This window comes from Anabrus simplex, chromosome 3 (genome assembly GCF_040414725.1).
Source record: "Anabrus simplex isolate iqAnaSimp1 chromosome 3, ASM4041472v1, whole genome shotgun sequence".
NCBI lineage: Eukaryota > Metazoa > Arthropoda > Insecta > Orthoptera > Tettigoniidae > Anabrus > Anabrus simplex.
This window is the reverse complement of record NC_090267.1, coordinates 381,929,574-382,073,752: the sequence shown is the minus strand read 5'-3', so window position 1 is coordinate 382,073,752 and position 144,179 is coordinate 381,929,574. Positions and strand designations below refer to the sequence as shown.

Below are 144,179 nucleotides of genomic sequence, written 5' to 3'. Positions count from 1 at the left end.
TGTTCGATTCCTCCATCAAGAAGTCCAAAAATTTAGAAACGAGATTTCCACGTTTAGACAAGCACATGAACTCACTCAGCCTACTCTCAAAGTAAGAACCAGGTTTATTCTCAAGGGCTAGGTACAGAGCTAACCATTCTATTCCACCTAGTGACGAGGTTACGGATGGCAGAAGCCTTTACATTCTACTCCTCCAAGAGCCTTTATGGCCTGTGCGGAGATGATTTGACTTCTTTTCAAAAAATATATTTTAAAAAGGCCGTTATTTAGTTCCATTAATACTAAACGTAAGTTACTTAATAAGTGTCCATTTGCAATGTCTGCTTGCGTGTGAGGTGAGCGGCGAGTGTAGCTCAGCATAACGGTCTGCTGCTCCTGCATTTTCTTTCATCCAGGTTCATAACACAGTTCACCTGATCTTACCCCGCCGCCCATCAAACGGCTGCTGCTCTTCCGCTTGCAAAATTTTATAATTCCCCTCACTTGTAATGATAAACAGCCTGGTATAGATACATAACAGTACTTTAAAGATTTCCTCAGTCGGAGGTCAAAACATATTTGATAAACTAACCTTCGTACTTGAACAGGGGGTTCAAACCCCAGGCCCTCATGGAAATTTTACAGAAAAGGAAATAAACAAACTGACAATAAACAATAAACTAAATTAACATCCGGAAGCATAATTGTAGAACAAATAGACCTGTTGAAACTATTTTCTAAGAAGCCTCGAAAGTTGGACGTTAGAGTGTAAACTGAACATACCCTTTGCTGTAAAAATGCAAAACTTGATCGTATTGTTCTAGTTCTGTATTTTAATGTAAGATTTTTTAGTGTAGTGCAATTTGAATATCAACATAATTCATGTATATGGGTGTCCTTATAATGACAAGCCATACATACGCATGCGCGCACCACACACGTACCTTCATTTTCTATCATCATTTTGTAACTATGACTCCCCCCCCCCCTTCCAATCGGCCGATCCTGGCTACGCTACTGTACTTGAACACAGTAACTCAAGAAAGAACTGCGAAGTTGTACCAGTCAAAAATCTGAGGTTCGAGTCCTGAAACTGAAGTGGCTCTCCTGTACACGATTATTCGCATTATTTGGTTTTAAAATAGACAACACAGGAAAATGAAAGCATTATATCTTTTCGAGTTGCAGGGCATACTCAGATTCTAGGCTCAAACAAATCCTGTTATACACACAACTACAAACTCCTCAACAACACAGGTTAACGGACTTTGGCCTGATAACGGAAAATGTCCTCAGTTTCTAGAAATAAAGCAACAACAATTCACCTTATAAACCACAAAATATCAAGGATATTAGTAATGTACTTACCGTCGCTACCCAACAGAAAAAGGTTCTTCTGTAACAACAACGTCCACAAGAGGCGACTTTCTCCACCTGGATGTAGCTTGCGGAACAGACTGGAGACTTGTAATAGCTACCCGTTACACTGGAATAATAACACCAGACACGATAGCGTACAGCTTGTTATTTATCCTTATCAGTACATTATCATTTCAATGAGATGACTTAACATGGTCTCTGCTGATTGGCTGAATGTCTATAGGATTTATAAAGTGATATCGGACTGGATGTCTGGGCATACAAACAGGCGATGACACCTTTCTGGTATTTTATAACAAAGTATCAAAGTGATAATAATAACGTATCTATTATCAAGGGCAGACGCGTAACGGGGGCTGAAAAGCTTTGTTCCCTCTGCAGATGTAGATAAGAAACCAGGATGAAACAATGTAAAAGGAAAACAAACAAAAAAAATGTGTATCGTAAAATAAAGGGAGCCGGGCTGAGTGCCTCAGACGGTTGAGGCGCTGGCCTTCTGACCTCAACTTGGCAGATTCGATCCTGGCTCAGTCCGGTGGTATATGAAGGTGCTCAGATACGTCAGCCTCGTGTCGGCAGATTTACTGGCACGTAAAAGAACTCCTGCGGGACTAAATTCCGGCACCTCGGCATCTACGAAAACCGTAAAAGTAGTTAGTGGGACGTAAGGCAAATAACATTATTATTATTAAGATAAAGGGAAGAGCCATGAAGGGCGTGGAAATAAATGAAAGACTCCGACTCCTTATTCAGCAGAAGGTGGCATCGGGAGAGAACGAGAATTGACCATTCAACAGAGGAGTCAAACAGTATTTTCTTGTTCTTCTTCTTCTTCTTCTCCTTCTTATTTGTCGGGAAGTTCCGTACTGTGTTGCAGGGTGTTCCAATAGGTACAGAAATACTACTTATGTGATATTTCATTTTTTTCCTAAGAGGATATCTGGGACAGAAACGTGGCAAAAAATGGTTTCAAGCAGTGAATCGTAAAACGTGTTGTCTTTTTTTTTTTTACTCACTGACAGAAATTTCAGATCTATACAAAAATATATGTTCTTTCTATTAGCCCAGATGGTTCATAATGGGTACTAACACTACACTCAAGAATTTGCAGTGTACATTTCATTGGTAGTATGCGGTCTGGTCAACCTGAAAAATATCCGACTCATTGGCTGAATGGTCAGCGTACTGGCCTTCGGTTCAGAGGGTCCCGGGTTCGATTCCCGGTCGGATCGGGGATTTTAACCTTCATTGGTTAAATCCAATGGCTCGGGGGCTGGGTGTTTGTGCTGTCCCCAACATCCCTGCAACTCACACACCACACATAACACTATCCTCCACCACAATAACACGCAGTTACCTACAAATGGCAGATGCCACCCACCCTCATCGGAGGGTCGGCCTTACAAGGGCTGCACCCGGCTAGAAATAGCCACACGAAATTATTATTATTATTATTATTATTATTATTATTATTATTATTATTATTATTATTATTGTACCAGGAAGTACACCTCTACGCCGCACGTTTAAATCTTGCGCCAATAAAACCTCATCTACTGGAGAAACTCTGAACTTAAAACTGGACTAACATATTTTTTCTCTGAAGATGGCGCCACTAAAAACTTTTGTTCTGGTGAAGTTTCCTGAACTGTGTACATTTCTACTTGTTTTGTTTCCCGTTTAGCAAGAAGTGTGAACATTCTCTCATAGATGTCTCTGCTAAAAAACTATGATCATGTACCCTGGTGCGAAGTGAAGGAACTTTTTTGAAGACATATTTTACTCATAAGTTTTTTACTGAATTTCGTTCATTCGTTTGTGGGTTGGCAATAGTTATCTTTTCTTTCCGCCAGTTTTGAATTTAGCCAATCCCGAATTTCTGTAATTTCCCACCAATCATGTATTTCTTCTTCGACTTTGAGTGTACCTTCAAGACTGACCAATAAAGTAAGAGGGTGTGGATTGATTATTCATGAAAGGTCTTGAACTTTCCCCGAGAGTTTATAAACTGCTGATTTTCACGTCTGGTGGCCACTTGATTAATGGACGTGTAGCAGGAGGCGGGAGGTGCCTCTTTCATCAGGCAGCAGATCTTCAGTAAGGTAATGGCCGCTTAACATCTTTATTTCTTGCTAGCTCAGCAGTTTAACCCGCGGGAAAGGTCCGAATCCTTTACAATGTAACCTATCTTTCCAACATGTAATTTTCTGCCGTTTGATGTAAAAACTTCATAAAATCTGTAACTGTAATTCGGGGATAGAGAGTGATTTACCCTCTCCAGCTCCCCTTTATATTGGTTTGATAACTGATTTTCTCCCTTTCCATTATGTCTTAAATTATTCTTGTACGAGTTACCTCCATAGGTTGGGATTAGCCCCTGTTTCATCGGCCTTTTGCCTGTTAGGTTTTAAGAAGCTACATAGAGGAGTGCAAGTATCCGCCTCCTTCCTTTTGTTTGGACCATTTATTTAACGGTTATTTCTTTTACTCGAAGGCCCTGTAGGTTGGGTACGAGACACCCCTGTTTCAATTTGTAAGCTGGACCATGGAAGGCCAGAAAGTGTAAGGCCGCGTGCACACCGAGCGCGCTTCGCATAGTGTGTCGCGTGTTGCTCAACGCTAAGCGTCACGCTAAGCATAACCAGTGCTTTGTTCCTAAGCTAGGTGTTCACACCGTCCGCGCTCTGCTGCGCTGAACGCCTACCTTACAGCTAAGCGAAGCGCCAGACAACGGGCAGTGTTGGTTAATTGCTTAGCGTTACCTAGCTGGTTCTGAAGCTATGGAAAAAGAAATTATTCATGCAGTGTTTCAAAGAGAAGAAATATGGAACCCAACACACAAAAACTATAAAAATGTAACTGTTTTGCAAAATAAGTGGACTTAAGTATCTACAACAGTTTTATCGCATTCCTACAGTAAACACATACAGTAATATTACTTCTACCGTCAAACTTCACTGGGCTTAACATTGTGACAGGATGAAATTGCGTAGCCTATGGATTTTAGTGTCGGAAGTGTCCGAGGAGAAGTTCGGCTTGCCAGGTGGAGGTCTTTTGAATTGATGCCAGTAGGTGACCTGCGTCGTGATGAGGATGAAATGATTATGAATACACAAATACAACCCAGCCCCCGTGCCAATGGAATTTACTAATTATGATACAATTCCCGACTCTGCCGGGAATCGAACCCGGGACTCCTGTGACCAAATGCCAGTACGGTAACCATTTAGCCATGTAGCCGGACACTTTGTGACAAAGTGCATAGAATCTCTCAAACTCTGTCATATCGGCTTATAATTTTGCCAATGGAGGGTGGTAACGTGAAGAATATCACTCTGCAGGCTAGTAGTGGGCTTGGAAGTAAATATTTCTGTTTATGAATTATATTTGTCACACATTTACTCCACCTTTGTTACGATGAAAAATTATGTATGCTAATTGGAACAATATTGCAAAATACTATTTATAATTATTATATAAAGAGCGTAATTTAGCCGGAAATTTAATTTCCACGTGTTTGCTGCCCGGTGCTCCTAGACAATTTGGAAAATTGAATTTTTCTCAATACTTCTCTGCTACTTGTCGCCACATTTCAGTTGCAGGGTTTAGAAGGTCAAAAGTATTTTTTGTCACTCTTAAGTAATCATAAAATTTATCGCGATAAAATTTTGCATCTCCGTACAAACGATGGAATTCTCCGAAAGTAATTCATTCTTCATTAATTTCATGAACCCACTTTCGATTCTTCTTTCTAATTTTCAACTGTTTCTAGTGTACTTGGACAACGGCATTAGTTTATGAGCACCCTAAAACGCCTTGCGCTAAACTAAGCTGAGAACACGGCGTAGAGTTTTCGGTGTGAACAGCAAGCACGCCTTGCGCTATGCATAGCATATCACGCTACACGCGACACACTATGCGAAGCGCGCTCGGTGTGCACGCGGCCTAAGACATGTTGCCTTGACTAGGCTTGGAAAACTGAGAGAGAGTCTGCTCTTTTCTAGTATTGTAAAAGTGCCTCTAGGAGGCTTGACTTTGTTATTCACGGAGCTAGTGCTTCATATATTGAGGGGTATTCTGCCCTTGCATAATATGGTGATCTTTGTAGAAATAAGGTCGAAGCTCAGGAATTGTTAAGTGAGGACTTAAAGCACAAGTTCTGTTTATACCAACTATCTTGTCTTAACTAGATTTGACTTTTGCTACTAGTACCTGTGATTTTGTTACTTGTTGAAATTTTTACAAAGAAAAGAAAAATAACCTTTGTTAAAATTTTAAATTAACTTTGACTCTGTAGTTAGACCCATTCATCCCGGCACCTTCTTTCACCTCTGCTGATCCTCCAAATCACGGTAACAATTATTATCCTGAAAAATTCTGCATATGTCCGAACGATCTTTCCAAAAGGAATATTTCAAATGATTTGGCTGCTGAGCGTTGCAAAAGGGCGTTAAATAGAACAGAAAGAAAAATAAGAGAAGAGAATGAGATCCTAGAAGTAGATGGTAACAGGAGTAAATTCGTGGATGCATTTACGGAACCTGACATAACAATGCGACACAAGAGTTTGTTCTTACCTGCACGACTGATGGTAATGCTATTGCTACTGAAAAAAAAGAAAAGAAAAAAAAAGAAATGAAATGAAATGGCGTCAGGCTTTTAGCGCTGGGAATGTCCGAGGATAAGTTCGGCTCGCCAGATGCAGCTTACTCGTCTATTAAAGAAGATTCTCAACGCAGAGACTTGACGGGTGTAAATACAGAGGTTTTCAATTTACTTTTAAAGAACTTTCCAGACCAGAAGCAAGTAAGAGTTACTACAAACTTGGCAATGTCTTCCACAACAAAATATGCTGTTAATACGGTGTATGGTTACCCCTAACGGCCACACATGCTTCGCAGCGACGTGGCAACTCTCTATCAGATGGTCCAAGAGCTCTTGTGGTAGTCAACCGCAAGGGTAATGCGAAGGTCCTGGAGGGTCCTTGGTGGAGGCTGAAGGGATGCAATTCGCCTCCCCAATGCATCCCTGGCATGTTCTGTGGGATTTAGATCCGCAGACCTCGCTGGCCAGTCCATGCGATGAATCTCTTCCCCAGCCAGAAATATGCATCTACCAGAGCAGCGCGGTGCGGTCGGGCATTATCGTCCATTAAGAGGAAGTCTGGACCAACCGCACCTCTGAAGAATCGAACATGTGGTCTCAGTACCTCATCCCTGTATCTCCGAGTGTTAACAGTGTTCCTCGGACCACCCATGAAGATGTGCAGGTCCGTACGGCCATTCAACATGATGCCGCTCCACAGCATGACGCCACCACCATCATACTGGTCCCGTTGCACGATGTTCCTGTGGTTGTATCGGCTACCCGGTTCTCTCCAGATTAATGTACGACGGGAATCGTTCTACAAACTGAAGCGGTATTCATCTGTGAAGAGCAAAACGAAGTGTGCGATTTGCAAATACTGCTGCTCTAGGAAACTACGCGCCATCATTGCTGCCCACTTTCCATTTTGGCTCCTGGGAGGCCTGTTTTATACATGCTGTAATTATCAGTTGTCGTCTATTCCTTTAAGCTATTAAACGTTAATTCTTTTACAGGTTTTGCCTCTCTCATTTCGCATGGATTTGAGACATGTAAATCAATGGTTTGAGTACTCAAATCGTAAAACCGGTGAGTGTTAATGCATTCGGGAAAGTGTGCTTTATGAACATGCGAGATTTCTAGCACGGGTCCTCTAGTAGGAGAATAGTGGCCTTGACTCTGGTGGGTAAGAGAAGTAGAGGGAGACCAAGACATCGATGGTTAGACTCAGTTTCTAATGTTTTAAAGATAAGGTGTATAGAATTAAACGAGGCCACAGACCTAGTTACAAATAGAGAATTGTGGCGGAGTTCTGTAAAATCACAGAGGCTTGCAGACTGAACGCTGAAAGTTATAAGAGTCTATAATGAAAATATAATATATATGTTATTATGTCCAAAGTCAAAACACCTAAAATTCATCATGAGTTCCAGGACGAGAGGAGTGAACTTACTATCCCATTCAAGTCAACAGAACTAAACAAGGGTATCAAGGAGAGAAAAACTGGAAAAGCAGCTGATTTAGACGACATCCGAATGGAGCAAATCAAGAATTTTGGTCCGTCAAGAAGAGAACGGATCTTGCAGCTTTTCAATTCCTGCAAGAGAAAGTGCCAAATATCCAAGATTTGGCGAAAGAGCAGAATGATTGCTCTTCTGAATCGTGGCAAGGAAGCAACTGTCCCAAGAACTACAGGCCCATTAGTCTTCTTAGCCACCTCTATGAACTGTTTGAGTGTATGATTCTGAATATTATAATGCCTGTAATTGATCCACCACTCATAACAGAGCAAGCAGGATTTCTGCGAACATTTTTAGCATCTAAAAATCCGAGGTCTAATAATAAATTGTGAGCATAAAAGTTAAAACTTTCACAGACTGTACAAAAAAGGTGACATCATAGAGCGGGTGTGGGGCAACTCAGACCCCGTGTGCCAAAAACCTGGTAGAAACCAATGAAGGGGAAGAAAAATTAGTCCTAGTAACGCTTATGGTAAATTAAAACTATTGTTTCGGTCATAAATTTCAGTACCATGCAATGGGTATATTTTTTTATCCACATTTTAGATTAGAAAGCAAGATGTGAAAACCTGTGGTTCACGAGTTTGGAATTATGCGGAGTTGCAATTGTCGGGAAAGGAGGAATTTCCCAGTTTATTTATTTCTATGGCATATAGAGGGTACAGATAAACTATATACTGTATACAATTAAAACAGGATAGAACAACAATCGGACAAAGGATCAATGGACGGAAATATAACTTATAGTTTAATGTCCAGAGAATTTAGGCAGTACACTGCCTCTTCACTTGCTGCATGAAGTTCGTGGTATTCTCCCTGGAAGCTCCGAAGTGGACACATCATCACAACATGGTTGATTGGCTGTGCGCAATGAGGGTTGGAAATTTTCCCCCACTTTTGGAGCTAGAAGTTGCATCTTCCAAGACCGGTCCGCACTCTGTTCAACGAAGCCCAGATTCTTCTTGCAAGTTGAACAGTGTAGCGTTTCGCCAAGTCCCAATCGGGACTCTAAATATTTTGTCGACGTTCAACAAAGTGGAAATCGGGCCTTTTACATTTTTGGTCTATAAATGAGACGGAACTTAAGTCTATCCTTACGGAAGAAGAAAGCGAATTTAGAGAATATTCATAGTTTTCAGTACTTGTATATCAAGTGTTTCTTCACTAACATTTCGACATTGTTCTAGATAACAATATCGTGCATTTGATTTGACTGAGTTCAGTCGTGTATACACTGTGTATAACCGTATTTCTCTTGGGAAGGTTATTTTTATAAAGATAGCAGCTGAGGAGCGGGTAAAAACAAATGTCTGCATTAATCTGGCGTGGGAACAGTTAGATCAGGTGGGAGCAGCTGTGTGTATATTTTGTATCTGCAGTGAGTGGGTGATTGGATTTCTTTGCCTATAAAGGGAGGGAAACGAACGTGCTGGCTGAACCAAATAATGTTAAAAAGAGTACATTTTTATTGTATCAGCTTCCTGAAAATATTCAAGGATATCCCCGGGACAAAGCATAACAAAGACATAAAATATGGTTATACAATAATTGCTAATAAAAGATTGGAAAACAGTAAAAGAGATTAAGGACAATAACACATTATTATGTTGCATACAAATGATTTCTTAAAATCGCGACAGATTCCTTAACTGCCGATATTGCAATGTATTACCTGGTATTATTAGGGATGCCTAACATTTTGCAGCTCTTTAAAAAAAGGCTCGGTATCGTTCTACGAGCACCTACCATCAATCCAATCACCTTATTTGTGTATGAAGTTGCTACTTATTTGTACATGTGCGGTTAAGCGTATTTCAAAGTGCTAAAAGTATTGTCAACATTTAAAAGAAGAATGGAACAATCGGTAATAATTATCTCAGCGTGATCTCAGCTACTGGTGGGCTGAGAGGAAAGCTGTGTTTGCCTGTAGTAAGGTTTGTCGAAAAAAACATTCTTCTTCTACAGCTTTTCCCGCACCTGCGAGGTCGCGGGTCCGAACTGTGGATTTTCTCATGTTTTACGACCGGGTGCCCTTCTCGACTTCAACCCTATATAGAGGGATGTAATCAGAGACTAATCACTATGGCGTGTTTCTGTGATGGTTGGTAGCATGGAGTGTTGTCTGAATGTGAAGAGGAGAGTGTTGGGACAAACACAAACCACCCAGTCCCCGAGTCAGAAGAATTAATCAGACGCGATTAAAAACCCCGTCCCGGCCGGGAATCGAACCCGGGACCCTATGAACCGAAAGCTTCAACGCTGACCGTTCAGCCAAAGCGTCGGAAGTCGAAATATTTATTAATATAAAGGGTAGCTGTCCTAGTAGTTAGCGATAGGTGGTAAAGTTAAGATACCACAAGATTGTTCTCAGTATGGTTACGTAAAAGACGACCGAGTGTGGTGTTATTCTTGTGCGTTTGAGTCAAACGGTGACAGAGTTGAGTTATTTATCATCTTATGTTGAAATTGATAGTAATAAATTTCCCATTGTTTCGTCTAGATTTATTCTCGCAAGTTTTGGAAAATTTCCACTAGATAAGGTCCACATTTCTGTATGTCATTATGAGTAATGTGGTCTTTTAAATGTAAACTCCTAATGTAAGCTACGCGTGTTCCACTTCCAATTTGAGGATGGGATGAATGTTTGTATAAGACGGGAAGTCGTCTATGCTAAATGAAAGTATGTTATATCTAACCGCATAGAGTTGTGTAGGTTCTTTATGTCTGGGTTTTGTGATTTGCGTTTCTGGTAAAGTTTTGTGTCCCAGTCTAGTGGATTTTTATGAATGGTGTTGTTGTGAGCCGCCTTATCTTGTCAGATTATCAAGTGGATTAGTACTGATTATGTTGTATTCCCACTATGGATGAGGCCCAATGATCATTATATGGAACCAATTCGGAATGTTTATAGTAGAAGGAATATCATATTTCAACGTAAAGGCTGTCAACGAATTACCAGGAGTTATCTAAGATATTTAAAATGGAACTCAACTGATATTTTAAGTTTCTCGTTGCGAAAAGCGTGTTTTATCTTCACCGGTTTTTATTGTCAAGGCAAATCAAGTGTGATCATTTTCTCATATTACTTAATAGGTTTATTTGTGAACGTCAAACTGTAATCAGAGCTTTATTTCGAATTGTCCTGATGATCCACTTATTGACAATCCATTTTGTCAAATGCTAGGTCATTATTCTGACGCCACTAATCGTCATATGGTTGGTTGTTCTTGTGAAATTACGGTAATAACTATGCAGGGTTTATTTCATGTTCATGTGTAACGATGGAAGTCTAGTTAAACCACTTCTCATGCATAACGGAAGTAAGGTGTTGTACATTAGCAGGTTAAGAGTTATTTGAAAATTTCTGGGGTTAATGAAACTCCATTTGGATAAGGTTGACTGTGATAAGGTTGGCCGTCTCAATTTAAACAGCGTTGTATTAAAATCAGGGTGTGAAATAACGGGGGGGGGGGGGGGTAGGTTATCCCCCCACCGATGATTTTATCTCAAAGGTTCTCTCCCCCACCAAAATTGCCCAGGGGGGATTCTTTCATTATAAAATAAGGAAAATGTAACACATAGCCTATATTACTGAAATCAGTGTCTTTTACTGTGCTTGTTTTCACAAAAACAACAACAATAATACACATAAGATAGAAATAATAGGATGACTGCCAGACCTTGAGCAATAAAACAACGCAGCGGTGGCAATTCCGCTCATGCAGCCTATTGTTCATGCTTCTCTCTGGCAAGTCCATCTGAAACCCGGGAATATTTCCCATCGAATATTTTTCTTATTATAACAACAGAATTCAAACAAAAACATTTTAAATGTATATTTTTCAGGCGGAGGGGTAATTTAATTACAAGGGAATTATATACCCCCTCCCCAGCTGGGTACTGCTTGAAATAAACACTAGTAGTTAAGCCCTATGACCCTTCTCCCCCCACCATATTTTTCCGATTTCGCACCCTGACTGAAATGAAATGGCGTATGGCTTCTTTTTTTAGTGCCGGGACAGCGGTGTATTCTACCACTAGGATGGAAGGATGATGTTGTTCTTTGCAGAATTAGCTAGGATTCTACAGTCGGGAGTTCTCTTGTGAAGCCTGAACGTGATGGTCACAAGCAACTGGAACCTCTACCTGACCATTTATTAGTACGATATCGCGTATTATTAAAAGTATCCATTGCAACAAGATGTGATGTGTTAATTTTCAAGCACTGTTGTAAATAATCTTAATTTGATTTTTACACCAGGGTGAGGAAAATTACACTACTACATGTATCCTATTTATCGATGTTTCGGCATCAAATGAACCTCAACGCAAATGTCTTGGAAAATATTTCAAATGCAATGTAAACTAGGGAGTGCCTAATTTCCTTTTAAATATTCCACCTTGGAAATTATTGCTTTCTAGAACTGACTAGGAAGGTTGTGTTAAAAATCTTTTTTTTTTAATAATGAGGTGAAATTCTGTCTCTTGCGCATGTATGTAAGCAGGTGGAGTGGAGCTGGAGGAAAGGTTGATAATCTGTGACTAACAATAATACAGTGATATTAATTCTACTGTACAAGGGATTGTGTTATATATTTAATCCATACTACTGGATATTAGTTAATTTCTACTTTTCCGTTCTTATTTTAATTTAACAAATTGTTAATTTAGTTCAAACGTAAACTTCTTTTATTTCGATTAAACAGTAATTATTCCCTATCCGAGGATATGCTATATGAAGCCGTAAAACACCTGAGATTTGCAAGAGTCATAAAGTATCCAGTTTGCCAACTGGATTGCTGAGGAAGTGGACCTATACAAAGGGTACAAGGGGAAGCAATATTAAGATATTTGCACATCTTTGTCCCTCCATAACTTCGCGTCTGCGAGTCATAGGGCAATCATCATGATATCATCATCTCTGGCTCAGAGAGAGCTTTCTAATGCGAGGATGGGAATTGATATTTAGACTGTCAAACAGCCAATTTTACAAAATTGCAAATTTTTCAATTAATTACAGTCACTGACTCACAAACTATACTACCGAGCTCGATAGCTGCCGTCGCTTAAGTGCGGCCAGTATCCATTGTATGTATGTTGGGTAGTCAGCCCGAAGGCTGGTTTGATCCTCTGCAGTTCTATCAACAGCTGTCATAAATAGCCTAGGTGTCACTGAAGAGGCGTACTAGGGAAATGAGGAGTGAGGTAGTTTCCCGTTGCTTTCCTCACCGAGCCAGCCGTTGCTATTACATATCAGTCTGCCAAGCCCACTGAAATGTATGCACCAACTGACCCTATGAGCGATATTTTCACACCATTCATAACAGGGACTGGCTGCATAAGGAATGGTATTACTAGCATCACTCATACCTCAGTCACTTTCATATTGTCAAAGCCAAGGATGAGACTGAGACATGTCAATGAAAGTAACAAATTTGATATAGCCCATACCAGAAGACATAGTGCACTGTAAACACTACATCTCGTCAGCAAAGGCATCAGTATCCATTATTCGGGAGATAGTGGGTTCGAGCCCCACCGTCGGCAGTCCTGAAGATGGTTTTCCGTGATTTCCCATTTTCACACCAGGAAAATGCTGGGACTGTACCTCAATTAAGGCCACGGCCGCTTCCTTCCCACTCCTAGCCCTTTCCAATTCCATCGTCGCCATAAGACCTATCTGTGTCGGTGCGACGTAAAGCCAATTGTAAAAAAAATCGCTATCATGTCACCGTCTATGAAAATGAAAACCTACGACCTGTTTTCCAGTCATTGACCGGGTCAGGGATGTAATGAATGAAGCAGATATAGGCTGTTAGTACGATGGGGTCGTCACCGTCTATATGCGAACAAAATAAGACAAGAATAATTTAACTTCCTGTGGGTCGGAGCTGCACCTGCCTGTCGTAAGAGGGGACCCAGGAGCTTTCATATTGGGAGCGTGGGTTGGCCATCACAGGTCCGCTAGCTGACTGACATGCTTCCACTTACTTGAGTGAGGCTCCTCTCCTCCATCTTTCCTATACGACCTCCCTTGGTCAATTGTGGTTCTTTTCCAATCCTGAGCGTATTAGGTTTGCATAATTACCACCACCAGAACAATTTAAATCGGTCATCGTGTTCACTTGTTACGAAACACCGAAGAGTACAAGGTGCGTGTATCAAGCGCTCAAAGTGTATACGCTCCTCCACCCCTGAGTAATTGCGGAGTGAGGGCCCTCGCTGCGAGCCGGAGCTCAGTCGGTTTTTGTCCGCGCATCAAACGGTTTCGCTCATCGAATTTCTCTCAGTGTAAACGTGGTCCCCATAGTTGCGCGAGGGATGAATCAAGCACAGTGCTTGCAGTTCATCGAGCTATACAAAAATCGAGATATCATGTGGAATCCGAAAAACAAAAACCATTTCAGTCGCAATAAAAGAGAAGATGCGTCGAAGGAAATTAGTTCTCAACTAAACTTTCCTATTTCTACAGTGAAAGGGAAGATGAAAGCGCTACTGGGATCATATCGAAGCGAAAGATCGAAAGAAAATAAGAGCAGAGTCACTGGATCAGATAATCAATTACTATTGGTTTATAATGCAAAATTGTGTCATTTTATTACTTTTTGAACCTACCAGTACCTATTTTGAAGCATTCTTGGGTCATTGTGAAGAACTTACACTGACCGGCACGAAAAACGCAACACACTGAAATTTATTTTAACTTTATGACACTTTTATGATACTAATCTATTATATGATGATGAAATATTGTAGTACGGTCCCATGTAGGTGTCTAACAATGAAAAAATACGATTATAAACAAATTCACTCAAAAAGGTAACGCACAGCTGCAGCGGCTAGAGGGACAAAACAAGTTTCTTGTTGGCTGCAAAACCAGAACTGAAGCTTTCAGAGCTTGTCGAAGGCGGCTCGCCCCACTCGCGCTATTTTTCGCTCTGAATTGCGCTCTGTTTTGCGTAGTGCGAAATTTCACTCGAAGCGAGTAAGTTTCGCCCGAGCGACTTTCACGAGGGAGTTTCGCTAGTGAAAACGCAGCTAGGCCCCCCAGGGAGAGGTTGCATCATCACGCTATATCAACTATTACGATATTTAGATTGTGAATTACCTAGTGATATAGGAATATCGAATGTATCACTTATAATTCGTCTGTGATAAATTAGATAATTTTCATAACGCTAACTTCCCATACATGCAGCGGATTGAAATGTCAGGTCAAAAATAAATATGGATACAAGCAACTCTGAATAAATGCAATAGATTGTAGGCCCTACTAAAGAAATAGCACAGATAATATTTAAACTACATTTCTAAAAAGAATGGTTCGTGGTGTGGGTTAATGCAGTCACGTCCTAGTTCGTGAAACGGTAACGGCCGAGTGGCCTAGTAAGTGGTCCTGGGAGTCGGGACACCAGTTGCAATGGAATAGGAGTAGGCATCTCGGACATATTCTGAGTCATGTCCCACCTTGTGCTCAGGTGGTTAGGACTACATACTCCATCTGTGGTCCCTAACCCGTTAAGGGAGAGATCCTCAATGGGACTACAGTCATAGTAAAAAATATTCGTACACTTAATAGTGAAACAAAAATACTTTACTTAGTACACTTATTGTCATGTACGTTGAATAACACCAAAAGGTTAGCTTTCTGTACACTATGTAAAGATATATACATTATAAAACACACAATTGATAGACGTTTCTGTCATTAATACATAAATAAATGAAAATATCATGATTTCATACTCATAAAAAGTATTCGTACAGTCCCGTTTTACTTTCATTCCCCACTGATTTTAGTACAAATTTAGTATTTTGTTGGCAATCCTTTTGATTTTACAATGGCCTCAAGCCGCCTAGGCATTGAATGAACTAGCTTGGAGGTGAAAGTGGGCTCAATCTTATCATATTCTTCTAAAAGAGCCATTTTCAAAACTGGCTTTGATGAAATATTTCTTGTACTCAGTCCCTTTTCAAGATAAGCCCACACATGTTCAGTCGGATTCAGATGCGGGGATTGGGGGGTGTTACCATGTATTTGGGTGTGTTGTATAAAATCCACAATTGCGTATCAAGGGCCGTATGCTTTGAATCATTATCCTGCATGAATACATAACTACCCAGAAGTCCCATTTTTTCGGCACTAGATGCCAGATGTTTCTTCAAAACATCAATATAGTATTTACGGTCCATTTTTCCATCTATGAATTCTAAGGAACCTACTTCAGCTGAGCTCATGCACCCCGAAACCATTAAACAACCTCCACCATGCTTCACTGAAGGGAGCAGATTTTTTTCTTCGAGTTCTGTGCTCGTTTCCCTCCACACCTTTTTGCCATATTCTTGAAAAACAGTCAATTTACTTTCATCCATAAATATAACTCGATCCCAGAATTCTAGAGAAGTATGTTTATCGTCTGTAGCATATTGTAGTCTTTTCTTCCTATTTGCTGGGATAATTCAAGGTTTTCGTCTGACATTTCTACAATGATACCCATTCGTATATAAAAATTTTTGAATTGTGGAAGCACAGACATTAAGTTTTAAATCACTTCCTACTTCCGACCTCAGTTTTTCAGCACTGATTCTAGGATTTTTCTTTACTTTCCTGAGGATTAGTCTTTCAGTTCGATCGTCTAGATTTCATGGACGTCCACATTTACGTGCATTTTTGATAGATTTTCTCTCACCATACCTGTCAATAACTTCCTGAATTGTAGATCTTGGTCTCTTCACAAGTTTCGATATTTCCGAGAGCGATTTACAGGAATTATGAGCCCGGATTACAATTATTATCTCTTATTCTGTTGTTTCTTTCATTTTGCGGCCCATCTTACTGATTGACTGTATCATTTGTTGTTTAAAACGACAGAAGCACAACTGACTTGGTACAAGACGTGACCTTTCCTGCTTACCTGCGTTGCAAGGGATGTTATTAAGGACTTTAATGTGAAATAAACCATCTGTACGAATACTTTTTATGCATCTATATTTCGAACTTATTGGATGACACGTTTGTTAAAACAAACATTACTAAAGTACTATTGTTATTTCCGGTACGTAGTCATATTCATGTTTCGCGAAATACCGAAATATAGGAAAGTAGACTAGTGAAATTTCTAGCAGCCTATGGGCAATGCGTCAACTACAAACGACAACATTGCTTAACGTTTAAGGTGTACGTATACTTTTTCCTATGACTGTATGTGTAAGTTGGGTAGCATCCTGCTTCACAGAACTTACCGAGCTCAGAACATTTTAAGCAAGCCTCGGACACATGGGAGTAACGGAGTCCCACTTCCATTTGACCGGCGAGAGACTCCTTGGAAACAACTTGGCGAACGAAATGGAATTCGATGGGGATCTATCAATATTAACGAGCTTTGTGGAAAAAAGGGAGTAGGACTGGCTGAATCAGCAAAGAGGATGCGTCTAGATGTGTTAGGAATTAATAATATTAAGTTAAGGGGAGATACGAGGAAGAGATAGGAGATTGTAAAATTTTCTTATCAGGTGTTAAAAAAGGGAAGGGCTGAGTGTGGGGTACGACTGTTTATGACGAATACTTTTGCACGCAGCATGATTTCTGTTGGGTCAGGCAAATGAGCGAATGATATAGGTAAATATAGTTGTTGGAGTCATTAGGAGGAGAACTGTCTCAGTCTGCTCACCATGTGAGGGTGCAGATGAGGATGAAGGTGACAAGTTTATGAACCACTGAGAGACATCGTAGTCAAGGGCGACAGCAAGGATAGAATAGTGTTAATCGGTGATTTCAAAGCGAGAGTTGGAAATGGAACTGAAGGATACGAAAAGGTGATGGGTAAATGTGAGGAGTGCCTTTGCTGGCGGGACCTAGTGTTTACAATGCACTATGTCTTCTGGTATGGGCTAGAGCAATTTTGTTACTTTCATTGATCTGTCTCAGCTTTATCCTTGGCTTTGACAAAATGAAAGTGACTGAGGTATGAGTGATGCTAGTAATGCCATTCCTTCTGCAGCCAGTCCCTGCTATGGATGGTGTGAAAATATTGCTCATAGGCTCGGTTGGTGCATGCATTTCAGTGGGCTTGACAGACTGATATGCAATAGCAACTTCTGGCTCGGTGAAGAAAGCAACGGGAAACTACCTCACTCCTCATTTCCCTAGTACGCCTCTACAGTGATGCCTAGGCCATCTATGACAGCTGATGGCGGAGCTGTTGAGGATCAAACCAGCCTTCGGGCTGAGGACTAAACAATACAAATGTGAGGAAGATATGGAAGCGTTTACTGGACTTCTGTGCTAGTATGGGATTTTTCTATTGGCTTTACGTCACAACGACTCAGATAGGTCTTATGGCGACGATGGGACAGGAAAGGGCTAGGACTGGGAAGGAAGCGGCCGTCGCCTTAATTAAGGTACATCCCCAGCATTTGCCTGGTGTGAAAATGGGAAACCACGGAAAACCATCTTCAGGGCTGCCGACAGTGGGGTTCGAACCCACTATCTCCCGAATACTGGATACTGGCCGCACTTAAGCGACTGCAGCTATCGAGCTCGGTCTAGTATGGGATTAACAGTTACGAATGCATTCTTCAAGCACAAAGCTGTTCACCGCTACACTTGGGAGAATAAAGACGTCAGATCCATTATAGACTATATCTTTTTTTTTTTTTTTTTTTTTTTGCTAGGGGCTTTACGTCGCACCGATAGACTATATCATAACTGGCTTTAACATTCGGAAATCTGTTAGTAATGTGCGGGTATTATTCCGGGGATTATTTGTTGATACAGACCATTATCTGATCTGTAGTGAACGAAGCATCTTTAGGCCTAATATAGAGAAGTGGAATCTGTCTACAGACGAATAAGGGTAGAAAATCTCCAGGACGAGGAATTAGAAATACATGGATATTGTTAGTGAAAAGTTCCAAACAAAATAAAATTTTCATTCAGTCATTTATATCTGACACCTTTTTACCGCATTGTTGTGCCATTGGCTATTGGGTTTACGTCGCACCGACATAGATAGGGTCTTATGGCGTCGATGGGATAGGAATGGACTAGGAGTGGGAGGGAAGCGGCCGTGGCCTTAATTAAGGTACAGCCCTAGCATTTGCCTGGTGTGAAAATGGGAAACCACGGAAAACCATCTTCAGGGCGGCCGACAGTGGGATTCGAACCCACTATCTCCCGGATGCAAGCTCACAGCCGCGCGCCTCTAACCGCACGGCCAACTCGCCCGGTCAGTAGCAAACTAACTGACTATGATGGTTGTTGTCGTGATTGTCTTTACAATACGCAAAATAATAATAATAATAATAATAATAATAATAATAATAATAATAATAATAATAATAATAATAATAATAATAATAATAATAATGTTATTTGTGTTACGTCTCACTAAAAGATTTACGGTTTTCTGGGACTCGAGGTGCCGTCATTTTGTCCCACGGGAGTTCTTTTACGTGCCGACAATTTATAGCACCACGCGCATTTCCATATGTTGACTGCAGTTTGATCAGTAAAGTGGTTCTACTTTAGATACTGACAACACGAACACTGCTCACGTAGTGAACCACTATAATTATTGTTATGTGCTAATAGCCGGGCTGTGTAGCACCTCAGATGGTAGAGCCTGGCCTTCTTAGCGCAACTTGGCAGGTTCGATCCTGTCTCAGTCCGGTGGTGAAGGTGCTCCAAATACAGTGGCTCAAAAAATTATTGGTCTGCCCATAGCCGTGGTATGAACGGAACTGTATGGTACAAATAATGGTGCATATAATGGAATTATACATATGCAGATATGTAAAACAATCAATAACATCAATAGGTTTAATATAGAGCCAAGAAGATTCACGCTGTTTGCAAACGGACCAGTAATACAACAGCATGCGTCATTACACGCCAAACAAGTAACTTATTGGTCTAGTACACAATATCATCGTAACCTCGTGCTGTCTGTCACATCTGGTTCATTGTCTCTGTGCTGACACGTCGGAAGGTAATATTCAGCACAGTTTCCGTGTTCATCTAGCAATGGGAAGGAAAATGAAAGAAACAACCGTGGAAGAAAGGAGGACTGTAGTGCGGCTATTTCAGGAAGGTAAATCTTTCAAGGGCATAAGTGAAATTATTAGAAGAGCTGTTACAACTGTTAAAAATATTGTGTACAGGTACAAACGAACGAAGACAATAGAAAATAGACAACGACCTGGCCGTCCCTCAAAGTTATCAGTACAAGACAAACGGCAAATTGTGCGTCAACTCGCCCAAAATCCTTAGCTAAGTGCGCTGAAGATAGCAGCTGCGTTACAACAAGATGTAGGAGTGCAAGTGTCATCTGAAACCATCCGAAATGTGCTACGCGAAAGAGGATATGCGGGCAGAACAGCCCGTAGAAAGCCGTACATCAGTAAGTCTAACAGAAATAAGAGACTTGCGTACGCTAAAGAGCACAGCAATGACAGCTATGAGGATTGGAAGACAGTCGTTTTTACTGATGAGAGTAAATTTACCCTCTTCAGGTCAGACAGACGAGTGAATGTGTGGAGGAAGACGAATGCTGAACTTGAAGAGAAGAACCTGACAGCTACTGTGAAATATGGAGGTGGTTCCCTGATGGCTTGGGGTTGCATGAGTGCGAATGGTGTAGGTAAATTTGTCTTTATTGAAGGGACTATGGATCACAAAACATACATTAACATCCTCAAGACACATCTTCCATCAAGTGTACAAAAGATGGGACCCTCAGCAAAGTATACGTTTACGCAAGATAACGACCCCAAACACACAGCCCAGAACACGAAGCTATGGCTGTTATACACTGACTGACAGAGCAAATGCAACACCAAGAAGGAGTGGTTCGAAAGGGATGAAAGTTGGGGAAAAAACAGAGACGGCACACAATGCGCACGGCATCGACTCAGTAGGATGTAGGACCACCGCGAGCGGCGATGCACGCAGAAACACGTCGAGGTACAGAGTCAATAAGAGTGCGGATGGTGTCCTGAGGGATGGTTCTCCATTCTCTGTCAACCATTTGCCACAGTTGGTCATCCGTACGAGGCTGGGGCAGAGTTTGCAAACGGCGTCCAATGAGATCCCACACGTGTTCGATTGGTGAGAGATCCGGAGAGTACGCTGGCCACGGAAGCATCTGTACACCTCGTAGAGCCTGTTGGGAGATGCGAGCAGTGTGTGGGCGGGCATTATCCTGCTGAAACAGAGCATTGGGCAGCCCCTGAAGGTACGGGAGTGCCACCGGCCGCAACACATGCTGCACGTAGCGGTGGGCATTTAACGTGCCTTGAATACGCACTAGAGGTGACGTGGAATCATACGCAATAGCGCCCCAAACCATGATGCCGCGTTGTCTAGCGGTAGGGCGCTCCACAGTTACTGCCGGATTTGACCTTTCTCCACGCCGACGCCACACTCGTCTGCGGTGACTATCACTGACAGAACAGAAGCGTGACTCATCGGAGAACACGACGTTCCGCCATTCCCTCATCCAAGTCGCTCTAGCCCGGCACCATGCCAGGCGTGCACGTCTATGCTGTGGAGTGAATGGTAGTCTTCTGAGCGGACGCCGGGAGTGCAGGCCTCCTTCAACCAATCGACGGGAAATTGTTCTGGTCGATATTGGAACAGCCAGGGTGTCTTGCACATGCTGAAGAATGGCGGTTGACGTGGCGTGCGGGGCTGCCACCGCTTGGCGGCGGATGCGCCGATCCTCGCGTGCTGACGTCACTCGGGCTGCGCCTGGACCCCTCGCACGTGCCACATGTCCCTGCGCCAACCATCTTCGCCACAGGCGCTGCACCGTGGACACATCCCTATGGGTATCGGCTGCGATTTGACGAAGCGACCAACCTGCCCTTCTCAGCCCGATCACCATACCCCTCGTAAAGTCGTCTATCTGCTGGAAATGCCTCCGTTGACGGCGGCCTGGCATTCTTAGCTATACACGTGTCCTATGGCACACGACAACACGTTCTACAATGACTGTCACCGGGCGAGTTGGCCGTGCGCGTAGAGGCGCGCGGCTGTGAGCTTGCATCCGGGAGATAGTAGGTTCGAATCCCACTATCGGCAGCCCTGAAAATGGTTTTCCGTGGTTTCCCATTTTCACACCAGGCAAATGCTGGGGCTGTACCTTAATTAAGGCCACGGCCGCTTCCTTCCAACTCCTAGGCCTTACCTGTCCCATCGTCGCCATAAGACCTATCTGTGTCGGTGCGACGTAAAGCCCATAGCAAAAAAAAAAAAAAAGAAAAAAAAACCAATGACTGTCGGCTGAGAAATCACGGTACGAAGTGGGCCATTCGCCAACGCCGTGTCCCATCTATCATTCGCTACGTGCGCAGCACAGCGGCGCATTTCACATCATGAGCATACCTCAGTGACGTCAGTCTACCCTGCAATTGGCATAAAGTTCTGACCACTCCTTCTTGGTGTTGCATTTGCTCTGTCAGTCAGTGTATAATACACCGCGTTGGATGGAAACTCCACCACAATCTCCCGACATCAACCCCATCGAGAATTTGTGGCACTATTTGAAGCAAAACCTGAGAAAGCATGCAATATCAAACAAAGCTGACATGAAAGAAGCCATACTCACCGAATGGAATAACGTACCAACGAAAACTACGGAAACCTTGGTACGATCGATCCCAAATTGGTTAGCTGAGATTATAAAGAGGAAAGAGGACTTACCAAGTATTGAAACGTTCAATAAGGATCAAGAAATTGCGTTATGTTAATTCAGACCAATACTTTTTTGGTGGCAAGTGAAAATGATCGTTTTAAGTTATGGCTTTTTAGTTATAAGGACATGGAAGAATTATAATTTTCTTACAATGTACTTGTTACACAAGATGATAAATAATCAGGGATTCTAATATATGTCATTTTTTATCATCATACCCTTAGATTCCTCGTCCTCATATGTTTCATATCTCGACAGACCAATACTTTTTTTTGAGCCATTGTACGTAGTTAGTGGGACGTAAAACCAATAACATTAACATTGTTATGTGCTAATAACTTATATTTCTGAATATATTTCGAAGCTCGTGAAAATACAGTATCCCTGATCCGACATACAGTAGGCTAAATACGAAGAAAGAGACAAAATGGTCGGTCGGTCACTTGCTTTCTTGGCTTATGCTGCCTGAACCGTCAACGATAGACCCCAAGTGTAAGTGTACGAATTGTAGAGCATAGAAACCCTACAAAAAAAGTCCGCGATGGTATATACCTATTTCTAACCGGTTACCCTCTAGAAGCGATATTATGTTATAGTCCGCGGTAAAAAAAAAAAAAAACACATCGAGCTCGATAGCTGCAGTCACTTAAGTGCGGCCAGTATCCAGTAATCGGGAGATAGTGGGTTCGAGTCCCACTGTCGGCAGCCCTGAAGATGGTTTTCCGTGGTTTCCCATTTTCACACCAGGCAAATGCTGGGGCTGTACCTTAATTAAGGCCATGGCCACTTCCTTCCACTTCCTAGGCATTTCCTATTCCATCGTCGCCATTATACATATCTGTGTCGGTACGACGTAAAGCAAATAGCAAAAAAAAAAAAAAAAAAAACTCCTTAAAATTAAATAATATTTATTTAAAAAAATATTCTTTTTAAAAATAAATATTTCGAGAAGTTCGAGGAAAAAATGAATAAATATTTCGATATTATCCTCAAACTTCTCATCGAAATAAATTGTTTGATCTCCTCCACCATTTCATAAGGATTACAGTAACCATGGCAGGATATTATTTGCATGAATGGTTCAGTAGTTACGACCATTTTAGACTGTAGTGGTAATACGTTCCCTGTCGTCTGCTAGGAAGTGCCTCTACCTCGCCGCTAGAAGTACTAGTGTCGCTCCAGCTGTCAAATGGAAGAACCTTCTTCTTACTAGAGCCACAGTGGCAGGACTCTGTCCTAGTGAAGTGTGAACTTTGGACATAGAATAATTCCGGTGTTACGGAACTTATACATTTGCAGTGAGTAGAACTTTATTAAGGCACTAGAAAATATTCGAGTTCGACTTCAGGACTTGTAAATCATAGTATAACCAATACTTACGTGTGTCGCATATGTCAGAACAGTTTTAAAGTGAATTCAACTGAAATATTTAACATTACGACTTGAGTGATAGAATATTCAGGCTAATGGACTTTTCGTATTACAAGTGTTCTAGCAGTTCAACTTCAGACATTGTGGAGGATGCAGTAATTATAAGTATCATGTTCAAGTGAATTGAACTTTGCTAAATAATAATAATAATAATAATAATAATAATAATAATAATAATAATAATAATAATAATAATAATAATAATAATAATAATAATAATGTTATATTTTCAGAAGAAACAACAAAATTATAACAAAATTCTCACTAGGTGAGATAACAATGACAATAGCAATTTAAAACAAGACTAGAAAGGTCCAAGATTTCAGAATTTTCACGCTCTTGGGCTACAAGCCCCAAGTTTTACAATTTTTAAGTACCCAGTTCAAAATGACAAAAGAGTACAAATTTATACCAGGCCAGAAATCCCTCAATACCTGGAGCACTGGCTCCCAACTCACAATATCAAGCCTTCAGAAGGCATTCAGTAACTTTACATCGAAAAAGAGCTAGCAGGCTGTCAGTTTTCAAGCCTATTCAAGGCAACACCAAAAATATCTTACACCTTTTGGCCTTCCATGGCCCAGTTTACAACCTTGAAACAGGGGTATCTCGTACCCAACCAATGCGAAACTTCTACTTTCTCATTAGTCTCCAACCTTCGTAATTTGAGTTTAATTTAACACTACAAACATTATTATAAAAATATCGCATTACAAAAATATTATACAGTCATATTCTAATACACTACATTGTCATCATTTATTACTCCTACTAAACTGTAGAATGAACGCACCATTAAACCATGTCCCCAAAAATGTATCCCGGTTTAGAGATTCCTCCCAGCTTGCCGTGTCTAGATCTCCCCGAGTTTCATTGGCAGTGTAAAAGAAATAAATGACCCGAACACAAAATGAAAGGAGGCGAATACTTGCACTCCTAAATATGCATTTTTAAAACCTAAGGGGCACTAGGCCGATGAAACAGGGGCTATTCCCAAACTACTGAGGTTGCTCGGATGGAGATAACTTTAATACATATTAGAAACCAATGCGGTACCTCAAACCAAGATGAAGGGGAGCTCGAGAGGGTGTATCACTCTCTATCCCCAATTTACAGTTAAAGATTTTATGAAGTTTCACATAAACCGGCAGAAAATTTACATTTTAGGGAAGTTGGTTACATATTAAAGTTTCGGACCTATCCCTCGGGTTAAACTGCGGAGCTAGCAAAAGTTGAAGATGTTAAGTGGCCATACCTTGTCGGAGTACTGTTGCCTGATGAAAGAGACACCTCTCGCCTCCTGCTTCACACACACACTTAGTTAGACGTAGATCAAGTGGCCACGAGACGTGAAAATCCGCAGTTTATAAACCCTCGGGGAAGGTTCGAGACCTTTCATGAATAATCAAGACACACCCACAGAATTTTATTGGAGGATACAAAAGTTACACACAAAATCGAAGAAGAAACCTGTGATAGGCTGAAAATTAATTACAGAAATTCTTGATTGGTTAGATTCAAAACAGGCGGAAAGAAAAGATAAATATTGCCAACCTAAAGATGAATGAACAAAATTTAGTAAGAAAAAAACTTATGAAACTTCTTCAAAAAGTTCTTTCACTTCGCACCAGGGTGCATGATCATAGTTTTTTTGTTGTGACCTCTATGAGAGAATGTTCAAATTTCTTGATGAACGGAAAACAAAAACAAGTTGAAATTCACACAGTACTGGCAACTTCATAATCACAAAATTACGGTAGTGACATCTTCTGAGGAAACGTTTAAATAGGTCTAGTTCCAAGTTCAGTGTTTCTCTTGTAGGGGAGTTTTAATTGGCGCAAGATTTAAATGTGCGGCGTAGAGGTGTACCTCCCGGTACAATAATAATAATAATAATAATAATAATAATAATAATAATAATAATAATAATAATAATAATAATAATAATAATAATAATAATTTAGGGATATCTCGACACGCTAAGCAAAAACCTGTAATTTTGATCATGCTTTATTTGTAAAATATTTCAATTATTTCCCAGGTGATTTTGTACACAGTTAGTTTATGTTTTCTATTATTTACGGCAAAAAATAACATTTCATAACATGTTAAATTGTCAAATAAATAAAGGATGCAATAATGTCCACTTCTCCCGCACTTAGGGAGAACCTGACACTAGGTAGGACTTCCGAATAGTTACGCAACTATTGTACACAATGGGTACATATAAACTGCTCATCTTTTCCATTTTCCACACACATCTCTTGGAACCATTTCCTGCATTCCCCACTACATTGGACCCATGCCTAATTACGGTTGTCGTCACATACAGCGCAGTAATTCTCAGAGCAAAGAAGACTGCTTTAGAAACTAGCTTCCCCGTTGCGCACGCCGAGTTCTCGTTATTGTCCTTCGATTTGAAGGATTCTTTTCATTTTCGCGTTTCATATTCTTTCAATTTTCCCGATAATCCTGCGAAGTCACCGTGGCGGTTGGGGAGGGAGGGGGGGGGGGGGAGGGGCAAGCAACACATCCCTATTCATACAGCTTATGCCTTATCAAGCACATCCGGATCTTTGCAGTGCGTTGAGTGTCCGTAGATTATGAACCGAATCCTGCCCTGAGGTTTGTAACGGTTTAGGTGATCAAGGAATAATGATTCGGACATTTTAACAACTGATCCACTGGGCATTCCTTTTGAGTGTATCTTTGTCTAACCCCTTTCATTATAACAAAGGGTAGGATAGCATATTCAATAGCATTACCACACACCATTACTGTTACCGTAGATCCCTTTTCTGCCGTGGTGCTGTGAAACACGTTTTTCTTTCCTTTTTCACTGATAATCTTCCCTGACTTAAATATGAGCTGAACACCAGTTTCATTGACATTCAAAATATTACCAGGCTCTTGAAAAACCCAGTCATATCCAACCATTGCCTTTTGGTTTTTAAATATGCTTCTTAACACTATTCCTCTGAGTGAACCTAAAAGCCAGTTCTCGTAAGTCGATCACTGTTCGCCCAAACCCTTTAGAATCGAGATGAAAAAGATGGTTGACTAACTGGTCGTACATAGCTTTGTCAATCGCTGCTCCTTTTTCCAGTTTTCTATTGGTAGATATACCAGATAGTATTCTGGATCTGAGTGTATTCCTTAGAATACTGAAATACTTCGCAGCTGTTGCTAAAGTAGTTCCATTTTCTTTCACGTCCTTAATAGCAGCAGCCATATCTTCTGCATTCCATCGTCCAAGCAGAGCTTTGTACACATATATCCCTGGCATCCTCCACCTATAACTATTTGGATGCAAAACTATTAATGCGAAACTTCTACTTTATCATTAGTCTCCAACCTTCGTAATTTGAGTTTAATTTAACACTACAAACATTATTATAAAAATATCGCATTACAAAAATATTATACATATTCTAATACACTACATTGTCATCATTTATTACTCCTACTAAACTGTAGAATTAACGCACCATTAAACCATGTCCCCAAAAATGTATCCCGGTTTAGAGATTCCTCCCAGCTTGCCGTGTCTAGATCTCCCCGAGTTTCATTGGCAGGCAAGAGGTCGCAACACTTACCAAGCTGAAGGTTTGGCGATTTGGAAATAACATCACCACTTCTCCGAAACTTGCTTAGTGCGCCTAACCTAAAACATTATCTTAAAAAGTATCGCATATCTACCTATTTCGTTACACAACCTACTCATCATATTATAGCAAGTTACTTTTAAATCATATATCACTTACTTACTCACCTTCAATTGTTCATATGCCTTGTATTTATAGTGATAATCTTCAGCCAACAGGGTGACCATGAGCACAAAACCATACGACTCCAGTAAATGTAGTTGCATCTTTGACCTGTGCAGTACTGTGGTTACCAGAGGCGCTAAGCTTAAAAGTGTCGAGTTCTCCCTTATGTCGGGATCTTCCTAAGTTACCTTAATAATTGCTTCGTGTAGAATGTAGTAATTATCAATACTATTTCCAAGTAAATCGTACTTTGCGAATAGACATTTAATGTCACGGGTGCAGTCATAGATCGCTTTACGTCGCACCGACACAGACAGGTTTTATGGCGACGATGGGGTAGGAAAGGGCTAGGAGTGGGAAGGAAGCGACCATGGTCTTAATTAAGGTACAGCCCCAGCATTTGCCTGTTTTGAAAATGGGAAACCACGGAAAACCATCTTCAGGGCTGCCAACAGTGGGATTCGAATCCACTATCTCCCGGATGCAAGCTCACAGTTGCGCGCCCCTAACGGTACGGCCAACTCGCCCGGTTTTAATTTCATTATAGAACATTTAGGAATCATTCCAAGTTCAAGTTATTTCATCAGACATTATATTTTCTGATGTGATTAGGAATAAACTGTGCAGTTATTAGCGCAAAGGAAGTGTTAATTTCCAGTTTTGGGGCCGATCAGTACCGTCGATTAGGGGGGCGAGGGAGGAGAAGTCGCCTCCCCCCCCCCACTTTTTGGAGAAAATATTACGTTTTTAATTCGCATGTTTGCCGGATGGCACTAGGAATTATAGGAATTATTTAAAAATGCAATTTGTACAAGCCTTGTGTTCTTAAAAGATAATTTCTTAATTATTAAGAAAATGATTAGCGGAGATACGCACAAAATGTTGTTCGTCCCGACTAACCGATTTGTAGAGCGCCGCAACAAGTAGTGGAGACTGCATATGCTGTGAGGAAGGGTAGCAGGGGTGTGTATATATTTTGCCAAGGTCATGGACAGTGAGGTATGATTCACTCGCTTGCTGCGCGCATTCGTCAGTCTGGCAGTCTCTTTAGTGTCCGTTATTAGTGTCTAGTCAAATACAAAATGATTTTAATTGTATAATCACGCCGTACTTTCATTTAATTAGGGGCTGCCTGGCCGAGGCGGTAAAGGCTTGGCTCGCCCGGAAGGACGTGGGTTCTATTCCCCGTCAGTAAGTCGTAAAATTTAAGAAACGAGATTTCCACTTCCGGAGGTGCATATGGCCCTGAGGTTCACTCAGGCTACACCAAAAAGGAGTACCAGGTTAATTCCTGGGGGCAAAGGCGGCCGGGCGTAGAGCTAACCACTCTACCCCATCACGTGCCGAGGTTATGGATAGTGGAAGCCTGTACCTTTCACTCCTCCAAGGGCCTTCATGGCCTGTACGGAGAAGACTTTGCTTTGCTTTTACTTCCATTTAATTGTAATAAGTGCGTAATATTGTTTCTTTGGTGAACGTTTTGTTCTGTAGTATAGAACCAAAATCTTTAAACAATATGATTACCGTACTTAAATTGGTAAACTGGTTCTAAGTCAGAGCCGAGTCAATAATTAAATATTACGTTACGATTACGAAGTGCTGTGGTTTACGTGAAATCATTCCATACTCGGGGAACAGTTAAATGTGGACTCTCGCGTAACATAATCAGTGAGTGATACCCCCGCGGCGAGATCTAGAATCATCGACGACCACTGCTGCTTACAACGGATCGTGGTTCCATGGTTCGGTTGCAGAACACGAGATCCATGGTTGGGTCGCCGTCAGGGGCGGCTTTTCAGGTGAAGTAGGCGAAGTGCCACTTCAACAGTTATTTTTACCATAATGAATTACTTAAATTTATTTTTCTTATGACATTTGTTGGTTTTACGGAAAGAAAATGTTTTGTTGTACGGCGTTTGGAGCACCTCGTCACCTGATGAGAACCAGGGGAACTCACGAAAGCGCCGGCTGTCGGCCACAGTACGGCGCGTGAGACTGAGTGAAGACGAGAGATTCCGCAGCTGCCTCTACCTCCCAAGTGCTCCCTCCTAGCGCTTGGACTTGGCGGTTGCCATGACAACCGTGACGTCACCCGCGTACTTTCCACATAGCGGAATGTGCTAGTGAAGTTGTCGGAAGACCGGAATGTTTCGTCTTCCCTGCGTCATCCTATGTGAAGTACGAACGCATCGTGGTTCATTCGTAGTGTTGTGCTGTTTTATTTAAATATGTATTGTGCCCTACAGGACCCTATGGTTCCGGCCAGGCGAATGCCGGTCTCGAACCCAGAGTACAGTAGTGAAAGAACTCTCACAAACGTGAGCTTGTGCACATAGTCTTACCTGAACACATATCCACGCTCGGCCGCACAATCGCGCACTTCTCAGGGATAACATGGGTGAACAAAGGGCAATATTAAGATAAAACACTAGGATATGTGACTAATCAGGTAAGAATCAGCTAAAATAAAATGAAAAAAATATCTAACAGAAAACATCGCTGCATTCAAAGTTTTACAATCAGGGATTTATTACATAAAAAGTACTATTTACAAATATAAGAGCTTTCAAATATGATTGGGATAAAGATAATGTTGAGCCGATGACAACCAGTTCACTGCCTTCACGAAACAGCTCTGCTGTAACAAGCATGTTACAATTGTGTAAGTAATGAAATCTAGAAAAATGGATATCTGCTGAAATACACATCTAACAGTAATTTCCATAAAATTTACTATGCCTCGTACCATCGAATCCCGGTGCAAACAAATATAAACACATAATGTACAGTGCCCTGACCCGGTCTCGAACCCTGATCCCATGAAAAGTAAGGCGTTGAATATTCATATACAAACTATATAAAAGGAACACAACCAACATGTCCAAGGGGTCAATATCAAACGGGCCAGTGTTAAAATTAAAGTACAACAAACAGAACAAAAATCTCTCCCTGCGTTCAAAACATCAAGGTCGTCTTCTCCCCCTTACACACTCGACAAGCTGCAGACAGCCATATAACCAAGTTTCAAGACTGTGGCGTCAGGCACAATAACCCTCACCAGCCGAGCACTCGGCAGGCGGCAGTCCACACAATTTATGAGCCCAGCTGACTGACTGCGTGCTAAGAAACTTCGCCTTTCAAAGTACCTCACATAATCTGGCTGCTAAAAGCACTCTTTTAAATACACACGGGCTATCTGCCCTCATCTCAATATCACCAGCAATATAACAAATCTTATTTCCGCCTCCCATGGGCTCAACCTTGATAATACAAAGGCACAAATCAGTAAGCTATAGTCACATGGCCATAATAAGGCATCTCAAATGCATCCAATACACTCTCAAACTGTGCTGGGGCTCTCTCATATCAATTCATACAGTCAGCTACATGCATAATGCCCACATCTCTCAAACATTCGGACTCGCTCGCCCTGTCAGTAAAGCTAGGTGAATTACGGGGTAAATCCTGGTCTCAACTATACAGCCTACGTCTGCAGAGACAAATGCCTAAACGCGACACAATAAACAGTGCCTGCCTGTTTGACTAACCTACCATGACCAAGGGAGTTCGACCTGACCCATGAAGATAACACGTACGCTAATATAATACTATCGAAATGAAATATAAACACACCAACAAGGAATCTACAAACTATCATCTACCCTAATGTACGGGGTTCGAGCTTGAGGCCTAGCTCTTTATTGCCAAGAATTTTCCTACCATAAACTAACCTGTTGGCTGACGGCCCCCCTATTCCTATCTAAATTTAAATGACATGCTTGAAACAGAATTGGAAAGCTCTGACCTTATATGATTGATGACATGACGGAGCGGCCCTTCCTGTGGACCACTGAATTTACCACATCATGACAAACTGCGACGCTTGCAGCAGATACTGGTGAACAATTGGAGACATTCTATCTTGCGTGAGCCCTTCGTACAGCTCCTTAGATGGTTGGAAGATGTCCCCTTCGATGTCGCGCTGATCAGGTACGCCCAACGTTCCTGGATCGATTCCCGATGTCGTGCCAACTTCAGCTCCCGTTGTGGCTTCCTCGCAATGATGATGTAGAAGCTCGTTCTGGCTTAATCCAGGGGTAACTGAAAACAAATTTCCTTATTACAGACTGTCCAGACTCGATGCCTGTTTCCACCAATATTGTGCCTCACACGTTACATTGACCAAGTCTTGTTCTGAATTTTAAACCTGGTACACTATAGTTTCTTCACCACTCTTAGTAACACTGTTATTCCATCCTTTCACTCGGACAACATGTCGTGCTATAAGAACTACCCTGAGCCTACATTTATTCTAGCATTACGTCAGTTACAACTTGACCTCACAGAAATATGAAGCTACTAGTTCATCAGTCTATTATAGGCAGTACCTCATCTCACCACAGCATATCAACACAGGTAATATCAAGAATTTAGCTGAATATGCAAGTTGATTACTTACTTCCTCGCAGATTCAGTAGTACTAGTTGCATGTGCAGCTCGAAGATAAAACGTTGTTCGCGGTGCCGACTTGTAGCATGACGACTTCGTTCAAGCAGCCTTACGGTCAGAGAATGAGGCTGATGTGCCAGGCGGCCTTGCATTTATAATCAGGTTGGCGTAGCCAAGCCGCTTGATCGCGTGCAGGATACGCGCGCCCGCGACTCGAAGTTTTCCCGCACAAAGCACGTCAAGTACCCTACTTAACGAATGCATTTATGATTGCAGCCCTAATGCATATCAAAATTAAGCATAAATTATGCAGGTTGCAATTCTTGTATCAGATCCAATGCATCTCTTTCGTAACCAAAGATATTAATTTAATTCTTTCTTCCCTCCGAAGGTTAGTTTTGCCGGGATCCGGGAAGCGTCCCCAATCTTCATTAAGAGGCTTGGCTTGGGACATAACTCCCTTTAATGAGGTTCTGGAGATTTTCATAATGACGCTCTAGCTCTCTTCACACGAGAACGCTTCTTCTGGAATCTTTTATGAAATAAACTATAAGACAATGACTCCCTGGGCGGTCTTATGTAATCCCAATATCTAATACTAAAATCTATACTAATGGTCCATGAACAGAATGGTTCAGTATCCTATTTATGACATAGTGTACATTTTTTGTTTATGATGCACCATTTTCACGTTGGAGAAACGAAGATCAGAATGAAGTTCTACGTTTTGATCTCCCTACAGAATCACTGCAAATTTGTGCTACAAAAGAAGTGAAACATTCCGGTAAATCTTACAATCTTACAAGGGGGCATTCCCTACTCGTCATCACCGATTTCGCTCAAATTTATAGAACATGCAGGGCTTGGTTAGAATTGAAAGTTCCCAAAGTGGGAACTCCAGATGACCGAGCGTATAGAAAATAAAAATAAAAATGTTGACGCGGCTCTCGCACCGTATAAGCCACTTACGTTAGTGCGCATGCCGAGCAGTTGTTGGCGTTGCGGTAAGAGCTTGTTCTAGTAACTGGATGGTCGTGGGTTCGACTCCCCGTGTGGAGAACATTTTTCTCAATTTTTATATTATTCCTTCATTTTAATTTATTTATTTATATGCAAAATGCATATAGGACGTTATTTCTTTAATGAGTCCGCCTCTGTGGTGTAGTGGTTAGCGTGATTAGCTGCCACCCCCGGAGGCCCGGGTTCGATTCCCGGCTCTGCCACGAAATTTGAAAAGTGGTACGAGGGCTGGAACTGGGTCCACTCAGCCTCGGGAGGTCAACTGAGTAGAGGTGGGTTCGATTCCCACCTCAGCCATCCTGGAAGTGGTTTTCCGTGGTTTCCCACTTCTCCTCCAGGCGAATGCCGGGATGGTACCTAACTTAAGGCCACGGCCGCTTCCTTCCCTCTTCCTTGCCTATCCCTTCCAATCTTCCCATCCCTCCACAAGGCCCCTGTTCAGCATAGCAGGTGAGGCCGCCTGGGCGAGGTACTGGTCATACTCCCCAGTTGTATCCCCCGACCAAGAGTCTGAAGCTCCAGGACACTGCCCTTGAGGCGGTAGAGGTGGGATCCCTCGCTAAGTCCGAGGGAAAAACCGAACCTGGAGGGTAAACAGATGATGATGATGATGATGATGATGATTTCTTTAATGAGCCCACAATTGTAGAAAATTTGGAGTTGAGAACTTTCCCGGCGTGTTCAAACAGAAATCCTTCTTTTTCTCCTTTTTTGGCTATCTCCCCTCCTTGGGGAATATCCCACAAACGTGAATAGTCGTTTCTCTGTAAGATTCGTTTTCACTGACAAGTGAAGATTGCTCCTGGCGGCTGTAGGCCTACACATACAATAGATTCTTGGCGCAGGTGGAAAAAAGTCTGATGAAATCCCAATTTTTTACCTTTTCTATGCCTTTTGCGTATAAATAAATAAAAAATAAAATGAATTATTCACCTCTTTGCGTAATTGGAAAATGAATAATATAAAAGTTGACAGAGAAAACGAGTCTCCACACGGGGAGTCGAACCCACGACCATCGACATACCAGTCCGAGCTCTTACCGCTACGCCAACAACTGCTCGACGTGCGCGCTAACGTAAGTAGCTTACACGGTGCGAGAGCCCTGTCAACATTTTCATTTTCATTTTTATTTTCTATACGCTTGGCCATCTGGAGTTCCCACTTCGGGTATTTTCAATTCTAGCCAAGCCCTGCATGTTCTATAAATTTGAGCGAAATCGGTGGTGACGGGTAGAGAATGCCCCCTTGTTAGTTTCAAACGATTGTGATTTAAGGAATTTCCATGGTTGTGCTCCTCTCCAGCTCTACAGAAGTTGTTTTGTTGGCCCTGCTTGCCTTTTATCAATAAAAATAACGTTTGGAATAAAGAAGGATTTTCAGTCCTCATCATCATCATCTGTTTACCCTCCAGGTTCGGTGTTTCCCTCGGACTTAGCGAGGGATCCCACCTCTACCGCCGCAAGGGCAGTGTCCTGGAGCTTCAGACGCTTGGTCGGGGAGTATGACCAGTACCTCGCCCAGGCGGCCTCACCTGCTATGCTGAACAGGGGCCTTGTGGAGGGATGGGAAGATTGGAAGGGATAGGCAAGGAAGAGGGAAGGAAGCGGCCGTGGCCTTAAGTTAGGTACCATCCCGGCATTCGCCTGGAGGAGAAGTGGGAAACCACGGAAAACCACTTCCAGGATGGCTGAGGTGGGAATCGAACCCACCTCTACTCAGTTGACCTCCCGAGGCTGAGTGGACCCCGTTCCAGCCCTCGTACCACTTTTCAAATTTCGTGGCAGAGCCGGGAATCGAACCCGGGCCTCCGGGGGTGGCAGCTAATCACGCTAACCACTACACCACAGAGGCGGATTTTCAGTCCTTTTGAACATAACACGTTCTTTACATAAGCACTCAGACTCTGCAGAACATAAAATACGGCAGCTAGATTTCAAGACATTGGAAACAAACCAAAATACGATCTCTGATGTCCTGAAGGAAAATGCCAGACTGTATATTGTAATTGTACAGTTCAGTGAAAATGTACATTTAAATAGGCTTTTCCTTCAGTTGGTAATTGATGCAGTGCTCTATTTAAGTAAGCAAGAACTAGCTTTTCGTGGTCATGCCGAAACATTAAATTCAATAAATCGTGGTCACGTGCTGGACCCTCCGCCAGTCACAGGTACGAGTACAAAACAACACGTAGTTCCTAAATCTTGTCATCCTCTGTGGTGTAGTGGTTAGTGTGATTAGCTGCCACCACGGAGGCCCGGGTTCGAGGGTTGGAACGGGGTCCACTCAGCCTCGGGAGATCAACTGAGTAGAGGTGGGCTCGATTCCCACCTCAGCCATCCTGGAAGTGGTTTTCCGTGGTTTCCCACTTCTCCTCCAGGCAAATGCCGGGAGGGTAACTAACTTAAGGCCACGGCCGCTTCCTTCCCTCTTCCTTGTCTGTCCCTTCCAATCTACCCATCCCCCACCAAGGCCCCTGTTCAGCATAGCAGAGGAGGCCGCCTGGGCGAGGTACTGACCATCCTCCCCAGTTGTATCCCCCGACCCAGAGTCTGAAGCTCCAAGACACTGTCCTTGAGGCGGTAGAGGTGGAATCCCTCGCTGAGTCCGAGGGAAAAACCAACCTTGGAGGGTAAGCAGATAAAGAAAGAAATCTGTCGCTCGAAACCGAACGGGTAATAGCTCTTCAGCATACTTTACAGCCACGAGCCGTCACTGGTCGCCGTATCTATGGAGACAACTTCACTCTAACCAGCACAATACAGTAGTAAGGTGAACCTTATGTGAATAAATTCAGTATTTTAAAACATTGAACTCTCTGTAGTTAGGACCTCTCTCTGCACGTAGCTCCAGGTCTAGAAATCTTCAAAATCTCCGAAACAACTAGTATGGCTTATCATTAAAGAATTTCCCGATACAATATAGGAAGTATTTATTTAGTATCTCTTTTAACAGTGTGGTGCTAAGTACCGTCGGGTGGGGTGACTTTGTGCCGCAAAAGAAATGTAGTACTCGCATCTTCTTTAAGGCCATAAACATTGTTTCATTCATGATAGAGACAGTGTTAGGAGATTTATGAACGACTGAAAATAGTGTAATTAACATGTTATTGTGAATGAAATATCATAACATTAAGTGGAAACATCTGCATTTTAAAATTCGCTATTTACTTAAATTGTTTGACATTACACTGAAGAAGAAAGTAAGATGATTACGGGTGGCTAATACATTAGTAATTACCGGTACCAAAGTCAATATTATCAGCACTTGAAGATTCTGCTGAAACTGTGGAAGGACTGTGCAACACGGCACTGTCTGGAGAGGTGCATTGGCCGAATTGCTGGAAGTACAGTATTGCAGTGTTGATTAGAATTTCTCATTAATGCGGGATGGAGTCTAGTTTGGTTGTGGTGGTTCTGCATGTTGAGCTGCAATCACCGGCTGATGGGATTAGTATGAGGGAGGCTGGTTAGAGGTTGCTATTTGGGAGGGAAATGGAGGGGGTAAACCTGAAAAATTTTGGTTTTGAAGGGAAAAAAAGGAGATGGACGGTTAGAAAATTGGTTAGGTTGAGTCGGAAATTGCTGATGGGAGGGAATGGTAGTTGAGTAGTGGAAAAGTGTAGGAGGGTGAACAACCCTTCCCTTCAATCTTTCATTAATTCTTTTATAACTTTAAGTAGGCACTTCTATTTGAAACTGAAGAAAGTCTTGTTCGTCAAAATGAGGCATCAGACTTCGTAAAAATGACATTTTGCGGCAAGGATTGCCTGCTTCTGAAGCTTTCAAAACTCGCATTTCGACTTCATCTGATTTTCTGTGTTTTCTGTACTCGCTTTGGATTACCGGTAGGCCTACTCTCATATGACGTGGAAGCTTGCGGCTCTAGATCCACTTCCTGTACATACTCCAGTCCTCCATCACTTTCTGATTCCAAGCTATGCACCGTCTCCCGAGCATGATAGAGTTTGTCTAAAAACTGCATTTGGTCAGAAAATACATACGTTCCTAGAATTTTTGCCTTCGCGCCACTTTTCTTGATGTCTTTAAGTTAACTTTTTTCTTCTTCGACTTGGCAAAGGAGTCACGGAGACTGGTCCACCTCCGTATTCTTTTTCTAAAAAGAGGAAGAAACCATTGTAAAAATAATTACTATAACAGTTTATTATTTATCCTCTTACTTTCTTTTCGGCAGAAACTAAGTTAATGATTCACTGTATTTTCAGATATCTGGCATGTGGTTGTACGTTTACCGACTTACACTACAACTACAGAATTGGTGTTTCTGCTGCAAGTAAAATTGTTAAAGATGTATGCGGAGCAATCTGGACACTGATGAGAGTAGACTGCATCCCGACACCCACACCAGAGATATGGGAGTCAATCGCTTCTGGATTTGAAAATACCGCTAACTTCCCCATTGCTTAGGAGCAGTCGATGGCAAACCAGATTGAGACAGTCAGTAGAAAACAACAGTCAACAACTACCCAAAGAAAACTTTACTAGGGACGAAAAGTAACCTAAAAAGGTTCCGTACTTTTTCGTCGGAGATAAAGCATTTGGACTAAACAAATATTTATTACTGCCTTTTGGCGGAAAACATTTAACAGTTGAGAAAATAATATTTAATTAGGCCTATCGATTGTGCAGGGCATGGCGGTATGTTGAATGTGCCTTTGGCATTCTCACCAATAAGTGGCGTATTTTTCACCGACCTATTAGGCCTAATGTAGAGCCAGATTTTGCCGCCAGATAGGTAGATGCAGAGTGGGTCTCGGTTTTTCTAATAATTATTATACTTATACTTGGAAGTATTTTTTCACATTCTCATTCATGTAAGTTATGAAAATCAACGGTCTAAATCCACAGCCTGTTATCAGTGATTCGACCGAGTCAGGAATGGAACGAATGAAGCTCCCATCTAGCAGCGAGGATAGGAAATGTGCCGGCTGCCGTAGCCTGTCGCACTCCTCTGGGGCAATGATTAATGAAATGTTGTTTGAATGAAAGATGACAGGGAAAACCGGAGTACCCGGAGAAAAACCTGTCCCGCCTCCGCTTTGTCCAGCACAAATCCCACATGGAGTGACCGGGATTTGAACCAACGGTGAGAGGCCAGCGCGCTGCCGCCTGAGCCACGGAAGTTTCTCTTGTAAGTTATGTGGGTATTAATTACTGTATGTGTTAAAAGTTTATAGCCTAATATCTTCTTTGATACGGTATAAATTTAATTTTTGTCGTATCATAGATGTCTTGGGGAGGATTTATGTAGGCCTACAATAAATATTATATGTTACTGAGGCCTTTAACGGCAAATTCGTTCCTAACCAGATGAGATGACATAAATAACGCAAAACCGAGAACTGAAGCAACTTACATAATCATTTTAGTTTTCAGCACTTTAAAATGGAGAATTAAGTTAGACTCGCCTTTTTCATATAAATATAGTGAAAATATGTGGACTTGTGTAATTTGAAAGTGTCAAAGAATTAGATTAATGATGTTCGCTTTGGCTCCGCACAGCTTCATCAGGGAAACTTGATCGGCCAAGAGTTTACGAGCAGCTAAAGAAGCGGCCATCTGAGAGGTGGTCCTAAACAAGTAGGCGTCAACAGTGAGCCAATCAAGAACAACTTAGCAGCGCAGAGCTCCCCCACTTTTTTACCTCTTCACTGCTCCATTTCTGTTTTTGTATCCAACGCTTCATTTCGAGCGTTTCTTGAGCTGTTGGTGGTTGCTAGAATACTGCGAAGATATTACCATTTTGTGTTTTCAAACGTGGGAGTGTATTTCTGCAGCTGTGTACTCGTAGTCGTCCACTACCAGAGTTTTGGTAAGTTCGTCTCATATTTCAAACAATTTTGTTGTGTTTGAGCGCCCTGCGCGCCGTACTTGTTCCGTTTATTTCTTATTAGTCTGGAAGTTTTTTGTAAAGAAGGATTTAAAAGGTGACTGAATTGAGTGAATGTCGTTGGGTTTCTTCACTTAGATACAAATCAAAATTCCCTTTGTAGACTACCTCATGCGTTTGCCTAACGCTCCTTAAGAGGACTGGAGTAAATAGGACATCAACATTTCGAATCCGGATCTTACCATATCAGTAGATGTTGAAGTCTGCGACTTCATTCATGGCTGTTAGTATGATCAAAAAATAAGTAATCACCCGGATATTGTCACCTACACTATGCTTGTAGGCCTACAGTGTGTCTTTGCTACATAAATCTCTTGTCAGCTTGAGTTGTTGTGCTTGACTATGCTGTCACACCTTGTATTTCGTCGCTGTGCCTGCGAAAGCCCTTATGTCAGGGTTTCCCAAACCTTTTATCTCTTAGGCCCTCTGAGCATATCGCATGCATGCCCAAGGACCCCTAGCCACAGAGCATAATACTGCATTCGGTAAAAACAAATTGATGATAGCATGTTTGAATTTATTCGTATAAATCAGGACTAATATTAATCTTTCAGAGTTTAATTTAACTTCCTTTACATTAAGGCAATGGTATGATGATAAACGGGGTTAAAAGTAAGGTTGTGGGTTTCACAAATAGGAAAAGTCCTTTCAGTATTAATTACTGCGTTGATGTGGTGAAAGTTCCCTTGGGGATCATTGTATAGTTGGGGACAAAACATGACGGCCTTAGTTCCTAGAAGCGAGCTGGAAGCCAATAGTCAATCACACTCTGCACCCTGCTGAGTTAACGAGTTCTAAGTGATCCTTGTTTGTTTTGGAGAGGCTGCCAAACCACTTTCTTCCTCACTCTCTGTAGTATTTACCCTTTCTTCGTGTAGAGTGCAGTAGCCGATTTGGCAACTCAAACTGAGCAGTGATTTGCTTATAATCCCAGTACCGGTTTCGCTTTAGCGATCCTCACCTGGGCTCTTCGGGAGATAGATTTAGGAATAATAAAAATATATTGTAGGTTGATAATAATAATAATAATAATAACAATAATAATAATAACCTAAAAACCATACTACAGATTCGCAAAACCAAACAAACAGTAATCACCTTTGTTGACTTCAAAAAAGCGTATGATTCCATAGATCGGCAGACCCTGTTCAACATACTAGAGGAATTTCAAGTCGACAGGAAAACGAGGGAATTGATTAAACAAACTCTGACCAACACAACATCAAAAGTTAAGTTCTTGGGAGAAATTTCTGAACCGTTCGAAATCAGAACTGGCGTCCGACAGGGAGATGGACTATCCCCACTACTATTCAATTTAGTTTTGGAAAAAGTGATTCGTGAATGGAGAAAAGAAACTAAAGGTATAAACATTGGCAGACTTCTTAAAGACAAAATTCACCTTGACTGCTTAGCTTTCGCAGATGACCTTGCGATCCTTTCGAACAACAGACAAGAAGCAATCCAATCCATAGAAAAATTGAATGAAATAGCCGCAAAAACCGGACTTCAAATTTCATTTGAAAAGACGCAGTTTATGGAAGGAACTAAATCAAGATTCGACAATCAACCATTAATCACCAATTGTGGAATAATTTCCCAAGTAGACAAATTCAAGTATCTAGGTGAAATTATTCAGCCAGCAGGGTTAAATCAGGAAGCTAACAAAGAAAGAACTGCTAAACTGCAAAGGGCTTACAAAATCACATGGAACAGATACAACAAAAGATGTATATCAAAAAATGCAAAATTACGACACTACAATACAGTCATCAAACCAGAGGCACTTTATGCATCTGAAACACTGATCATTGGCGGCAGGTCACAAATGAAAAGCATTGAGAAACAAGAGAGGAAAATTCTCAGAAAAATCCTAGGACCAAAGTTCGAAAATGGAATTTGGATGAAAAAGAAACCACACGAAATTTTTCAATTCACAGAAAAAATCACAGATACCATCAGAAAGAGACGACTAAAATTCTACGGACACCTACACAGAATGGATAACAACAGGCTGACAAAGAACATTCTAAACCTAGCTCTAACCCTGAAAATCCGCAACAATTGGTTAGCAGAAATACATGAAGATCTACAAGAAATGGGTATCGAGGACGAAACCATTCAAGATAGAATGAAATTTAGAAGCTTAGTAAACAAACATAAATTTGCAGAGAAACCAACAAGAAAAAATACAGGCTGGACAGAAACACGCAGAAAGGAACACAGTGAAAAAATGAAGAGATATTGGGAAGAAAAGAAGAAGAAACATTGTGCAAAATAAGTTCAAACGCGCTCCACAGCTGGGCACAACGAATCAAAAAAAAAAAAATAATAATAATAATAGATGTATTGAGATAGTGAATCGTATGTAGAATGTCAGTATATTAAGTATTAATTTGGCGCATGAACTTGTGGCATCGTGCCATGGCTGTTGTGTTAGTTCCTGTTCATGTTTGTTTCAAGGACAGGCAGCAGACTCGGTGGTCACCCAACCGGGTACTAGCCATGCCCAATGTCGCCTCACTGTGAATTTGTCAGTGTAAGCGCCAGAGGGCCCTGTCGTTGTTATTTACGCAGTTCAATTTACTGCGTGTGCGAGCTGTTAGCAGCACTATAAATTTTGAAACTAAATAGTGGCATCGTAATTGGCAGTTTTGTGTGTGACCCGCCTCGGCGTCCAGTTGTTTCCAGTGCTTCTGTTATTATGGATATTGATTTAATTTTCTTGTGGAATTTGTGGTAGGTGGTTGAGGTTTAGGGCAGGTTGTTGCGGTTTAACTCTGTTTGTGTGGTTGTTGCAAGGCTAGAAAGCTTATTTGGAAGTGAGAATTTTCATGGTTCTTGCTCTATTCTTGGTGGGGGTGGTAGTTGGTGGGGGCGGTTACTTGGGGGTGGAATGGTTTTGCGTGGTTGGTGGTGGTAGTGGCCTGGTTTGGGTTGTCATTAGGTTGAGTAATAATAGCTGGAGGAGTGTTGTTGCGTCTGGAATGGGTGGAGTGGGAAGAGTGGTCATTGATCCCGGGTTCGGTTGCATGGATGGTAGGGTCGGTAGGATAAGTAGTGTGGGTGGTTGTGTGGTTGTCTGTAGGTGTCTGGATCGTCTGTAGTGTGCCTTAATTGCGCTCTTGATGAACGGGCAGCCAGGGAATGAGGCGGCATGACTGCCTTGGCAGTTGGCACACCTCGCCTGGGCCCGTGGCACCTTACAATCTGTGTGGCGGTGAGGACCACCACACCTATTGCATCGAGTGGCTTTAGAGCAGGAACTGGCTACGTGGTTTAGTTCCAGGCAATTAAAGCGTTGTGTAATGAGGGTTGGATGTGAAGGAGTCTGGGTTCGGTGCTGTATGAGCTGGTTTTCTGCGTCTGTTTTTTGTTTGTGTGTGGGTGTCTTTGAGTGGCGGCTGTGGATTGGTTTGGGATTCAGCGGATTGGGTAGGTGATGGCGGTGGTGGTGATGGTTCTGGTTCGGTTGTTAGGACTGGTGGTTCGGGATCAGTTATGGTACTGACGTCTTGTGTTTCTGGGTAGGATGCGGGGGTGAAATTAGGGTTTGATGTACTGTGGAGGGGGTTGATTTCTGGCTGCAGTAGAGGTAGTAAATCCTATAAGTCGCTAATAGACACCGAGCTGCCGCTGGAAAGTAGTGGTGTGAGGCGAGGTCGTTATGATTTGTCCCCAGCTATAAGTACCTAGGTCTTAATAATAAGGAAAGATCTTCATTGGGGTAATCACATAAATGAAATGAAAATCCACAGCCTGCTTCCAGTCATTCGACCGGGTCAGGAATGGAATGAATGAAGCCCCCATCTAGCGGCGAGGATAGGAATTGTGCCGGCAATTACATAAATATGATTGTAAATAAAGGGTACAGATCTCTGCACATGGTTATGAGGGTATTTAGGGGTTGTAGTAAAGATGTAAAGGAGAGGGCATATAAGTCTCTGGTAAGACCCCAACCAGAGTATGGTTCCAGTGTATGGGACCCTCACCAGGATTACTTGATTCAAGAACTGGAAAAATTCCAAAGAAAAGCAGCTCGATTTGTACTGGGTGATTTCCGACAAAAGAGTAGCGGTACAAAAATGTTACAAAGTTTGGGATGGGAAGACTTGGGAGAAAGGAGACGAGCTGCTCGACTAAGTGGTATGTTCCGAGCTGTCGGTGGAGAGATGGCGTGGAATGGCATCAGTAAACGAATAAGTTTGAGTGGTGTCTTTAAAAGTAGGGAAGACCGAGCTCGATAGCTGCAGTCGCTTAAGTGCGGCCAGTATCCAGTATTCGGGAGATAGTAGGTTCGAACCCCACTATCGGCAGCCCTGAGAATGGTTTTCCGTAGTTTCCCATTTTCACACCAGGCTGTACATTAATTAAGGTCACGGCCGCTTCCTTCCCACTCCTAGCCATTTCCTGTCCCATCGTCGCCATAAGACCTATCTGTGTCGACGCGACGTAAAGCCACTAGCAAAAAAAAAAAAAAGTAGAAAAGATCACAATATGAAAATAAAGTTGGAATTCAAGAGGACAAACTGGGGCAAATATTCATTTATAGGAAGGGGAGCTAGGGATTGGAATAACTTGCCAAGGGAGATGTTCAATAAATTGCCAATGTCATTGAAATCATTTAAGAAAGGGCTGGGAAAACAAGAGATAGGGAATCTGTCACCTGGGCGTCTGCCCTAAATGCAGATCAGTAGTGATTGATTGATTGATTGATTGTGATTCTTTGATTGATTGATTGATTGATTGATTGATTGATTGATTGATTCATTCATTCATTCATTCATTGATACTTTATACATGCAAAGAAATTATAAAACAATGTGACACTTGGCTAATAATTATAAGTCTGGATCTGGAAACTTACTTGGAAAAAAATCACTAGTTGCGCTTGTTGGATCAGTAAGACGGATGGTGCTGTTTTCCAAATACCAAGTGTTTTACAATACAAGTGTAGTCACTCGAACCGAAGATCACCCTCTAGGTGGTGGTGGTGATTATTGTTTTAAGAGGAAGTACAACTAGGCAACCATTATCTTCTTCTGCTTCTTCTTTTCCTACCGCTTTTCCCACACCTGTTATCACGTTTCCATTGGGAATTCTATTTGAATACCTCATGGAAACAGGGACTCAGTTCGTATTGAGTCTCAAAGTCGATCCTACTATAAAGTGGGATCGAATCGTACTCAATACGGATATGGTATCATGAAAACGCGGAACATATTGAAATCGATTTGAAAATGCTATGGATGCTCCATTGTAGTTTGTTTATCATGTGCTTCCTGTGATTTCGTTCCTGTTCAGTTGATTTCAGCTTACTGCTCCTTATATATTTTACCATGTGTAGTATTAGCAGAAATCTGTGGACGCCGGAGGAGAGTATGACGTTATTGGAAATAATACGAGAAAAGGAAATGCACAGCTCTTCGACGGAAACTAATTTACAAAAATAGCTTAGACTGAAGAAAAAACATATGCTGTGCCTGCAACTGCTGCAGGAAGAATGCCGTTTCCCTCCGTCGCTCCAATCGTTCATTCACCCATCTCTCAAATGAATGGATTAAATTTACGAAAACCTAATGCACTATTAGGCAGAATACCACCGTTTTGAAACTCCATTGCTTACGGGGATTGTATGGGCTATAGGCTGTACAAAAAACAAGTTTGTATCATGGACTTTAAACTCCTTTGGTAATGATGCACAAGGACTTCTTTATTTACTCTACTTCGGGGTTACGTGTCAGAAGCGACCATGCCGGATGCGACCCGGACATTATCGTGCCAGTAGCGACCGAGTGGATAAGCATCGTGCCTCATGCGACCCATCAATCACAATTGATCAGGCTGTCACCAAGTGGCAGATTGCTTATCAGTTACAAACTTAGTATTTTATAAAATAAAGGTCTGATGCCGTAGTTAGCCGGTTCGAGTGTCGTTGGACGAAAACATTAATTATAATAGCTAGCTTTACGTTCCAGTAGCTATGTTTCTGGTTTAAGGAGACGCCGAGATGCCGGAATTTAGTCCTGCAGGAATTATTTTATGTGATAGTGAATCCACAGACACGAAGGTGACGTATTTGAGCACCTTCAAACATCAACCGGACTGAGCCAGGATCGAACCTGCCAAGTTGGAGTTGGAAGACCCGTAAAGCTTTGAACAGACCCTTTGGTGTTATTGGGGCTGCCTGGCCGAGGCGGTTCGCCCGGAAGGACGTGGGTTCGAATCCCCGTCAGGAAGTCGTTAAATTTAAGAAGCGAGATTTCCACTTCCGGAGGTGCATATGGCCCTGAGGTTCACCAAGCTTACAACAAAAATGAGTGCCAGGTTAATTCCTGGGGGCAAAGGTGGCCGGGCGTAGAGCTAACCACTCTACCCCACCACGTGCCGAGGTTAACAATGGTGGAAGCCTTTACCTTCCACTCCTCCAAGGGCTTTCACGGCCTGTACGGAGGTGACTTTGCTTTGCTTTGCTTTGCTTTGGTGTTGTTCGAGAGGAGTAGGCTACCTGCTGACACCGGGTTTCACCCTCTCCCTACCTCATATTCTCACATCCAGAAGCGCAAGCCTCCCATGGGAGTCATGTAGAAAGACCTGCACAGGGAGAGCCGAATACGTCCTCGGACACTCCCGGCACTAATAGGACACGTGTTCGAATCCCACTATCGGCAGCCTTGAAAAAGGGTTTCCGTGGTTTCCCATTTTCACACCAGGCAAATGCTGGGGCTGTACATTAATTAAGGCCACGGCCGCTTCCTTCCAACTCCTAGGCCTTTCCTATCCCATCGTCGCCATAAGACCTATCTGTGTCGGCGCGACGTAAAGCCCCTAGCAAAAAAAAAAAAAAATAGGACACGTTAAGTAAGTAGGCCTAAGTCGTAAATCATTTTAGAGAATTAGGAAATTTATTGAACATCTCCCTTGGTAAATTATTCCAATCCCTAACTCCTCGTCCTATAAACGAATATTTGCCCCAATTTGTCATTTTGAATCCTAACTTCATATTGTATTCTTTCCTACTTTTAAAAACACCCATCAAACTTATTCGTCTACTAATGCCATTCGACGACATCTCTCCAATGACAGCTCGGAACATTCCGCTTAGTCGAGCAGCATCTTACTTCTAAGTCTTCCCAGCTCAAGATTTGCAACATTTTCGTAACGCTACTCGTGTGTTTTGTTACTAAACATTTTCGATTGTTTTCTGAAAGGGTTTCAACCTTAATTTCGGAGTCCCCGGTACAGCGTAATTAGATTCTGAAACAAATGTAGATATGACTAGCTGATGTGCCCGTGCTTCGCTGCGGAATCCTACATTGTATTCAGAATTCTAGATTAAGTACTCTACACGTTGTGAGTAAGATTATATTAAATTGCATAGTTCTTAAAGTTACCAAGAAAAGCGACGGGAAAGTCACCATACGTCTTTTCTCATGTGAAGACTGGGTTAGGGAATTATAATGGCAGCCGCTCTTGCCTACTATCAGTCACAATGAACTTGGGGAGTTTTCATTACGATGGCAGGCCTACTTCCTACTGCCAGTCAGTCGAGTTGGGCAGTTTAATGATAATGGCAGACAGTCACTCTCCACCTGCCTTTTTACATCCTTAGAAAGGCTGGTTTTGTGGTTTTCCCAACTGAAATCATCATAGGTCATTACAATGAAGTCAGTAGGAATGTCACGATTACAAGCAATATTATCATATGAAATAATGAAATAGAAAATCGCACATTTTTTCATTTTTAACGAACAATGCTATGCTGCCGATCTAACAATCCAAAGTTCCCGACGTGGAATGACCAGGCTGCAGACGGCCGTGAACACTCCTCTGTCATTATTCCTTTCAGAGTGCACACTACTTGTATTCCAATCAGCGCCTCAGAGTAGGGATCAAATGCGTGGAATACTATGATAAGCCAGTGCGTTACATACCAGTAGAATCAGACAGTCGATGAAATAGAGGAATGTCATGCTAAACAACAAAGTTATCTAACTCCACATCCCTCTGTGGGTGGGGGCAGTAGAATAACATCCAGGGTATTCCCTGCCTGTCGTAAGAAGCTCTCAACTTGGGAGCGTGGGTTGGCGATCACGGGGCACTGAGTTGAGTCCTGGCACTGCTCCCACCTACTTGTATCAGGCTCCTCACTTTCATCTATCCTATCCCATCTCCCTTGGTCAACTCTCGTTCTTTTCCGACCCGATGGTATTTAGGGAGTCTTTCACTTTCACACCCTTCGTGGCCCTTGTGTCTTTCTTTCGCTGATATTTTCATTTTTCGCAGTGTCGGATGCCTTCCATTTTTCTTTCTGATAATCACCACCACCAGATTAACGCGTAGCATTTCTCATCTAATGGTTGGTGTCAAGAAAAACATCCACCCGTAAAAGTCTGCCAAATCTGCTACAAACCCTGACCCGCAGTAAAAACCGAATAAAGTGGGGAGTAATAGAAACGAGTCCAGTGGTATCACTGCTCGCTTCTCACCCAGGCAGTCCGGGTTTGATTCCCGGCCAATACGTGTGGGATTTGCGAAATGAAATGCCACGTCCTATGGGTCGGATTCTACATAAAAATGGAGGTCCTGTGGCTTCTGATCACAAACGTAAAAGTCACGTAAAGCTCTAAGCGTATATTTTTTAATAGAAAAACATTAAAACAACGACAAAGTGTTTATGTACCTTTCAATACCACGCTTGACCAGACTAGCTGTGGGAAATTATTTTCACTTTTACAGCAGTGGCGGCAGTACATGTTCGGCACCTTCGGAGAAAATTATCTTGAACACGGCTCAGTACCTCGTTGTTTTGACTGATGTCCTGAGTAGCTTCCTAGACACATTCCCGGAACTCTTGCAGTTTCCACTTCTCTGCGATAAACCTTAGATTTCATGTACCCCCAAAAGAAGTAATCTAAGGGGTTTTCATCGGGACTTCTTGTCGGCCGATCCATCGCTGCGGATAGGCGGCGTCCAGGTGACGGCGCACTGCGTTGGTAAAGTGCGGGGTTGCTCCATAATGTTGCAACCACAGATGCCGCCGTGTATGGAGTGGAACATCCTCTAGTAGTAGTAGTAGTAGTGGTAGAGTGCCTTCTAGAAACTGTAGATAAGATTCGCTAGCCATTCTATGAGGTAATATCACAGATCCTCTGATAATGCTCCCCAAAATCCCTGTCCAAACATTAATGGGAAAACCGAACCTGATGGTGGGAACGTCTCATAGCATGGGGCTTGTTCTCCGACTACACATGCGTGTTGTCAAAACTGAAGCTGCCATTCGTTGTAAACGAGACCCCATTTGTGAACATGAAGTCTTTGGGTTGAGGATGGACCTATTCACAGAAGGCTATCTGCGGTGCATAATTTCTTTCCAGTAGTGCTGAACATCCCGGTCTAGAAAGCCAAGAATAACGGCCGAGAGGATTCGTCGTGCTGACCACACGACACCTCATAATCTGCAGGCCTTCGGGCTGAACAGCGGTCTCTTGATAGTCCAAGGCCTTTCAAGGGCTTTAGTGCCATGGGGTTTGGTTTGGTTTGGTTTGGTTTGGTTTGGTTTGGTTTAGTGCTGAACACACTGCAAATGATACTGATGTTGCCGGTTTTCCCGTTATGTTCGTAGGACGGTCCACTCCTACCACTGCCGCGATTTGGCGAGTATTACTGCTGGGGGTCCTCTGCAGTAAATTCTAATATGCGGTCCTCTGTACGAAGATCAGGCCTAGACCCACCCGCTTCACGCATGGGCATGGCGTTTCCAATGTCAGCTGTTCTCTGTAGGGCCTATACCTGCTACAACACTCCTCACTAGAAGACACAACAAATCATTGATTGATTAATATTTTTTAGCATCTGGTTTTTAGTGCCAGGAGTGTCCGAGGATGTATGCTGTGTGAGGGTGTTGCCTGTGAGTGTAATTGCACGGGATAGAAATTGGAGGAAGGTGCCATCAAGGCATTTTCCTGAAGATAAAAATGGGAAACCACGAGAAACCATTTTCGAGGGTGGCCAACGGGGTATTCGAACCCAACAGCCTACCGAAGTAGCTGTAACAAGTCATGCTGCAATGCACTGACCTAACCTGCTTGGTACCTTCTCCCAGACATGGAAACGCAGCTCCATATATGGACATATTTTAGGAAAAGACGTAAACGCATCACCATATTTCGTGTTGTAAGACAACTAGTTTCCCCCAGAAGTGTTACGTAAAGTAGGGTCAGCAGCTGCTTATAGGACTTGTTGAAATGACATTACACTCCGTACCGTACTGGTACTTCACAGGAAAGTTCTTGAAAAGCAACTGAAGAAGATGCTGCTCTGTCGTATCTGTTTCCCGAAAATCCGGGGACTGGTCTTGATGATCTCCAAGAGCTGTACTTACAGATCAGTTAACTGTAAAACAAATAATCCTTGTTAAAATGTAACCGAACTTGTGTTATTCTAGTATTCAGCAGAAGATTGCCTGGTTGAACATTTCCCCCAAATTTTTATGGTTTTGTCCTTGAAATATCTCTTGCGTTATGCCTTTTTATGACCCATCTATGGTTTCTTTGGGGAAGAAATACCTCGGATTATGGCATTTCAAATTATACATTACACTGACATATTTCAACGAGTTCTTGAATTGTGTATGTGTGTGTGAAGTGATGTATGTTTTATTTAAACTTTCGTAAGAAATGTGCTCATTCATTATTATTTACGAGCCTTTCATGCAATCGTTCGAATTGTTCTCCGCAAAGAGCTGTATGGGTTGTATTTCCTGATGATTAATTCAGTGTACATTAATGTTGTGCACAGTTTGCAGTTTAGTAGTTGAACAGAACAAAGACAATTTCATTCCCTACCCCGTAAGCAGTGTTCTCAATTTTTGGCCATTTTCTTTTTCTGGTTCTGACCTCTGACTTAGCTTACCTTATCTTGGGTGATGACAAAGCTTATCATATGACAATTTGCTTGTCACAGCCGATCGCATCCGGCACGGTTACAGATTATGCGGTCGCTAGTGGCACGGGTCGCATGCGGCACGGTCGCATCTGGAACGCCACCCTACTTTGGTTAGGGTTGGCCGTGGCTGTCTAGCACTACATGTCGGATTATTTTCGTACGGCCTCGCGCGATCTCGTTATTTACGAGTGTCAAGACCATCGTATTCAAATCGATCTGAATACGAATTGAATCTTACATGGAAACAGGTAACGTACCGAGTACGGAAAGCGTATTCAAATCTATTTCTATACCCATGGAAAAGTGGTAAGTGTTGTCGCTGGTGCGAACTGCGTTGCACATGTGGATTTGGCCCTGTTTTACGGCCGGATGCCCTTCCTGACGCCAACCCTATAAGGAGGGATGTAATCACTATAGCGTGTTTCCGTGGTGGTTGGTAGTGTAGTGTGTTGTGTAATATGAAGACACAAACACCCAGCCCCCGAGCCAGAATAATTAATCAGAATCGATTAAAATCGCCGACCCGGCCGGGAATCGAACCCGGGACCCTCTGTACCGAAGGCCAGCACGCTAACCATTTAGGGAGCCGGACATAAAAATAAAATGATTAGCTGTTTTTTAAAGACACAAATTACTACTTAAAATAAAATATGTAATGTGCATCATTGACAATTTGCTTTACGTCGCACGGACGCAGATAGGTCTCATGGCGACGATGGGATAGGAAATGCCTAGGAATGTGAAGGAAGCGGCTGTGGCCTTAATTAAGGTACAGCCCCTGCATTTAGCAGGTGTGAAAATGGGAAACCACGGAAAACCATCCTCAGGGCTGCCGACAGTGGGGTTCGAACCCACTATCTCCCGGATGCAAGGTCACAACTGCACGCCCCTAAGCGCACGGCCAACTCGCCCGGTAATCTAGTTTTTATAGTGCACTAAGTAGACCTATGGGCTAAAACAGCTGTGCTGTTTTCATTGACTTGTCTCAATCTTATCCGTGATTGTGACGATATGAAAGTGACTGAGGTACCGGGCGGGCAAAATAAAAGTGGCCCGGAAAATATTTACAGTAGGACTGACCCTTGCTAATGAACATCACAGAAGATACTGGAAATGGCCTTATCTGAAGAAATAAAAACTGAGGATCCAAAAGGTCTGACTCCACTTCACTCAGAAACCACTGGCAGAACTCAGCACGCGGAGGTTCGTTTGGACGCTTTAACGAATACACATCAGTAAATTTTTAAGGATTTCAGGATAACCTAGCGTCACTGAAGGGACAAGGGAAATGAGGAGCGAGGTCGTTTCCCCTTAATTTCCTCACTTTCCTTCTGGTGTTCGAACTCTTCTTCGGATAGGCCTAGTTACGGTTTTTATTCGCTGCAGAGTCAATAAGTTTTGCATTGCAGTCTTTGATGAAGGTTTTGCCAAAACACTTCCAGTCCTGAAATTCTCGCGCAAATAATTCTGCACAGGTTTTTCACGAATCGTGCTTCGCATAACACCCCGCAATGAACACGCGCTGTTTTATCGTGAGCATCATTTTGTGTTGCATTCAACTAGTCAATAAACACGCCTGCTCCAGTCACTCATTCATGCGCAGACATGTGACAGCTACCTATTGGTGCATAGAAATCACTGATTCCAGCATTTGCAGTGATGAGCAGTTCACCTTTCCATTAAGAAGGGTCACTTCTTCGTTAGATTATAAATATTTTTCTAGCCAGTTATATTTTACCCATCATGTATGAGCGATGCTAGTAATGTCATTTCTTGTGCAGTCAATCCCATCGCTCTTATGAAAGGTGTGAAAATATCGCTCATAGGGTCGATTGGAACATGAATTTCAGACTGATATGTAATGGAAATTTTTTGCTTGGTGAGGAAATTAAGGGGAAACGACCTCGCTCCTCAAATCCCGTGTCCCTTCAGTGACGCTAGGTTATCTATCACAGCTGATGGCGGAGCTGTTGAGGATCAAACCAGCCTTGGGGTTAACTATTCTACATACTCGACACAATAGGCTTAAATTCAGGGATGTGATAAAAAAGAACTCATTCTTACGTCGGAAACTGACGACCACTGTAATGTTGTTTTCTCTTGTAGGTCTAGATTTTCGGCTGTGCTGGGATAGAGAAGAACTGTGCTGTTGTGAAAGAAGTGGCCTCAGCCGTATTTAAGGTACATTTGCTCGGTGTGAAAATGAATTAGTTCATAAAATAAAATAAAATAAGATCAATATTCCATTTCTGCCAAGATTTAGGAAATAAAACAAAACTATCTGGACCCTTGAATTATAAAAGTCTAGAAAAGAGTATAATCAAATACAGACATCTATTACGTTTCAACCTGAAATGAATGAAAATGAAAACCTACAACCTGTTCTCCAGTCAATGACCGGGTCAGGGATGTAATGAATGAAGCAGATATAGGCTATTAGTATGATGGGGTCGCCACTCCCAAAGTGATTTATTAATGACTGATAGATGCTATGAAATGAGAATGGAGAGTGTTGCTGGAATGAAAGATGACAGGGAAAACCGGAGTACCCGGAGAAAACCAGTCCCGCCTCCGCTTTGTGCAGCACAAATCTCACTTGGAGTGACCGGGATTTGAACCACGGTATCCAGCGGTATCCGACGCGCTGCCGTCTGAGCCACGGAGGCTCCTACATTTCAACCTATTTCATGAAATTAATATTAATAGCTGAGTTTTCTGAATTATGAACGTGAGGTTGATACATAGGAGAATGGGTATGTTAATAGAAGTGAAATTAATGTGGGAGAAGAAATTTTCTTTGTGGAAAGTGCTTGCGTTAAACTATTCGCAGCCTATTGCACCTTTCTTCATAAGATGAGGTTAAAGGAGAGTTATTTAATTTTTTATATCTTACCTCTCAGAGTTTCTGCACTACGGGCTTTATTTGTTTACAGTAAAATGTTTGAATAATGTTCTTCACATCAGGTAACATGTTTTCTAGTCCAATAATAATGTAATCATGTTCTTGGCTTTCCGTACCACTAACTACTTTTGATAGTTTTCGAAAACGCCGAGGTACCGGAACTTAGTCCCGCAGGAGTTCTTTTACGTGCCAGTAAATCTACCCACACGAGCCGACGTATTTGAGCATCTTCAAATACCACCAGACTGAGCCAGGATTGAACCTGCCAAGTTGGGGTCAGAAGGCCAGCGCCTCAACCGTCTGAGCCACTCAGCCCCGACGTTTTCTAGGCTGGAGATACAGAACTGAAACGGCAAACAAAAAATCATTTTCCTCTAATAAACAATTCTGACAGGCCTGCCTATCAAGCGAACACTGCTCAGGACGAATGTAAGTTATGCAGGTCACGAAGTGACGAGAGGTCAGCGGCACGAATCCTGTCGGCCGTTATTCTTGGCTTTCTAGACCGGGACGGCCATGCCACCGTCAGTTATCTCATCAATATTGTAATTACGTAGTCTGAGTGAACCTTGAACCAGCCTACAGATCCAGGCAGAAATCCCTGACGTTGCCGTGAATCAAACCCGGGGCCCCCGAGTAAGAGGTAGGTTCGCTACCAGGGCCCGGTTCCATAAAACTTTCTAATAATATTAGATCTCATAAAAATTGTTATTAGTTAACCAAATTCAGTTTCTTTCTTAATCTGCTTACCCTCCAGGGTTGGCTTTTCCCTTGGACTCAGCGAGGGATTCCACCTCTACCGCCTCAAGGGCAGTGTCCTGTAGCTTCAGACTCTGGGTCGGGGAATACAACTCAGGAGGATGACCATTACCTCGCCCAGGTGCCCTCACCTGCTATGCTGAACAGGGGCCTTGCCGGGGGATGGGAAGATTGGAAGGGATAGACAAGGAAGAGGGAAGGAAGCGGCCGTGGCCTTAAGTTAGGTATTTGCCTGGAGGAGAAGTGGGAAACCACGGAAAACCTCTTGCAGGATGGCTGAGTTGGGAATCGAACCCACCTCTACTCAGTTGACATCCCGAGGCTGAGTGGACCCCGTTCCAGCCCTCGTACCACTTTTCAAATTTCGTGGCAGAGCCGGGAATCGAACTCGGGCTTCTGGGGGTGGCAGCTAATCACACTAACCACTACACCACAGAGGCGGACAAGATTTATACATGAGTAATAAAATGTCTTCACTCATAATATTAGTTCATTAGTTAGCTGTTACAATTGGAGGTCAGAATCTGTTTGTTGCATATCTTCTTGGTTTGTGTTTGCTTGACTACAAACGGCTATTAATCCGAATATTCGATAGGCTCACTTGATATTTTCGTTATTCTTAGTTTGATACATAGGAGAATGAGTAAAAGAGTGAAATTAATGTGAGAGAAGAAATTTTCTTTGCGGAAAGTGCTTGCGTTAAACTATTCGCAGCCTATTGCACACTCTACAACACTCCTTGCTTTTTACTCTTTTATGTGTTCTTAAACATTTCTTTTGAGATGGACTAGCAAAATCTTGGTTTATTGGCGTTATAAACCAAGATTTTAAAGGATAGATGGAGACTCCGAGCAAGAACTGCACCAGAGAAAGGTCACCCAAGACCCAACCATTAGCCATCTCTTATTGTTCAAGAGCTCTGACATCGCTGACACTACCAGGCCAATTCGCGCGAATACAGTATTCAAATTTTGTTTCAGAGATGAACATTATATTCAAGGAATGTTTCCCATATCGATCAACAAATGCTAGTTCATACGCACTTGGTGCATCAGTTTTTACCGTTCCATCAAGTAGGGCGTACTCCACAAACTAAAGGAATACCGTCAAATACTGCAAATGTGGTAAATACTTCACCATAGTCAGTCAACCAACATGCAACATCCTGAAGAAGGGCGCCATCTGTCGCAGTCACAACTCCGTCAGAAACACAATGATACTGTGCACCATCTCCTAACCATTGGAGTGAAATCTGAAGCTGCTGTTTTGAGGTTAGTGCTCCATTCCTTGCAGTGGGACATTGTAAGATATTACCAATCCTATCAAGCACAGATTCACATGTTCTGTAATCTAACCTAAATCTCTCATTGTATTAATATGTTTTTCCCATACCAGTGCAGGCCGTTCTAGGCCTACAGTTTCTTGAACTGTGAACATACACTTGCTCCGCATCACTATTTGAATCATAATCAACCATTGCACTGATCTTCGCAATGTTATGCCAAAATATTAAAATACCACTCACTTTGGTTTCACTAATAATATGGATTATGAGTCAAAATACACTCATGATCATCATCATCATCATCATCTGTTTACCCTCCGGGTTCAGCTTTTCCCTCGGACTCAGCGAGGGATCCCACCTCTACCGCCTCAAGGGCAGTGTCCTGGAGCTTCAAACTCTTGGTCGGGGGATACAACTGGGGAGAATGACCAGTACCTCGCCCAGGCGGCCTCACCTGCTATGCTGAACAGGGGCCTTGTGGAGGGATGGGAAGATTGGAAGGGATAGACAAGGAAGAGGGAAGGAAGCAGCCGTGGCCTTAAGTTAGGTACCATCCCGGCATTCGCCTGGAGAAGTGGGAAACCACGGAAAACCACTTCGAGGATGGCTGAGGTGGGAATCGAACCCACCTCTACTCAGTTGACCTCCCGAGGCTGAGTGGATCCCGTTCCAGCCCTCGTACCACTTTTCAAATTTTCGTGGCAGAGCCGGGAATCGAACCCGGACCTCCGGGGGTTGCAGCTAATCACGCTAACCACTACACCACAGAGGCGGACTACACTCATGATACTCATTAATATGATAAAATTTTGTCATATTGTCTATGAAACGGTTTACTAATATTATTAGGAATATCTACTAATAATTTTGACTCATAAACGAATTACTAATATTATTAGCTGCTGTCATTTCTTGATGGATACAGTACTTTTGCATTCATCTCTTGGCACAGGCCAGAGTAAAGTGTAGCTTCCACCGAAGTCCCAGTCAACATCCATGGCTGTGACAATATGGAAGTTGCTGGGGCATGGGTGGTGCTGAGTAATGACATTCGGAGCACGACTAGTGCATCTGAGTGTTATGAAAGGTGCTGCTCATAGGGTCAGTCGTGCTGCACTAGTACTTTCTGACCCAGTGAGGAAAGCAATAGCAAACTACCTCACTCCTCATCTTGCCTAGTACGCCTCATTTTGGTGCTGCCATTGGTTTTTGGGGTTTCCTTATAACTTGGTGGTGCTATTTGAGGATCCAACCAGCCTCTGGGCTGATAACCTAGCAGACAGACAATAACTCTATGAAATGCAATACTCATAATATTAGTTAATATTATTGGTTTTTTTACAGTGTTCTCCCTAGGACCTTTTTAATAGACGCAGCGCCCTGCGTTTTTGCAGACCGCCCGGCTAACATAACCAAGATGTATGGTAGTAACATAATATTTCGAGTAATTGGGTGCTCCACATTAAAGTGTAAAACTGTTTGTTTAAATGATATATCTTCATTATTTTCAGCATAATTGCATCAATTACATCGGCATTTAAAGGTTTACTTGACTATCACGTAGTACTGTGTGCGAGCGGTGTCTGGATTAGTGTCAAATCTCATGCGAACACTCGATTCCACACTGTGTCCCAAACCCGTACGGTATTCCACGGCAAGAGAGTGATGAGCCCCGGTGTTACATGATTATGAAAGAGCAGTAGAACACTAGAAGTTCATAATACAGTATTCTGTCATGTCTTGTTTGTGATAACACTAAAATAGTTCACTTTTGCAGATGTTTACCTGTCTGATATTATTGTTAATGCTCTGAGGGGAATAGTCTACATGTAAATTTTATAATTTTTCACGCAGTATTCCCCGCATGGCTGCTCATTCCAGCACCCGGCTGACGAAAATTCCTGGGGAGACCACTGGGTTTCTTACCAATAATATTAGTGAAAAATGTTTCCTGAAACGAAGTCAGGCCGGTTTTTTCCTCTAATCATCACCTTCATCTTGCCCTCCTGCCACAGTAGGTCAACAGGTAAGGTCCTTGTAGAACTCTTGTTACTCTTCATGTATATACTCCACCAGTTTCAATAATAATAATAATAATAATAATAATAATAATAATAATAATAATAATAATAATAATAATAATAATAATTGCTTTACGTCCCACTAAGTACTGTTACGGTTTTCGGAGATGCCGAGGTGCAGTAATTTAGTCCCGCAGTTCTTTTACGTGGCAATAAATCTACCGACACGAGGCTGACGTATTTAACCCTGGGCAGGTGGCGCTCGTTGATGCAACGTCAGAGGTGACGTAGGGCACTTTCTGACCACTCTGATTGAACTTGTTCTAGTAACAAAATTACTAATTGTTATGTATCATATATTTATGTATTAGGTTTGTCAACTAAATAGTAAGATATTTTATCGGAAATATTACACAAGTAACTCACTGGGTACACTCAACACTGCTGCTGGTGTACTTCAGACGAACGGGACAAGTGGCGCAGGGTTCAACGAGACACCTTATTGCACCGCTTGACCTTGACAATAATCCCTCTTTCTAAGAATGAACACCCTCCACTACAATAACACTGACCGCAGACAAAAGGCAAGGAATGTGGGGAGAGGTATGGGGCAGCAAAGGTCTCGTAAGTTTAAAAATTAGCGCTATCGAACAAAATACATTTTCGCCAGGTCAAAAACGACACCGCGCCACCACTACCGGGTTAAGCCCCTTCAAATACCACCGGATTGAGCCAGGATGGGAACCTACCAAGTTGGAGTGAAGGCCAGCGCCTCAACCGTCTGAGTCACTCGGTCCAATTCCACCAGTTTCGTCAGATCGTGAATATTCCCTTTCTTTCCTTTCTTAATACCTATTTTTCCTGCTGAATAGCCTACGCGGGCTGTGTTGGAATACAATACAATACAGTACAATACTATACTCCCTCCCCTAGTTCCGGATCGCCTGGAATTGGGGAGAGTAATCAGTAATCACTAATCAGTTTTTTCTTTCTTTCTTTCTTTCTTTCTTTGTTTACCCTCCAGGGTTGGTTTTTCCCTCGGACTCAGCGAGGGATCCTACCTCTACCGCCTCAAGGGCAGTGTCCTGGAGCGTGAGACTTTCGGTCAGGGGATACAACTGGGGAGGATGAACAGCACCTCGCCCAGGCGGCCTCACCTGCCATACTCAACAGGGCCCTTTGGTGGGGGGGGGGGAGGGAGACGGGAAGAGTGGAAGGGTTAGACAAGGAAGAGGGAAGGAAGCGGCCGTGGCTTTTAGTTATGTATTATCCCGGCATTTGCCTGGAGGAGAAGTGAGCAACCACGGAAAACTATTTCGAGGATGGCTGAGGTGGGTTACGTAACCATTTTTTAAATGTTACAGTTGCTATGACACATGTGAACACATTTCCTGGGCAGGGGCGTAACGTTAGGGCCTGCAGTACAGGCGGGCCCGGGTTTATAAGGGGCCCAGCAGACTCCAAATACAAATTATATACAGTAAGTACTCTAATGCTATTCTGCGCGGAAATGATATGTGCGGTTTTGTAGAATCAGTCGAAATAGTTTACTTACTTACTTACTGGTCGGCGCTACAGTCCTTGTAGGTCCTTGGCCTCCTTTATCACCTGCCTCCATCCATCTCGGTCCTCAGCTTTTCTTCTCCAACGTTTAACTCCTAACTTTCTAAGGTCATCCTCAACATCATCAATCCATCTTTTCCTGGGTCTTCCTCTCCTCCTCCTTCCATCAAGTTTCCCTATAAACACCTTTTTAACGGTGCAGGTTTCTGCCATTCTCTGAACATGACCGGCCCACCTAATTCTTCCCTGCTTAATTTTAGTAACAATATCTGGCTGGCCAAACAGTCCTTGCAGCTCTACATTTCTCCTCATTCTCCACCCATCCTGCTCTCTTACTGCACCGAATATCTTTCTCAACATCTTCCTTTCCACCGTAACAGCCACTGTTCTTCTCTGGAGGTCATCACCCAGCATTCTGATCCATACATAACTATTGGTCTTAGTACTGTTGTGTATATTTTAATTTTTGTATTCCTGCTGACATTCCTGGATTTAAACATATTTTGCAAGGCGTAAAAGCATCGGTTTCCACTTGTTATCCTCTCCTGTATTTCCACGGAGGTTTTATTATCCTCTGTTATTATAGAGCCTAGATATTTGAAAGATGTGACTCTTTGATATTCCTTCCCATTTAATCTTACTGGGGTCCTTCCTCTTACTCCCTCTGTATCTCCCATCTTCATATATTTTGTTTTGTTTATATTCACTTCTAGTCCTAGGTCCCGTGCTTTCTCTTCTAATACTGAGTAGCTCTCTTCAAGAGCTCTTTCATTTCTTGCAATTATTGCTACATCATCAGCATATGCTATCACTTGTACTAATCTGTTCAAAATGGTTCCCCCTGGGTTGCTGGGCAATTGACGGATTACTTTTTCCAATGCTAGGTTAAAAAGCAGTGTGGAAAGTACATCTCCCTGTCTTAGTCCTCTCTCCACTAAAAACTCCTCTGACAGATCTTGCTCCACTCTCACCTTGCATACTGTTGTTTTCAAAGTCATTTCTGTTAATCTAATCAATTTCCTTGGGATTCCAAATTCTTTCATAATCTTGTAAATTTGACCCCTATCTAGACTGTCATATGCCTGTTTAAAATCCACATACAGCTGATGTAGCTGTTTGTCATATTCATAAACTTTTTCTAGCACTTGTCGTAATATAAATATCTGATCCAGAGTAGAGCGATGTTTTCTAAAACCTGCTTGGTAATCCCCTAATATTCTTTCCATCCATAATTCCAATCTTAAGGCTAGTACCTTACCAAAAACCTTGTACGTTCCATCCAGCAAGGTGATCCCTCGATAATTTCCACATACTGCCTTATCTCCCTTTTTATGTATTGGGTAAATTATACCCAATGTCCAGCCCCATCGCGTAACATCAAATCCTGCTCAAAACAACGAACAACTCATTGAGCATATATTCAATATTATTATGCTCATCGTAGGTCAGCTCCAATCTTCAGCATCCAGCAACATTCATCCAACAACAATCCGCGACATGATTACCAATATTTTCGCCTCTGAAAATGGCCTTTAAAATCTTACAGTGGAACGGCCGGTCGGTGATCTCGAACAGAGGTGTTCTACAGCGTGAGATTCAAAGCCAAACTGCATCCATAATCGCACTATCTGGGACATGGCTACTTACTTTACTGATCCAACTATTTTCGTCTCAACCATCTGACTCTCTACAACCCATGGCGATCAAGTATATTCTGCGACAGATTTTCCAAGCTCATAATGGCATTTAAAATTCTTCAATGGAATGCACGATCGGCCATTTCAAACAAAGTCTAGATAATACACTCACAATATAAACCCTCACGTTGTTGTCCTGTCAGAAACATGGTTCAAACCTCAAAGACATATACATTTTCGCAACTATACCATTTTAAGGGAAGACCGTGATGATGGATATCGTGGCGTTGCTATTCTGGTACACACGACATTATCTTACAGACAGCTAACTATCCAACGTAGTGTACCATCGCCATTTCAACTGATTGCAGCGAGTATACAACTACCTTCTAGAACTCTTACGATAGCATCTGGATATTGCCCACCGAGAACAGCAGTCACCTTGGATATTTGGCAAGAAATCATGTCGCAACTTCCTCCCCCACAGATCATCTGTGGAGACTTCAACGCTCACTCCACAGCATGGGGTTGTCCAACCACCGATCGCTACGGCAATGATATAGTCAATATGGTCGAACATTATAATTTAGTCATCCTGAATGATCATTCCCCTACATTGGTTCCTTCACCGAATCGGCAGAAATCGGCAGTTGACCTCACTATTGCCAACCCCTCTTTATCCTTGTCCACCAACTGGTCCGTCCTTACTGATTCTGGGGGTTCCAACCACTTTCCCATTTTGATCACAATAGACACTTCTCCTCCACCTCATCAGCAGAAAGTGTCAACAGGAAAATGGAACTGCTCTAAAGCAAATTGGCCAGTATTTACAGCCAATATGGATGAAGAGATATTACGCCTTCCACTGCAAAATCCTAGTGGTGTCAGCTACAACCTCTATATCTCCGCTATGGAGAAAGCTGCATCCGAGTCGATTCCCCTGAAGAAAGTTGGATCTATACACACGGGAAAACCAGCTGTCTGGTGGACCCCAGACTGCTCTCGAGCTGTTGCACGACGACGGACAGCGCTTCGGCAATACCGGGAACAACCCACTTTTGAGAGGTACCAGCAATGTCTGCACACTACAGCTCAAGTAAGGAGATTTTTGAAAGAAAGGAAAAGACACAGCTGGAAGGAATTCTGTGCATCATTAGATAGGAATGCCAACATCTCCGACGTCTGGAACAAAATCAAAGCCTTCCGCCACAAAGATCATAGTCCACGATCCCGTACGATCTCACCAGCCTGTATAGAGGGATTCTTTGACAAAATAGCTCCACCGTTTGTTGATTCTCAACCCCTTCAGTTCAACACGAACCCGAGTACTCATTTTTTATGCTCTCCCTTCACATTGGCTGAGCTGCAAAATGCAATAAAACAGTCCTCCAGTACTGCACCAGGTTTTGATAATATTTGTTACCCGATGCTGGCCCATTTATCAATCCATGCTCTACAGTGGCTGCTTCGGATCATAAACGAAATATGGTCTCAAGGAGAATTTCCATTATCCTGGCTAACACAGATTGTGATACCCATCTTCAAATTCGGAAAGGAACCAGAGGATCCGAACGCTTACCGTCCTATCGCCTTGTCTTCATGTATACTGAAAACCCTCGAGCGTATGATTAAACTTCGACTCGAATGGTGGCTAGAATTTCACAATCTTCTACCACGAACTCAGAATGGTTTTCGAAAAGGAAGAAGTACCTATGATAGTCATGCACTGCTCACTACGGACATATATAAGACATTTGCTTCGAACAGTTATATGCTTGCCCTTTTTCTGGATATTTCTGCTGCATACGACAATGTTGATATCTCAAGATTATTATCTAAATTGATGGACCTCGGCCTTCCTCATCCGCTCATCAAGGGCATTTACAATCTTCTACACACCAGATGGATATATGTGCGTTATCATGACAAACTACTTGGCCCACGGAAAGTCTCACAAGGTCTGCCTCAAGGTGCTGTGCTTAGTCCCCTGCTCTACACCATTTACACCAGTGATCTAGAGACCATATTTTCACCCAGGATTAAAATATTACAATATGCTGACGATGTGTGTGTATTTACTAGCGCAAGCTCTCTCCAGACTGTAGAAGCCCACATGGCTTTAGCTGTATATCAATTAGACCATTGGCTCCTTGAAAATAATTTATCCCTATCGCCTTCCAAGTCTCAAGTAGTGATATTTACGCGAAAATACCTGAGAGTCCTACCCTTAACCTTGAACTTGGGTCCATACAACATCAGAGTCAAACCTCAGGCAAGGTTTTTAGGTCTCACATATGACACTCGACTGACATGGTCGCCACATATATCTGAGCTTACACCAAAACTGGAAAGATCTATGAATATTCTTCGTGCTCTCACCCGAACATGGTGGGGGGCTGATCCCTGTGTTCTCCTTCTTCTATATCGCAGTTTGATCCGATCCAAAATGGATTATGGGAGTATGTTTTATCATAACGGAAGCAAAATCGCTTTGCGCAAGCTGGACAGAATACAATATAGCTGTGTCAGAACCTGCATTGGAGCATTGGCTTCGACCCCAACAAATGCGTTGTTACTAGAGTGCGTCGAACCTCCTCTTGCTGTACGTCGACAATATTTAGCAGACAAATTTGTATTATCCAGGATGTACAACAATGAACCGCCAATCTGCAGCAGTCTGGATGATTTAGAAACAGTTATGAGAGAACACGGACACCGAAAATGGATGAAAAATATATGCCTTCTGAACAGTCTTCAGTTTCTACGCCCCATACTTCCATCGTCAACACCCCACAAGTCTTGCCTTGCTTTTGAGATTCCGTACTCCTACTTATTGTTTTCTGTTCCAATACATCTTTTTACAACAGACTTACTTCCTCTAACCACAGTTCAGTCTTACTTTGTGGAATATACTCAAAGACAGTGGCCCAATGCTCTTCAAATCTTCACTGATGGCTCAAAAATATCCTCACCACCTGCAGTGGGATGCGCTTTTTACTGTCCCGCAACTGAAGAATCTCGTTTATTCACTTTACCAAATGACTGGTCTATTTTTACAGCAGAAGCTGTCGCTATTTCCGAAGCTCTAGCATACAGTTTAAGAGTTAAACCTTCTGCAGTTCTTATAATTACTGACTCTCTCAGTGTCTTGAAGACTTTACAGTCACCTGCTACATACAAACTAACGGTTCATCAAATTCAGATCATTCAGAGAATTCGACAACTTACTCGTCTCAATATTGCTGTACACTTTCTTTGGATACCTAGTCATAAAGGTATCAAACACAACGAGTATGTTGACCGGCTCGCTAGAGCAGCAACGCATTTGGGCGAACGGCTAGATTCACCATTGTCTATTCGAGACTACGTGCCACGTATCAAGCAGCGTTCCTGGACGCAAACTGAAGAAGAATGGTATATTACAAAAGGGCAACGGGGAAAACAATACGCTGCAATCCAACCATACCCTCCTCACTCACCTTGGTTCTCCAAATGGAATGCTTGTCGCCGATACATCACTTCTCTTATTCGCATGAGGTTCAACCACGGCAGTTTTGCAAATCATCTCTATCGGATAGGAGTCCTAAACTCGCCCTACTGTTCCTGTGACCGCCAAGCAATCGCTGACCTCAACCATATCTTCTTCTCGTGCCATCTTTATAATGTACAGCAGGAAAAATTTATAACAACTTTACTTTCATTGAACTTCCAACTACCACTCAACATCCAGTGCATTTTATCATCCCAACAACCAGAAGCGTATAATGCAATCGCCATATTCTTAAAAGACACCGATTTAAGATTATAAAGTTTGATGTGATACTACTTCAGAAAAACTACGTAAACATACTACAGTTGCAGTGTCCCAATTTGTTCTTTTGTTTTTTTTTTTCTCTTCGTATGTGTGTGCGCGCATTCTGTACGGGCTCGGAACGTAATACCATTATAATACTATGGAAGATTCATAGGTGTATATGTATTCTAAGTGTATATTTAACGTATATGCTTTGTTATCTAATTTATATCTAGCTGGCTCTTTGGTTTGGCACCTAAAGCCAATAAATTAATTTAAAAAAATCCTTAGGTATTTCCTCCTTTGTCCAAACCTCCTTAATCAATTCATAAACAGCCTTTTCTATTCGCTCTCACCCATATCTCAACAGCTCTGACTCCATTCCATCTTCACCTGGGGCTCTATTATTCTTTAATGCATTAATTGCAGCTTTGACCTCTTCTTAGCCTGGCTGTTTTACTGATTCCTCTTCCAATTATCTTTCTTCCCCATCAACATTTATATTTTCCTCCTCTCTATCATCTTCATTATTTTCATTGAGTAACTCGTAAAAATACTCCTGCCATCTTCCAAGCACTTTGCTTTTATCACCCAGAAGGTTTCCATCTTTATCCTTGAAGAAAACAGCGCTTGGTTGAAATCCTCTCTTAAGGTCTTTTGTTCTTTCATAGAACTTTCGTACCTCGTTTCTATCCTTCATTTCATCCAGTTCTTCGATTCTCTTCTTTCAAAAACTCTTTTCTTATATCTACATATCTTATGGGCTCTTCTTCGTTTCTCTCTATACTCTTCTACTGTTTGTCTTGTTCTCCTTTGAAGCATTCTGTTCCTAGCATCATTCCTCTCTTGGATTAATGTTGAACATTCCTCATCAAACCATTCTGCTCTCTTTACCAATTTCTTCTTTCCCAGGGTACTATCTGCAACTTCACTGATAGTTGTTTTCAGTATCTCCCATTTATCTTCCACTTCTCCTTTCTCCCACAATTCCCTTTATATTTCCAAAGATTCAGCCATTTTATTTTTGTATTTCTCTTGCAATTCCTCATTTTTTAGACCTTCAATATTGTGCTTTGCCTTTCTTGTTACTTTTTCCGTTCTTGCCAAATCTATTTTTTGTCTGTACTTGACTCTAACAAGATAGTGGTGTGTATCTGCATCAGCACCTCTGCAGCTTCTAACATCCATAATACCTAATGCATGTCGACTGTCTATGATAACATGATCTATTTGATTTCTTGTCATGTCTCCTTATGAATGTTTTTCCTAGGATTCCAAGTACTTTTAATTATCATCTGCTTACCACTCACAAAATCAATCAATCTCAATCCGTTATCATTATTTGATTTATTTTCCGGGCTGAACCGTGCTGTACGCATATCACGTACAGTTTGCCGACGTTTCGAATACATTGCAGTATTCTTTGTCAAGGCGACTGAAATACCCCTACTCGATCCGAGGTAATCAGTCTCCCAGGTAGAATCTACCTGGGAGACTGATTACCTCGGATCGAGTAGGGGTATTTCAGTCGCCTTGACAAAGAATACTGCAATGTATTCGAAACGTCGGCAAACTGTACGTGATATGCGTACAAGTACAACACGGTTCAACCCGGAAAATAAATTAAATAATTCTTCACACCGTGGAAGCTTCACTTCTAAGATACGAAACCGTTATCATTACTTACTTCATGCAAGCTTTCTTTCCCTACTAAGTGTTTGTACACCTCTTCTCTTCCAATATTTGGATTTAAATCTCCAAGGATAATTTTCACATCATGCCTTTGAACTTTATTAATTTCTTCCTCCAATTTAGTATAAAATGCATCTTTCTTCTCATCTTCTGCCTCCTCAGTAGGGGCGTACACACAAAACACAGTTACGTTGAAGAATTTTGCCCTAATTCTCACAGAGCACATCCTATCATTGATTGGAGTAAAGTTGATCACGCTTTGCTTTACCGACTTATGTATGAGGAATCCTGTGCCATTACTGCCTGCTTTTTCTCCACTGTACATCAAGATATGTTGTCCAGACATCATCATCCCTTGCCCTTTCCATCTCAGTTCCTGTGGAGCTGCTATTTTCACTCCATACTTATCCATTTCATTCCTTAATTCTTTCAACTTGCCAGGTCTCTTCAATGTCTTAACATTCCACGTTGCTAATGCAATATCCTTTTTCCTTCTCTTTAGCCGTTTTTCTCGCCGGTTCGTCACCAAGTTTTCCAGTCCTGCTTTATTCATTCTTAAGGTATCCGTAACAGTTGTTTTTTTACGAGGTAGGGGAGTTAACCCTGCGTTCAACCCCCAACCTGGAGGACCAGGGTATCACTCTTAGTCTGGATCATCATCTTAGACCTGTCCGGCTTGTGTGGCCCTACCAGGAGCAAATGCTCCCGCCGGCATAGCTCTAAGGATCATTTGACCACGCAAGCCTCCAATAAACACCCGGCAAAATATATTTTGCCTTCGTCAAGGTGGTGATACCTTCGGGAGGAGTCGAAATAGTTTGCTTTTTACAATTTGTATGTTGACGATTTGCCACTTGGTTGCATCTACCAACAGTTATTGTGTTGAGTGTAACACAGCACAGCTGTAAAAAACATACTTGCCGCCGTCTCTCGCAACACGTTCCTCTGATCTGCAGCAAAATATTTTTAAAAAATAGCAATAAAAATGGATACCAAAATATCATATTTTAGTTAGGAAATTATACTTTCTTGATGTGTAATGCGCCTGATATAGTATTATGCACAAATCTTGCAGAGCATTTACCTTTTGTCACACGTTTATTCGACAACATTGTATAAGAAGTGGAATCAGAGATAAGGCTTTTTGCACCCGATGTTATTCTGTTCAGAGTAATAAATAAGTTACAAGATTGTGAGCAACTGCAATATGACCTCGATAAAGTTGTGAGATGGACAGTACGCAATGGCATGATGATAAACGGGGTTAAAAGTCAGGTTGTGAGTTTCACAAATAGGAAAAGTCCTCTCAGTTTTAATTACTGCGTTGATGGGGTGAAGATTCCTTTTGGAGATCATTGTAAGTATTTAGGTGTTAATATAAGGAAAGATCTTCATTGGGGTAATCACATAAATGGAATTGTAAATAAAGGTTACAGATCTCTGCACACGGTTATGAGGGTGTTTAGGGGTTGTAGTAAGAATGTAAAGGAGAGGGCATATAAGTCTCTGGTAAGACCCCAACTAGAGTATAGTTCCAGTGTATGGGACCCTCACCAGGATTTCTTGATTCAAGAACTGGAAAAAATTCAAGGAAAAGGAGCTCGATTTGTTCTGGGTGATTTTCGACAAAAGAGTAGCGTTACAAAAATGTTGCGAAGTTTGAGCTGGGAAGAATTGGGAGAAAGGAGACGAGCTGCTCGACCAAGTGGTATATTCCGAGCTGTCAGCTGGGAGATGGCGTGGAATGATATTAGTAGACGAATAAGTTTGAGTGGCGTCTTTAAAAGTAGGAAAGATCACAAAATGAAGATAAAGTTGGAATTCAAGAGGACAAATTGGGCAAATATTCATTTATAGGAAGGGGAGTTAGGGATTCGAATAACTTACCAAGGGAAGATGTTCAATAAATTTCCAAGGCTAGGAAAACAACAGATAAGGAATCTGCCACCTGGGCGACTGTCCTAAATGCAGATCAGTATTGATTGATTAATTGATTGATAATGCCAGTAAGGAGTTGTAGTAACAATCTGTCAACTCAAGTTTCGACCGAGTTCTCTGTGCGCGAAGTTAATAATAGCCTTATCATTTGTACGGTTTGATATTTTACAAACTCATTTGAACAGTTTTTGATTTAATTCTGTTCGTATATTTTTCTGTGTTTATAACCGAGACTTCGGTATCAGTTGCAGAGTGTAGTTCTGTAGTTACTGAAAAATGAAACCAATTAAAGTTAAGTACGAACATCTTAGTGGTTTATGGTTGGCAGTTCCGTAGCCGAGCCGTAAAACCACGGAGGCAGTCAATTGAAACCTATTAAACAGTATTCTTTGATAATCTTACAATAACGAATAAACCCTTTGTTCGTGTAACTTGACAATATATTGCATTACTTCTACCTGCTGTAATTATATTTATTCCTGGGTTAAATTGTACTTGAGGGGCCCGAATTTTTATTTTGGTAGGGGGGCCCATATCATATTCGTTACGCCCCTAAAGACGATGCGTACCATGTTTTCAATTCCACGTAGGAATGCTAAGTGTGGTACGATTTTTAACACATTTACAGAAACAAAAATATAGTCTGGTAAAAATGAAGACCGTGTATTAGGTAAAATGCTAATTTACACATAGGTCAATGCAGTTGGAAAAATGTCGATAATGCGTCATTGGTGACAATGAATCATACAATCATCCTTGGAAGAGGGAGCTTTAAGAAGGCCATGGACAGCGGTCAAGCTGCTAAGTGTCATGAAGAGAGAAGCACAATTCCAGGTTTACGTTATGTTCGACTGTTAACATGGTCTGGTGCTTTTCATTTCATGTCTCAGTAGAATCCACGATAAATAATATTCTTACAAGCTGATGTACCCGTGCTTCGCCACAGAATGCTACAATGTATACAGATTTCTAGGTTGTGAGTAAGATTGTATTGAAATGTATAGGCCCTCTTGCCTACCATCAGTCACAATCAAATTGGGAACTTTTCATTATTATGGCAGACACTTATTCTCGACCTGCCTTTTTACATTCTCAGAAAGACTGTCTTAGTGGTTTTGCCAACTGATATCAACATAGGTCATTACAATGACGTCAGTAGACATGCAGCAATTAAAAGCAATGCAATCATATGAAATACTCGATCAAATGAAAAGCAACACATTTCGTCACTTATAACGAACAGTACTACGCTGCCGATCTAACAGTCCAAAGTTCCAGAGCTGGAATGACCAGACCACAGACAGCCGTGAATACTTCTCTGCCATTATTCCGTTAAGTGTGCGCGCTGCTCATTCCAATCAGCGCGTCAGAGTAGGGATCGAATAGCTGGAATACTGCGATGAACCAGTGTGTTATGTACCAGCAGTATCAGGAAATATATGAACCTGAGGAATGTCATGCTAAAGAAGAAAGGTATATAAATCCCCAGCTATTTTCCGCTGTTATACTCGGTACGCAACAGTAATCCTATCTATCGGAGATTAGTGGCAACATAAGAGACAAAGAACACAACAAACAATGGTCAATGTAATTATATTGTTGATCAATTTTATGAGCTTTCGATACTGTAGGCTTTCACATCGGTACGGTGATACTGAATAAAACATAAATGACCGGAAATTGTATTCTCTATAACTTTTGTTAGCCATAGTGAATACAATCATGTATAGCTTAGACTGTAGTTTCTTATTCCCCGACGCTACATACCGATTTTCATTAAATTCTGTTTAGCCATTTTCTCGTGGCTCGGCGTTGATATGAACTTAGCAACAAAAATACAAATTCACGAATATCTCTGTTATCATAGTTGGTACGGTAAAAATGTATCAGACATAAACGGTCGGAAATTTAATTATAACTTAACATACTTCAGTCAAGAACTGTTTATCGATAGGACCACTAATAACATAAATATTTGAGAATTACATTTTAGGTATTCTCCTATCTTGCGTACCGATTTTCATCAAATTCTCTTCAGCCATTTTCTCGCGATGCGCGTGCATACATACATACATACATACATACATACAGACACAGAAATTACGGAAAAGTAAAATGTGCATTTCCTTGTTACTGTGGCTACGACCGATGTATAAATACCATTCTTTTTAAATTCTGAGCAATGTACAGACAAGACTTATTTTATACTATACAGATATATTGTGTTTTCTGAGAAAACATTGGAACAACTTTCACCTGTTCAGCAACTCGAGTGCTTTCTGAAGAACACTACGTCAGCTGAGGTGTTGAATGAACAGCACTTGCCACATAGTATTAAGTTGGAGCCGTGTGTTCTAAACTTCAGATATGAGCAGTATTTGTAGTATTTACAAATAAATAACGTAAATAATATGTAATTGCGAAGTCATCTCCGTACAGGCCATTAAGGCCCTTGGAGGGGTAGAAGGTAAAGGCTTCCCCTATCCGTAACCTCGGCACTTGATTGTGTAGAGTGGTTAGCTCTACGCCCAGCTTCCTTTGCCCCCAGGAATTAACCCGGTACTCATTTTTGGTGTAGGCTGAGTGAATCTCACGGTCATGTGCACCTCCGGAAGTGGACATCTTGTTTCTTAAATTTTACGACTTCCAGACGGGGATTCGAACCCACGTCCTTCCGGGCGAACCGAGCACTGCTTTACCGCCTCGGCTGGGCAGTCCCTAAAGAATTGATGCAAAAGTTCAGTGCTGTAATGTTAGGGCCTTCAATGCAGGCGGCTCCGAGGATCCAAGAGGGCCTATACTTCCCCATAAATAAATAAATAAATAAATAAATAAATAAATAAATAAATAAATAAATAAATAAATAAATAAATAAATAAATAAATAGACATGATACTGTATACGCTTTTGGGCTTATGCCGTGTCAAGAAAATAAGGTGAAATTCTTTACGTTTCGCAGAGAACTGTGCTTTGCGTCCTCAGAAGAAATCTCGATTGTCCACGAGAAAGGCTTCTTAAACAAAATAAATGAATAAATAATTTTACCAGAATGGCACTCTGCACGAGAAAGGTGACATCCTGATTTTGTTGTAGAAAGGGTAGAAAAGGATTGCTTTACACTTCGTAAGTAGAGTAATTGCCAGGTAATTGCATCCGGCTGTAGTTATTGTGTTGAGTCTAGCACAGCTGTCTCGTAATGCCTAGAAGGATGAGGTGAGGAAGTATATACGATGATTAACGCATGGTTGATAGCAGTGGCGATCTGATGAACCGAAGCCTAGCATACCTACCTAACCCCCGCCCCGGTCCCGCGCCTGTAGGGAGTAAGCCGCGTCAGGCAAGTCGAGGGGACGAGAGTCTGGGCTGCAATATCAGTCTTCGAAGCCTTGTTCTAAGAAATACGTGCGACGTCTTTTCTCATTGCTTTCAAGGTTTGCAAATGGAACAATGTGTCAGATGCTTACAATATAATGTGCTTTAGATTTCCATCGCTCGCATTTGAGGTTTGGGCTTCACTGATATCCTTGGTAGCCCTCAGTATACACTACTGATAATTTAATGTGGCTATTTCTAGCCGAGTGGAGGCCTTGTAAGGCAGACCCTTCGATGAGGGTGGGCGGCATCTGCCATGTGTAGGTAACTGCGTGTTATTGTGGTGGAGGATAGTGTTATGTGTGGTATGCGAGTTGCAGGGATGTTGGGGACAGCACAAACATCCAGCCCCCGGGCCACTGGAATTAACCAATGAAGGTTAAAATCCCCTACCTGGCCGGAAATCGAACCCGGGACCCTCCGTTCCGAAGGACAGTACGCTGACCATTCAGCCAACGAGTCGGACAGGGTAATCATAAGCATTTATTCAGATATTTTGAAGTTTCGTGCGGTGATGTTACATAATCAAAGCACATTCCAGTACATACAAGATGGAAGGTAACCGATGAACCAAATTAACGCCGTAATTTTCAGGTTTGTAGCCTGCACCGTTATGCTAAGACTTGGGAGAAAGGAGACGAGCTGTTCGTCTAAGCGGTATCTTCCGAGCTGTCAGTGGAGAGATGGCGTAGAATGACGTTAGTAGACGAGCAAATTTGAGTGGCGCTTTTATAAGTAGGAAAGATCACATTATGAAAATGAAGTTGGAATTCAAGAGGACAAATTGGGCAAATATTCTTTTATAGAAAGGGGAGTTTTGGATTGGAATAATCTACCAAGGGAAATGTTCGATAAATGTCCAAATTCTCTGAAACTATTTAAGAAAAGACTAGGTAAACAGCCGATAGGCAGCCTTCCACTTCGGCGACTGCCCGAAATACAGAGGAGTGGTGACTGACTGACTGACTGACTGATATTGGTCGAATACGACATGATGCTTAAACCACTCTGTCGCTAGCGGCACAATTTTGGCGGTCACATCTGGCACGATCGCTTCTGGCACTTAACCCTTCACTTCGTAATCTGCAGCCCTTTCTGGTTGGGCAGCGGTTGCTTGGTAAGCCAAGGCTCGTCAGGGCTGTAGTGCCATGTGGTTTGATTTGTTTATAACATTATTAATTTTACGTCCCACTAACAACTTTTTACTGTTTTCGGAGACGCTGAGGTGCCGGAATTTCGTCGTACAGGAGTTCTTTAACGTGCACTAAATTACCGATAGGCCTACGAGGCTGGCGAATTTGAACACCTTCAAATACCACCGGACTAGCCAGGATGGAACCTATCAAGTTGGGCTCAGAAGGCCACTCTGAGCCCGGCCCGGCGATTTGTTTGCAATCACAATTCTTGTTCCATTGGCATGGAAGAAATCTGCATCCAGTCCCTGAAGCCTGTCGCCGTATCGTCTTGGCTCCTCCACACATCGCCGAACATTCGAAGAGCAATACTGATTGGCGAGGTATGGGCTGTATGCCATGTCTTGCTTGGAGCTTGGTGAATATTCGGCACCCTAACCCACTTACCAGCAAAATTACAGTGACAGAATTAACTTATTAAGACATGACTGGTACTGGTCGACGGGCTAAAATGTTCTTGTAGTGAGCCGTAAGGGTAATGGATGGATGGCACTCGGGTCGAATGTGAGCAGCGCTCAATCTGGAGTCGATTATTCTCGCACTAATCAAAGGAAGTTCGTGGCTCAATACGTGGAATCACGAGAGACCCATCCACAGTGTGGTTTAACATCCTTCCACGTGTCATTCACCTTCGTTTGTTATTTTATATGCAGGGTGTCAGTGATCATATATAATAGGTTCTGTTTGGTACAATTCCTAAAACTCCAGAACCAATGAATTCATTATTCCACTCGGATAATCGGTTCTTGTAAACTGTTGTAGGTAGTATCCCGGCTCATTTGAAGGTGTTCAAATACGTCAGCCTCATGTCGATAGATTTACTGACACGTTTAAGAACTCCTGCGGAACAAAATTCCGGCACCTCGGCCTCTACGAAATCCGCAAAAGTAGTTAGTGGGCCGTAAGACCAATAACATTATTGATTAAGAAAACACTTCGTATTGCTACGCACCACTTATAATCTGCTACTTTACGTAGTGAAAACAAGCAAATTGTTGTGGTTTAGAGGTGCTTGCGGTTAGTATTCGATTATCGACCACCGCTGTTCGATACCAACAGCGAGCAACCATTTTTTTTTTTCCTAGGTTCTCTTAGTACTGGTAAATATTCGCTGTGTTTTAAATATTCTATTAATTACTATCACTTTCGCTATGGCAGTTTTATTATTGAAAATAAAATCGACAGCCTGTTTCCAGTCATTTGACCGGGTCAGAATGGAATGAATGAAGCTCACATCTAGCGGCGAGGATAGTAATTGTGTCGGCTGCCGAAGCTTGTCGCACTCCTCTGGGACAGTGATTAATGACTGACAGATGGAATGAAATGATAAAGGCGAGTGTCGCTGGAATGAAAGATGACATGGAAAACCGCAGTACCCGGAGAAAAACCTGTCCACCCTCCGCTTTGTCCAGCACAAATTTCACAGGGAGTGACCATGATTCGAACCACGGGACCCAATAATGAGAGGCCGGAGCGCTGCCGCCTGAGCCGCGGAGGCTTGTCATTATTATTATTATTATTATTATTATTATTATTATTATAGGTCTATAATTTGAGAAAATCTCGTATTATTGCTACTAGCCATCACTTTTAACCTACTACTTTAAGTGGTGAAAACAGGCAATTGTCGCGGTGTACCATGTGGACTGCGGCCAAGTTCAGAGCAGTTTAGTGGACAGCGACGTTATTTGTAATGGTCAATGCTGAACTTACATTACACTGCTACTTGTAATATCGCAGTTACATCATTGATATGCGATCATCTGCGATCGATCCCTGTAATCGTTACTTAGGCCCTCCCAGCCGTTTAAATAGGGGAGAGAACTGACGAATGGCAAAAGAGCAATGGAGGACGAGATAGTATGACCAATGGCAGTCGCCTTACAAGAACGTCTGCCGGAGTCGAACGTTGGCGCTATTGTTAGGAGTAGAGGAGTTCGAGTGCATGGTAGCAGAGCATGTGCTGAGGAGGTGTAAAATGTAAGCTGTTGTAGTTCCTTTTACGTATTTCTTTTATTAGCGGTGTTAGTGGCGTATTTTCTGAGCTAATATTTTTGTGATGGGATGCAACAGAATGCAGTGGTTATATCATCTACCTTCTTTCCTCACCAGTTGTCGTATTTTAAGTAGGTAATTAACAGTATGTTGCCAATTTCCTAAGATGAATTTTGATGCAAGGACTACTGTTTCAAAAGTATTAAGACTGTGTTATTCAGAACTGACATAACAACAGCGTCCAATCCCTTTCAGCAGTGTTGTAGTATTAAGTAGTAGCTTACTGTCGGATGTTTTATTATGGACACTCGAGTTGAGGCTTTGCCTGCAACGTTTGCTAGACAGATAATATGTGCTAGTTCCCGGTACATTTGGCGTGCAAATATCTTCCGAGTACCGATAACTACCATGTGTCTTCCGCCAACAGCTGGTGGACTTGGGTTGGTAAACGCCATCATTAAATGTCAAGCCCTCTTCTTGAGTCGTGGAAGAAAAATAGAAATGAACCACCGGAGCTTCTCATTTGCTTGGTTGAAACACTGGTCTACTGTGGCGGACTTGCGCAATCCATCTGATCTTCGGATTGTCCCGCCTGCCCTGAAGTATCTCTGCATTTATGTGCAAGAATTGTGCTATTTGACGAAAGCCAAGTTCGTACCAGAAGTACATTTTTTAGTTTTTTTATTTTCTTCTTTCTATTTTTATTTTAGACTTTATCTGATATACTTTTCTACTTCGATCTTTGTTTTTCTTGAATTTTCTGTTTAAGGACGACACACACACCCAGTCCCCGGGCCAGTGGAAATAACCAATTAAGGTTAAAATCCCCGATCCGGCCGGGAATCGAACCCGGGGCCCCTTGAACCGAAGGACAGCACGGTAACCATTTAGCCATGGAGCCCGACCAATTAATACGTCGGATTTATGCTGACTTATTTCGTCTCACCTACACCACTCATGCGTTTATTTCAACTAGTCTCTTCAAACACCGACTTTCAACAACTTTGGAAAACAGTGTACTCCATCTCCCTGCTAAAGTGCGATCTGGTATATGGTAACTTGCGTCTAGCGCTAGACCCTCAGAGGCCGTCATCGGTTATATTCGGTGTCACTCGGCTCGCAGTGCTGACTGATTCGGACTCGTGCTCATATAGTGCTCAAGGTGACTCAATACTTCACAGACTGACTACTTTTCTGAGGGTCAGACCGGTGTATATGCAAGAAAAAAACATTTCTTCAACAAATGAACTGCACAGTCAATGGAGAGGACCAATACATAAGACCATATTACCTCCTTACCCCAAGGACAAAACACAATTATACACTGTGGATAATTGGGTGCACTGTCCATATTATAATGACTACTGATGGACAGCTGGGCAAGGAACTTTAACGGTGCATACCTGAAGAGAACAAGATGGAAGTTTGTTGCTCCCCGAGGCAACGAATTGTGTGGATATTATCTAAGTGCTTTGTGATAAGTAGTATTTTGTTGTTGGTGTTTTTTTGTTTGGTATTGTTACAGACGTTGCGAAAGTGCAACAGGAATTTCGAAATTACAGAGACCAAAACCTCAACAGAGAGAAATTAAAACCATACAGTAACGTCTTTGTCTACTCTGTATCACTTCTAGTTATGTCTAACATTTGAATGACAATCGATATCAAGTAAAATGTCAATAGCATAGAAAAGATAGTCCGTACAGAAATTACAGTATTTATTTGAAGATGTAACATTCAAAAATCTGTAATTGGCTTATTTGATAAATAAATATGTACAAAAAAATTACGAACCTACAGACCTAATGCAAAATGAGTTACACCAATATTTTCCTTCCCGGTCTAGAAAGCCAAGAATAACGACCGAGAGGATCCGTCGTGCTGACCATACGACACCTCGTAATCTGCAGGCCTTCGGGCTGAGCAGCGGTCGCTTGGTAGGCCAAGGCCCTTCAAGGGCTGTAGTGCCATGGTTTTTTTATTAATATTTTCCCTTTTTTAATTCTGCATTAGTCACTTTGGGAGTGGCGACCCGATCGTACTAATAGCCTATATATGATTCATTTCATTACATCCCTGACCCGGTCAGAGACTGGAAAACAGGTTGTAGGTTTTCATTTAATTCTGCATTACAGAGTATAAGCCACATTGTTTTTAAAGTTAATTAATTACTTGTGGTTGTACATATTTGTCCGCGTTTTTGGCTTCTTTAGGAACCACTCACTTAAAAATATATGCACATATATATACTACTTATCTGATGGTAATGAGACTTTTATATGTTATTGCCACGTGTATTGCTCAAGTTAGAATTTTTTTAACCACCCCAAAAGAAGTTCTTATCATTTTTCTACAGCAGCTTTTCTCAACCCAGGATAAACGTAGAACAAGAAACTTGGGCTTGTTTTGAAACACTCAGTCGTTATCAGAAACTACAACCACTGCAACCGTAAAGAGTGATACTGAATTTTTGAAGAGTAATATTGATGAGAAGTTTTGTGTGTGTGATTTTTTTTATTTTTTTTTCTGGACCGTGCGATTAACAGCAGACGTGGTGGTGAAATCGAGTACAGGGTTGCCGCATTCATTAGTAAACACAGGGGTTCTGTATGAGTTGCGCCGAGTAAAAGTTGCGCAGGGTAAAATTTGCGCCGTGGAGATTCCCCGCCGGGAGTAGAAGTGGTTTGACAGCTGTCTTCAACATCTGCTACCTGCGCTGCACCGCAGGGGGTTATTTCCAAGATCAAGGAATGTCTGTGAATATCTGTAGTACTGAGATTTTGAAATTAATATATTAAAAAAATATTATTCACTCTATTTTTTTTTTTTGCTGGTTGTTTTACGTCGCACCGACACAGATAGGTCTTACGGCGACGATGGGACAGGAAAGGGCTAGGAGTGGGAAGGAAGCTGCCGTGGCCTTAATTAAGGTACAGCCCCAACATTTGCCTGGTGTAAAAATGGGAAACCACTGAAAACCATTTTCAGGGCTGCCGACAGTGGGGTTCGAACCTACTATCTTCCGAATACTGGATACTGGCCGCACTTAAGCGACTGCAGCTATCGAGCTCGATATTCACTCTATCAATGTTGGTTTCTTGCACATTTAGAAAACCTGCATCGTATTTATATCAGTGGGTGAAATGTGTATAACTACGTAATTTGACTTAATTTATAAACCAAGTGTGAAAACATGGAATCAGTCTTTCAGTCTTATGAAGAATATCCACAGCCTGTTTGTAGCTAACTGACAGGGTCAGGAATAGAATGAATGAAGAATGAAATACCGCTAAAGAAAGAAAATACTGCCGAATGCGAGATCTGGCGTGCTTTTGCGGACAAAGATTAATGGATGGCAACTGAAATGTAGCGAATTTGTTGAATAAAGAAATGACCAGTGAAAACAGAAAAAAACTGTCTCACCCTACGTTTCCCCGATATGCATGAACCATAGCTAATACCAAAGAAAGGAAATTGTGTGCCCTGGGGAGGCCTATCGCATTCCCCTGGGTATAAAAGATTAATAAATGACAAATGAAATTGTTTCAAACAGTGATGCTGATATAAATATGAAGTAATCAGAAATAATATTTTGAACGTCAGCTTTGTCCAGCATAAACGCTATCTAAAGTGATCGTGGATTTAACCCCCGGAGCAGTGATGGGAAAGCCTGCGTTCCATCAGCGTCATGAAGAAGCTTTTTTAATCTTAACAATAACTGAAATTTACAGTTCTCCGTCGCAAATGTTCATTCTATCAGCGTAGTTTCATTCCCTGTGGAATTCCCAAACAAGACCTCTAGTTCCTAGAATGATTAATGACCACGGCGCAAGTTTTACTGATTTTAACACAGCGCAACTTTACTCGGCGCAACTCATACGACACCAACACAGCGCTCAACAAACACAACTTTTTGGTTACTTTCAACTTTTTATTTGATTTCCTCGTACAAATTCCAATTCCCATCACCTTTTCTCATAAGGTCTTCGGGCGTTCGATTGCAGGTTTAAAAATTATTGGATTCCTAATTTATAAATGTCACACTGTACAGTTTTTACAAGGGTTATTTACATATCTTTACAATATTTAATTCTGTCAATAGTCTTCGTCTGAAAAATCGCTATGTTCCCACGAATCGGAAATGTTGTCATTCATGTTGAGTCTGCCTCGAAATGCGAAATGTTAAGGCCCGCTCCCACCTAGTGGAATGGAATCAAATTGATCCGAACAGAATTTGTTTTTAACATGCGTTTATACGGGATATAGAGATGGCGATCTCCACGAGTCGAATTGAACGAACCGAACGAAATAGGATTTTCTGCCAAGAATATTTTTCGACTAGCTTAGCGGAATCGAACAGAATTATCAAAATTCGTGCAACTTCGTAGACGGTCGGGTCGAGATCTTTCGGGCGACCATTTGGCAGCAAATGTGCGTCAGCTTCAGCTGGAAAGTAAGCTGGTTCTTGGTATGGTCGGAAACGTTCTGTTTTGTGATAGTTTATTCTACTTACTAATACTAGACACAGTAAAACTTATCAGTTCAGTTCAAAAATATAATCTCTACAACAAGACCCACGAGCATTACTCCAATAACAACGTTAAATTAATGCCTGGGAGGAAATAAGCAAGGCTATGAAAAACCAAAATTATAAGAATGTTCAATTTCGTGGTAGTCGATATCTAATTTATTTCATAATTATTGTTGACTTTTTCACAAAATCATGTTATGTTTGAGTCCAAATACAGTATATCAATACGATAATTGACATCACATCTCACATGGGACGTAGGCCTATACGTATTTAAGTGTTTATTATATTTACAGTGAACGATTTCGTAAGTGGCATTCCCCAGGTTTCAAACTACCCATATAAGGAAAAATTCACTCTTTTAATATATAGCCTATATATATATTAAGAGTTTTGTCTGTACATTGCTCAGAATTTAAAGAGAATGGTATTTCTGTATCGGTCATGTCCACAGTAACAAGGAAATGCAATTTTTACTCTTCTGTAATTTCTGTCTGTCTGTATGTATGTACATGCATCACGAGAAAACGGCTGGAGGGATTTTCATGAAAATCGGTATATAAAGTAGGGAATGAGCCACTACAGTCTAAGCTGTAAATAATTTTATTCACGCCGAGTGAAATGGTAGTTTAGGGGACGGCCTAAAATTAAATTCTCAAATATTTATGTTATTATTGGTCCTATCAATAAATACTACATAACTAAAGTTCTACAGAATTAAATTTCCGATCATTTATGTCTTATACATTTTTACCGCACCGGCCTTGATAACAGAGATATTCATGAATTTTTATTGCTAAGTCCACATCAACGCCGAGCCACGAGAAAATTGGTAAAGAGAATTTAATGAAAATCGGTATATAGAGTCGGGGAATAAGATACTACAGTCTAAGCTATAAACAATTTTATTCACCTTGGATGAAACGGTAGTTCAGGGGAAGGTAAATAATAATTTAAATTTAAAGGCCTGTGTTGTTGGTCCTATCGAACAGTACTACATAACAAAAGTTATAGAGAAAACAATTTCCGATCATTTATGTTGTATTCAGTTTTACCGTACCGACTATGAAAAGAGTGGTATTTCAGAGTCGTACGTTTATCCTCTTTTTGCGGTAGTTGAAAAAAATTATAACTTGAGTATTATTTTACGAATACATGTGGCTATAACATATAAAAATGTCATTACCATCCGACAAGTAGTTTTCCATGTATATATTTTTAAGTGAGCGGTTCCTAGAGAAGAAGCCAAAAAAACCGGACAATATTTTCTACAACCACAAATAAGAAATAATTAACGAACTTCAAAACCAATTTGTCTTATACGCTACTTAAACTCGATTGTCCATAATAAAAATCCGACAGTAGGCTACTTTGTACGCATTCTTCAAACTGCGTTTCATGTGCATTTGCTTTTTTGTATTCTGTTGGCTTTAATTTAGCTATTCCTTTCGATAGGAAGCGTCAGTATAGTTTTTCAGTCTTCCAGTATACAGTGGTGAAAATATTTACTGCACCGCCTTTTATAATTAGCACTTTTTGTTATAATAATTGAATAACTGAGTTAAATTGGCCTGATTTCTCTCTATTTCTATCAGAAATGAATATACGCAATAAATTTTGCCAATGTTATTATATTCCTAATTTTTGTTTCTGTTAAAAAGGTATTTTTGAAATAATTGAACACTTTCTTAAAAAATGGTTGTAAGTGAATATGTCAGCTATTCTGTTTGCTCTTCTTAAATATGAATACCGGTACTAATGTTGAAAGAAACACTGCATATTAATGTTGTACTATAACACTGATCGATTTTAGTGTTTTTAAATACACAATTGCCTCATACGAATGCACTGTAGCCATTTGATTGTTTGTTTGCGCCTCAATACCCGCTTAGCATCGTGAAGGTATTGAACGAATTAACTTTTTAATATACTCCTCATTCAGTTCATGAAACTACACACTCACAAGGTCTCCCAACAGTTCCCGTTTATTCCGTGGCTTCTTTTTGGTGATAGCATTTCCCGCAACCTTCCAACAGTTCGCAATAGGATTGAGATCAGGGCTATTTCCAGGGCACTCGAACTCCATTTTATGTAAGGAAGGATTTTATCTGAAGTGTAGAAATACGTGATAAGTAACCATGAACGTCATCTGCTTCGTGCTTGGTACAAATATTAATCATACGACTCACCTTCAAAACCCAGTGAGAAGGAGCGGAATCATCCTGAAAAGTGCAACTGGAAACATCTCCAAACTGGTCTCTTATTGTTGGCATAAGCTTTCTTTCAAAGATGCTTATGTAGGCATCCGCGTTGACAGTGCCAATTGTGACGACCTACTTCGTGACTGGAAATGCACCCCCACAGACCATCTGTCCTTGTGGGTGTTTAGACTGTATGTGTTATACATGATGGCATAAATTCTTCACCTTTCCTTCGATGCTCGAACACTTTTCCATCTGAGCCATTCCGATTAAATTTGGACTCGTCTGAAAAGATTAGTCTATTTCCACAACTCTGCTGTCCATGTCGCATGTGCTTTTGCCCATTTTAGCACCTGTCGTCGCATTGTCTCGGTCAATAAAGGCTTCTTTCTTCGACGGGCTGAAAGTCCAGCTTCCAGTAGTCTATTTCTTACAGTTTTACTGGTTGTTGAGATGTCGCACGTTTCTTCCCAGTCTCGCTTTAGTTCAGTTGATGGCAGACGACGGTCGCTGAGCGAAAGCCTTTTCAATACCCTGTCCTGTTTGGTAGTAGACTTCCCTTTTCGGTTACGTGCCAGCAGCGACCGTGCCGGGTGCGACCACGCTAATATCGTGCCGCTGGTGACCGAGTTGGCCATCCTCAAAGATGTTTTTTCTTGGTTTTCCATTTTCATTTCCAGCCAAATGCCGGGGTGGTACCTTTCTGAAGGCCACGACCACTTCCTTCCCGTTCCTAGTCTGTACAATTACACCCACAGAGGACACCCTCACGCAGTAGTACACGCAGCTTACTCCCATGGGGTTTATCGGGAAATGGAGCTACAGATCTGGTGAGCCGAACATGTCCTCGGACACTCCCAGCACTGGAAGTCATGCGCTAAAAAATACAATTTGAAAGCGCTCAAAGCAATCATGGGAAATGGTAGCAATTACACAGATATTTTGAAGTTTCGTGAGATCAAGTTACATAATCAAACCACATTCCAGTATATACAGCATGGAAAATAAACTGAGAGCAGCACGATGCCCTAATTTTCAGGTCTCTTGCTAACACCGTTACGTTAAGACTTGGGAGAAAGCAGAGCTGCTCGACTAAGCGGTATGTTGCGAGCTGTTGGAGGAGAGATAACGTAGAATGACATTAGTAGACGAACAAGTTTGAGTGGTGCTTTTAAAAGTAGGAAAGATCACCATATGCAGATGGAATTCAAGAGGACGAACTGAGGCAAATATTCGTTTATAAGATAGGGAGTTAGGGAATGGAATAATTCACCAAGGGAAATGTTCGATTAATTTCAAAATTCTCTGAAATTATTTAAGAAAAGACTTGGTAAATAACCGACAGGCAATCTGCCATTTCGGCTGACTGACTGACTGATTGATTGACAGATTAGTCGCATGCGGCACTGTCTATTTCTCTCGTAGCATTCTTCAGTTACCTGGCACATACTGAAAATCAGATACTGACAGCCCCTCTGTGGTCTGAAACCACACTGGTTTTCATCCAACTTCCTCTCAACCACTGATCACACCCTCCCTTCCAAGGCGCCATTGAACAATTTGCCTGGTATACTGAACAATGAGATACCTCGATAGTTGTTGCAGTCCATCCTCTTCCCTTGCTTGTAGATAGGTGCAATTATTGCTTTTGCCCAATCAGAAGGTACCTTACTAACACTCCATGCAAATCTTATAAAGCTATCAAGCCATTTCATCCCTGCCTTCCCACTATACTTCACCATTTCAGGTCTAATTTCACTATTCCTGCTGCATTATGACCATGGAGTTTATTTACCATCCTTTCCACTTCCTCTAGCGTAATTTCACCAACGTCATTGTCCACCTACCCTTGAGCTTGGTCGTTCGCGACGTCACCAGGAAGATTTCTTTACGTCAAAATATTCCTTCCACGTCTTCAGTGATTCCCTGAGTTCACCTGTTTTACCCAAAACACTATTCATTTCCTTTTTCCCCTCCCTTCCTAAGATTTTTTTATTACTGTCCAGAAAGGTTTCCCTGCTGCTTGATCTAGCCTTTCCAAATTATTACCAAACTTTTCCTACGACCTTTTCTTGGATACAACAACTATTTGTTTCGCTCTGTTTCTGTCCTCTATTTACAACTCCCTGTCTTCATCAGTCCTTGTTTGGAGCTGTTCCTGATGCGCCTTCTTTTTACGTTTATATGCTGCACTCACTTCATCATTCCACCAAGACTTTCGTTTTTCCCACTCTTAAAACACAGTTGTTCCGAGGCATTCCCTTGCTGTTTCTACTACAGCATATCTGTATACCACACATTCATTTTCCATATCCTGAACCTGCTTACTGTCCACTATGTGGGGAACTTTTCACTGATCATATCTATGTGCTTCGATCTAATTTTCTCGTCCTGGTGATTTTCTCTTATTTGTCTGCAGACAGATTTCACTCTCTCTATCCTAGGCCTAGAGATAGTTCATTACAGATCAGACAGGTCTGTATTATCAAAAAATTCCCTGTACACCTGCACATTCCGAACATATTTCCTGAATTCAAAGCCAGTTATGATATAGCCTGTTATGGACCTGGTTACCCTACACTGCTATGTATAGCAATGAATAGCCTTATGCTTGAAGAATATATTCGTACTTGCTAATCCCATACTATCACGGAAGTTCAGCAAACGCTTCCCATTCCTATTAGCTTCCGTATCTTCCCCACATTTACCAATCACTCTTTAGTATCCTTCAGTCCGATTTCCAACTCTCGCATTGAAATCGCCCATTAGCATTATCCTATCCTTGCTGTTGACCCTGACTACGATGTCATTCAATGCTTCAAAGAACTTGTCAAATTCGTCGTCATCTGCACCCTTACATACTGAGTTCACTGAGACAGTTCTCATCCTAATTCCTCCAACTGTCAAATCTACCCACATCATTTGCTCATTTACTGGCCTAACATAAACTATTTTGCGTGCAGTAGTATTCCTGATGAAGAGACCTACCCCACACTTTTCCCTTTCCTTTTTAACACCCGCCAAGTATTCTTTATGATCTCATATCTCTTCCTTGTTATCTCCCCTTAACCGAATGCCATTAACTCTTAACACATCCAAATGATCCTCTTTGCTGACTTTGCCGGTTCTACTTTCTTTCTTACTTAAGTCCCATTAATACTAATACCTCCCCATCGAATTCCATTTCGTTCGCAAGTTGTTTCCAAGGAATCCCTCGTATTTCAAATGAGTGGGACTCTGTTATTCCCAGAGGTCCGAGGCTTGCTTAAAACGTTCTGAGCGTGCTCTGTGAAGCAGGTTGCTACCCTTACTTGCACATGAGGATCTTTCCTCTAACGGTTTAGGAACCACCGGTGGGTTTTTATAGTCTTAGCCACTTCAGAACAAGGAGGGACATGACTTAGAATATGTCCGAGATGCCCACTCCCATTCCATAGCAACTGGTATCCCAACTCTCAGGACCACTTTCTAGGCCACTTAGCCGTTGCCAATGCCAGTGGTTCACGAACTAGGACGTGATTACAGTAACTCAGACCACGAATATAGAAAAAAAAAAAACAACTGCAATTGTTTGTAAAATTTGATGAATCGCCGTTCAAACCGGTTTCAATATCACCGAAGCTGTCTTTACGATACTCTTAAAGGAATGTAGGAATAAAGCTGTTCTCAGACAATATCAACGCCACCTTTATTATTATTATTATTATTATTATTATTATTATTATTATTATTATTATTATTATTATTATTATTATTATATAGCCTATAATTCGCTGGGGCCATCAAGGACCTCGTTAAGTCTTGTTGCATTTGACACTGAACTTGGCCTTCTTTAGAGCCCAAATTTCCCTCATTCTTTGTGAATGGGCCTGCTTACGCTCCTCTGTCCAAGGGGCACCGTGTCTTCTCTTCGGTTGCTCGTCTCGGTTTAGCCCGTTCGTCAATATTTTCTTGCGGAAGAGATCTCTGTTAAGGGCGTCTTCAGCTGAGATATGTAGCATTTGCAGGTCTTCTTTGGTATTTCTAAACCAGGGAATTGTGGTTTTGGGGTTTGAATAAAAAAAGTGAAAGATTTCTTTAGTTAACTTTCTTCCGTCCATTCTTTTCAGATGACCGTAAAATCGTGCCCGTCTTTTTCTGATTGTGTCGGTAATTTTTTCTATTTTGCTGTAGACTTCCTTGTTGGATCTCTTTTGATGGATTCCATTTCTGTACTTTGATCCCAAGTTTCCTCTCACAATTTTGCGTTCTCTTTTCTCCAGTTCTTCAAGGAGTCCTTTGTTGGCATATTATTATTATTATTATTATTATTATTATTATTATTATTATTATTATTATTATTATTGAGTACAAGTATAAAGTGGCAATCCAGTATGTGCCGATTTATGGTTTCGATCACTTGAAGGAATTAGAACGGTGACGGTCGAAGAAGTACAGAGAAATGTTTAAGAAACCTTTGGACAAGGAATAACCTTTTCAGTCTGATGAACACGAATATAATACAACACTATAAAATACCTGTAAAAATGACAAATTATTTTATAGTGTTCTAAGACTTCGTGTATGACCGAGTGAAAGGCTTAAAAGTTTCTTTACCGAAGAAAAATATTTTTTTTCATTCTTAACAATTTATATCATAAACAAGTCACATAGTGTCTGCATATCTAACCGAATGAATGTCGTTTGTATAGTCAACAATCACTAAAATCATTCTTTGGTATTATTACAGGTTTAAGTTATAATGCCCCGACGAAGGAGAGTCCCGAATCCCGTCATAGACTCGTTACGTATCAACGGAACCAAACTGGAACTTGCAGTGGAGGAGTTAAGGAAAAGCTTGGCTGTCTTCTGTCGAGAAATGAAGTATTTCCCTCTAGAGTATGCTGTTACTCTTCATGAAAAATTCTTTCGCCAAGTGCGAGAGGCTGATGACCGGCTTCTGGACATGGAGAAGGCATTTGGAGCATATTTCGACCAACTGACGCTAGAGGGAGTCCCTGCAATCCTTGGGGGTTTGTCGCGGCGTAATCAGGCTGCTTTCATTAACGCCATATCAGAAGTGATTGAACTCATGGCAAGGGTTTTGGCCAAAATACTCAATGTCTGTGATCCCTTAGTTGAGAGGAGTCGAGTCATGATCCACCAAATGATGGCTGCAGCTCGGAATTCGTAAGTAGTGTTCCACATTATGGTTAACATGTCACTTTCTTTTATTGGGATTGCCACATTTGTACATTATTCCTTAAGTCAAGTACAGTAGAGACAATACGCGACACTTCCGGATTTAGCCTTGTTAAAATGGGAGACAATTCGCATGTGGCGCTCTTAGTGGCGTGACCTGAAAATTAGCGCTAAATTCAAATATCAATGGAATGCATATGCGGAATGGATAAATAAATTATGTCTAGAAAGAAAGTGTTATTAAGATATTAACTTCAAAGCTGCTAAAGCAATTCTGGATAAATAAATGAAAATTTATTTAACAGGTTATTATTTAAAGACTGAAATTAGACATATAACCAAGATGTGAAATGGACTGCTGTGAAAGGGTTTGATCTTTCATTTATGCATTTTTTGCTATGGGCTTTACGTCGCACCGACACAGATAGGTCTTATGGCGACGATGGGATAGGAAAGGTCTAGGAGTTGGAAGGAAGCGGCCGTGGCCTTAATTAAGGTACAGCCCCAGCATTTGCCTGGTGTGAAATTGGTAAATAAACGTTTCAGGAACAGTTGCACCGCAGTGAAAACCTACCCTGGTGCAGATGTCAACTCAGATCACACACCACTTGTTGGAGTTTTCAAAGTCAAAATGAAGAAAGTGAAGAGGAAGAACAGGCAAAACTACAATTTGAGGAAAATCAAAGACCCAATAATCAAAGAGAACATGCAAGTAGAACTTAACTTGAAGATTATCACAGAGGAAAACATCACCAGCAATAATGTCAAATTAGAATTAACTAAAGTACAAAACGCCGTTCAGCAAATAAAAGAGAAGTACATGAAACCAGAGGAGAAAAAGAGAAAGTCATGGATGACAGATGAAATACTGAACCTAATGGAGAAAAGAAGAGTCAATAAAGGAAAACCTGCAGAATACAGAAAGATAAATGCAGACATCAGAAGAAAGATCAGGGAGGCAAAAGAAAAAGAAAAAGTGGAGCAATGTGAGGAGATTGAGTTATATCAAAGTAGGTATGACAGCTTCAATGTACACAGGAAAGTAAGAGAAGTAACAGAGAAATACAGGAATGGCACTGGTGGAAAGTTAATAGATGAAGCCGGGAACTTGATGGTGGATTTAGAAGACAAGAAAAAGATCTGGAAAAGATATATAGAAGATTTATTTTATGACACTAGATGTGCTTTTACACAAAATACAAATGAAATAAGTGGCACAGATATATTAGAAGAAGAAGTTCAAACAGCCATCAATCAGATGAAGGACGGAAAGGCAGTGGGACCAGATAAAGTAGAAGCAGAGTTCTTAAAAATGATGGATGAACATCATGTAAAATGGTTGACCAAAATTTTCAATCGAATTTATGTATCCGGGAATATTCCATCGGAATGGCTCAAATCAGAGTTCATCACCTTGCCAAAAAAGCAAAACGCAAACCAATGTGGAGATTACCGCACAATAAGCTTGATGAGTCATCTCTTGAAAGTGTTCTTGAGAGTGATACACAGAAGAATATACAGACTGTGTGAAGATCAGATAGCCCCTAATCAATTTGGGTTTATTAAAGCAGTAGGTACGAGAGAAGCCTTGTTCAGTGTGCAGGTCCTCTTTCAGAGATGTAGAGATGTAAATAAGAATGTATTTGCTTGTTTAATAGACTACCAGAAAGCCTTTGACTGTGTAAAACATGAAAAATTGATGGATATTTTGAGAAATATTGGAATGGAGGAAAGAGATCAGCGAATCATCAAGACGCTGTACTGGAATCAAACAGCGGTGTTGCGTGTTGAAGGAGAACACACCGAAGCAGTCAAATTCCTGAGAGGAGTGAGGCAAGGATGTATCTTGTCACCTATACTATTTAATTTGTATTCAGAATACATATTTAGAGAAGCCTTGGAAGATATAGAAGAAGGAATTTTGATAAATGGAGTGAGATTAAACAACATCCGGTATGCTGATGATACAATTGTATTTGCTGATACTATCCAAGTGCTACAATCACTAATGGATAGAATTGTATAAGAGTCAGCAGCCAATACGAGCTTGAAATAAACACCGCAAAGACAAAACTCATGGTTATAAGTAAGGAAAATATTTCCGGAGTAAACTTGGTTATAAATCAAGAGTATAGAAAGGGTAAAACAATATACATACCTTGGAACCATAATAAATGAAGACTGGGATTGCTCACAAGAAGTCAAGGTACGCATTGGAAAAGCAAGAAGTGTGTTCCAGAAAATGAGTAATGTGTTTAAAAGCCACAATCTAACTTTAGGGACTAAAATCAGATTTCTGCACTGTTATGTATTTTCTGTTCTTTTATATGGTGTAGAGACATGGACCTTAAATAAAAACACAGAGAAGAAGCTGAAGGCCTTTGAAACATGGCTTTATAGGCGGATCCTGAGAATATCTTGGACCCAGAGAATTACAAACGTGGAAGTAATGAGAAGGATGAACACACCACCTCAGTTGATCAAGATAGTGAAATGCCGAAAGCTGCAGTATCTGGGACATATAATGCGCAACACAGATAGATACAACCTACTCCAAAAAATACTCCAGGGGAAAATCAACAGCAAAAGAGGTCCTGGAAGAAGAAGAAGAATATCTTGGCTTGACAATCTTAGAGGCTGGTGCAATATGTCATCAGTTGAACTGTTCCGCTCTGCCACAAACAAGACGAAAATAGCCATCATGATCGCCAACATCCGAAACGGATAGGCACCGAAAGAAGAAGAAAATGGGAAACCACGGAAAACCATCTTCAGGGCTGCCGATAGTGGGATTCGAACCTACTATCTCCCGGACGCCAGCTCACAGCCGCGCGCCTCTACGCGCACGGCCAACTCGCCCGGTCATTACTTTTTTAGCTTTAGTATTCCTACCTGAACTTTCACGGCTAGATTTGTCCTTTTTCTCTCCTTACACACATGATTCAATGAATTTATACTTAAGAGCTGGATAATTTTCCTTTTAACTTGAAGCCTACTAATAGAAAGAAAATCTATAAATTTACCCTCAAGAACATTCAAAATTTCCCTATAAGCAATACTTGCCAATACATTAGGGTAAAGCAAACTTGCATCGTCATATTGTTTCAAAAAAATATGTACATTTCTCTTAAATCACCCATATTTCCTTCAGCGCTTGACAACGCATTACGGCATTCCAAATGGGGGTAACTTGGAGCACAACCAGCCACACACATGTACATTTTCTTGAATTAAATCAAAACCCACAGATCACACTTACAACAACACATCGGTATTGAAGGTTAACTGCTGCGGATTATATTTTAAACCAGTTGAAATATGGATCGCGCAGGTCAGAAATGTTGGAAGTACTATACAAATCTCTTTGTAACTGCAAGAATATCTATGCAAACGCATAGATTTTATTGTCACGAGGGAAACGGAAGAAAGACCGCGAATCCTTCTGCACTTCACATTCATTGCAACCAAACAGCATATATCTTTTCACTCATATTGAGAGGAGATATAAAGGAATGGCACACGGTACTATTTACTTATGTCAACTTAATGCAAACGTATAAATAACGCCAAAAACTTCACAAACAAATACACATGCTCTTATGACATAATCAGTAACTCCCAGGTCACTCTGTTAGACATAGCTCTAATCGCTGTCTCTCGATATCTCGCAGTGTCGCGTATTGTCTCTACTGTATTTGCTTAAGTCACACGTATTTCTAACTACGTTACGTTACACATTTTTATTTTCCACGTAAGACTTTCTTCCGTTTTTAACCCATTAACTGAACGTGCAGTTCACAAATATTTTTTAAATATACGTTCAGAATCTGACCACATTATTAGACTCGAACACAACTTTCTTTTAACATTTATTTCATTAACGGCTCACATTCTTGTTCGTAATAGCATAATTTTGCATTGTTGTGCATGCATATTATTAGCAATCATGCTACAGTAAATTTTGAACATAATCCCGCTTTAAAATCCTACATTATAAAATCAGGTATCTTCGAGTAATTTTAGGGGATGGTGATTTTCATTTTTCATTATCTTTAAACTGCCCTTTGATATGTCTTGAAAAAGCAATAAAATTGGAAATTTATACCAACTGCTATATAAATGCGAGACAATTATTTCTTCAAATAAATCTCATTGTACTTCTTCTTCTTCTTCTTCTTCTTCTTCTTCTTCTGAAACCGAACAGTTCGTGCACCCTTCTTGGCTGTTAACCTCAGATACTGAAGACTTTGCCCCAGCAACTCTATAATGTATTTGAGGTTGTGCCAATATTTTGGATGTTGAAAGATATATATTATCAGTAAAATACAGTTTCATTGTAAGTGATAAGGAAACGTGAATGACAGAACAAAATGTAATGTGTTCTTTTATTTCCTTCATTGATCGATTTATTTATTTATTTATTTATTTATTTATTTATTTATTTATTTATTTATTTATTTATTTATTTATTTATTTATTTATTTATTTAACGTTTAATTAACTAATGTATTTATTTATTTATTGCATTTGGTCTCCGGAGAGGCCTGATTTGACTTCCAAACCTGCACGTCTGAGTAGGCCTAGGTGGTGGTGGTGGTGGTGAGGAAGGGAGAGGGTAAAACCCGCTGTCGGCACATAGCCTACTTTTGTCGAAAAACACCAAGGGGTCTTAAATTCTCCAGGGGAGGCACTTAAACAAGGACCTCTCTGCTGATAGGCTCTATCCATAGCAAGCACGCTACGGTGGCTCTCAAGCCCGACCAAGCCACGTGCAGATTAAGCAACACCGCCTCAAAAAGCTCATTTGAATTCTCCCACGAAGCGATCACATTGGCTAACTTCAGCAGCTGATAAAATGACAACGGCGCGAGATATGGACGTAATTGTTTCGAATTACCTGTTAGTATGACCGACGCTCATATACTCGGTTCACGTTGTGTCCGACCACCCTGTATATACAATATATATTATTGTTATTAATGGGGAACAGGGTGGTGTAGCGGCTTACCTGCTTGCCTGTCATCCCGGTGACCGTGGTTTGATTCCCGGTGTCAAGAAGGGCATTCAATCTTAAATCCCCGGTCACAACTCTTTTCTGCCTCAGTGCGTGTAGAGATTCTGAGCAAGCGGGATATGCTGCGTAGATGAGTACCATGATGATGATGATAGTTAATATTATTTGGCATCCAGCAACAGTCGATTTTTATTGCTGGTATAATCGCAATGTACTTGTATTTTGGGGGTACAAAGGTTAAAAAAAAAAAAAAAAACCATATGGACGTTGGCGGTACGCCAACCAGAAAGTTTGAATACCTCTGATGCACGTTCACCGGATGTACAAAGGTATCGTATGGGACTCTATAGAAATCTCCGACAACTAAATGGACTTTGTGCGTAGCAAAGTCAGCAATCCCTTACATAAAAAAATTAAAAAAACCCACTCGTGATCTAGGTGAAGGGAGCGAAGTCTTGTCTGCAATACCTGAAAATAGAGCCATCTAGATTAAGCTATCGATGATCGTGAGGTACTGACTGAGCTCAGGAATAGGGTATAGAAGATAGGGTGAGAACTACCACATAAGGGTAATGGTGCAATCCTTTACAAAGAGTATACACCTGCAAATAAGCGGATCTGGCATCATGATCTATCCAGCTCTGAATGGAAATATGCTCACAAAATGACGTGCAATATGGCTGCAGGGGTTACAGTGTGAGGTGTGGCGAGTAGAGCCAGGACGGTACCCGCCGTCGGCTTTACTATAACGAGATCGAAACCCTACTTCATGTGTCCGGTTTCTGCCTATCTAGTGAAGCCCTACGGAATATCCATCGCACCGTCTGCTTGTCTTGTATTCAGAATGCTGGATACGTCACCTATGAGAAAGTAAAAGGAACCTCTATGTATTATTATTATTATTATTATTATTATTATTATTATTATTATTATTATTATTATCATTATTATTATTATTATTATTATTATTATTATTCTGAGCTCGCATTCGGGAGATAGTGGATTCGAATCCCACCTTCGGCAGCCCTAAAGATGGTTTCCCGTGGTTTCCTATTTTTACACCAGGTAAATGCCACGACCGCTTCCTTCCCATTTCTAGCCCTTTCCCATCCTTGGCGTCGCCGAAATCCTTCAATGTTTTAGTGAGACGTTAAGCTGTTAACAATAATAAAATCAACTAGTGCATTTATTATTTATTCACTGTAGAGTGTACAAAACACACTAAAAACCCTTTTCTATTACTATTAAAATACATAATTCTATTAATATCTTTTCGGTGTGAGACTTGGGCCTCTTTAGCTGCACCTAGACGGCTGATCCGTGGTGTGTTAGTAGTGCAAGTCGCATTTCGTCACTGACGGATCTCAGTTTTAATATTAGCCAATGTGGAGAACCCCAGTTCGCACAAATACGTAGTTGAAAATGGCAATAACATATTAACTGCCATCTCTAAGATAGACGGGTATTCACTCCTTATCACCAACCTAGATGTATCTAAAGCCACTTTGAGGAGATTTGATTTCAATGTTCTGTTTGATTTTAATTCTGTGAGCTAGCCGGAAGGATTCTGAATTTGCTACGAATGGATCAAGATCAAGAACCCGGTCAAAATCTTGAACCTGTCTCAAAAATACTTCTTGAACCTGTGCTGCAAGATTTCTTCCTGTTTTTTTTTTAATTAGGTCCTCACTTTATTGCCGCTAGCATGTGACCATACAGTCGCGAACATTTTTAAATGAACCATTTTCAATTCTCTGAATCCACAAATTCGGTTTATTCACAACTCACAGAATTCTGTCTATACTGGTAAGAATATTTTCGTTCCTACCTTGAATTTTTCTGTTCAGTTCATTCAAGTGTACGAAAATATCGGAATGATACGCCAACTTATCTACCCATTTATCATCTGTGAATAAATCCTCGTATTCATGCCTCTCAACAGTCAATATTGTACGTACTTCGTCCTTTAGTTCTAATATTCGCGTTAACACTTTTCCTACTGATAACCACCGTACGTCTGTATGTAGCAGGAATGACTGGATTCTAGTCCCATTACCTGACACATAACGGAATATAGCCTTGAATTTAAGGATCGCGATTTAATGAGGTTCAGGACCTTTACGTACTTCGTCCAGCACAAAGATCAGCAACAAGGACTTCGTGGTGAATAATACAATGATGTTAGGATTAACTTCGCGTACTTGAGTTTTAATCCTTTCACTCGACCTGTCATAGAATCCGCTCCATCTGTACAAACACTAACACAATCCTTCCATTTTAATTCATTTTGGAGCACATCTTTATTAATCACACGAAATATTTCTTCATCGGTGGCTCGTTCGGGAAGTTCTTTGCAAAAATAAATCAGTTGGAAATACATCTCCATCGATGTACCGCGTGGCTACTAATATAGGTAGATTCGCCGATCTGAAGTGAGAGCTTCTGACTGCTGTTGATTTTCTTCTTCATAATGTCAAGATCACTGGACATGCCAATAACTCGGCAACTGATGGTGTCAGCAGAGAGGAATTTTTGAAATTTCACTAGCAGCTTCTGAATCCAGGACTGTTTTCACCATCCCTTTACAAGCAGGCAAAAAAATTCTAATAATAAAAATAAATTTTTAATAAACTGGTCAACAAATCACAATTTTCACAACTACTTCCGAGCACAGCAATAAAGTAAACTCGTGTCCCCGCCCCGAGGTATGGAGCAGCTCGAAGCAGCCCTCCACCCACCCCCACCCCCCGCCAATAAGGCATTATTTGAATTAGATGATCAACCTGCAACCATCACAGTATAAACCCCCAATCTTGTACACACTAAAACAAAATATAATTAAAAGTAAATAATGTCGTAATGAATGGTTGAATCATTCATGTCAGTAAAACACAAAACAATCTAAAAATAGGAGAAAAATAATAAATTAAATAGTTATTTGGGTTTTTACAGCAACATAGGTAAACTACTGCACATACAAAACGTCAGTATTTATTGAAGTTCAAGGCAAACTGGGACAAAAGAGACAACAGATATTTTTTATAGGTTCGGGGTGGTAGATGCAGTTAACTACATTTAATAAAATTGCTCAGGCAATCCCGGGTGCTACTGTGCCGTCATACCGCCCCACGAAAAGAATGGTAGCAATTAAATGCGCTTGTGAAAAAGCGGTTAAATTGTGGCGAAAATAAAATGCGCTTAAAAGAAACAAAAGCTAAATAACAATACCAAACACAGATAAAAATCATAGCGAATTTCTGTATCAATACAAGTCATGCCGTGATGCACCCAGAAGGAAAATGAAGTAAGGCAATTAGGCAACAAAGCGTTGGCTATACCCGCCATTGTGCTTCCTCCCTGCGGGTGTATTTATGAAATAGGGAATGTTAAGTAGTTATTTTAATAACTTATGGGCAAAAACACGCCTCATCCATTTTCTTTCTTTCATAATACAATATAAAGTACAGACTGAAAGACCACGTAATGTAATAAACCTGATACCAGCCAATAACACCATAAAACTCCTGTTATGGAACGTAGAGGGATTAAGAAGTGTCATGTCATGCATGAGGGGCTGCCTGGCCGAGGCGGTAAAGGCGTGCTCGGTTCGCCCGGAAGGACATGGTTTCGAATCCCCGTCAGGAAGTCCTAAAATTTAAGAAACGAGATTTCCACTTCCGGAGGTGCATATGGCCCTGAGGTTCACTCAGCCTACACCAAAAATGAGTACCAGGTTAATTCCTGGGGGCAACCACTCTATCCCATCACGTGCCGAGGTTAACAATAGTGGAAGCCTTTACCTTCCACTCCTCCAAGGGCCTTCATGACTTGTACGGAGGTGACTTTGCTTTGCTTTGCTTTGCATATCATGCATGAATATGAAATAGTACTACTCACTGAAACATTCCTCACTGAAGAATGGCAACATGTGGAATTCTATGGAATACACTCACTCGCAACGCAAGGACTCAGGCCGAAAGGAGGCATTACTCTAATAAAATCCACCTGTAGCCCATATAAAGTCATTAAGAAATCTCTTAACCTTATTGCAATAGAGGCTTTCAACCAGACTTAAACGCAGCGGATATAATTGATTAATTGAGTGAGGCATTCATAGACGTAGACAAAAGACCACCACTTGTCCTAGCAGGAGACTTCAACTGTAAAGTTGATAAAGAAAACGACAAGACAAAGGCCGTATTAAAGTACATAGGAGAAGAAAGTCTCACCCTTATCAATAACACCAGAAACTGGACATATATCTGACACAATGGAGGCAGCGTTATAGACCTGTTCTTCACCAACATGTCAGTAGCCAGTCACCACGTACGGAAGAATATGCCCATAAGAAAACACCTGCCAGTGGAAACAGTATTTTACACCAACAAACATACTATAGGACCCAATCTTCAACAGCCTAGAGTCTCCAATAGATTGAACATCGAATATTTACAAGGAAAGACAGAAGAAATAAAAGCTATTATCGAACAACCACCAGTGAGTCCAGAAGAAATGCTGACGCAAATAGAGACAATCCTTCATGAAGCTGTAGAATCAACCGAGATCAATACGAGAAAAGCAAAACCGTGGTTTAATAAAACATGCTACGAAGCCAGAAGATGTGTACTAGCTGCCCTACACAGAAATTTACGTGTGAATACTGAAGACTCAAGGAAAGATTACATAATAAAGAATAAAAGATACAAAGACATTCTGAAGGATGAAAAGGAGAAGTATCGCAAGGCACAAGAGACCATCATGGTAGAACAAGCCAGAAAAGAACCATACAGAGCGCTCCACCCGAAGAAACCGACGTTCTCGAGACACATATCGATGGATGGTTGGACCATGCATTTCAAATCCATACTCCAAAACAAGAACACATGCTCTGTCATATCGGAAGGATCAAAACAGACCCCTTCACTGTTACAGAAGTAGTCAATGCAATCAAGGAAATGAAGAATGATAAAGCCTGTGGAATTGACGGCGTCTTCAACGAGCATCTGAAACAGAGCAGGTCATTCCTTGCAAAGGCTTGGACGATATTACTCAACCAATGCCTTGTAAACACATCAGTACCAGAGAAGTGGAGATATGTCATCATAAGTACTATACAAGGGAAGAGGCCAGACAGAAGACCCAAACTCCTACCGAGACATAGCGCTAGAAAATACAGGATTCAAGCTTCTTACGTACCTACTAACGAAGAGGCTAACAGCCATAACAGACTCTGTGATACCGGAAGAACAATTCTCTTCCGGAAAGGACGGTCCACAATGCATTCCATACAATGCCTAATGGAAGACATCAGAGAAGCTCTTCGCCTCCAAAGGGGCAAACTGCTTGTAGCGTTCATAGACTACGCCGAGGCATTCGACTCGATCAATCGAACCACACTGATTGACAAGCTAGGATCAATCATAGGTCAAAAGCACTACTTATTTAAAATGGCAGCCAGCCTACTGTCAAGAAATTACCTGCATATAGACGATAACCTCTCCAGATCAGTAGCAATACAACAGACAGTAGGGGTCCTTCAAGGAGACCCGCTAAGCCCGTTAATGTTCAATATTGCAACGGCGGACGTAGTGCCAGTGACAACAGCAGAGGTCTCTATATACATCTATGCAGACAACATGGCGTTGGTGTCGAAATCGCAACAAAAATTGCAAGAAGCTTTCGATAAGCTCGTAAGCTGGCACACAACAACAACATGACACTGAACCCAAAGAAGACGGTACACATGATATTCAGAAAAGGCGGAAGAATTGCATCGTCAACCATGATCATGTACAAGAACGAAGCACTAACCAGAGTAAACACATTCAAATATCTGAGGTTGACATTACAAACGACTGGCACAAGCTTTGCATCTCACATCAATGACAGGACAACTGCGGCGATCGTAGCGATGAACGAGATTAAAGTCTTACTACAACTTTCCATAACGACAGCAATAGACTTACTTCATATCAAGATTAGACCTATCATTATATACGCACATACCTGCCGAGTATTCCGGGTTTTCCGTAAAATGTACGGATTTTGAGTGTGTTTTACGGTTGTACGTATGAACAACGTTATTGTACGGATTTTGAATGTCCGCGCTTGGTTTCGCTTTCTGCGGTCAAATCGGATTTGTTTGACTTTCGATAGTAGCTGGTAATATGAGATGCAGTGTTTGAAATTCGACCGGTAGATGTATCGATTATCACTGTGCTTTTGTCACCTGTTCGACCGCAACTGCTACTTCATTCAATGAGATGTTTCCAAGCAAGTAGCAGGCTGCGATTTTCAAGAAAAGAAATCCGTGAAACGTAGCAAGCTGTAAATATATATAAAACTACTTTAGTAACTGCGTCATGCATCGTAGCAGCTGAAAGGCTTTGTGTACGTGTGTAACATTGGCGGTAGTTCTGAAACTCGTGAAATTGTATGGCGAATTTCTAAGCGATCTAGTACACTGACTGACAGAGCAAATGCAACACCAAGAAGGAGTGGTCAGAACTTTATGCCAATTGCAGGGTAGACTGACGTCACTGAGGTATGCTCATGATGTGAAATGCGCCGCTGTGCTGCGCACGTAGCGAACGATCAATGGGACACGGCGTTGGCGAATGGCCCACTTCGTACCGTGATTTCTCAGCCGACAGTCATTGTAGAACGTGTTGTCGTGTGCCACAGGACACGTGTATAGCTAAGAATGCCAGGCCGCCGTCAACGGAGGCATTTCCAGCAGACAGACGACTTTACGAGGGGTATGGTGATCGGGCTGAGAAGGGCAGGTTGGTCGCTTCGTCAAATCGCAGCCGATACCCATAGGGATGTGTCCACGGTGCAGCGCCTGTGGCGAAGATGGTTGGCGTAGGGACATGTGGCACGTGCGAGGGGTCCAGGCGCAGCCCGAGTGACGTCAGCACGCGAGGATCGGCGCATCCGCCAAGCGGTGGCAGCCCCGCACGCCACGTCAACCGCCATTCTTCAGCATGTGCAAGACACCCTGGCTGTTCCAATATCGACCAGAACAATTTCCCGTCGATTGGTTGAAGGAGGCCTGCACTCCCGGCGTCCGCTCAGAAGACTACCATTGACTCCACAGCATAGACGTGCACGCCTGGCATGGTGCCGGGCTAGAGCGACTTGGATGAGGGAATGGCGGAACGTCGTGTTCTCCGATGAGTCACGCTTCTGTTCTGTCAGTGATAGTCACCGCAGACGAGTGTGGTGTCGGCGTGGAGAAAGGTCAAATCCGGCAGTAACTGTGGAGCGCCCTACCGCTAGACAACGCGGCATCATGGTTTGGGGCGCTATTGCGTATGATTCCACGTCACCTCTAGTGCGTATTCAAGGCACGTTAAATGCCCACCGCTACGTGCAGCATGTGCTGCGGCCGGTGGCACTCCCGTACCTTCAGGGGCTGCCCAATGCTCTGTTTCAGCAGGATAATGCCCGCCCACACACTGCTGGCATCTCCCAACAAGCTCTACGAGGTGTACAGATGCTTCCGTGGCCAGCGTACTCTCCGGATCTCTCACCAATCGAACACGTGTGGGATCTCATTGGACGCCGTTTGCAAACTCTGCCCCAGCCTCGTACGGACGACCAACTGTGGCAAATGGTTGACAGAGAATGGAGAACCATCCCTCAGGACACCATCCGCACTCTTATTGACTCTGTACCTCGACGTGTTTCCGCTCGCGGTGGTCCTACATCCTACTGAGTCGATGCCGTGCGCATTGTGTAACCTGCATATCGGTTTGAAATAAACATCAATTATTCGTCCATGCCGTCTCTGTTTTTTCCCCAACTTTCATCCCTTTCGAACTACTCCTTCTTGGTGTTGCATTTGCTCTGTCAGTCAGTGTATTTTAAGTTGTGTTCGTAATGAGTTACTAAGAAACTATTGCCAGTCTTTTCGTAAGGCATGTTCCCAGTGTTAAGTGAAAACAGATGAGCACTCATCAAGATGTAACTTCGTGTATTTAATTTCAGGGTTGACCATACCATATGCAGTAAAACCTCAGTGCATCGTTTTTCAGGGGGCAGGGGGCAAATGACGACGGATGCGGGAAAACTATAAATGCGGGTAACATAAAAAATAGGGGGAAAGCAAAATAATAAAATACGGGTACTGTATTGGGACATTTTTCGTCATGTAAATATATTATGATTATTATTAAAACAACAATGGCGCGTGGCCTTTGGAGCCGGGTGCAGGTCTTTCGAGTTGTCGCGTGATACGTAGGCGATCTACGCACATATGAAAGTGCCGCTCTACCTAGGATGAATTCTAATGTTTAATTCGGCAAACAGACAGGCCCCGAACCGTTGGAATTAACCAAGGAAAGTTAAAAACCTCGACCCAATCGAGACCCCTTGAACCAAAGGCCAACACGTGCTAACCATATAGCTCATACGATACATAACGCTATCAAAATATTCAAACATGACATAGGCCTACGAGGTGAAAATAAAAAGATCCTTGTTCAGGACTAGCAACTCAGAATCGCTCGTACATTCTCGCGTAACAGGTTGCCGCTATTAAATGCTAAGAGTATTGAGCAGTCCCGCTAAATTAAAAAAAATGTTGCGTATGTTTTTCTTACGCACGATCGATCGTTGCGGGAAAATTGTGACCGAGGAAAAGTAATTTTTCGACGATCAGTGCGATAAAAACGATAATTCGAGAAACGATAGATGCGGGGAAATTTAACATTAGTTTATATGGAACATTTTTGGACCGAATAAATTCAACGATGGATACGGGAAAACGACAATTCCGGGAACGCTGCATCTAGGTTCTACTGTATTTGACTCGTATTAGTATTGTTTATAATCCCCCCTCCCCCTTGCCGTCCTTTTTCATTATGTCTCAAGACTTTCGTATGCGCGTGTTGTTAAAAAAATTCCGCTGAAGAATCTTCCAGATTTCTCTTTTCGAAATTTGGCAGGTATGTACGCAATACACGTCATATGGGAGCACCTGATGCAAAAAAGCCTTAATGACCATAGAAAAAATCAAAGCCACCTATCTCAAGAAAACCCTGTGCATAGCAAAGACTGCAGTGTCAAGATTAACATATGAGCTCACGAGAGAACCTTTTTACATCAAGGAGATAGAACAAAAATGTGCCCATATCAGAGCGTACTGCGAGAACTAGGAGCGAAAAAGGCTGACATCTGGGGAGTCTTTTATCTAACAGATGCAGTGACGACACCCGAGTGGAAAAAGCCAGGGTACGAACTGAGACACACCATAACACGATTCGCAATCAGTGGATTCCATTATAAACTATGCCATAGGAAATCTTCCTATGATCCGGACGAAAGCTGCATGTGCACACTATGTGGAAACAAATGTGATCGTTACCACGCGAAAGAGTGCAAAAGAAGGAGGATAACCAAAAAACTTGTAACTTTATCCATGCACATTGTGCGAAATATATATCTATTATATAGGAACCCCAGGAATTATGTTGCCTTGCACCTAGCCTCTTCACACTGTATATAATCCACTTTACATTGTCACAAAAAGTTATGCAAAGTAGTTTGAAACTAGTGCACTGCGGAATGATATGTTTACCTAGCTTATAACTAGGGCTCGGATGTTTAGGAAAAGTCATATTTTTTCTTTGTCCCTATTTTCTTGCCTGACTGTATTTTGGTGCAAATCAGGTGATTATCGTCACAATTAAACGATTTTTATTTGTCATATTTTGAGCTATTTTCGTAGAAATAGCATATTTCTGTCATATTTCGGCGGTCTGACGACAGCTGTAGCTGTGCAAAATCAACTTATCCAAATGCGAACTAGTGTTCACAAAACTGCTTCTCGGTATCATATCTGCAGTTAATACAAGTGGAATACCGTTTGTATAGAATGAAGGCCATAGACTTCACTGCACCTTTTGCATGATTTAAATGTGCACCAATAACCTTGTGACGTAGAAACGAGCTTCTCTTCTTAGAAGAATGTGTTAAGTGATAATCGGAGTTCCTTCGCGCCTGATGATTTGAAAACGAATCTTGTCATACACTTTAGTTCCACCCGCGGAAAAGAATAAAAAAGATATGTCAGTTTGCATGTAGACGCTGCCGCCCTACCATAATGTATTGAAAGACATCTACTGTACGCGCACTTTTTAGTGATAGATTTTTGTACTCGGCGAGGAGTAAGAAGGGAGCACTGCCGGTTCCGGTAAATTCTGCCAACTGAATGGAAATGAAATCTGAATTGAATCGATAATATGATCGATCGATATGAATTTTCTAAACCTTTATTATCTTAACGCCAACAACTGTGTCACACACACAATATATAATACTATATAATATTTCCCGATGCGAAACGTGTTCCTGGCATGAATTCTATAGTTTGGCTTTGCTGTGTAAAAAACAACAGTAAGAGTACGTAAAGTGTACGCCAGATGTCGCACAGCGATGATCAGCGATTCTTAGTTTGTGTTTCATAGGTTGCCAATACGAATCTCGAAGATAACCGCAGTCGACCGATTCAGCACTAGAGTGTAGCCTAAATCTATCGCTAAAAGTGCGCAGATAGTACTTAATTCGTTTCGTGGTGCTCAATTTAAACTTTTAACGCATTTAATAATATTAATGAAATCTGGGCTTGAACGTTCCAAAATATTTAAAAAAATAAGTTAGATTGATTTCTAGTTTTCTCGTATTTTAAACCACCATTACAGGGTGCAAACATCTTTTGAATTTCAAAATGTTGTGAGATCTAATAATCTTATCGAACCTAGTACCGGTACTTTATACCTATGTATTCACAAATGTTCGATAAGTGAATAAAGGACAATAGACTGTGAATAACTGCTAAATATGTACTGTATATTCAGAAAATTAATATGAAAGTTAAAGAATTTAGTTAACAAATATGTATCGAAGGAATTGCTCTTTCGATTTATAATTGATTAAAAATGTCCATATTTAGGTTAATCATTTTTGGGTCATATTTTTTAATTTTTAAGTCATATTTCTCCACTTTTGAGGTCATATTTGCTTGCTTATTTGGGCTATTATAAGGTCTTAAACATCCGAGCCCTACTTATAACTATTTGTGACGGGATTTCTGAACCTACTCATTCTCATATATGTACACTTATTTCTGTCACTTCAGTCATTTATTACATGGTTATAGTGTTTTATGTTGGTGCTATAAGACAAAGCAAATGAAGTGCTCCCTGGCAAGTGTTCCTTATTTGCCATTTGGAAATCTGGCAACCCTAGTGGGTATAGGAGGAAGAAAGTTATATAGACCAAGTTGAAGAAGCCCTTTTACAAACAGGGGCAAGTGCCACAACAAGGTAATAAAGTAATAAAAAGGCATGAAATTTTGCTAATCCCGGCGGCTTGGGGAAAAAGCAGGTTCACGGAACATGAGGCAAGGGTAACAAAGGAGCCGCATAGAGCAGAGGGAGGGGCAAGAAGAAAATAAATATAGCGAAAAGTAAAACTACAATATAACAACTGTGAGTAAATAATTTACATTTAATATCTTTGAATACCGTACATAAAGTCCACCTTTGTGGTGTAGTGGTTAGTGTAATTAGCTGCCACCCCCGGAGCCCCTGCTTCGATTTCCGGCTCTGCCACGAAATTTGGTACGAGGACTAGAACGGGGTCCATTCAGCTTCGGGAGGTCAACTGAGTAGAAGGGTTGCGATTCCCACCTCAACCATTCTCGGAGTGGTTTTCGTGCTTATCCACTTCTCTAGGCGAATGCTGGGATGGTAACTAACTTAAGGCCACGGCCGCTTCTTTCCGCGTATACCTTCCAATCTTCCCATCCCCCACAAGGCCCCTGTTCAGCATAGCAGGTGAGGCCGCCTGGTCGAGGTACTGGTCCTTCTTCCCAGCTGTATCCCCGACCAAATGTCTCACACTCCAGAACACTGCCCTTGAAGCGGTGGAAGTAGGATCCCTCCCTGAGTCCGAGGGGAAAAACGAACCCTGGATGGCAAACGGACTAAGAAAGAATACTTAAAACTTCACGGCACGTAATAAAGAATAAAGAATAAACAGACATCATATTATTTCACCAAAGTTGCGTCAGACAATTACATACAAGCATATAAAACACAGCAACCTGTGATTTTTTTTAATTATGTAAATGTTCGTGGCACACCTGTCGCCTTGTGACGGCATACCGTTTGCAGAGCACTTGCACTAAAGCAGTAGTATTCAAACTTCTTGCTTGGCATAGCCCCCAAATCCAACTGTTTTACCTTCGTACCCCCGAAGTAAGATGTTATAGAATGTCTTGATAAAAGTGCATTACCATTCCAGAAATGCTGCTACAGGACCTAAAAGCTCACTCTTGACATACAGTGTCATTCACTCAAAGTGGGGCCGGCCGGCGCAGCGCAGCGGGTAGATAGGCGAGCTGGTCAGACGGGCCACGGCCGACTGGATCCCTCGCTGCGCTCGTTATACCGGCCTTGACAATCGCTTGTGAAGCCCAGCATAAAGCTGTAACTGGAAAGTTTCACCATAATGCCGCTAGAGCGCTGGCCTCCTACTCACTGACAGGAAGCTGTATACCGCAAATTGCCGCATTGCCAGTTTTATTTATGTTGTTTTGCTGTCGTAAATGTTGGCAAGGTGTTCGCAATAAGGTGCTTGTTGGCTTGATAATTTGAGCTGATAGTTATGCGCTGGTGAGTTTAATTTTTTATTGTGTAGTGTGGTGATTATATTTTATTTATTTATTTATTTATTTATTTATTTATTTATTTATTTATTTATTTATTTATTTATTTATTTATTTATTTATTTATTTATTGTGAACATAACAGGTCATGAGTCCCAATTACAATGTTCACGACAATTCTTACTTAGACGTTAAAAATGCAAATTAAAAATAAAAACACTACATAGCCAGAGTAATCACGTAATTCCTCTGACACACAAGTCACATTACTAAAAAAAAAAAAAAAAAAGTTAATATAACTAATATTACATTACAGTACTAACACATTCTAATTAAAATTAGTATAATATATAAAGCAATTATTTTAACAGGATTTCCAGTTGGAATGTAATACATTTAAAAACATGGTTTACAACATTTATACTAGTTCTCCATTTTTTTAAAAATCTTCATAATCTTTTAAATTATGTTCAGAAGTACAGTGTTACATGTCAAAATGAATGTAGTTTCAGTCATACTAAAAATATCAACATAGGGATGAATATTATTGCAGAGTCTCATTGCTCTGTTAATTGGGGAGTTCTTATGCATTTCAGTCTTAGCCTTTGATAGAAAGAATATATTTGTAAATCAGATGGGATATTTTTTCTTGTAGCTTTTCGTTTTCGGAACACATTGATCCAGTACAGCATACATTTTATCATAGAAAAGTTGTGTGAGTAAGTTAACATCTCTGCATTCTTTAATATTAATCCAATCCGTTTCCTTCAACTGACTGTAAAGTTTCTCAAAATCTGCCTTTGTGAAATTATACCTTCTATTACGATTATTTTCCTTTCTCCTATTTCGGTTAACTTTAAGTATTATCTGAAGAGGAGGATGATACCCGTCTTTTGGAATGATTGGATCAATTTCCTCAACAATACATATGCCTAATAAATGTTAAGAGAGTGGAGATTCGAAAAATGTAATACCCCGCTTAATTCTTGACTTATATTACTTCATTTGTTCAAATCAAACGTACTGTCAACTATTTCAGAGATATTAATCACCAACTGTAATAATGTCATTTCCAAGTAAATTAGTATATTGTTCTTAACTTACTAAAAAATTCTAAGTAGGCATCTAAGTGTGAATTTGGGGGAAGTAAACTGTGCAGAATTAGTACTTGCTATTGTTGAAGGTAAATTTAACCCATACGGACTCAGTATTTGAGTCTAATGAATGAACCATTTCTGGATTAAATGTTGCCTTAACACCAATGAGGACTCCACCGCCACTTTTTTTGCAACTTGTTATGGCATTCCTGTCCTTACGAAATATAGTATGCCTATTATCAAATAGTTCAGAATCATTTAAAGTATCATTCAGCCAAGTCTCAGTCAGACATATTACAGGGTCTTTATTTATGCTTGGCAGGGACTTTCTCACTCGGCCTTGGCCGCCAGTGACGGTTCAGTTGCCGGCTACCGCGCGTGCGTATGCACGGCAGAATACGGTGCTCAAAATCATTATCATGCATTTTACTCACCATGTTTATAGTTTATGCTCAAAAATCATTATTATGCATTTATCATGCATTTTACTCACCATTTTTACGTTTATGCTGAAAATGTTCCCCTTGCGCTGCCAAAATAATCATCTCCTAATGAAGTTTTCGGTTACTCTACCAAGTTCTTCAGCACTGATAGGTGCAATTGCAACTCTTATATTGTCTTTAAGTTCATCTCGTGTGTGAGGGTTGTTCCCATAAACTACATTTTTTAATATTCCCCACAAATAAAAATCACATGCCGTTAAATCTGGGCTACGAGGGGGCCACAGATTTTTACTTATGATCCTCGTACCAAACACGCTTCAGTAAGGGGATAACGACATTTACGTCTATTTTTACTGTTTACTGAACCTGTAGGTTTGAATCTCTTGGCCAGTTGTTTTATTGTCCGTTTGAAAGGAATAGGTCTCCTTGGAAATTTCGCTCGAAACTTTTGTCTTGTCCCAACGCACGATTTTCTGCACTTAATGTAAGTATTGTGCAGATATACACGTTCACGTAAGAATATTTCACATGCATTACAGCACTATACACAATCACAATAAAACACTATACAATACGCAGTAGCTTCATTGAACACCCTACTGTCTCGGAGCTCAGCTTTCAGCAACTGCAGAAGTGCCGGAAAGTACGCGCGCCAGCGGCCGGTAGCGACTGTCATTGCCGGCCAAGTTCGAGCGATAAAGTCCCTGCCAAGCATAAATAAAGACCCTGTATATCAAAATTATTAGATAATATACCTGTATATAAAGTATGCGTTTTAGATCTTAATCCACGTACGTTTTGATAATAAATTGTAAATTCATTATCTAACAAAAACATTACACAATTTGAATAGTGTTCTTTGCGATATTGACACTTTGTCTCATGAAGATTCGGCCATTCCTTGTCCAAAGCAAAGATGCTTCACATTAGATTACCTGCGAAGTTGACGACATTGAGCCAGAAGCCGCTTCCTGGTAGGACAAAGGCTCTCATTGATATAAACGGGATTGTTGTAGGTGAATCCCAAGTCCAAAGTCGACAGATTCCTTTTCACGCGGCGTTTCCTCAGCAGTTCATCTTTATGTATTCCCCAACAAAATTTGAAGATGATAGTATTAGACGACGTCTAACTCCGCCATTGTCCGGTCCCAAGTCCGGAATGAGAAAGGAGGAGGGTTTGCTGGTCTGGCACCCAGCTGTAAAATTGCCAACGCCGAGTGTTGGGCGGCGGGAAATAACCTGACTCCCTAAGGGGGCCAACGGCTTCGGGCGAATGAGCCCCTTTGGGTGGGGTGATGGTCCCCACAGTGGAGGAAATGCCACTGGAATCCATTATGCAGCGTCTGTTCTCCAGGTTAGGGGCGGCTGCACAAGGCGTCTGTACTCCAGAGGAGCGGCCTCATTATCACCTCACTGGATCACATCCAGAGTTGTAATTCGGGACCTAGTCCCACACAGGTGACACCTTGACAGTCAACCATGGAAGGTCTTTTAAGGAATACTCCACCGGCTGAACCAAGAGTTCAGAGAAGGCAGCATTCGGATACGGTGGGCTGCCACCTGAAAGATACCGTGAAGTCGGAGGCACGGAAATACCCCAGTACTACATACACGAATGAGACAAAATCAAGAATCAAACCAAAGCAGATAACATACTTCTCTACACACAACATAAACTCACTCATGCAAACCGGTAAACTAAAAGTGATCACCGACATAATGGACCAACACAAAATTCTTATCATGGGATTACAGGAAATTAGAAACACTGACCAGGATGCCTTGGAATCTCAAGGGTACAGACTTTATAAAGGTATACCCGGGAAGAGAGTGATGAAGAATGTCCCACAATTTGGAACAGGATTTTTGGTCAGCCTTAAAATAATAAACTCAGTTCAAGAATTCAGATCACAGTCTCCACGACTCTCAACGCTCACCTTAAAGGCATCTAATAAAATCTATACTATAATAAATGCCCATGCTCCCACTAATGATAAAAACAACTCCTCAAAAGACCAGGAGGAAACAGGAGAATTTTGGGACCTATTGGACCAGACCATAGATAACATCCCCAAACACCATATAAAATTATTAATAGGCGACTTCAACGCTCAACTAGGCAGAGAAAGAAAATACCGTGACATCATCGGAAAATGGCCAGCACACAAGAAAACAAATAAAAATGGAGAGAGACTAGTTGACCTGTGTAGAAACCATAATTTAATCTCAAAATCTACATGTTTTAAGAGGAAACCTCAAAAACTCAAAACATGGAAACACCCTGACTACACTAAAGGAGAATGGCAATTGGACCACGTCTGCATGGACAAATACCACCACAAAGAGATCTATAACGTCAAAGTCCTCCGAGGAGTAGACACAGGTTCAGATCACTACGTAGTTAAAATTAAACTCAAACTCACTCCCCAGAGGAGACAACAAAAGCAAGCCCTTAAAACTAAAAGAAAAATAGATCCTACCCAGCTAATCAACAACAAAAATTACCAGAAAGCAACTGAAAAAATAAAAATCACAGACAAACTTGAAGACTTAGTACACAACCTTAAACAAATTGCAGAAGACCTAGCTCCAATTAAACCACGTAAAAAACACCAATGGTGGAACAGTGAATGTGATGAAACAGTGGAGAAAAGACATCAGGCATGGCTATTACATCAGTCCCAAAAGACAGAAATATCCTATCAAAAACTAGTAAAACAGAGAAAAGAAACTACCCAAGTCTTAAGAAGAATAAAAAGACAACATCATAAGGACACCCTGCAGTTAATTGAAGAACAGTTCAGTAAAACTAAATCAAGGGACTACTACAAAACCTTCAGAAAGCAGCTCCAAAAATATGAACCCCCGACCCTACTGATGAAGGATGAAGATGGTAAGCTGGCCCATAACAATAAAGACAATGCAGAAATTCTGGCTAAACATTTCAACAAGCTTTTAAATTGTGAGGAACCTACAGAACTCCTTCATTTGGACACCAACACCCCGATAAAAACATCACCAGAAAACATCAATCCCCCCACAATAAAGGAAGTCTACCAAGCTCTGAATAAATTAAAAAACTACAAAGCGCCAGGAGAAGATCAGACCTTTGCGGAAATCTGGAAATATGCAGCAACCTCAGCAAAAGTTGCCCTCCATCAACAACTTGTCTCTATCTGGATTAAAGAAGAACTACCAGAACACTGGACAACAGCCCTCATTCATCCTCTGCACAAAAAAGGGGACAAAACCGACCCTAATAACTACAGGGGAATCTCTCTCCTAGACATAACATACAAAATATTTTCAATAATCATCCTTAATAGGATAAGTTTACAACTTGAGAAAGAACTAGGAGAATATCAAGGAGGTTTCAGACCCTGGAGGAGCTGTCCTGATCAGATCATGAGTCTTAAGTTGATAATGGACTATAACAGGAGAAGAAACAGAGATATGGTGATAACATTTGTAGATTTCAAGAAAGCTTATGATTGCATCCATAGAGAATCTCTGTTTAAAATTTTAAGACACCTTGGACTACACCCCAAATTAATAAACATGATAAAATTGACTCTCACCAATACCAAGTCAAAAGTGAAGTTTAGGGGTGAAACATCAGAGACATTTGAAATTAAAACTGGACTACGGCAGGGAGATGGGCTCTCACCACTATTATTTAACTGTGCTCTAGAAATGGTAATGAGGGAATGGTTTAGAAAATGTCCCCCCAAAATAAAGATTGGCCGAAAAATCAAAACAAATTGCCTGGGTTTTGCTGACGATTTAGCATTACTAGCAGTGGACATAAAAGAAGCAAAAACCCAGATATCAGAACTTCAAAACATTGCAAATAAAATTGGCCTCAAAATATCATTTGAAAAAACAGAAATTATGCCCCAAAAACCAACACAGCTAAAAGAAGTCACCATAAATGGTGATAAAATCAAAATAGTAACTCAGTTTAAATATCTTGGAGAAGTAATAACACATAACTTAAATGAAAAAATCTCAATCCAAGTAAGAACAAATAGATTAGCTAAAGCACAAAAATTAACATGGGATATCTACAAAAAGAAATGTCTATCAATAAATACAAAAATAAAACACTACAACACAGTTATAAAACCGGAAGCTACATATGCAGCAGAAACACTCTTTTACCTGAATAAACAATCAAAGACTGACAGACTTCAGAAAATTGAAAGGAGGATTGGAAGAACCTGTATCAACAAAAAATATCAGAAAGATGGACAGTGGCGGTTAATACCTAACAAAGTCGTGTACAAAGAGCTAGAACCCATTACAGATACTATGCGTAAGAGGAGACTGGGATTCTTTGGACATATCATGAGGATGCAGGACTCGAGACTTCTGAAACAACTAGTACAACACAATCTCGTCTCAAAAAATACCACAACAGGATGTAAATGGATCAGAGAAGTAAGAGAGGATCTGAAGGAAATAGGCCTTACAACAGAAGACACCAAAAATAAGATAAAATTGAATACAAAACTCAAGAATACAAACCTCCGCTTTACCCTTACACAAAACAAACCAACAACACGCACATTTTCAACTGAGGAAAGGGCACGAAGATCGGAGCGTCTGAAGAAGTACTGGGAGGACCGCAAAGCCCGAACAATCCCTTCAAAGAGACCTGAACGACGGACTGACTAAAGTGATCCTATGCGGTCATAAAAGAAGAAGAAGAAGAAGAAGAAGAAGAAGACGACGTCTAGTTAGGGTTACTTGAGAGCCTATGACATGCATCAATATCCTCTTCATCAATATTTATGTCCAGAGATCTTCCCACAGCCTTCACTAAATGCACTGTATTTTCATTAGCTTATGTTGGAATGCCTTGAATCTCTATTGTATTTACCCTTGAGTACTGTTCAGAGTCTTTAATGCGCTGTTTTAGCTCCAGATTTTCGTTCTTGAGTATTGCTGTGTGATACTGTGGTCCAACTTTTCATGACACACTTCTGTGGATTTACCTAGATCACGCTCAAGTTCTTTCTGAGAATTTTTTTTTAATTTTTTTTTTTTTGCTAGGGGCTTTACGCCGCACTGACACAGATAGATCTTATGGCGACGATGGGGTAGGAAAGGCCTAGGAGTTGGAAGGAAGCGGCCGTGGCCTTAATTAAGGTACAGTCCCAGCATTTGCCTGGTGTGAAAATGGGAAACCACGGAAAACCATCTTCAGGGCTGCCGATAGTGGGATTCGAACCTACTATCTCGCGGATGCAAGCTCACAGCCGCGCGCCTCTACGCGCACGGCCAACTCGCCCGGTCTGAGAATTCTTGACCGATCCAATTCCCTGTTTCATTTCCACAAGTTCATACTTCATTTCTCCAAGAGCTGCTTCTAAGGATTTCTGGGTCTTCTCCATGGTTATTATATTTGCCTGTAGGCCTATCTCACTTAGTTTACTCATCATCAGTTTTATTGAATAGTTTTATTACTACAACTCTTGGAATTTGTGGCATTATTCTGTGGCTTTTGTACTTCGAGCAGAAATTTTCCGTAAACAAGAACAAATGTAATGAGTGGCTCAAAGTGTTTTCTTACTGTAAATTCGTCCTAAACAAGAATTTTTAATTTATGCGCTAATTCAATTTTTTAATGGTGTAGTGATTTGCTTTTCTTTAACTGTGTTTGGTAATATTCGAATATGTATTGCTGTGTGCCTTTTGTATTTCGAACAGGAAAAAAAAAAAAAAAAAAAAAAAGAGCAAAGGGTCTCTTATCATTTCACAAATTCTCTGTAGACCTTGACAAAACTACGGAGTGGCTCTATTTCGGGTATTTATCTTCTTTCTTTCTTAATCTCTTTACCCCTCCAGGGTTGTCTTTTCCCTCGGACACAGCGAGGGATCCCACCTCTTCCACTTCAAGGGTAGTGTCCTGGAGCGTGAGACTTCGGGTCTGGGGATACAGATGGGAAGGATGACCAGTACCTCGCCCAGGCGATCGCAACAGCTATGCTGAACAGGGGCCTTGTGTTGGGTATGGGAAGATTGGAAGGAATAGACAAAGAAGAGGAAAGGAAGTGGCCGTGGCCTTTAGATAGATACTATCCCCGCATTTGCCTGGAGAAGAAGTGGGAAACTATAAAAAACTACTTCGACGATAGCTGAGGTGGGAATCGATCCCCCCCCCCCCCTTCTACTCAGTTGACATCCCAAGACTGAGTAGACCCGGTTCCAGCCCTCGTACCACTTTTGAAATTTCCTGGCAGGGCCAGGAATCGAACGCGGGCCTCCGGGGGTGGCAGCTAATCACGCCAATCGGGTATTTTTTACCCCTAAATTTTCTTTCATTGAATAATCCTTTAGGCGGAGCCGTATTTCCCATATGACAGCAACACAACACATTTTTATCCAAGATAATCTGAACTTTAATATTTAAATACTGGCAAGTAAGAACCATTACTGTTATGAAGGTAAAGCCAACGTATGAAGTGTTATTACGTATGCAATGCACAGTTTACATGTACTGCATTTGCTCAAAATACTTTTCTCTCCCTGAATTTTATTTAAAATTCTTCTTCTTCTTTTTCTTGCTATTTGTTTTACGTCGCACCGACACAGATAGGCCTTATAGAGACGGTGGGATAGGAAATGGCTAGGAGTGGGAAGGAATCGGCCGTGGTCTTAATTAAGGTACAGCCTGATGTGAAAATGGGAAACCACGGAAAACCACCTTCAGAGCTGCCGACAGTAGGGTTCGAACCCACTATCTCCCGGATGCAAGCTCACAACTGCGCGTCCCTAACCGCACGGCCGACTCGCCCGGTATTTAAAATTCTAATGAAAGATATGAATGAAATGTAATCTGAAACTATATATATTGAAATTAAAATTTAAACATGTTTGAGTCAAAATATTTATGTTATCCATTAAACGAATATAGAAAAAAGTAGTATTTTTATGTTTTGTCTAGCTCTTTTCCTAAGAGCAGACCTTGAAGAATTTTAAAACTCTAATTGAATAATGACTCTTAATCTCAAGGTTAACATCAGAAGACAAAAGTATTGTGGTAAGTTCTGCTATGTATCTAAATGCCATGATAATAAAAGCGATTAGTATTATTCCTCACAGTTAAGGAACGTCAGTTGAGAACTACTCCATCTCTTCCGCAGTTTCATTTCACGACGTTGTTTTGGCACATATCAATGAAAATAGCCTTTAGGATTAATCATTTCAACAGTATTAGTCAATATAACACACTCCTCTATTCCCTGAATTAAGATAAATCGGCAATCAGAGTCAATATCAGAACGTCAGCTGGACTACTCCCATCTGTTCTCAGTTTCATTTCACGACATTATTGGCAAATATAACGAAAGTAACCTTTAAGATCAATCATTTTAACAGTATTAGCCTATGTAACATTCTCCATAACTCTAAAATACGATAAATCGGCAATCAAAAGCAATATTTTTTCCATAAGGAAATATGCATGTCTACCGCAAATTTCATTATCAGTCGTAAGTAAGAAACCAGTTGGAGACCTGCCGTAAATTTCAGGCATGGCTTTCATTTTTCTCGCATCGGCAAATTGTAGACTGATTTAATAGAACGAAACTGACCTACGTCTTCAAGTAGGCCTACGTTTTTTTAAAAAGTATTTATTCCGTTTACCTCCAGGGTTGGCTTTTCCCTCGGACTCAGCGAGGGATCCCGCCTCTACCGCCTCAAGGGCAGTGTCTTGGAGCGTGAGAAATTTGGTCGGGGGATATAACTGGGCAGGAGGACCAGTATCTCGCCCAGGCGGCCTCACCTGCTGTGCTGAACAGGGGCCTTGTGGGGAATGAGGAAGGAAGTGGCCGTGGCCTTTACTTAGGTACCATCCCGTCATTTGCCTGGAGAAGTGGGAAACCACGGAAAACCACTTTGAGGATGGCTGAGGAGGGAATCTAACTCCCCTGCACTGAGTTGACCTCCCGAGGATGAGCTGACTCCGTTGCAGCCCTCGTACCACTTTTCAAATTTCGTGGCAGATCCGGGAATCGAACCCGGGCCTCCGGGAGTGGTAGCTAATCACAGTAACCACTACACCACAAAGTCGGACGTAAATAAAATATAAGCTATGATTTAGCAATATTTAACTTGAGGTTTATATTCTTAATCTCCACATTTAAAATAACGTATTATTGTGTGTTCCAGATGAAAGAAGATTCGGAGAGACTGCAACTACTGCATCATAACCACCCCATTCTCGTTATGTAATTTCTAAGCACTTCATTCATATCTATGTAATTTTTAGCACTTCATTCGCATCTGTGTAATTTTTAAGACACCTTATTAGACAGTCTTGTAATGGTTTTCAAGCAATTTGTGTTTCATGCTTACATTTCACTGAATAAACATGTGCATTCGTAATATTGACTTTGATATCGGTCCTGTCCCACTCTTTCCTCTCTTCCACTGCAGCTGGATAATAGATTACAAAATTTGTAGCAATTTTCAGTGGAGCATCAAGTTGATTTTACTGTCCACATCACCTTGGGTATCTCCCAAATCAATAGCGACTTTTAGTTGGGCAGTAAGTTGATTATGATGCTCAATTACCTCAGGCTGGTTTACGCTATGTAGTTTCAACACATTCTTCACGAGTGCGATAAAGTAATAATTCACTCAAAAGTTCCCATTGTAGTTTTGTTTTCTTTCGAGTACGATACAACTCAAAGTCAAGGACATTCAAGAAGGAAATTCTGCTCTATAAATACCGTCCTGAAATTTTGGCAGATCAAATGCCGCATGAACTCATTTTCAGTGATATCAGTAACTTCTCAGTGATGGCTATACACACTTCACTGGACCATTTCAGTAGTTAGAAGCCAGTGATTTTCGAGGTAACAAAGTCTATGGACATGACATTTGTAGTGAATGCTATAATTCTGGATGAAGAAGTCGAAGGGGAACAGCGTCAGAAGAAAATGGAGAACGTGACACTACAAGAAACTAATAGATGACGAGACGACTTTGTTAATATTTCAGAATGTCTGAAAATTGTTTTAACATACGGTACCGGTATTGCTGTCTAAAATAGAAATCCATTTGAAAGATGAAGACACCCGCTGGAAAAAGGCTGTAACACCGAAAAAATGGTTACTGGCAGTTTGAGGTAAGCAAAGAATAAAAATATAATAAAACAAACATTTGCTTGTATTAAAAACATACCTATAGAGCAAGTACTTACCTTACAGGCTTTATAACGATTGTTGAACTTTAATTAGTCAAAGCTGTCTGTTCCATTTGGAATTGCCGTAGGAGCCCGTGAAACGGCAACAATACCGCTGGCGACGATACACAATGTTACGGAACGGATAGTGAATCTTTTTTTATTTGGAAATACTGCCTTCTTCCAACTAAGGTAGCCAATAGAACTCAGTATACACTCATAAGTTAAAGAACGTTAGTATAGATGGCATAATAGGTACAATTTATAACTCTGGTACAGTTAAATTAAGACTACAATTCTTCTTCTTTATTAATCTGTTTACCCTCCAGGGTTGGTTTTTCCCTCGGACTCAGCGAGGGATCCCACCTCTACCGCCTCAAGGGCAGTGTCCTGGAGAGTGAGACTTTGGGTTGGGATACAACTGGGGAAGATGACCAGTACCTCGCCCAGATGGCTTCACCTGCTATGCTGAAAAGGGGTCTTGTGGTGAGGGGGCGTTGGAAGAAAGAGGGAAGGAAGCTGCCGTGGCCTTAAGTTGGGTATCATCTCGGCATTTGCCTGGAGAAGTAGGAAAGCATGGAAAACCACTTCGAGAATGGTTGAGGTGGGAATCGAAACCCCTCTACTCAGTTGACCTCCCGAAGCTGAATGGACCCCGTTCCAGTCCTCGTACCAAATTTCGTGGCAGAGCCGGAAATCGAACATCCCGAGGCTTTGAAATCAGGTAGCGTACACATGTCCTTGAACCAAAAACGGCCACCGGCTGTGCACATAAATGTAAATATAAATAAGACTTGATGTCTTATTGAATCTGAAAATTCAGAATATCTGAAAAAAATTATATAACTTGAAGGCTGGTCCAAGCCAGACCAATACTGAAATGTGACTAGATATTAAAGACATAAAAAAATGACAAAGTTGAATACAAAAGTGGTCTCCATGACCAATAGATTAACAAAGACTGAATTTGATAACAAAATTTGAAGCAAGACTTTTCAGCACCAATTTCTCCACCAGGGAGATAACAATTGAAAGAAATGGTTGCCAAACATTAAACTGGTGAATAAACAGTCCAGCACTACAAAGGCAAACCCGTTGAGTAAAAATATCGTCTTCCAGAAACAGACATGCTGACAAAAACGTAGATTAAAATGTTCATTTAATGCACAAGTTCGTGCAGAATGCAAAATCCAAGCTGTCATTAGTAGAATTCAGTAAGAGAATAGAAGTGCCGGACAGGCCAATTGCTAGAGTGTCGAAAGTGCTCGACTTGACAGGTGAGCAAAACCCAGGTCCACGGCCCCAAGCAAGGCGAAGTGAAATGCATGTCGTCAAAATGCCGCCTCCAGTGCGCGCGGCGGAATATCAGCCTGGACGTGAAGTCAGCATACAAGGCTGCCACGGAACGGCAATTATGGTGAGCTGCTCGTTGAGAGTGAGGAGCCGAATGCTGGAGAACATGATGAGGGGCAGTCCTTAAGAAGCACTGCAGAAGGTTCCAGATCCGACATAAAGTAGTGCTGTAAGATTAATAGTAATTACTAAAAAGTACATAGAAAACTTATCAAAAAATACAAAATAACGAGAGAAAGGAAGTCCAGAAAGAACATTGATAATATTCAATTATTTAATAATATAACAAAAGCACAAGACAAATAACTAAAATGACCAATGAAAAAGTAGAAAGACGCGGAAGAATACATTCTCCGTACCAATTGGAAACGAGGTTGCAGGTGACGCAAACAGTCATGTCAAGGTGATGTAACCAATCAACAGGCAAGAAAAAATTACGTAGGTCAGCGGAGCCAAAGAAAGTAACCAGACCTAAAGCAATAATTAAGGTAAGAGCAACATCTATAACATAAATTCAGACAAGTAGGAGAGGTACCGAAAATAATGAAAATTGCCAACAAATCGTACGTTCATGAGCGCATGGACCAGTCCCCATTAAACTATTTTTTTCAAAAATGATCAGAATTATTACAAAATTTCTGATAAATAATTGGTATAAAATCAAGACACAAATTCCAAATATTAGAAGCTGTAGGCAGATTTTTCCACTTTTCTCAAAACTAGTAGTAGTGGGCATGTGTGCTTTCTCAAATAACCGATTTAATTACTTTGACCATTTGAATGTAGAAAGGCTTTAAGCCGCGTTTACATCGAATGTTGTCTACAGATGTTTATTACTTGTTAACCAACACCTCTTATTAACCCTCTACTGCCCAAATTATTTTGTTGTGTTTTAAAAAAAATTATCTGCCATATACTAAGTAAATATGTTGTAAACTACACATAAATGCAGTTTTTATTGAATTTTCATTTTTGATTTTTCAAAAATTAGGTTTGTGACTTCCAGGTCACACTGGGCAGTAATGTTCTGATATGTGAAAATTGACTAATTTATAAAATAACAGTCTCATAAAATATTCAAGATGCTTACCTTTGGTTTCTATATTTTTATGCATATAATTTGTTAGTAATAACACAAAACATAATTGTAAAACTAGCTATCCGCCATGTGCCTGGGAAATGCTCCCAACCATACATTTGGCGCTTCCTGGTGGCTTATGCATATAAGTATTAAACTATAAACAGTTGAAAATCACACAGCCATACTGTAACTTGAAAGTTACACTGGGAAGTAGTGGCTCAATTGCATTCTAACAGTAGAAAATGTGTATAGAATGATGTGTGACTTCAAAGTCACATTGGGCAGTAGAGGGTTAAGTGATGTTGGTAACAGAATCCCAGTGTGACTTGCATTTTTGATGATAGCAACATTTCTCGCTATTATATACTAACCTTGGTGCGTACGAAATACTGATGGTTGGTTGTTGTTGTTGTTGTTGTTGTTTATGGGTGTTAGTGCAGTGCAGTATGCATGTGAGTTCACACATGATGGTTGGAAAATGAAACAGTTGGTGAAGTCATATCAACAGCAATTTATGAGAGAAAATTTGGAGGCCGACATCCGCCTAACAAGTACTCCATTTGAACCTTGACGAAGAAACTGGATACCAAGGGGACTTCATTTAATTACCCAGCTCATGTTGTATCACTTTCTTTACAAAATGAAGTGAATCCTCCTCAAATTTAATAGCAAGATCTTCATTGTTACTAGTATTAATGAGGGAATATCGGTATCGATAGCGGGTGGGACACTATATTTTACAAGATTATTTACCTATTTACACAGTTTTCTAGAAGGTTAAAAATTATATCAAATCCCAAACACTGACAGGTTAATTACACACTGAAGGAAACTCGCACTCCATTGATGTTGACCCTCGTCGAACAGTCAGGAGTTCCTGTCACCGAGGCAGCGTCTCTCTTGCCTGGGCTGGAAGATATATCAGAACCAATCTACTGCAGTCTTTGTCATCTCCGAGGGGAAGGGGTGATCTACAACGAAGGGCGTTATAGCCGACCATCAATAATAAGATTTAAAAAACAGTGGCTGGTGTGCACTTTAATTTATATTCATACTGTTATGTAGTAAGAAGCATTGCCTTAATTTTCATATTTGACTAGCAAAAGTGCCCGGTTTGCTCAGGAGTGATTAACAGCGTTCGATACTTTATTGTACGTTACCCACTTCATCTTCATTTGATCTCATCCTGTCCTCAGAAACAGCCTTCTTATTCTATTCTGTTGATGATTACTGGCACACATAGGTGTTATGGGACAGGAAAGGCCTAGGAGTGGGAAGGAAGCGGCCGTGGCCTTAATTAAGGTGCAGCCCCAGCATTTGCCTGGTGTGAAAATGGGAAACCACGGAAAACCATCTTCAGGGCTGCCGACAATGGGGTTCGAACCCACTACCTCCCGGATGCGAGCTCACAGCTGCGTGCTCCTAACCGCACGGCCAACTCGTCCGGTATTGGCAGTTTGAAACAACTGCAATTATTAACACTTGTCTCTGAATATATCGATCATGGACCGCTTATTGCCTAATGTTTCCGTAGTCTTGGAGGGGAGGATTTCTACGGCCTTCAAACCATGGCTTTTGTAGTCCTGTAGAGACCCTCCGAGTGTTGCCGACTAGCTCATGAGGATTAGCTGAAGATTTATAAAATAACTGGAAAGTAATTTCCTATTATACCAGAAAGGTAATATTTAATACAAACATAGAAAATGCAAAAAATATAACTTTTAAATTATATGCTAAAAAAGTTAATTAGACGTTCGATCTGAATTGTTTGCTGTTTAAACGAAATGAAACACCTTTAGCAGTGGTTATTTTGTGAACAAATACTCTTTTAAATTTGTATTGAATGTGATAAGTCATGTATTATCCGCACACTTTATCTTGGTGCATTTACACCCTAGTGCTGAATCGGTCGACTTCGGCGATCTTCGAGATTCGTACTGGCAACCTTTGAAACACAAACTATGAATCGCTTAAGCATCGTTGTGCGACATCTGGCGTACACTTTACGTACTAGTACTTTTGTTGTTTACACAACAAAGCCAAAAGTATAGAATTCATGCTAGGAACAAGATTCGCATCGATAAATGTTTTATAATGTTATATAATGTGTATGTGACATAGTTGTTGGCTTAAGATGATAACGGTTTAGAAATTTCATATCGATCGATCATATTCTCGATTCAATTCAGATTTCATTTTCATTCAGTTGGCAGCACCAGGCAGCACTATCGATACCGGGACAGCTCCCTCCTTACTCCTCACCACCGTACACAAAAGCACCAAGATAAGGTGTGCGGATAATAGGCCTATTCATGTAGGCTATATATCCCATCACAGCCCGATGGTCAATAAAATCAGGAGATTTTGTTATCACTTTCGTGATACGAGAGTACAACATAAGGGAAAGATGAATGACATGTAAATAAGTATTCGGTAATCTATATATATATAAAGTAGCTTGTCCTGACTGACTGACTGATTCATCATCGCCGAGCCAAAACTACTGGACATAAAGAAATGAAATTTTGGGGATATATTCATATTAAGATGTAGGTGCTCGCTAAGAGAGGATTTTAGGATATTCCGTCGCTAAGGGGGTGAAAAGGGGGGTAAAATTTTAAAATGACTGTGTTTATATCTCAAAACTTTAAAAGTTTAGAGATGTGAAAATTGGTATTTAGAATCTTCTTTAAAAATAAGGAAACACGTATTTTTTTGTTTTCAGACAATCCCAATAGGAGGGGGGGAAAAGGGTGAAAAAGGGGTTGAATGCCTAATCAGGATACCGGTGCTTATATCTCAGAAACTGAAGACATTACAGACCTGAAAATTGGTACTTTTGATCTCTTTTAAAAATAAAGAAACACGTATTTTTTTGTTTTTGGAAAATCCAATTAATGGGGAGGGGTGAAAAGGGGTGATTTTTTAAAATGAGTGTATCTATATCTCAAAATTTTTAAAGTGTATGGATATAAAAATTGGTATTTAGAATCTCCTTTAAAAATAAAGAAACACGTATTATTTGTTTTCGGAAAATCCCAATAGGAAGGGTGTAAAAGGGTGAATAATGGGTTGAATGCCTTTAATGAGGCTACTTATATTTCAGAACTTGAAGATATTACAGACCTGAACATTGGTATTTGGGATCTACTTTAAAAGTAAAGAAACACACGTATTTTTTCGTTTTTGGAAAATTCAAATATTGGGGGGGTGAAAAGGGGGGTGTGAATTTTTTAAAATGAATGTGTCTACATCTTAAAACTTTAAAATTTACAGATGTAAAAATTGGTAGTTGGAATCTCCTCTAAAAATAAAGGAACACATAATTTTTTGTTTCCTGTAAATCCCAATAGAAGGGGTGTAAAAGGGTGAAAAATGGGTTGAATGCCTTTAATGAGGATACTTATATTTCAGAACCTGAAGATATTACAGAACTGAAAATTTGTATATGGGACCTCCTTTAAAAATAAAGAAACATGTATTTTTTAGTTTTTGGAAAATCCAATTAATGGCGGTTAAACAGGAGCGACAAATTGGGGTGAATTTTTTGGAAGGCTATATCTACAGAATATCTTGGAAACGTAAAATGTTACAGACGTAAAAAGTGGGTGTTTGGAATCTCCTGTAAATGTAAAGGAACATAGGTGATTTGTTTTTGGAAACTCTACTTAAGGGGAACTCAAAAGGGGTGAAATTTTAAAATGAGAATTTTTACAGTATATCTAAAAAACTTAACATGTTACAGAAGTGAAAAATGGTATTTTTTTTATCTCTATTAAACATAACGAATCGTGTATTTTTAGTTTTCGGAAATACCACTTGGGTGGTGGGGGGTGGGTAAAAGTGACTGAAAATGATGTTGAATTCTTTTAATTAGGCTACTGATATCTCAAAAATGAAGATGTTACAGACGTGAAATTTGATATTTGCAATCTGCATTAAAAGTAAAGAAAGACGTATTATCGGAAAATCCAATGAAGGGGGGGGGGGGCGAAAGAATTGAAAATTTAATTGACTTAATTGTATGAGAATGCATACATCTAATAAAAACTAAAGTTGTTACAGACGTGAAAATTCGTATTTAGATCTCCTTTAAAAACAAAGAAAAACGCGTTTTGGTGGGGAAACCATCTTGGAGGGTGGGAGTGTAAAGGAGTTGAATTCCTTTCATGGGGACACATAAATCAAAAACTGAAGAAGTTAGAGTCGTGATAATTGGTATTTAGAAGATCTTTTACTATTAAAGAAACAAGTATTTTTTGCGGGAAAATTCACTTAGGGGGGGGGGGGAGAGTAGTGTGAAATGAAGTGAAAAAAGTAAATTATTTTTATGGGGATACTTATATCTCAAAACTGAAGGCAATAGACGTGAACATTGGTGTTTGGAATCTCCTTCAAACCTAAAGAATCGAGCCTTCTTTTAATTTTTTTTGTGGGGGGCGGGGGCGGGGATGGCGGTAAATAAACTTAACGGCGGTGGGGTGTAGAAGGAGGTGAGACCAATTGATTTTACTCTTCTTAATGTACTTATAAGTATCCTCCGTTGCTCAGGCGGCAGCGCGCCGGCCTCTCACAGCTGGGTTCCGTGGTTCAAATCCCCGTCACTCCATGTGACATTCGTGCTGGTAAACACGGAGGCGGGACAGGTTTTTCTCCCGATACTCCGGTTTTCCCTGTCATCAGCCATTCCAGCAACACATAATAGTAATAATAATAATAATAATAATAATGTTCCGGACCGTCGTCAAATGTGCGGACCGCGCTGGAAACGGCTCCTGGATGGGTAATGACTAAGAATGCAGTCCGGCCGCGGGTTCAGTGCCGCCAAAGCACCCAATATGACACCAAGCCGGATCTCCTGAAGGATTTTATACATATTAAAATGATTATAGGAAAAGATGGCAAAGATTTACGGACCCAACTGACCGGGAGGAATACCTGAGCCTAGCCCGGGAAGTACGAAATCGATTGCTGGAAAGGAAGATTGAAAAATGGGAGGAAACGTGCCGGAATCTAATAGAAAACGAGTCAGATCGGGAATTTTGGTGGATTCTCGCAGAAAACGAGTCAGATCGCGAATTTCGGCGGATTATATATCTAAAACAATAAGCATTCAATTATAAATTTCAGTATAATACCGTAGCGAAGCACGGGTATCTTGCTAGTTTCTTATAGTTTTTCTTCTGTCAGCTGGTGCAATGCCGCGTTGAGGTGGCTGGAGCCCTCGCAATGTGTTCAAAATGGAACACATTATATGCTACTAAAGTGCTGTTAAGTTGCCCGAAAATTCTCGTGTTTTTGAGAAGATGTTTATGAGATTTTTGCAGTTATTTTAAGAAACATTTGATACACGAGTCTACAACCGCCAAAAAATTCAAAGGAACGAAATGTATAAAAGTAGAACATAAATGGTAGATTGCACTGCGCAACTACGCAATATTTAGTTTTGCTCGGTGGAACAGTATCGAATTGTATAGGGAGCAGAGAGTGACATGCATTTATTTCCGCTTCCCCCATTTGAAGGCTAGCAAAATACAAAGCTTACATAATAAGTGGATTGACAACTAGAAGGGACTTGTAAAATATGTCTATAAATGATTGTTATACCATATTATAGAAAAATCGATCAGTCAATAATTTTGAATCCCATGAGGAACTCCTTATAGGACGAAGATAAAGCTAAGAGTACAAATGATTTCTTACTGTTGTTAACGAACCCTTCAGGAATGCTAACCAATGTCCTTAATAAATTGGCTAACCAAATTAAATTTCTTACAAATGTTGTGAAATATGTGAGTAATTGTGTTCTTGCAAACACAGTTTCAATATTGTTTATCATGATAATGATATGTAATACACAGTGGTATAATGAAATGTTTATTTTAGCTTCTGCCACAGTTAAACGTAAAAGGAAATATCGTTAGTGAGACAAGCGAAGTTATCGCATTGTACGGGAAGTTTTACCCGGTAGCTACAAATTCAAGTCACCGTAGCAATACTATCTGCAACTTACGGAACATCCCATGTAGAGCTCCTCGCACTGAGAATTAAAAATTGAACATAACATTATGGCTACTTAAGTAACTACTTTTAGGTTGTCGGAATATTGTAGGGTTTCTAAGTTAAGAAGTTAATATGAGATTTTTGCAGTTATTTCAAGACTTTGGCACACGAGTCTACTACCGCCAAACATTTCTAAGGACTGCTATCAATAGAAGAAAGTGGACTGCATTACCTATAGGGTACTAAAACACAACTAGGCAATATTTGGTTTTGATTGGTGGAACAGTATAGAATTGTATATGGAACAAACAAACGGTTTGCACATACAGTTATAAATTGTTATCACCTGTATGTAATACACAGTGGTATAATGAAATTTGCCACAAGTAAACAAGAAAGGGAATATCAGTTGTGAGACAAGTAGAGGTATCTCCATATACGGGGAGTTTTACCCAGAGACTACTTAAATTCAAGTCACCGCAGCAATACGCCCTGCAACCAGAGGTCTGTGTCTCAACAACGTTTAGTTTAATCCCCGAAAATCTCTCTTTCTAAATCTAGTCTATATCGGTGAAACGGACAGGTTCATAAATTATAAAAAAGGCTTACGCAACATCCGAGACGAGAAACCTCTGAGGATTAGCAGAGCACCCCCATCTCCTCAAGACATTACATTAATTTTCATGGAGCCGAGAATGCTTAGATCGAAAACAACCAACGATTAAGCCTCGAGACAGAAGCAATAATTAATCACTACAGACCGTTCAACACGAACGGAGATTATGGTTATCAAGTGAGCGACATCTGGCGTCACATACCTGGGAAACGGGCAGAGCACAATTAACTTACTGTAAGTCCGGCTCCATGGCTAAATAGTTAGCGTGCTGGCCTTTGGTCACAGGGGTCCCGGGTTCGATTCCCGGCAGGGTCGGAAATTTTAACCATTGGTTAATTTCTCTGGCACGGGGGGCTGGGTGTATGTGTCGCGTTCATCATCATTTCATCCTCATCACGACGCGCAGGTCGCCTACGGCTGTCAAATCAAAAGACCTGCACCTGTCATGTCTTCGGACACTCCCGGTACTACAAGCCATACGCCATTTCATTTCATTAGAGTCAGACCACTAGCGACCACCATGGCGATGTTAGTAGACGAAGAAAAAGTCTACGACTAGAAACAATAATTGGTTATCATTCCTAGTCTGAAGACGACGCTACGAACCCGTTGATCTAGTTACAAGCTAATACTTGCCACAAAAGTAAGATTTTATTTGAATTTTGCCGTTGTGTACTGAAAGGTTTAGTACACAAACATTCTACTGTACCTACAGGTTCAGTTGTTTCCCCAAGGAACTGATGCAATAGGCTACCGTGCGCTCATTCATTTCTTCAGACTGTACATGGCAATGCAACTATTGCATGCTTACGTCCGCCTCTGTCGCCTGAACACTAAATCAATGATGACTGCTCAGTTTTTCGCCTGTCTTAAGTGATACAGGGTTTCTTTTCGCTCTAATGTCGCAGCTTTAGACGATCAACACACATTCAATCATGAATTCGCCATATTGCTGTTGCATTTGTAGAACTCTCAAATTCTTCTCATGGTATTTGTTTTCACGTCCCACTAACTACTTTTACGATTTTCAGAGACGCTGAGGTGCCGGAATTTAGTTGTGGTAGTGTTCTCACTGGAGTTCTTTTTACGCGCCAATAAATCTACGACACGGGACTGACGTATTTGAGCATCTTCAAATAGGCCTAGAGCCCACCTGGTAGCCATGATCGTTAAGGCGCTGAAGTCTAAACGGTCTGACACCGAGGTTAGCCGATTCGAGTCCCGTTGGTCGAAGAAAATTTCACCATAAGAATGTTGGCCGGCAGGTTAGGGAGGTGGTGGTATACAATTTCTAATCACTAGATTGCGTGCCAAAATCTTGGATTATCCAAACCTCTCCGCAGTGCTCATATGGAGTGAGGGCATATGACACTGTTGATGGTGATTCGTCCGTCGGATGGAGACGTTAAGCCTTGAGCAGACCCCTTGGTGCTATTTGACAGGAGTAGGCTATGTGCCGGCACCGGGTTTCACCCTCTCCCTACTATCATATATCACGTCATTCATTTCATCTCATTATCTCCTCTGATGAAGTTAACGTCAGGAAGGGCACCCGGTCATAAAGATCCGCCACGACAGATTCATCTCACCTCATACCCAACCCCGTAGGGAAACGGGACAAGGGTTGGACAAACAGTGTTCTCACTGGAGTACTTTTTACGCGCCAGTAAATGTACCGACACGGGGCTGATGTATGTGAGCACCTTCAAATATGCCTACCACCGGACTGAGTGGTGGTGGTTATTACTGTTGTAAGAGTAAGTAGAACTGGGCAACCATTCTGTATATTACACTAATCAGAGAGAAGGAAGGGATCCGACATTTCGAGAAATGAAGATATCGGACTAAGAAAGACAAGGGCCAAGAAGGGCGTAAAAATGAAAGTCTCTCTAGGCCTCGAGTGATCTAACACCGTCGGAGTCGGAAAAGAACGAGAGTTGACCAAGGGATGTCGGACACAAGTAAGTCGAAGCAATGCCAGGACTCGGCTGAGAGCCCCACGATCGCCAACCCACGCCCCCAAGTGGAGCCCCTCTTAGTTGCCTCTTACGACAGACAGGGGATACCGCGGGTGTTATTTTACCGCCCCCACCCACACTGAGCCAGGATCGAACCTGCCAAGTTGGGGTTAGAAGGCCAGCGCCTCAACCGTCTGAGCTAGTCAGCCCGGCTTAATTCTTCTCACAACGAAAAGAGTAAACAAAATGCTCACAAGACTAGACATTAAACACTCGGCTCTTAATCAGTTCCCGACTTACGTATTTTAATAAAGCGTGTCTCACTCGTTACCAAACCCGGCATTTCCTCAAGAATTGCTGGTGCTTCCAAATTCTGTATGGTTGGTAGTTCGCGGGTATTAGTGTTGTGCAACGTGTGAGTTCACACAGGATAGTTGGAAAATGAAACAACTGATAAAGTCCTGTCAAGAGTAATTACTGGGCCGAGCTCGATAGCTGCAGTCCAGTATTCGGGAGATAGTGGGTTCGAACCCCACTGTCGGCAGCCCTGAAGATGGTTTTCCGTGGTTTCCCATTTTCACACCAGACACATGCTGTACCTTAATTAAGGCCACGGACGCTTCCTTCCCACTCCTAGACCTTTCCTATCCCATCATCGCCATAAAACCTATCTGTGTCGATGCGGCGTGAAGCAGCTTGAAAAAAAAAAAAAAAGTAATTACTGGGAAATTTTGGAGATCAACATCCGCCAAAGAAATCTACCATTTGCGCTTTGGCGAAGAAGCTGAAAACCAAGCGGACTTTATTCCATAACCATGCAGGTCCTATAAACATGTCAAAGAAATTCAGACAATGGCAGCGAACATAGCCTACTGGCTAAAACATTTCAGAATTTTTTATTTTTTTTATTAAGATAATTTAGAGTCACTTTAACCCTAAGGTCTTATCGTGACTTCTAACTGTAGAATTTACATTAAATTACAGTAGGGTGAAGAGTGAAAAAATATATAAAAGTGGTATTTTAAACTGAACAGTTAAATTTTTGAATACAGACCAGTGTCTTTGAAAAACTTGATAATTTGTTTGCACAGTGAAGGAGATGAGTGTGTCCCCTTAATATCCTTAGGTATACCGTGGTACTGGCGCCATTTGTCATACAGTGAACAGTCTGTTATGATGTGCTTCACAGTCAACACACTATTGCATGTTGTACAGATGGGAGGCAGTGTCTTCTCAAGGAGGTAGCTGTGACTCATCTTGGAGTGGCCAATCCGTATTCTAGTTATTAAGACTTGATCTTGCCTGTGAAGGTTGTGAAGATAGTGTTGTACTGTAGATTCCGTTGTTACTTCGTGGAGTTTGCTGTTCGAAGTCTGAAGCCATTTTATCTTCCACTGTTGGTATAATTTTCTTTTAGCATAGGCCATAATGTCAGTGTGAGGGGTAGCTATTGTTAGATCGCCTAGCGGGAGGTAAGTAGCGTTTTTAGCTGTTTGATCAGCAGATTCATTGCCTTGAATACCTCTATGAGAGGGTATCCACACAAGGATGACTTGTTTGCCTTCTTTCATGATGTTGTTAAACAACAGTTGTATTTCTTGTACAAGGATGTGTTTCGATGATGGACTTTCTATTGCGTTTAATGCACTTTTTGAATCAGAAAAAAATGATGGAGTTATTACAGGTGCTGGTTTTCAAAATATATAGCATAACATGCTTTATTGCGAACAGCTCATTAGAGAAGACTGTATAGTAGTCAGGCAATCGGTATAGCATGGTACGATCAGGATATATAATCCCACATCCAATTCTTTCCTCACATTTTGATCCATCAGTATAGATTGCAGTGTGCCTTGGGTATTTATTAGAAATTTCAAGAAATAATTGATGGTAGTGAGATCTGTCAGTTTCATCTTTGACACTGTAATTTATTTCAAAGTTAATTTTCGGAAGGGTAATAGTCCATGGTGGGACATTAAGAGAGTTGTTTGTGAGGAGTATGGGAGGGATATTTAAATTTAGTTCTTCAAGAAACTTGGCTATTCTGACATTGAAAGGCTGTGGTTGTGATCCTGATTTAATGAGTGTACCTTGATGCTTGTTATGAAAAGCATACAACTTAATTCTTGATTCACTCATAAGTGCTACCTTGAGCGCGTAAGTCAAACTTAGTTGTCTACGTCTAATTGTGAGTGGTGGTTCATTTGCTTCTATTTGAATGCTGGCTACTGGACTGGTACGGAAGGCTCCTAGAGCAATTCGAAGAGCTGAGGACTGGATGGAATCAAGGATTTTGAGTGAAGACATTCTTTCGGAATTGTATACAATGCTGCCATAGTCTAATTAGCCCTAATAATGGCTTTGTACGTGTTCATTAGCACTTGGTAGTCTGCCCCCCAGTTGTTTGCTGCCAGGATCTTCATTATGTTCAGCCTTCGCAAGCAGTCATCTTTAAGGTTTTTCAGGTGAGGTATCCAACTTAACGTAGTGTCGAATAAAACTCCTAAGATTTTCATAGTTGTTACTGTTTCAATTTTGAGATTGTCCATGTACAGCTCAGGGTCTTGTACAGTATGTTTACATTTGGAGAAGAGTATGCATTTGGTTTTAGTTTTGGAAAACTTGAACCCTGTAACTTTAGCCCATTTTTGGATATTATCAATTGATTCTTGAAGTAACTGTTGAGTAGTTAATTTATTTCTTCCAGCACTTAGTATAGTCAAATCATCGGCAAAAAGACAAGCCTTTACTGGTAGGTGAATGTTGGAGACAATGCCATTTATTGCAACGAGGAATAATGTGACACTGATGACTGATCCTTGGGGAACTCCATTGTCAATGGTTACTTCATGTGAAAGAGTTCCATTTGTCCTGACTTGAATTCGGCGATCTTTAAGGAAATTATAAATGAAGTGAAGCATGTTTCCTGAAATATTCTGTTTCGTCAGTGTTTCAATTAGATAGTCTTTCCACACCATGTCATATGCCTTCTCAATGTCTAAACTAACAGCTATGAGGTGCTGATTATTTAGGAAAGCTTCTCGGATTTCTGATTCTAAACATATCAGAGTATCTGTTGTTGAACGTGCTTGACGAAAACCATTTTGTGCATCACTAAAAAAGTGTATATGTTCCAAATACCAGCGTAATCTCTTGTTAACAATTTTCTCCAGTAGCTTACACATTATATTTGTCAAGGCGATGGGACGATAATTATCTGGGATCAAAATGTCCTTTCCTGGTTTGAGTATAGGAACTACAATAGCACAACGCCATTGATCTGGAAATAGTTTGGAACTTCATATATAGTTGAAAATAGCAAGTAGATAATTGAGTGCACTATGTGGAAGCTGTTTTAAAAATTCATACGGAATGGTGTCTGGGCCAGGACTAGATCTGCCGCATTTGTTGAGTTCTGTAACCATTTCTTGTAACTGTAAAGTATCATTATAAGCATAGTTCAGTATAGGTACAGTTTCACTTAAGTCTATTGGATCTCGAGTTGTTTTCATGCGAAGAAATTCAGGTTCATAATTGTTATCGCTAGAGATTTTTGAAAATGATTTAGCCAGTTGATCAGCTATTTGTTGAGGTTCATTTACAATTGACCCAGCGACTGGATCTCTTATAGAGGTGATACAGAATTTATTGTCTTTGCCACTTATTCTTTGGATTTTATTCCACATAACTTTTTGTGAAGTTTGGCAGGTTAAGGAGGAGACGAATGTTAACCAGGAGGTTTTCTTACTTAATTTTATTTCGTGCTATTGCTCGGTGTTTTTGAAAATTGATTTTATTTTCAGGCGTAGGATTTCTTTTGTATAGGTAGTAAGCACGGTTTTTACTTTTGATAGCCTCTTTACAGGAGTCATTCCACCAGGGAACCGTTTTCTTGAAGGGCATAGGAGCTGTTTTTGGGATGCTCTGGTCAGCAGATTTAATTATTACTTCAGTGAAGTCTTGAAAAATATCATTGATGTGCTTAGAAGGAAATTTATTTGTTGGAGTTAGATCATTTAAATAGATATTTACAATCTTTCTAAATGATTGCCAATTTGCCTTATTTAAATTCCATTTACAGTATTGGAGTTTTGATGTGTTGTCTGGAGAACTTTGATCATCATTAATTATGATGGGGAAGTGGTCACTTCCTTGTAGAGTTGAATAAATGGACCAGTTATATAGTGCAGCTATGTCTGGTGTACATATAGTTAAATCTATGCTACTGTATGTTCCGTGTGCTATATCAAAACGAGTTGGAGCAGTTGAGTTCAATAATACTAGAGTAAATTCATCTAGTATCTTCTCTATTTCTTTCCCCCTTGCATCAGTATTGCGACTACCCCATAAACTGTTGTGGCTATTAACATCACCCATCAAAATGAAGGGTTTGGGGAGATGGTGTATTAGGTTTCTTAAATCAGCGTGAGATGTACTATTCGTAGGAAAATAAACATTACATGCACATATAGCTTGTGGTAGGTATAATAAAACTGCGACTGCTTCTAAATCAGTAGTTGATGGTGTAAATTATTTTTAACATAGGTGGCTACGCCTCCACTTGCATGATTTGGATTAATTCGGTTTTTATAATGTACGTTGAACTGTCTTAAATGGGAAACAAAGTTGTCTCTAAAGTTAGTTTCTTGTAGACAGACAACTGAAGGCTGATGTTTATTTGGTAGAAATTGTAAATACTCTCGCTGTGATCGAAAACTGTTGAGGTTCCATTGAAGTAATGATATAGTCATAAGAATGACAAACAAGTGTAGAGGGAATTTTATGATCATTATGTGAGGGAAGTAGAGTCATCGCTGGAGTAATCTGGAACTAAACTGTTAATTGCTTCACCTCGGTTTTCACTGCTAGCCTTAAGCAGTTTCTTGACTATTCGAGTACTCCTGTTCTTAATGGATTTTTCAGTGTAGTATGGATATAGTTTTTGAAGGGCTTGGGCTAAACCCTCTAGATCTTGGGTGTAATTGGAAGCTATTGCTGCAATGTCATTAACTCCAATACTGTTTTCAAAAAAGGATTGGAGTTGTAAGTAATTGAGGGGAAAGGACTGAGGGTTGGCTTCTAGAACTTGCTTAATTGGCTTAAGCATATCACTAATAGTTGTGCTTTCTTTTTCTGTCTTTGGTTTCTTGTAAGTTTGTTTTGTCCTGTATTTCCCTGTCTGTTCACTTGTCTTAGGTTCAGTTGTTAGGGGAGGTTCCTTAAAATCAAGGTCTTTTCTGCCTGTAGTTTCACTGCTAGATAGTGATATTGGTCTCTTCGATCCAGCAAGATGAACACATGAGGGGTTTTAAGGGCTTTCCAAATGAGAGGTTAGAGTCGTTTCGACTGAGGGTAAAGGCCCACAGTTTTGATTTTGAGAACACTGAAGAGATGTAGATGTAGCAGTTGTCTGAACAGTAGTTTGTGAGGGAGTACAGGTAATATTTTCTTGACAGTTTGTTTTAATTTTTTGTGTATCCTCTACTAGTTGGGGAAATTCTGTTAGATTGATCTTGCCACGAGAATGACTGTTTTGATTTAATGAGGAGCCTTCATTTATTATTTCATCATTATCAGGACAGTTTCTAGCTAAGTGCCCCTCAGTTTTACAAAGAAAGCAGGTGGGTGTGTCAGATGATAAATAAATCCAGTAATTGGTACCCTCATATTCGATTTGGAGTGAGTCTGGAAGTTTGTTAAAGTCTTCATTTTGAATATAAATCTGTCTCCGAAAACTGAGAATTCGAGAAAATCCGGGGATTGTTAAACCTGCTCTAATAGGTGATATCTTTGACATTGGTTTAATGCCGAGTTTGAGAAATTCTTCTTCAATAACAATATTAGGAATCACAGGGCAAACATTGGATAGAATAACTCGTTTGTTTTTAGTTAGAAGAGGTCTTATTTCCAAGGAGACATTATTTATGAGAATCTTAGGATGTTTTGAAATTAATTCTTCAACACACTTTTGACTTGCAAGGAAGATACATATTCTTCCATTAGATATCCGTGAGACAAATCGGATGTTACTAGGGCTAGTGACTTTTCCAATTGCTAGTATATAATCTCGGATACTAATACCATCGCAAGATTCAATCACAATAGCTTGATCTTTGGTAGGGTAGGATTGCATTGCTGCAGAGTAACTTAACCTTGGGTTGTTAGGAGATTAAGTGTGTTAGGAACAGTAATAGAGGTTGTCATGAGGTTACCTGGTTCACCGTTACGGGTGGGAATTATGCTTTCTTTATTCTGTCGATTCATGAGGTTACTTGAGACTTGCTGATTTTTATTATTTAGATTCATGGAGTTAGAAAAAACTTGCCGACCTCCATCAACAGAGGCGGCCATTATCGGTTAGCTAACAAGATGAGGTTATAGGTATGAGATTGATCCTTTAATGAACACTAATCTCTACAACGCAGATTTAAAACCACACTCACTACAAAAGTATAGTAATCGCCACGTAACGAAATACCCCAGAAAGTAAATATCGCCGCCCGATGCTCTTCTTTTCTCTTTTTTGTAATGGCTGATCACTGCTGCCAACCTGCCTGGTTACATATTAAAATCACCAGACATAACCATAACAAACTAACCTCAATGTAAACACCGATAATAAATGTTTCCCTACCCTAGTAAATGATAAAAGTTAAGATGAAATAAATCAAGATATTCATAATTAAGTCGGTTTCCACGCTCAATGAGAAATTTAGGAAATAAACACCCTTTCTCACTCAAATTAATGTTACATATATCTGTCTTTATTTTGATATGCAGTAGGCGTACTATAACCATATTCTTGAAAATAGGGGCGTGTTAAACGATGCAATTTTTTTAATAAGTCTTTGCAGTGTGATTTTCGAAAGTCCAATGACTTCCCTTTCTTTTGCGCGAACATTTCCTTCTCTCTTCAATACCGGTAACCAGTAGCCTAAGGAGAGAGATTGGGCATATTTTCAGCCTGCAGGCTGGTTATATCTTCACGGTTATCAGGAAACATATAGGAATACTAATGTGTCAAGCTACGTGAACGGAAATTAGGTCAGCTTCAAGCTCACTGCAGAATTGAATATTAGTTCTACTATCTACTTCTATCGTTTTCACATACACCGAGGTGCCAGTATTTCGTCCCGCAAGAGTTCTTTATGTACCAGTAGATCTAGACATGAGGCTGGAGTATTTGAGCACTTTCAAATACCGCCGAACTCGAATCCGCCAACCTGAGCTAGTCATACATTCTCTCCTTCACTCGCTTAAAATAATGTTAAACATTTCCTGCCTTTATTCTGATTCTGATGCATGCATTACTATAACTGCATTCTTAAAGGAAGGGGGGAGGGAATATAGATTGAATAATTCATTGCGATTTCTGCAAGTTCAAGGACTTACCACATAAGACATATGTCCTTCCTTTTAATAATAATGCTAACAGCTTTACATCCCACTAAGAACTTTTACGGTTTTCGGCATTTGGCATTTTAAACATATTTTCAGCTTACAAGTTGGTGTATCTCAAGCTTTCAACATTACGGAAACCAATGTACAGGAGCACTATGAGTCAAACAACATTACCAGATTTTTACATATATATTGGCTTAAATCACATGAAGACAGGTTGTGATGCAAGAATTGGATAGGAAAGAGGGCTAGGATTTAAAATGTAAATAAGCGTACAGACACAGCACTAGCCTGAAATGAAAATGACGGGCAAAAAAAACTTCAGACCTGCCGACTGTGGGGTTCGAATACATCACCATCTCCTGAAACCAAGCTAACAGCAATGTGATCAAACTGCACAGCCAGTTCACTCAGTTTCCTATGACGCGTAATAGGCCTACCACATGGGCGACCCACTTACCTGTATATGGATCTTCAATTCTTCAATTATACATGTATGCAAAAACATTATGCACCTTAGTAAGAGGCACTTCCCTAGTTGGTTCTCTGATTGGTGCACGTATAACAAATATGTTTGGGAAGAAATACTTTTATTTTATATTTATTTATATCATAAAGAAGTCATGTTGTCATAGCAAAACGAATATGCAACGAAGAAATGAATCCGAAGAGATAAGCATTATTTACTGCATTAAATATTAGTTTATTTACATGTTAAGCGATATGTAGTAGTAATAATAATAACAACAACAAACGTGTACAATAAGGAAAAAGGAAATAAATACAAGTAAATATAAATATAATTTACAACATTTAGAGCCATTCCATGGTCACTGAATTACAAAGCAGGGGTATGAATAAACAAACATAATAAACATGAATACTAATATTTAAAAAGCAAAAAGCAAAGTCATCTCCGTACAAACCATGAAAGCCATTGGAAGGGGGGAAGGTGAAGGCTTCCACTATCCATGACGTTGGCACTTGGTGGGGTGGGGTGGGGTGGAGTGGTTAGCTCAACGCATGACCGCCTTTGCCCCCAATAGTTAACTGGTACTCATTTATCATACGCAAAACATTCCTTCCAAATTACGTTAAACCTCTGTCACTCATTATTATTATTATTATTATTATTATTATTATTATTATTATTATTATTATTATTATTATTATTATTATTATTATTATTATTATTATTATTATTATTAATAAATTGCAAATGGGAAATACCCCGGTGACAACGGTCACTTACAGTAATGTGATAATAAAGTTAACATAATTACCCAACTACAACAAACAAACAAACAAACAAACAAACAAACAACAAGAGTACAAGAAGCAGATATATGGAAGGAAAATATAACAAGAATTACTGCTAGTTTAATATTCTAAATCGAGCAACATCATATACAAATTCACACACAACTTAAGTATTTACAGTGCTTAACAATTTGGCTTACAATATTATAGGTTGACTTTACTACTAGCTTAACATTATAAGTGATAATAAAGTGAAGTTAAACCGTAATTACCCTACAACAACAACAACAACATTACAACAAGCAAGAAATACTACTAAACTTTCTAAATCCAGTGTCATTATATACATATTCACACACAACTTAAGTATTTCCAGTACTTAATACTACAAATTACAATACTATAGATTGAACTTACTACTAGCTTAACACTACAAGTGATAATAAAGTTAAATCATACTACCCAACAACTACAACAACTCAAGTACAAAAAGGAATTCCATGGAAAAAAATATTACAAGAAATACTACTAGTCATTCTAAATCCAGCATCATGTACAGTTTCATACACAATTTAATTATTTCCAATACTTGCTACTATGGCTTACAAAACTATAGATTGAGCTTACTACTAGCTTAACGTTACAAGTGATGATAAAATAAAGTTAAAAACATTGTTAATTAACCAAGAACAACAACAATTACAAAAACATGAGTACAGCAAGCACTTCCCTGGAAAGAGAATACCACAAGAAAGAGTCTCCCAGTTTCGCAATCGAAACCAAGCAGAAAATCACAAATTCAGTGCCCGTAATTTACAACTTTTACTTTTCATTTTACACAAATGGTCTTCTTAAATGACTTGATACCAGAAGGGAATCTATCAAAGACTGCCGCAGGTAATTTATTCCAATCCCTTATGGTCCTGTTGACGAAGGAAAACTTGCCCACATCCGTATGCTGGTTTCTGGCCCTAATTTTATGCTTATGATAATTTCTCGATAAGTATGAGGGAGGTTATAACCTATTCCTAATACAACTCCAAGCAGCCCTTCCCGTATAGCTCTTATAAAGACCACACAGGCGAGCTCTAGTTCTTCTAGATTCAAGACTTTCCCAATTAATGGTATTCCTTCTATTCCCAGTTACGAAACGCATCGCTCTTCTTTGAACTTTCTCTAGGGAATTTATTAAACCAACATGCAGATCCATATTTGAGAATGGGTCTTACAACGTATTTATAAGGTTTATTTAAACCTACTAGGGTGGTGAGCACATAAATAAGAATCCCAATGAAAGTATTTTCCTTCTGGACCTTCATGCCAGACAGATATTTTTTTTAACAAATTTTTTTTCACTATAATATGATTTATCTATAGAGCAAAACCGCTATGCAGTGTGGGTATCATAGCAATCGAGATGGAATTGGTAATGTACTATGTATCTGTAGAGCCTATATACGACTTTTTACAATTACTTCTAAAGTGAATTTCAGCTGTGTGACAACGCTGAAAAGACTATGGACTTAGAGATTGGCATTCCTGAAGAGGGTTTTCTACACTTTCCCATTTTCACACATTGATTCAAGAGTCTGTATTGACTTGTGACAAAACCACTGTATTCTTCCGAAAACCACTGATAGGGACAGGTTTGGTTGTGATCCACCGAAAACAAATTATAATGACCGGTTAGGTAGTGATCCATCGAAAACCACTGATTGTCGCAGGGTTAGGTTAGGTTCGACAGGATTTGTAATTGAGCGACTGTTGTCATTGAAAAAACTGTCGTGACGACTGAAGGCAATAAACATAAAACTGAATCCATTGGTCTACAAAGTTTTCATTCAGTAGATACGCTAGGAACTGGCGAACCAAAACCGTACATACAAAGTTTACAGGAATCAACAAAACAGGATATTAATTCGTGGTACTCACTGTTCTTTAAAGAGAAGAAATATCCTGTCAACAATAGCTGCAGTGAACATGCTTTTTCACTATTATTGTCTGGCCCCATGGCTAAATGGTTAGCGTGCTGGCCTTTGGTCACAGGGTGTGGGTTTGATTCTCGACAGGGTGGGGAATTTGAACCACCGTTGGTTAATTTCTCTGGCACGGGGGCTGGGTGTATGTCGTCTTCATCAACATTTCACTATTATTGTGTAAAATAGAAACTTACTAGTTTTGACAAGTACAGTATGTTCAACAGCGACTCCTGAATGATGACGGGCAGGATGTCCAACCTCACTAATCTATGTTCCAGACTATTTCTACTTAAAAAATTGTATTTGTCCTTTAATGTGATTTTGCAATTTTTGCTGAATATTTATGTGGCTGAAATGAAGGTGGATAAGCTACATGGTCTCCTTTATATAGGAAGAATGTATCGTGGAAATTAAACTCAATTTCGGTTTCATGTACATTACAGTTTCTCTAAGATATATTGATAGTAATTCAGTCATGTACGACGACGATGTATTTCATGGTAAAGACAGCTGCCTCTGTGGATCAGTGGTAGAGTGACGGCCTCCGAATCCCAATATAGCGGGTTCAAACCCGGCAGAGGTAGTCGGATTTTTGAAGGGCAGAAAAAAGTCCATTCGACACTTCATGTCGTACGATGTCGGCATGTAAAAGATCTCTGGTGACACATTTGGTGTTTACCCGACAAAATTCATTAAATCTCAGCCACAGACGCCCAAGAGAGTTTCGGTTTACTCGGTCTGCCATCTAGTGGGCCTAAGAGTATAACGGAACGTCAAAATTGACGAGCAGACAGCCAGATGGCGTCAACTTGAAATGTCTGCACATGGTAGCTGAGGCCATACGATTATTATTATTATTATTATGGTAAAGACGAATTACTTTGCAATGCTATCTGTCTTAATGGTAATGTACTATGTACCTCTACTAGTGTAGGCTACTGAGTGCTTGATTCGAAGCAGTGTATCGATTCATTCAAGTGTCCGAGTGAATCGATTCACAGGAACGGCAAGCTCACGGCACACAAATCATGCACAATCACTGCTCAGTGAGCCACACGACACACACGGCTCCTTATAGGCACACTGGGCACTGGCGGGGAGTCGAGCTTTCGCTGCAGTGAGCCACAGTGAATCATGGCACACTGAAAGAATCGTACGCAGTCATGGATCAGTGAGACACAACACACACACGGTTCATTATCGGTACACTGGACATTGGCGGGGAGCCGAACTTCCTCTGAAGCAATACATACAGAGTCATGGTACACTGAAAAAATCGTATGCTATAATGGACTCTCGAGCTCAGCTCATTTGAAAATAATACCTATTCGCATCCACTGTCCTCTTCTTACAGGGAGTTTTAAACAATACATGGATTTATTTGCAGTGTTAAAAAGATAGAACACAATTCCAAAGTACCTAGGTTGTAAGTAGGTAGTCAATTAGGTTATTCTAATTACTGTATTAGTTTAATCAATCAGTATCTTTATAACTAGTTGACGTTCGACAATTACTTAAACTCAGCTCTCTAGCCTCCACACCTGGCTGAGTGGCTCAGACGGTCGAGGCGCTGGCCTTCTGAACCCAACTTGGCAGGGCCGAGCTCAGTGCGGTGGTATTTGAAGGTGCTCAGCCTCATGTCAGTAGATTTACTGACACATAAAAGAGCTCCTGCAGGACTAAATTCCAGCACCTCGACGTCTCAAAAAAAAAAAACCTAAAAGTTGATAGTGGGACATAAAGCCAATAACATTATTATTTAGCCTACCCTATGACTATGAGTCATGCTCATGACCACTCGAAATTGTCTGTTTTATATTTGGAAGAACCACTCGGTATTCTCTTAGTTTGTATGTCGCATCATTGCACAATACTTCAATAATCGAATCACGAGGTTACCGATGTACGTGGACAGTGAGTATGTAAGTAGACTGATGCAATAGCTTAAATAAATGATGTTTAATCAGAAAACCAGTGGGCTACTGTACATCTCCTGTAGCCTATACAAAATATGACGATTTTAAAAAAGCCTCTGCTGATAGAAAAAGACATTTTCAAAGATGACCGAGTTAGCTGGCCGTGCGTTTAGGGTCGCGTAGCTATGAGCTTGCATTCGGGGAATGGTGGGTTCAAATCCTACCGTCGGCAGCCGTTAAAATGGTTTTCGGTGGTTTCCCATTTTCACACCAGACACATGCTTGTGCTGTACCTTAATTAAGACCACGGTCGCTTCCTTCCCACTTCTAGCCCTTTCCTATCTCTTCTATCCTCTTTGTCGCCATAAGACCTATCTATGTTGGTGCGACGTAAAGCAAATTGATTTATATTTAATATGTGGGCTACTTATTGTGGACACAGATATTTTTATATGTAATTCTCTCTATATATATACAGTATACGTGAGTTGTGACTTTCAGAGAACTGTGGAAAACCATTAGATAGTGTATAAAATTTAAGTTATGTCAGTATTTTAACAGGCGTACAATGTTTACATCGTGTATTGGTGACAGAGTGCTGTCTCCCTCTCTCTCCCCCCCCCCTTGCCCGCTCCTCCTCACATTGCGCCACAGCAGTTCTAGATAATTCCACTCCGATTGGACACTGATCCCCACCTGCACATCTATACCGCCCTGTAACTTGTAGATACACAATTCCCACAATTTTGAAATGTAACTTCGTTATATCAGAAAGGACGGGGCAATCAGAAATGTATTATTTCCCAGCAAAGTTATAACATTCTTAATCTCATGGAATGGCTCTTACAATGGTACAGCTAACTCCTCGGCTTCTTTCTTCTTCTTCTTCTTCTTCATCTTCATCTTCCTCCTCTGATTCACTGCTTCCATGATGAATGACTAGTTCCTCCACTTCAGGAAGACCTCTCACCTCATTATTGTAGAACTCGACAATCTTCTTCTCAGTGTGTTTCACTTCATTTCTCCACATCTCTGCTGTCACCTATAAGATATATTGAAGTATCACAACCTGACAAGTATATTATAAACTCCACTTGCCTATATCCAATAAATAACATTTCCACTTGGCCTACCTGATCAAGAGATTCTTTCCACACAGCTGTAGCTCTGTCCAATCCGTGACCAGGTCTTGAAGCCACTGTTTTGTTATAATACTGTTTTGCCACAGACCATACAAATTCGATGGCATTGAAAAATGAGTGGTATGGAGGAAGTCGTAAGACAGTATGGCCTTCACTGTGCAGCATCTCGTCAACAATGTACCTGGTTTTAAAGAAACAGAGAAATATTGTTATGCATACATGAAAGTCAAATACACGAGTGTAAACAACATTATCTAAACTTATGTTTACGTGCTTCTGTACCTCTTTAAGTGACTTCGATTCATATTACACAACCTTTGCAGCTCATCTTTTGTAGCATTTTCTGGTGGAGAAACTCCATTCTGCCTTAACCATGACTGTAAATTAAAGGAAAAATAAAAATTAATTTCTGTAACATCATTAAACATCATTCAGTAGAAGGAAATATTCAATTAAGTATAATTACCACTAATTGATCCTTCCTCCATTTCGTTGTTGGTTGATGCTCAACAAGCTTACAGTGATATGGTGCATTATCCATTACAATAACACAGGGTCCTATATTTCTTAATCCTACGATTAATTGCGTCTTCACCCACATCTGAAATTTCTCGCTGTTCATAGCACCATGGTAATCCTGATTTCTCTTCAAGTTTGTAGCAAATATCAAATCAGCACCTGTAAGAATTTTAAGTTTTAGTATGAAGTTATTTCTTCTAAAAAAAGTATTCCCTAAAAATGAGATCACCCCTCTTCAAGGATAGGCCTATTAATAAAAAATGTGATTTCTGTTGAATGATACAAAAAGCTGTCTGATTTTAAGTGAAACCAACTACTGTGTAGCAAAGTCACCTGATGATGAAGTCAATTAATTACTACTTACACTACTTTATCGTAACATCTCTCATGAATGTATCTCCATTAGTAGGCCTATATCTGGATTAGAAGTCCACGATCACTTGCATAAAAGATATAAGTATAAACACCCATTTCAATACCTTAGAACAAATGTAATTGCTGCGAACACTGAACCTATATCAGGCAGTAAGAAATAAGAAGCTTGGAAGGTGTTTAACAGTCAGGTATCAAGCACTGATTCAGGTGGAGATTGTCGAATGCAGAATAAACATAATAAATAGGCCTACAATACAAGTAATTTACTGATACAAATATCCAGTAATATTATATGAAAATACACGGAGTAAGTTTTGATTGAAATACCTCTCTAAGGTTAATCATTGGCCTAAAGTGAATACCTGCAAGTCTTTTTAATAACAGTGGAGAAGTCAAAATCAAAAACCACGTACAGAGCTCAATGAGCGGTAAGTTATAATGCCACTTCCGACCTAGTGCCAGTCAATTTCAATCAATCAGTCACCACTGATCTGCACTTAGGACAGTCGCCCAGGTGGAAGATGTAGTTTCAGGGATAGGCCTAGTATTTTCTTCAATAATTGCAAAGAATTTGGAAATTTATTGAACATCTCCCTTGGTAAATTATTCCAATCCCTAACTCCCTTCTTAAAAAACAAAAACAAATATTTGCCCCACTTTTCATCAACTTTATCACTGTACTGTGATCTTACCTACTTTTAAAATACCACTGAAACGTATTCGTCTACCAATGTCATTCCACACCACCTATCCACCGACAGCTCGGAATATACCACTTAGTCCAGCAACTTGTCTCCTTTCACCCAAGTCTTCCCAGCCCAAATCCGACAAAATTTTTGTAACGCTACGCTTTTGTCAGAAATCACCCACAACAAATCGTGCTTCTGTCTTTTGAACTTTTCCAATTCTCAAACCAAGTAATCTCAGTGAGGGTCTCATACACAGGAACTGTACTTAAGTTGGGGTCTTATCAGAGACTTATGTGCCCCCCCCTACATCCGTACTACAAACCCTAAATACCCTCATAACTATGTAAAGAGAGATCACCTCACTACAATAAAATGAAGTAAAATAAAGTAAGAACATACCAGGCACAGGTCGACGAATTACTCCTTGAACATCATGTCCAGATTTGTGTGGTTTATTCCAGGAGTATGTGGGTGACCCTGAAAGACAAATGCACAATTGAAACCAAAGACACCTGATGAAGATAAATTATTCCAAGATTTTTTAAATATAAAATGTAATATATAACATATATATTCACCGTTCATAAAAATCCAAGTCTCATCCAAGAAAACAACAGGTTTTGGTTTCTCACTGTCCTTATTATGCATGTATTCCCTCAGAAAACAGGATCTCTTAAAACAAATGTCTTCATTTTCTCTAACATACGCATAGGGATCACCTTTACTCCACACAAACCCCATGGCCTTCAAAATTCTTCTTAATGATGTTTCGGAGCCCTTGTACAAATAAGTGTCATAATTTGCTTTCATGTGGTCGAAAACCTTTCTTACAGTTACGACTTCTCCTGTGGGAAGAAAAAAGAGAGTTACAAGGGACTCAAAAGAGCTGTATGACAATACATGCACAAAACATTTCTGGGAGCTTATCTCACCTGCGTGCCAATTTCTATAAATAATGTTGCAATAGATTCCTTATGAAGTCACCTTACCTTTATGTAATTTATCATAAATAAACCTTGATATCGCTTCCTTAGAAAAACTGTCTATGCCGGTCACTGGATGTTCACGCTTTCGGCGTTTACCTGGTGTAGAAAATTCAACTCCCTTCTTGAAATTTCCTATTACTTTTCGGACTAAACCGAAACTACACTGTAAGAATACACACACAGAAATATATTACATACACATATACCGTAAGTCAACATGAATACACAAAGGTTAAGTCTACGAACCGTATCGAAGTCGACACAAGACATGGTCAGGTTAGGTTAGGTTAGGTTCAGAATGAAATACTGCTCCTTTTCAACTGATTGTCATTATGCCAGAAACTTATCATAGAAATAAGATAAAAACGAACACTTACCCCATTTAATAATGCAACTCTTGCCATTAGCTTCGTATCACTACGACTGATACCTTCTTCGTCGTCTTCCTGTTTCAATTGCTCGTAGCAATGTACAAGCATTTCTTGACCTGAAGCTTGTAAAGGACGTAACCTTGGTTTCCTTTTCGGAGGAGTTTTTGCAGATTTTTCTTCCTTCTTAGACATCCCAATCGAATTCTGTTCGTATAAGTATGGGACGAAATAGGAACGTAATTAATAAAATGATGTGCTCATCATTTCACACAAACTATGTTATTAAATGCATTATCCGAACATGCCACAATTCTACTTACCTGGCATTAGCCAAATAGATTTACAATCCCACAGAAAAAGAAAATATGCTTTAAATATTCTCGCAAATGTATCGCTAGTGACTTTAGAGGCAATGCGGTGGCAACACGCAATTCACGCTAGAACAGTGACTGAACGTTGCCAACGTGCCAGATTAACGGTAACAGTAAGACGTTGTATCGGCAAGTAGGGTCCCTAAACTGTATGGTTACCGACACTGAAAAAGACCCAACAGCAAGAAAAGTCACTATAAATCAATACCTTAATATTACAGGGGAGAAAGGGTAAGGTTGCACCCTTAGTGTACGTCCTTACACGCCCGGGACTATACGTAGCAGCTTCACTCTGGTGCTTCAGACGGTAAATTTTAGCTTAGAATGACCGATTATTCAATAGTTCCAAGCGACAATATTACACGCGAACATCATGTAAGTCACTGCCATCTTGACTATTTCTGAATTTGTCGCGCCAGGTTCAGGTGTATCTGGAAGCAAATGGTGGCCACCTCCAACAATGTCGTCACTTTTATTTTTACAAAATAGATTGAGTCCTGTTCAAATTTATTAGCAATATCTTTAGTGTTATTGGAGTTATTAGGGGAATATCGGCAACGATGCCAGGTGGGTCACTGTATATTTCATTTTATTAATTGTCTATTCACACATTTTGTAAAAGGATAAAAATGATACAGAATCCTAAAAACAGAGACAATCAGATTAATCACACACTGAAGGAAACCTACACCCCTTTGATGTTAACCCTCCTCGAACAGCCAGAAGTGCCTCCCGGTGGCAATTATTATTATACCTACCACCGAGGAAGCTCTCCCCGCAGTTAGGAATGGGCAGCGTCTGTCTTCCCTAGGCTGGAAGACATATCAGGACCTATCCACAGTAGTCTCAGTTATCTTCCAGAAGATGTACTACGATTGGCGTTATTAAATCCGCAATAGCCGACCATCTGAAAACAGCGGCCGGTGTGTATTTTAATTCATATTGGTATTTTTTATTATTATTAACAAATACATCACAAATGGGAAATATCTCGGTGGCAATGGTCACTTACAGTAGTGTAATACATAATTACCCAACGAAAACAAACAACAAACAAGAGTACAACAAGCAATTCCATGGAAAGAAAATATTGTTACAAATAAAACTCAATAATCAATTTATTCCAGGATGACCTAATAAATGCACACACACACACACACACACACACACACATATTTAAACATACACAACTCTAACTAGCTGTAAATGGCCACACTTACTAATTACACTCTATTTACAAATCTCTCTTCTGTACACGCAGTAGGAGGTCCAACCCGCTCGTCTACCTGCGGACGCTTAAGCCTGACTTTCACTTCCTCTATCTAGTCTAGTAACAAAAATTGGCATAGTAACCCACTAAATGAATTTCTGCTTAGTTTGTCGGTCAGCCCTTGGTTTCATTCCGCTCTAATGTCGCTAAATCAATATACATTCAATTATGAATTCCCCATATTGTTTTTGCATTTGTAGAACTCACAAATCCTCCTCTAAAATCCATCTTGTCCTGTAGGTAATGCGAGATTCATGTGATGACTGTACTCGGTATACTGACGTGCTTCCTGCTCGTCACACTGTCCTCTACCCAGTCCAGTTAACAAGCACTAGCGTCAGTGATATTTTGAATAAGCAATACAGTATTTTGTATAGGTTTAGATTTAATGAAGATAGTCAACAAAAAGCTCACATGACTACACATTAAAGACTCAGCGGTTAACCCGGGAAGGACTGGCAATTTCGTGTGTGTTTTCTTCTTTATATAGACGATGGCGCCAAATATACGGCAAAATAGCATACAGAATGAAAGCCAACTAGCCTGAAAAACAGTCAGTCTTGTTGAGTTGGCTGTAGAATTTGTTGCGTTTTATCAACAGTGCGTCGAATAAATGGGTTCTTTGAAGCGACAAAGACGTCTTGCATAAGGTGAGTGTCATTATTGATGATGGCGGTGGTGATCAGGCTACTGTTTTAAAAGGAAGTACAAATATAGTCGCGGC

The 144,179-nt window shown here is 40.8% G+C and overlaps 1 protein-coding gene and 1 long non-coding RNA gene across 2 annotated transcripts; one reads left to right on the top strand and one right to left on the bottom strand.

Moving 5' to 3' along the window:
* Positions 1-38,547: 38,547 nt before the first annotated feature.
* On the top strand, positions 38,548-113,282 carry LOC137499035 (uncharacterized). The gene is made up of 3 exons (XM_068227077.1): positions 38,548-38,658; positions 85,291-85,730; positions 113,148-113,282. The coding sequence occupies exons 2-3, from the start codon at positions 85,303-85,305 to the stop codon at positions 113,149-113,151; spliced, it is 432 nt and encodes a 143-aa protein (XP_068083178.1). The 5' UTR covers positions 38,548-38,658; positions 85,291-85,302; the 3' UTR covers positions 113,152-113,282.
* Positions 113,283-138,648: 25,366 nt separating this feature from the next.
* On the bottom strand, positions 138,649-139,544 carry LOC137499034 (uncharacterized). Its single transcript, XR_011017983.1, has 3 exons — positions 139,341-139,544; positions 139,157-139,251; positions 138,649-139,055 (listed from the first exon to the last, which is right to left on the bottom strand). It is a non-coding gene; the product is annotated as an uncharacterized lncRNA (long non-coding RNA).
* Positions 139,545-144,179: the final 4,635 nt, after the last annotated feature.

Excerpts from the sequence above, each read along its gene's own strand:
- LOC137499035 (XM_068227077.1), top strand. The coding sequence starts at position 85,303 with ATGCCCCGACGAAGGAGAGTCCCGAATCCCGTCATAGACTCGTTACGT.